Source organism: Camarhynchus parvulus, chromosome 2, assembly GCF_901933205.1.
Source record: "Camarhynchus parvulus chromosome 2, STF_HiC, whole genome shotgun sequence".
Lineage (NCBI taxonomy): Eukaryota > Metazoa > Chordata > Aves > Passeriformes > Thraupidae > Camarhynchus > Camarhynchus parvulus.
In genome coordinates this window covers 57,488,294-57,626,651 of record NC_044572.1, presented here as the reverse complement: position 1 = coordinate 57,626,651, position 138,358 = coordinate 57,488,294, and the positions used below count along the sequence as shown (strand labels likewise).

At 38.3% G+C, this 138,358-nt stretch overlaps 3 protein-coding genes across 3 annotated transcripts; all 3 read left to right on the top strand.

The window, feature by feature from the left end:
• Positions 1-48,424: 48,424 nt before the first annotated feature.
• Positions 48,425-98,860, top strand: SLC9A3 (solute carrier family 9 member A3). Its single transcript, XM_030971641.1, has 16 exons — positions 48,425-48,833; positions 73,268-73,570; positions 78,258-78,418; positions 80,343-80,421; positions 81,237-81,414; positions 82,285-82,505; positions 85,127-85,329; positions 86,136-86,225; positions 88,037-88,107; positions 90,288-90,417; positions 93,561-93,676; positions 94,271-94,400; positions 94,918-95,094; positions 95,667-95,742; positions 97,115-97,228; positions 98,613-98,860. Exons 1-16 carry the CDS (start codon positions 48,644-48,646, stop codon positions 98,858-98,860), a joined length of 2,487 nt encoding a protein of 828 aa, XP_030827501.1. The 5' UTR covers positions 48,425-48,643.
• A 21,519-nt stretch (positions 98,861-120,379) lies between these two features.
• LOC115912373 lies at positions 120,380-122,057 on the top strand. Its single transcript, XM_030963903.1, is given in 5 exon segments — positions 120,380-120,533; positions 120,789-120,949; positions 121,563-121,678; positions 121,680-121,813; positions 121,816-122,057. Coding segments are annotated over 5 exon segments (807 nt in total).
• Positions 122,058-131,897: 9,840 nt separating this feature from the next.
• Positions 131,898-134,927, top strand: LRRC14B (leucine rich repeat containing 14B). The gene is made up of 2 exons (XM_030943647.1): positions 131,898-132,802; positions 134,282-134,927. The coding sequence occupies exons 1-2, from the start codon at positions 131,898-131,900 to the stop codon at positions 134,925-134,927; spliced, it is 1,551 nt and encodes a 516-aa protein (XP_030799507.1).
• The last annotated feature ends 3,431 nt before the right edge of the window (positions 134,928-138,358 follow it).

The window sequence follows — 138,358 nt, the reverse complement described above, 5'->3', positions numbered from 1 at the left end:
CACAGAGAACATTTTAGATGTGTCATATGAGTTATATTTATTTTTTTTTAATGTAGAGGTAATTTATAAGAGAGAAAGTTGATTGTGCATTCCCTGGGTTTTGTGGTGGTCTTAGGCCTATCTCTGCTGAACTCTGTATTTCTGCAGGAACAACTGTAAAGCAAATTAATACAGTGCAGGAAGCATCCAGAGTAAAACCTAGCCAGGATACAAGAAGCAAAATACATTCTAAACTGGGAACTCCTACTCTCAGTCTATGTATCAGGCATTATCTTTATCCCTCCCCTGATTTAATTCCACATGTTGCATTTTCTTTTCTGAAGAATTCATAAGCCTTAACGAGCTTAGTTTCCATATCTGCGAATGCTGTTTCCAAGTACCCTGGGATATTACAGCATTACATAATTTTTGAAAACTTTCAGTTTTCAAGCATTGAATTATGAAAAACAGTTAGTATTTCACATTACTCAAAGTTCAAGAAATAATTCAAAATTTACTGAAGAATGTCAGTGGCACCTCTAAATTAACTTAGCTCTTAAAGTCAGCTGCATCCTGGGCTGTATCAAAAGTGGTGTGGCCAGCAGGTAAAGGGAAGTGATGCTTTGTTCCGGCGAGATCCCACCTGGAGTGCTGCTCTGGGGTCCCCAGCACTGAAAAGACATGGACCTGTTGGAATTATTCCAGAGAGAGACTACGAAAATTATTAGAGAGGTGGAACCTCTCTCCTCTGAAGAAAGACAGAGAGTTGAGGTTGTTCAGCTGGAGAAGAGAAGGCTCCAGGGAAAGTTTTTTGTAGCCTTTCTGTATACTTAAAGGGAGCTTATAAGAAAAATGGGGACAGACTTTTTACCATGGCATTCTGTGATAGGAAGTGGGGACACAGTTTTAAACTAAAAGAGGGTAGATTCAGACTACATATGAGCAAGACATTTTTTATGATGAGGGTGGTGAAACACTGGAATATTTTCCCAGAAAGATGGCAGGTGTCCCACCCCTGGGAACATTCAGGGAGGGTTGGGCAGGGCTGTGGTCAAGTTGAAGACGTCCCTGGTCCTTGCAGGGTATTGGAGTAGATGAATATTAAAGGTCATCCTTTAAAGGCCCAGCCATCACCCTTCTGTGGTTCTGTGATCTACTAACAGAGGTAAAGGTAAGGTCAGCTCAGCCAAACAAATAACAGCTGCTGCCGCTACCTGCAAAGAGATGAAAGGAGTTTGGGAACCAATGGAAATTCCTATGCAGGAATTCCAAGCCTTCTGGCATATTTAAAGCAGAAAGGTAAGGCAACCTGAGGGGTTTTTACCCAAAGCCTACAGTTGGACACTTTTAAATCCTGCTCCTCCCATATCAACCTTCCTTCCAGGTATGTTCTCCTGTTTCTTTATTCTGCATTGACTCTGGTAGTAATTTAATGAATTTTCATGGAATAACCGACAATTAAACCAGAATTATGCAAGAACTTTTTGCTGGATTACCAAATTAATTGTAATACTGCATGAGATAATAAGCACCAGAGATGGTGCAAAGCAGAAAGATACAGCACTAGAAATGAGGAAAAGAGAAGAGCAATGACGGAAGACAACAAAAACAAAACACCCCCATGTATCAACTACCTTTTAATTTACCATATTAAGAAATCAAATTTAAGAGCATGTTTCTCTCTTCTAGTACTTTTATGTGATATATGTACATCTGACTAAGAATTTACACATTCTGATTTTGTAGAGATTTATATCCCTTGAGCACACAAAACAAACTACCACCTAAAATGCAAGGTGACAAGGGACTTAAATGAATCAGCAAACTATAACTATTCTGGCATATGGTGTACACAGCAGCTAAAAATCAGTGTGTTCTTGTGGTGTGGTTGGGTTTTTTTCCCGCTCACTCTTGACCAACAAAACACTATCTGTATTTTCTTCTGTCTGGAACACGTTTTGCTTGCTGCATTTGTAGGCAAAACACAGAACAGTGCTTACAATTAAATATTCAGAGAGGACAGTTATCTGCGGTGCCAAAACCCCCGACCTGGGTTTAATGGTCTGCTGACATGAACCACTGAGGCGTCATTTCATCAATGCATGAATTGTTGGTCAGGGGAAAGTGACACCAGTTAAATTTGCCCTTATTGCAGTAACTGCGGTCGCTCCGGTTTGCTGCGAGCGGGAGCCGCGGGAGCGCTGGGGTAGCGCATAGCCGTCTCTGCCTCGGCCCGCTGCCAGGGGCTGTGCGCGGGCACGCCGCGTCGGCCGCTCGCTCCTTCCCGCTTCCCCTCCGCCCCTCCCGGCCGGAGCCGCCGTCCGCCCTGCGGCCCCGCGCGGGCAGCGGCGCGGCGGGGCTGGGCGGGCTCCGTGCGGGCCGGGGAAGCGTGCGGGCTCGGGATGGGCGGGAATGGGCCGGGAGCGCGGCCCTGGTTCCGGGCGGGAAACGTCAGCGGCCCGGTCTGCGCCCTTGGAGGCTCTCGGGCCTGGGACGGCGCTTCCAGCCCCAGCAGCAAACTGGGCCGGCGCCAGTTGGTGCGGCATCCCTGCGCTCGTCCTCCCTTCGGCACACGTGCGTGCTGCGCTGCTACCCCTTGTAAACTGTTCGCTTGAAATGTTTGGTTTATTGGTGGTGAGAAGGTAATTACATTCTGGCGAAAAGTTGCATTATGACAGAAAATAAAATATGTTTTAACTTGATGGCCTTCCTGATTTTTTTAAGCTGTGAGGACATTTTTTTAAGCTGATTTTTTCCTGCTGTGAGGACATTTTGAGCTGTAATATGTGTATGGTCTGTGAATGCAGGCGATCAGTTTTTTACAAAGTTTCAGTTTAAAACAGCAAACTTACACCCAGTGTTTGTGAAGAAGTCCATAATGTCCTCTAAACTGTAACCACGTTGCATTACTATCTTCAGCCTTGAAAGCGTCTTTTTACCTGCCCATACTGCCAGCCTTTAAAAAAAATGATATAAAGACAAACTCTCTTGAGCACTGATTGTCTAAATGGTTTTATCTCTGTTGATCCTCCCAAAATACTTATATCATGTTGATTATGAATCTGATATATATTTTTTAGTATAAATAGGGAGTATTTCTGTTGGATTAATGATAAAGAACAGATAAAAAGCCTGAGTAGTGGTGAATTTCTTAAATAGAAGAGAAACTAAATTTCCTCACTTATCTTCGGCCTTAAGAACTGCTAAGTGTAAAATCTGTAGAGGTACTGAGAATTGGGACATTGTGAATATATGTAGTTATGTTAATGTGCAGATGCACTTCTATAACTTGAAGTGAGGATTATATAGTGTATGTTTGGCTGTTTATGGTTTTTAAGGGATGTTAGGAAGAAGGAAGAAAACAGACTCAAAAGGGAAAAGTAGCTGCAACATGAATATCCATCATGGTGTTAAACATCTGACTTGTGTGCTTTTTTTCTCTTAATTCCTATACATTAAATAGCACTTTTATTCGGATTATACTCATGTCACTCGAAATACCTGTCTAACAAATCCAAACCCACAGAATCATTGGATATCTTGATTTGGAAGAAACCCACGAGGATCGTCAAGTCCAGCCCCTGACTCCACACAAAGCAGCCTCAAAGCTGATCAGCATGTCAGAGCGCTGCCCAAACACTTGCTGAGCACTGAGAGCTTGGGGCCGTGACCACCTCCCTGGGGAGCCTGTGCCAGTGCTTGGCCACTCTCGCAGTGACAAACTCTTTACTAATACCCAACCTGAACTTCCCCTGACACAGCTTTATGCCATTTCCTCGCATCCTGTCTCCTAGCGTTCTTTCTGCTTAGTAGGAGATGTTATTTAAAGATTCTTTCCTTAATTTCATTTTTCATAGTAAATATAATTGTTCCCTATAAGACTTTTTGTAGCTCAAACATCTTACCTTTTTTATTTGATCTACTTTAGGCTACCTGCCATTCTTTATGTTAGCTCTTTAGGGCCTAATTTTGTCACCATTATATTATATGGCTGACTATGCATGTAGGATTTTCTCAGTTCTTGTTCAGTTTTTGAAAATTGGATAGTATTTTATTGCTAACGGAACATACTCATCAATCTATTAAAGCCATTATTAGTTACTTTGAGATTAGTGTGCAAGACAAAAGCTCAAATGTGAAACTTGAAAAGCAGAAGGGTCAAATAAATATAATTATCTTTAAAATAACTTCTAAAAGTAGAGTCAGTTTTTTTTTTCAGGTTATCATCTTCAAAGCAACCAATCTGAGACTTTTTGCTAGTAAGTCTAGGAAGGATTTCTTTCTCTTTTCTTAAGGTCAAGGAAAACTTTCTGACTAACTAAGTCAGACAGGAGGCTTTTGGCATAGATCTGTCAAAGTTTTGTCCAGATTTTAGTCTAATGCTATTCTCAATTCAAGTTCTGTAAGTATTAAAGTGGATTAAAAAGAGAGAGTGTATTTACTATGTACATTGCCCATTCACCCTAAATTTAGGTGTATTTTCCCCCCATTTTATTCTAACCATACAAATTTTGCCAAAAATGAGAGGAAAAGATTCTATAAAGTAATGGCTATAAGTGAATATACCAAGTATACTGGGTATGGTAGTCAGCAGCATTTTCCTTTACAGGTCTTCTGATATTCAGCAATCCTTGATCATGTAATGTAGCCCATCTGATCTTTCATCAGTGGAAATGCTAATACAGTAATTTTTTTTCATGTTCAATGTTTCCATGGTTCATCATAGTAATGGATATGAAAACTAAGAAATTTGCAGATCGTAAATATTTTTAAAATTAATATTGTTTAGACATAAAGAGAACAGTAACTTATCTCTACCACTACAGAATGTTGCAATACAAGTTTGTTAAAACAAAAGCTACCCTCACAAGTTTAAAATAGTAGAGTTAGTTCCCAGAGTACCTTCAACTGGACATTAACCAGGCGGAAATGAAATGTTACTTTCCCAAAATCTTTTTGACATCCAAATCCTTTACATCCCTATTAGAAACAAACCCTACTCCATATAAAGCTGCTAAGAAGTCCCTGCAATAAAACAGTCAAAAGAGGATTTTGAGTAACTGTTGAAAGTTGCTGATAGGAAAAACAAGATTCACAAGAAAAGAAAGTGGTTTTATGCAGAGTTCTCTTTTTTTTTCTAGATTGACTCAGAAAAAGAAGTCTCCTGCATATGTGTAGAAATTGCATTCTGCTCATACACTGAAGGGTTGATGTGTCTAATCCATGTTCTGTTCAGTGGGATTTTTTTTCAGCAATCATAGTTGTAGAAATAATGCAGATTTTAAAAGAAATTAATACTTGTTCTGTGAAGGAAGCACAGGAGAAAGCCTTTTGATGTTCTGCCAGTGTTCAAAAGTTTATCTTTAAATATAGTTTTAATATGATAATGTCTAGGATTATTTATATTATCTTTATTAGGATTTCTTCAACAAATACATAGGAGAACTCATTATGTTAAAACAGACATTGTAATGTATTTCCATGCATTGGGAAGATTTTTTTTTCATAGAGGAAATGTGTTTTTGCAAGCATACGCAGTTCTGAACCAAGTGCTAAATGCTAGATTTTTCAGAGCAGTATAGACAGTTTGTCTATAACAGTCAGAAATTTTTTATTGCAGACAACATATTATCTACTTCTAAGAAATTATGGCAAGAAAAGGAACAGATTCATTATACTGCCAAAGAAGAGACTCAAACACAGTACTAAGTACCAGAATTTTCACCCTCTGAAGATCTCATTCTAATGTCAGTTACCTTAGCCCAAAATAACTGGCTGTTGCTTGTGCTCATGTTCCGTTTGCTTAGGACAGCTGCTGTTCATGAAGTGCTGATTTCCTATGTGCTTAATTTTTTGTTCAGCCATCAAGAATGATGCATAGCCATTAGAAATTAATCTCTGTCTGTTACTCTAATGTTCATTTGCAGGTCTCATGCAAGTGTATGCAAGGAAATTTCCAAAGGCACTGCTGGAATGTGGGACCCAATGGACAATATTTTTTTCTTGATGATTGATTTCTTACCTGCTGTTTTTGCCTTTGAAAAATGTGTCTCAAAGAATTTCTTCCTGTGGAAGGCCTACAGGAAAACAATTTCTATATGGAGTTATAGTAAACCTAGAAAATACACTGTATTCAAGATAAAAGAGTATATTTTTCTCTTAAGAGTCTAATTTAGGAGGGAAATTAAGAAGATCCTAGCTCCAGATTTATTGACCAGATGAAAAAGAGACAATTGGAAGATAATGGGAAAGGTTAAAAAAGTCTACAAAATATTTTTGAAAAAAATCTGTGGATTGAAAATATTAGCATTAAAACAGCTACCAATGTGTTACCTCAGTTTCAAACTAATTGAAATGTTTTTGATCAGACATCTCATGTTCCAGGAAACAATTACCAATATAGGTTGGGAAAAGAAAGACAGGAGATTAAGGGCATCTAAAACTGACACTACAAAATCATAAAATCATGCTACAAAGTGTAGCAGGTTTGAGGATTGTGTAAGTGAATGGAATTCACTCTTGTGTCTGTTTCTGAGCTTTACCATACCAGACTAGGAGCCAGTTCTTGCTTTGTGTGAGGCTGTTTCTTGGACGTCATGGAAGGGATCTCTTGAGGCCATGTGCCCAACCCGCATCCCCCCTGGTTCAAGGCATGGTTGGCTAAAGCAAGCTCCTTAATACCTTGTCTGGTCATTTCTGAACATCTCCAAGGATGGAAACTCCATAGCCTCTCTGTGCAACCTTATCCAGTGTTTGACCTCACCATAGCAATGACGGGTTTTTTCTTGTGTTTAAATGGTCTTTCCTGAATTTCAGTTTATGCTCATTGCCCGTTGTCCTTCCAATGAATACCACTGAGAAGAGTCTGGTTTATATACAGTGGGATTCTTACTCACCAGTTTTGCAGATGACACCAAGCTGAGTGCTGCAGTTGATGCAGGAGGGAAGGGATCTCATCCAGAGGTACCCTGACAGGCTTGAGCAGTGCGTCACTGTGACCCTCATGAAGTTCAACAAGGCCAAGTCCTACAACTTGGTGTGGGCATTCCCAAATATCAACACAGCCAGGAGAATGAAGGGATTGAAAGCAGGCCTGTGAAGAAGGATTTGAGGATAGATACTGGTAGATGAAAAATAGGATGTGGCCCAGCAATGTGCACTTGCAGGACAGAAAGTCAACCATGTCTTTGTCTGCCTCAAAAGCAGCATGGCCAGCAGGTTGAGGCGGTGGTTCTGCCCCTCTGCTCTGGTCTCATAAGACCCCACTTGAATACTGCACCCACTTCTGGAGTCCTCAATACAAGAAAGATGCGGATCTGTGGGAGCAGGTCCAGAAGAGGGTATGAAAATTATCAGAGGGAGGATGGAACACCTCTCCTGTGGGGAAAAAAAAAAAAGAGCTGAAAGAAGTTGTTCAGTCTGGAGAAGAAAAAGTTCCAGGGAAACCTTTCAATATATAAAGGGGGTAATAAGAAAGATAGAGAAAGACAAGACTTTGAGTTAGCAGATGTGGTAGAAGAGACCCTTCCATTGGCAGAGTGGTATTGGATCTCTGAAGATTCCATTCAACCCAAATCATTCTATGGTTCTATGATTCTGTGATGCTATACAGGCAGCCAGTAACAGGATAAGGGGCAATGGCTTTAGACTAAAAGATGACAGGTTTAGACTAAATGTTAGGAAGAAATTATTTACTCAAAGGGTGGTAAAGCACTAGAGTAGGTTGCTCACAGAAGTTGTGAATGCCCCATTGCTGGAAGTGTTGGAGGCCAGATTGGGTGGGGGCCTGCGAAACCTGAGCTCGTGGGTGGTATCCCTGCCCAAGGCAGTGGGCTTGGAACCAGGTGATCTTTAAGGTCCCAGCCAACCCAAACCATTCTGTGAGTCTATACACCATTCAGATATACATAAACACAATAACATCTCCCTTGAGCCTTCTTTGCTAAACTAAATCCCAGCTCTCTTGGTCTTTCCTCATTTAAGGATCAATATATTTCCTTGACTAAACTGATACAAGCCTTCATTTCAATAAGGGATGTTTTTGCAAGTCAATGATACAATGCAAAAATAATTTAGAGACTTGAGAAATAATTTTAGAATTCTAAAATCTTCCAGTTGCAAAGCCAAGTGTATAGCTTACTGTGTTGTGTTGCGTGTCTAGAGAGAAAGAAATCTGGAATGTTGGGGACTAATTCTTCGTTCAGATATGTATTCTCCACTGTGGTGAAGAATTGGTTAAAAATCAAAGTGGGGTTTTTTTTCCCCTTTCTTTTTCTTTATTTTTTTTTTTTTACATTTCTGTAAGTTTAGTATGCCTAATTCATCTAAAAATCTCTTTAAAATCTGAATTTTATGACTGGAATCATTCAGGAAATTAGAATTCACCAATTTCCATTAAATTCTGACTTCAGTTCTAGTATGTACATATATATTTTATATGAATATGTATGTGTAGATGTATGTAAATATAAATCAATAAAATCCTTATATCTTTTCATTGTTGTTTTCTCTCTTGAGTTCTTTGGCAATTTCAGTTGCCTGCCAGAAATAATACTTTACTTTGATAACCACAAATGAAATTCTATATACTTTGGTGAATATGAAGTCAAAATTTATTAAATTTCTTCAGGGACTGAATACATTTTTCAAGAGTGGAGAGTAAAAAACCAGAAAGGAGTGGTATAACTAGAGTATTTTAATTAGATAAAATCCAAAGGAGCTGGTAATTCAAATCAGCAGCATACCACAGGTTTTACTCCCTTTTTGAAGTAATTTGACAGACACTGTAGGCTAATTAAGGCTATTTATAAGAAACTAAAGCAGGTCATGAGACATTTTGTGCCATATTGCTTCAAGATAGAATGGGAAGGGAAAATATTTCTCACTGAAATTGTGAAATAGGTGGTTAGAAACAAATGTCACCCTAGAATCAGTTATGTAAAAAATGCTTGGATCATGTGGTCCTTGTGGCAGGGATTTTCTGTTGTAAATGTAGGAATCTGGACTTGATGAACATATTCTTATCTTGAAAAATTGTAACATTTGAAAAGTAAAGTCACATCAATTAACTTCTTAAATCTCAGTAATAAGGTTTTACAAGTGTCCTGTGTTGTGCAACGATCAAGAAATCCAAAGTAGGTTCAAATAAATGTTTGTCATTTCTGTTTCTTCATGCAAGTTTCACCATTCTACTCTGCAGAACTGCCGCACCTACCATCTAGCAAGCACAGCCACAGTGATTTGTGAGTAGTGACAGTCTCATCTTCCATGTGAGAGAGGTGTTTTTCTGGTGTCTGCTCAAGCCATATGCTCCCATCCAAGCCAACAGGACACCATGTTTAGCTCAGTGTTGACATCATTACCAGGAGTGTTAATACACTCTGCCTGTCAGCACTGCCTTAACTGAAGCTGTGCAGCATTAAATCTGTAATCTGAACCCTGACTGGCGTGCTGAGTTCAGTGTCTTTTGTTTGCAAATGAAATAATTGCATACCACTGCATTTAACCTTACTGTGTTTCTGGTGTTTATTGGGATAATGAAAAAAGATCGGGCAGGATTGGATCTTTGTGAGGAAATCTCTAAATGCTGTAGCTAGCAGTGGTGGTTACTCAGCAGATGCTGCTCTTTTGTTCCAGTTAGTTATCAGACAGTGCCATGCCAGGACACTTGGTTGTTTTGGTTTTTTTTTTCCTCAAGCAAAACCGAAGTCCTGGTTAAAAACCTGATCACAGGATGGAAAGCGTTTCTTGAAAAATAATAATAATTTTTTAAAAATTAAAAATCAGATCCTTATTTGTAAGACTGACAACTGGAAAATTTCCACTTATAGCTAGAAAGAAACCAATTTATGTGTGTCATGCAACTAGTAAATTAATAACTTGATTTCCTTGGAAATACTGTAACATGAAACACTTAAGATCCTGCAGCATTTCAATGTATAAATTTGGATTCTGAGTGTCACAAGTCAAGTGGAAGCACAGGGATGACGGCAACAGAGTAGCAGTCAGCACAGCTGCGTGGGACAGAGCATGGGCATGAAAGTAGTTACAAACACTTGGTATTTTAGAAGCAAACTTTAACAGTTCTGAAATTGAACTAAGCTAAAATTCTTTCACTTATATTTTCATACCTGTAATGTATCTGGATCTAAGCTAACAGTCCCTGATAATATTCTTGTAGCAGTTTTCATTTGCAATAACTTGAGAATTTATTTCCAGAAAGGATATTGTAGTCCGGATCCCTTGCTGGCAGTATAATTTTTGTATTTTAATAATGTTTCCAGTAGATGGCAGTAGCTGCTTATTGGCTGAGTGAACACCATCACGCACTATACGAACATACAGCAGTAAAACCCAAATATGTTCCTATGCAGGTACTTCACATACAACTGATCTGTAATTGTGTCTGTTACAAGTGTGTCACGTCTTTGCTGTATCTGAGCATGAAGTCTGTCCTGAACATTTTCCTTTTGAGTCTATTGGCTTGCTTAGAAATGTGTGATAGTATAAAACAAATAAAGCTGTTACAGGGCTACGAAGGGTTAGGGACAAATAAATATGAAATTGTGCTTGGTTCTGAGGTGATTGGATTATGCCTACATTTGAAAACTGTTGTGGGCTACTCTGAGTTAATTTTACAATGTCTTACATTCAGATTAAAATGCTTTACTGTAAATTATCTGACATAAATTGTGCTTTTATGATTAGAATTTTGCTCAAATAATATTATGTGCCAAAATAGTATTGTGCCAAAATCAGTATGGATGATTCTGCATTGCAAAACATGTCATGTTGAAAGACTGTCAAAACCTACCATTGTTTTTCTATTTTGTTTTGCTGCTTCTAGGCTTTCTGTCCATCCATGTTGCCTTTTCTGACCTGGAGACATGTTATAGAAATTGGCTTTTGTGCTGTTTAAACACTGATCAAAAGACTTTTATGTGGTCATGCTGAATTCATGAGGAGTTCACAAACCAAAGCTCTTGGTGCTTCATCTGCCATATATGATGTTGGATGGAGTCAAATTCTGAGAAGCTTGGAGAGAACTTGCATTATTTTAACTGATCCGCAGTTGTATAAACAGTCACCATTATACAGATGAAGGAATACATAGGATTAAATCTGGATTTGCCAAATATCTCAGAAGTAGATTTTGGATAAGAATTACAGTGATCTGGTATTTTTATGGAAAGTTTGATGATATCTTGGTAACTGGGCATTAGCAGTCTCAGTAACACAAACACGAGAATGTCAAACACACTGTCTCAGAAACCCCTAAAGAGATATGGGGAACCAGAAGACCCTGGAAAACACTGAAGAATCAACCTGAATCACAAGCAGAGGACAAAATGAATGCATAGGGTCAAATCCAGTAGATAGAAATTAATACAGTGATATTCAGCTTCAGTGTAGGAGGGTATGGAGGCTTAAAGAAGTTAATGGCACTAACACATTTTTCCAGCCTTTTTTTGTTTCATGGATTAAGTGCCTTGCCTACTACCTTGCCTTCATCCTGGCTTCTGTTCAGCTGTACTGCACACGACCTATTGGCACTTCCCCATTTCTCTAAGTACACAGTAGAAGAAAGAGTGTCCCACTCTGTCCCAGATCATGGTGCTTCATCTCTTCCTTTCTGCCGAGTTCACTCTGAATCTCTGAAAAGAGTGTTCTTCAGGTGATAGTTTTAAAGACAGACTTATAGACAAGGGTGAGTGATATTTTCGAGAGGATCAAAGAACACATGTAACTCAGCTTTCCACTGATACACTGTCAATATGTATCTTTACAATAGTCGCAGAAGCCTCCAGCTGATCAACGGTCATTAATTTCTGTGGCTTAGCAGGGCTACCAGTTTTCAGTGTGAAGTTTCATATCACACCTGGGGAGTAGCTATGCATGTGAAGAAGGTAACTTTTTCTCCTTTTTTCCTTATAACTCTAATGCCATGGAAAAGAAAGGGTGGGGAGCGGGAAAGGGTAATGAATGATGATGCAAAGGCCAGCAACTTCTTCACATACATACCGAAGTAGTCACTTGAATCTACGTAGTGCTATGAAAGCCTACGACAAGATTTTTATAAGATGAGTTATTTTTTTGGTATTGCTATCTGATGAATAAAAGACTTGATGACTGCTTTGGATCATTGATCCTCCTTTTATTTCATCATCATAACATATTCAAAGACTCTGAAATAACATGGAAATGTCAACCTTGTTACAAGGTCTGTATTACAAACTTGCATGAATGTGCAGTAAAAAAAACATTAAATGTGATAACATTTATCAAATCTGATTAAATTATAATAAAGAGTACACAGAGCCAAAAAGACGTAGCATTTCTGACGTGTCTTCTATGAAAAAATGTATACTGATGAAGAGCTGAAATTAGTATCAGAATGTGAGTATAATACATTCCTCATTTTTTGATTTTGTCTCATTTTACTGAGCTCTCCTTTCTGAGGAGAACTTGCTTGCTTGCTTGCTTTTCTTCTACTCCCTTTGCAAGGTTCTTTCTTACTTGCTCTCCTTAGCTTCTGCAAAACACATCCAGCAGCAATCAAAGGGAACATGGGGTGTTTTTTCACTTCTGGAATCTTGGTCTTTCAGTCTTGTGGATGTGGCTCCTGGTCTTTCATATATATATCTCATTACTGTAGGTGAATTTTCCAAATGCCGACAAAATGCTAGTATACCACAGAGGAATATTTTTCTCTGTTTATGAACATTGGAGTATAGACTTAAAAAAAACCTCAAACATTTTGACAAACAATAGACTTACTTGATTTAGAGAATGCCAGCTCTGTAAAATTATTTGGTTTTGACTGAGCCTGAAGCCACTGCTTTCTTCTGCAGGTCATCCTGATTCACAAGTTACTCTCCAGTTTGTATATGTTGGCAACAACCTGTGTTCATCATAATTTGCTCTTGACTGCCTTTCTTCACTATGACAAAGAAAAAGGGTAATAGAACCAAGTGGGCAATAAGACCAATAGAAGGGAAACTTTGCTAATGACAGAGGAGCTTCAAGGTTGAATGAATTTGTCCTACTGGGCAGCGGGAGTGTGCACAATAAGCTTTGTACAAACCAAGACAGACAACAAAAAATGAGTTGGGTCCAGCACAATGGTCGCAGACATATCACATGGTGTTCTGCCCCATCTGCTGTGGGAAGCATAACAGAGACAAGGTGGGTCACTGGTGAGCAGCATCCTGTAATGGGTCATTCTCGTGAGGACACTGCAATTGTAAAGGCAAAGTCTGGCTTTGGACCAGTTCACTCCTGAACAGTGACCAGCTGTCCCACTCTCACAGGTATATTCCATAGCCCCAGCAAATATAGATTTGTTTGCTCCTACTATTTCAGACACAGTACTGAAGATTTCCGTCTCTGAGTGGAGAGATAGAGAGGAGGTAGAAAAATTGTGCTGGCCTTGCCTTGAACTCTGCTTGCACCTGCTCAAAACAGGCCTGTAGAAAGCAAAAGTCATCCTAGGCAAAACCTGGCAAGCTGCCTGAGATGTCAAAATGATTTGCTGTGACCCTGCTCCATTACAACTCCATCAATTCTAGGTCCTGTGCAACTTGCCAGTCTGGATGGATATTTCAGCATCAATGACATATTTCTAATGAACACTGTATCTTTGAAGTTGTTGTTGGACTAAAAATGACAGATCATTGGCTTCTAGACTAGTCCTTTCACACACATTTTACATAGTTGGCTGTCTGACCTTCCTGACACTGGTAATGTCAAGTTCCTGAAACTCAAAGAGAACTTAAGCTTTGGCAGACACCAAGAAGTTATCCACTGCCCCAACAGACAGACCTTTCCCACCCTAGGTAAGTATTTGTCTCATGCACATACAAGTCTTAATTTCCTGGAAGGAATATTTAGAATACCTGTAAACTTTATTGGAATGCACTGTTGTTCTGGAGATGATACATTTCTCTAGGTGTATAAATCCATGCTTTATGTGTAAATCACTTTGCTGTGAGATAAGCAAGTAGGTTACTACTTCCAAGCAGGAGTACTTAGCTTCTAGTGGTCAGCTAGCTCCTGTTGCTATTTAAAGCCTCTAAAGTCTGTTTACAGAGCTTTTTGTATGAAGGCTCCCTATTCTTTTCATTCATACTTTTTATCCTGATCCTAACTGTGCTTGTTTTACTGTGAGCTTTACACTCACTGTGGAATATGTGAACAAACATACTGTTTCAGGGAAGACAGAATTTCTTATTTTCCAAAAATTGGCTGTGAATTATGTAATGTAAAGTAATTCATGCTTAGGGGGAAAAATGTATAAAAATAAAATTGTAAAATAAATTAAACATCCAATGAGCCTCTGATCACGGACAACCCGGAGACAGATTACCACACTGAGGTTACGAAACTCCTGGTGGCAGCAGGAGAAGAATGCCTCGTTAACTAATAAAAGAACGTGGCTGGCGCGGAGATGGGCTTCCCCAGGAACCATCAGGGAACACCCAGGGACTATCAGCGCTTGATAGATACCATCAATCAAGATAACCAAAGTCTTCGAGAAACATACATCTGAATACAGGACTTCCCCTGACATGATCAGTGCCTGCCACTACTCAGGAAACAGCAATTGTCCAGCCCTGCACAAGCGAAAGAAAACTTCATATATATGCAGAGTTACAAAAGAAATCAGGGCACCTCTGCCTCAGGCATAAAAAACTGTAAAAAATAGCCTTGCTGGAAATGGTATTCTTAAACAGAAGGAGATCCAGTGCGATAGAGGTCGGATCCAGGTTCACCCAGCACCGATCCCGGGCTTGACGCTGTCTCTTTGACTGTGGTTTTTGAGGACTGTATTTTGGTTGCTGTTATAAACGATCAATCGAAAGCCAAATGATCAAAAATGCGAAAAGATTTATTTATCTTTTTGCGCGACCAAAATACAGTCCTCAAAACCACCACAGCCAAAGAGACAGCGTCGAGCCCGGGATCGGTGCTGGGTGAACCTGGATCCGACCCCTATCACATTGGACACTCCCCTGTTCACATGAGCCGCTTCTAGCGGGGATGTTTTATACAGTTTATTATGCCCGAGGCGAAGGAGTCCAAGTTTCTTTTGTAACTCTGCATATTCATAGTTGGTTCTTTCACTGTGCAGAGCAGGACAATGACTGTCTCCTGGTTGATAGCCAGCGTTGATCGAATCCCGGGAGGTCGCGTATTCACATGTATCTTTCTGGCGACTTTGGCTGTCTTGAACAATGTTATCAAGAGGGCAATGATCGCTCTTAGGCGTCTTCCGATGGTTCAGGATAGCGGTGATCATCGCGTTGGGTGTGTCTATCCATAAGCTAAATGCCGATTGTTATCCTGCCCCCTTCAGGAATTTCAGAGTTTGAACAGACGTCTGCCTCTTGGGCTGCTTGTGGTCAGAGACTGGTTTGGATTTCACAATCTTTATAAAATACATTCTTTTATTGCATGAATTATTTCTAACATATATTACAGTCGCAAAAATAAATCTTTCACATTTATTAATTTGGCTTTCTCATTGATCATTTTGAATTGTGGTGTGATAAACGTTACTTAGTTTGAATCAGAACTAAAAATTCTGCCTTAGTGCTGGAATGGTATGAGTGCAAAAATGCTGTAGAAGTGTTTCATTATAGTAATTTGAAAAATTCATTCTGGTCCTTTTTCTTTGCCCTCCAAAAAAAAAAATCATTTTATGGCAGCTCTGAGTAGTTTTATCCTATAAAAAGATGGTTTATTCCTAAATGTCACAAGTCAAGCAGACAAGGCAGAAGGATGGCTTGGCTGAACAAGGATCTTCTCTTGAAAATAAGATGGAAAAGGAAGGTTATGTCCAGTGGAAGCAAGGCCAGGTGACTTGGGAAGAATACAGGGATGTTATTTGCCAGTGTAGGGAGAAAATTTATGCAGCCAAGGCTGTTAGAGATGAAGCTGTGATGATGTTAGAGATGAACTGTGGAGGGGCTATAAAAAGAGGTTTTTTCAAATATGTTAAAGGCAAAAGGCAGTTAAGGATGGTCATCTCACAAACTGGGACAAACAGAAGTGTTTAATGCATTCTTTGCCTCTGTCTTCAACATGGGCCAGGACTTGGACTCAATCACCCTGATGGTTCCCTTCTAACTCATCATATTCTGTGATTCTATGAGTCTAAGATTTTTTGTCATTCTGTGTATCCACCTAGCCCCAAGGTGTGGAAACATAACGAACAGTTCTATCAGCAAAAAACACTTTATACTTTAGTGTTTTTCAGTTTTTCTCTAATATATTTTAAGATGAGTAAAGGGCTTGAACATACCAGAGTTCTATAGGGCATAAGTAGCAAATAATTGTGATCTGTGAGTGATTGTGAGGCAGACAAGTGTCCTGTGATGAATCTAGATATAATCTGCTGCTCTCTGCTACAGCATGTCTCAGTAGATGGAAGCACTCAGTACTGAAAACTATGGATGTGTTAATTGTGCTATTTGCTATCACATAGCTCTTTAAAAACCTATTCAGACACATTGGGACCAGCCTGAAGAGTAATTAAGATTGTATTGTTCCTCTTTCATTGTCATGAACTCTGGAAGTTCTTGAGGTTGGCCCAGAAAACTGGGTAATTCCTAAGGCAGAGCAGCTGCTTTGTTCCTACAGTCCTTGCAAATGGATCTGGAGCCTTATCTAATCCAGTTTTTTTCTTGACCACAGAGAATTCACTTGGGATAGTTCAGAGATGAGCATTGTCTTTCAGGACTGTGCCATTCAGTTTGAATGCAGGTTCAGCAGGTGTTAAACAGGTGAAAACAGCTCAGCTGACAGCAGTTGCAGACTTAATGAAAAAATGGGTGGGGAAAAGGAGTATTTCCCTCAGTTAAAAAATATGTTTCACTAATCAGTTAATGTAACTGTGAGGGCATGGTATTTTGTCAGCAAAGAAACTACTGAGACAAGTTTCAGGCAAATGCTGACTCCTGAGAAAATAGATTTGTCAGATATGTAGACATGTCATTAACTTATATCCTTTCAGGAGTTAAGGAAAATTCCTGCTTTTTTTGTCCCCCAGTAGAGCAAAAGGTTATTTTATTTAAAGGGGGGAGGGAAGTTGATTTGATGTTCAACTCAACTAGTTAAGTAATTCACTCAGTTTGTTAAATCCAAAAGCAGCCAAAGACTTCTGCTTGAGCTATAAATTAGGGTTTTTCTTTTATTGTGAGACTCACATGTTCACAAAGCTGCAACACTGATTGGAATACATTAGTTTAAAGACAGCCTCTCTCCATCTCTATGTGGAGGTGAAATGTATGATTTTCAGTTTTGTTTAACAAAAGATTTTTGTTTAGCAAAATATTTTTAGCAAGACCTTAATTACAGAAATGCCTAACAAACGTGGTATCGGAGTTTTTCATGAGACCTTGAGATTTTTACTCTTATTTTTCCATCCTTCAATAAGAGGCAAAGTCTTATGAGCATTTCTCTGTGTCAGATGTCTGGTTTTGAATCAGAACTTCTTGATTTGGTACTCTGAGAAAAAGAGATCCAGCAGTCCAGACATCTCTCCTAGTAGAAACTTGGGATCTTAATGGAAACATTCCACCCACAATGAGATTTGATGAATCATGGTGCTGGAAATTTAATGGTCATCTGCAGCCAGAAGGCATGAGATTTGAGAAAGGGGGAACTGATAAGCCATCTTTGCTAAATAAGGTTCTTCCCTACTATGCTGTCATCTTATAAAATAATGTATTTGATGAAGTTCTCATTCCCGTTTACTAAAAGGCCTTCTAAAGTACACAATTCAGTTCAATTTAATATGTATTTCACTAGCTTGAAAAATAATGCATTTTTAAACTTCCACATGAACTGCATTTAATCATTGCCAAGTCTGCACAGACCAGCTTCTGCTGATCTGAGGGTTTCATTGCAAGCTGTATAAATTGTTACAGGGTGTATTCTCTTGAGACCACAGTGTGTGGTAGTTAAAATATCAACATGAATATGTTCTTACATGCTTGTACCAGAAATATAATTTACTAATGTCTAGTAAGACAATTGACAGCACATTCAGTGATTCAGACAGTAAAACCAAGATTGTAAAACCTGCTCCAGATTTTAATACTTTCAAAAAGAAAATACATAAATATTAGAAACAGGAAACTGCTGTTGTGCAAACACTGTTATAACCTCTGCAACAATTAAAAGGTAGGAAGCACTTAGGATTTTACTCACATATGCACATAGAGACACAGGCACATCCCCTTGTATAAGAGTCTAAAGATCCTAAGAATTCTTCCATTTTTGGCTCAATTTGTTTCAGATGCAAGCTTTGAATACCCCACCTAACTTGCGGGAAATCCTTTCTCTGTGTTTACAGATGGGGTTTTTAGTGTTTACATCATCAGCAAACCGAGAACAATGGTGGCTTTTTTGTAAATTGTTTTATCTCTTAGAATTGTTAGAGGTCCCACAGCTCTGCTAGTCACTAGGTCACTTAGACAGTTTAGCTTTTCCCCATTGTGTGTACTGTGACAGAGCACCTCTGCTTCCATACTTAAGGTCAGACTTCAAAGGATTCATCCACATCTGAAAGCTGGCTGAAGCACTGCATTTTTATAGAAAAAGTAAAAAACAATTTCCTGTTCTAGACACAGTTTTTCAGCTGATATAACTTTACCAGAATACCTTGGCTTGCTTTCCTAAGGTGCATAGTAAGGGCAGAGGGATGCAGTTTCACTTGCATTTGGTGACAGGGATTCCTGTCACATGTCCTGCATTAAGTTAAATGGCACGGTTATGCTTCTGCATTGCTTAAGACCACAGACACATCCTGAATGCAGCCATCCCTCCTTAGGACCTGTAGTTTCATAAGGAATGACTGGGACAGGGAGCAGGTCTTGTCTGCTCTCAGTTTTTGAGGTAGCCAGTGAATTTAGGTAGTCTTCTTTATGTCATTGTATCTTGATTTGCAAATGATAGTGATTTAGATCTCTTTCCACAATGTATTAACAAATTCCATATAAGGTATTAGTATTGTTCACTTTCTCTTTTTGTAAAACCCCAGGGTCTAAGTATGCTCATCATGGCAATCACAGACATTTTTTATCCCAGGGACTTTATGTTAAAAGAAATATAGGCATAGGCAGAGACAGAAACAAATCAGTCAGACACTTATTATTTATTGATCACTTATTAAAACTTTGATTTTTAATTGGATTTTAATGTGAATTTGGCTAAAACATGATGTGATGTGTACAGATGGTGAATGGGAAAATGCTTGTGTTCAGAAGAGCTTGTCATTTATACAAGAACATTTATAAGCCATGGCATATATATAGCCTTGCAAGAAATAATTTGTTCAAGTTTAACAAATCATTTATTGCTCAAGCTTAAATTTTATTTTTATTGCCAGTGCTAGAACCTAGATCATGAAACAGAACTTCAAATTCTTGTTCATTCATGTGTTGCTAAGCAGTATTGTGCTATTCATCTAGGAAAATGGAAAGTGATCTTAAAACTTTCTAAACTATTAGTAACTGATGTAACTCATGTACTCTCTTTTAAAGTAAAAAAAATAGCTGGCTAGCAAATGTGTAAAGATAACCCATGTCTTTTACTTGTAGTTCAGTTTAGTTATGAGAGAAAAGCATCATTTTGGGAGATGGTATTTAAAATATATTGAACATAATAAACATTATTTCTCCTGCATAAAACAATAACTTTTTTAAACCTGATGCTATGTCTTTGCTTGTGTGCTTGAATTTTTTAAACCTGAGCTATGTCTTTGCTTGTGTGTTAGTGCCTGGCAAACTTTTTTTTTTTGTTGATGTATTTCGTTTTAGACATGATATTATGGGGGTTTGAGTATGTTTTGACTGGTTTTGAATCTGATCTCTTATTTCTAACATGTTATTTTTCCTTTTATGTAGCATCTCCTAAGTGTGCTTGATAGATCTAAAATCTGGGTCTGCTGTGGTTTTCCTGGTGTTTCTGTTGTCTTTTCAATTCTTCATCATAAAATTTGCAACAATGCTAAACAGTAGTGAAGAGATGTAAACCTGTATTGACTTGGTGATTTCCCATGGAAATGTATTGTTATTAGGTGGTTAAAACATTACAAGTCACTTTACACATCTGAATATGATGGTATTGATGGACTGAATTCCATAGACCTAAAAGTCCATGCTATAGGACTTCACAGGACAATGCCTTCTGAAAAAAACCCCAAAATATGTGTTGGGGTTAGCTGCCTGTTCCTTGAATGTTCTTAGTGTGAATTCCTGCTAATAAACCACATGTTTAATATGCAGTAAAACCAACAACAGTATCTCTGTTTTCAGCTTATTGTGAGTTTTGTATCCTGTACATTATTCTTTTGTGCAACAAGGACTGTCAAGATTTCTCTCCGGTTGAACACAGTGAAATATCCTTTGCTAGATATTCTATCAAAGCTTCCAAGTTTTTTTTCAATGAGCAGTGGGCCCCTTTTTTCAGATTTTACTCAACAGTTCTGTCAGCTTTAATGGTAGGGGGGCTGCTTTAAAATCACCTTTCTCCTTTTGCTTCTCTGTTTATCAGTTTCATGATTATAGTCTGTTGTTGACGTCTGCAGTGGTGGTGGGCACAACCTTCCCCGAGAGCGTCTTGTGCCAGCGGGTAGGAGCCATGAGAGCACCAGCATACACACACACCCACAGAGGCAGCAACTCAACAGTGAAGACACAGGAGGGTCCAGGCATGGAGTTCCAACAAGAGTTTATTAGGGTCCACTGCTGAAAGGGTCCAGGGGCCAAAGAGAGGGAACAAAGGAGGATCCAGGGTATAAATACAGGAAAAGAGGGGATGGAGAAGAGCTTCAGGGATCCAATGGTCTGAGGGCTCAGGAGCAGTACACAGGGAAGGGACTAATAGGGAATGCCAGGGTGGATGGGCGGGGTTACACACCAATGGGATTACACAGAGTGGAGAACTTACTAGAACATGAACATGTAAGGGTAAAAGGCATAGGGAAGGCCAACGGACCAATGGAGAGAACAGAACTGGGACAAATTAACATAGTGCTGCAGAGCACAATGGGAGAAGGTTCTTTTCTCACCCTGAGCTGTGAGGAATATCCAGAACTTAAGGTGATCTCTCCAGGGGATTGCTGTTGCTCTCTCCCCAGTAGGCTTGCAGGCCTCCATGGTTTATATCGCTCATATTTCCACTGGACTGATGGTTCATGTATTTTTCCAGAGCAAGTAATGTGCTGAGCTAGTGGACTATGAGAACTCCTTTGAAATGCTGTGCCCATCCACTTATCTGCTTTATCTCAACTATGAGTATGTTAATGCTGCCTGAATAATTGGTTATTACCAGTAAATACATGCAACATGACTTCTCTCACGTCTAATGAGTCCCTGACTCCCTTAGGACTCTTTAAGTGCTTGGATTGTACTGCTTCAAACAGCAAGCTGAGATGAACTTGCAACGTGGTGCTTTCCATGGTATACTTAATAAATGGCTTGTTACATGGGCAATAGGCTCCCCCAGATAACAGTGCTGTGCAATAGAACCTTATTTGGATGGTAAAGCAGACCCTTCTGTCCAAAACCTGAAACTTTGGGTATGTCTCCATCACAGAGGGCAGCTTTGCACATGAAGCTAGAGCTAGTTCTGAGTAAGCTGGTGTGTCTACAGAGGGCAGCTCAGTGCCATACAAAAATATGAGCCTTGACGGACATCGGCTCAGACTCCACTCTCTCTCTGTGCTTTGCAGTTAGAATAATTGCACAACAACAGAGCTTTACACTGAGATAGCCATAATGCTGACCACTTGGCCAACTAGTTTTCAGTTAGAATAAATATCTTGGAAAATCTGTACCCTGTGCTGCAGAGAGGTATTCTATACTGCAATGCTTATATATTGTGTCATCTTGTTTTTTTGAGCATATGTATCAAAAGGATATGGGATAAAAGTGTAAACCTTCCATAACTAATCAAAATCTGCTTGTAATTTCAGACTTCAAATATTTCCTGGAATGCATCTCTTAAGGAACATGCTTATTCATGTCAGTGCTGGTAAATAAGTAATTCTTCCTCTTCCCCAGGAACAGCATGGACTCAGCTATCACAATTCTGGAAGGGCAGAGCCTACCTTAATTTTATTATGGTTGCAACCTGCTATCTCCTCACTGCACAGCACAGATCTGTTCTCTGCTCTTTGCCCTGAAAATAGGACAGTAGTTGTGCTACACTCTGACATATATAGCACATAAAAGATATAAAAGGTTGACCTTGACCTCAAGCCCTTAGAGAGGATTGAGCTTTAAGAAGTCATCTATGGGAAGGTAAAAGAAGAGTTTTAGCCCATTATCTTATTTTTGAAAATTTATTATCAATATTTCAGGAGACACACTCACTAAATACCTTATTAACTGTTGTATTTTATGTGCATTTCTTTAATAAGTCAAGGGAGCTGATGGGTGCTTTGTGTAACTCTGCTTCTCTATGTTGAATATTTATTTTGATAGTTTGTCGCATTAACAATAAAAGCTCTTTCCCTCTGCTTTACCCCACCTAAACTCTTTATAATCAGCGCAAATGACTACAAGTTTTTTCCAATTTTTAGGAAAAAATTGCCGACACAGTATTGGATTACATGAAGTGTATTCCAAAATAAACTGGCAGGGATCGACTTGAATGCTGTTGGCAGTTGTTGTAAAGAAAGTCAAACAAATTCTATCCAAATCTAGACAAGATTTCTTAATGCAAAAACTATGTAGCCATGATGCGTGATAGTAAAATCAACGACAACACAGTGCTTTGCTCCAGTAATACCTTTGCCCACAACAAGAAGTTCAGTAATAGTAAATTTTCATGGAGATTGTGTGTGTTTATGTGTGTGTCTAGACTGGCATCACCTTGCAGCTGGTATCTCTGTCTCTGTGCTCTCAATTGTGTAGTTGCCTCTTCCCAGCTTTTGGCACTACTTGTTTGATCACATGCTAATATGACTCAATTCACTAACTGATCAAAAATATATGTGTTTAGCTTGAATAATTTCAGAGTGTAAGCAGACAAGTGCCAGCATTAACTGAAGATGAAAACAGCGTGTGATTAGACAAGGAAAATGGAGGAAAAAGGAAGTGAGATCTCTCAAGTGCTGAAAAAAATATTAATTTGGCTCCCTGTAATAAAACCCCATATTTAGCTATACAAGTAGACTGCAAGTACTATAATGATTCTGCAAAGATAAGAGAACATGTTTTAATGCACATTTCTCATTTCTTTAACTTGCATGCTTGAGAATTTATAAAACAAATTTGCAGAATGTCACAATCAGTATTAAGAACAGGCCAGTTTGAACAGTTTTTCTTCTGGAGGAAAGTTACACAAAACTGTTCAGTTATTATGGTTAAAATCCTGTATTTTCATCTACATCTACATTGCAAGTATTGCACTCACCAACACCAGTTGGTAATGAAAATAGGCATGAATTAAATGCCATTAGGCTGCATGTTGCTAGACTCTGTTTCTAAAGAGTAAATACAGTTTGCTAGGAAAAAGGAAGAATGTCTGCTGGAGTTCCATTTCTAAAAATGATCTCCAGAACTTTTGTTTTTAATTTTTTTTCACAAATCATTTTTATGTCTGAACTAGAGAAATATGTAGACCTTTCTTTGAGTAGCCCAACCACTGACAGCAAAATAATGATCAGAAAAATGTGTCCAAATAGAGTGTGACTGTTCACTCAAATCTTGCTCAAATTTTGGCTGTCACACAGCCAAAATTAGAATTTATGCTAAGATCATGCTGGGAGCAGGGCCATTAGCTCAGAATGAGGGCAACACGTAGGCAGGGTATGATTAGGCAGAAATGGATAAAGGTAATTGTGCAGCCACTATCATCCACAGCTTATGACCTCCTTCAGAATCCTTGCATTAGCAGTTTTCTGGAAGTTTCCTCAGAATCCAGTAAAAATGCATGGAAATAGACTAGATTTCCAAACTGGAAGGTATAAATACATCAGCTTACCTCTCAGAAGTTTGAGGTGGATCCAGCAGCAACTGGGCTTTCAGTTTTCATGCTTTTTGGTGGAATATAGGGAGTGTCTGCATCATGGAGAAGGAGGAAGGATGAGCTTTCTCACCATCAGCTAGGTAACTACTTTGTTCATAGGTGCATAAGTTACAAGTTATGATTTATACAACATCTGAGTTACAAACTTCATTAATTAAATAATGTGTCAGTGAATTCCTGTGTTGGACTATTCTATACAAATCAGATTGAGCTCTTGTTGGTCATGTTTATTAGTTTTCTTTCATTATGAACTTATAAGATAAGGTTTATTTTACAGAGTATGTTTTCCCCTTACATGTGAGACATTTGGACAGTGACAGATGATCTAAGTAGAACTCTGGGACATTTGACCTTACTTCAGAAAAATTACTAGCAAGTGAGGAAGAGCAGGCAGATATTACAGAGGGATGTAAGTTTATGTTGAAATGTGCTGGACAGATCTGTTTGAGCCTGACCAACTCCCACTGTGTACTGGTGTGATCTTGTATCCTGTAGGGTAGAGAGCCAGGTAAGAATATGTGGAACACTGTCGTTTCCATTGGTGGCATTACAAGTCAAATTCCAATACTTGTAGGTAAATCCCTTTAGGGACAGCATGTCTGGGTATTCAGAAATAAAAGTTTAGCAAAGAATTTTTTTAAGTCATCTTATCTTTAAAATATGAAGATGCACCTCATCCTATTCTGATTTCACTTTCTGTGTGAGGCCAGATTCTCAGTATCTTAGATCAGAAAAAGATCTCTTGCCAGCAAGACTGTACTTCCTTTATCACCACTTTAATTTGCCATCCCACTGCTTCTCAAGCTTAGTCCTTCATGGAGACATCCAGCTTCCCTGCAGTGTGAAAATTGTCAGCAATAAAACACGTTAATTGTTGCAGACAACATAATGCATACATTCAGCATAAAATACAAAATAATATTTATAATTTTATTCAATCTTTTCTCCCTCTGGCCTAATCTCTTCTACTTCAAGCCATTTTTCATAGTATAAGTGTAGCTGTAGGTGCTTCCCCAGAGCACTATATTCTGTCAATTCAGCACACTCTGTGTTGAATTTTACTTCTTCTCCTTCTTATCCAAACTCATGTACTTCAGGTAGTTAAACTTGACAACCCTGCCCCCCCTCCCCCCTGCCCCCCCCCCCCCAAAAAAAGAAACTCAAATAGTAGAGTGATTATAGCCTAACAATATGTTTTCCCTTTTACACCTCTATAAGAGAGAAGCTTTAAAGCAGAACACTAATGGTTGGAGTTTGACATCTGCTCATCGCAAGATGGCAAGTGAATAAAGAAAATTCTGTCTTACTGGAATTTGAACAGGGATATGATGATCTACCTAATGGAAGAATCTTGGTGTCAAGGTTACCAGTCCATTGTGTCCTATCAGATCAGGCAAAGTTTAATCTACTACTTCCTGTCATGCACCAAGTCTGGTATGGGGGAAGAATTTAGGTGCTTGTAGAAAGACAAATAAATGGAAGAACATTCCACTCATCCAACTGTACTTTGGGTATCTAGATTTATACCTGAAGTGAATTATACACCAAAATAAAGTGCTTGGAGAAAGACAAATAAATGGAAGAATATTCCACTCATCCAACTGTACTTTGGATATCTAGATTTATACCTGAAGTGAATTATACACCAAAATAAAGACTATTTTGTACTTTTTTTCTGGTCACTGATATGAGCACAATAAAACTAGTGCTAGTGAGTCTAGATGAGGGCTATGAAAATCAGAGGGCTGGAGCAGCTCTCCTAAAAAGACAGGCTGAGAGAAGTGGGGTTGTTTAGCCCTGAGGAGAGAAAAGTCCAGAGCAAGCTTTGATCAGCCTTTCATTATGTGAAGGGGACTACAAGAAAGTTGGAGAGGGACATTTTCCCCATATTAGAAAGAATTATTTCCTATGAAGATGGTGAGGCACTGGAATATGTTGCCCAGAGAAGCTGTGGTTGCCTCATCTCTGGCAGTGTTCAAGGTCAGGTTCGATGGGGCTCTGAATAACCTGGTCTAGTGAAAGGCGTCCCTGCCTGTGGCAGAGGATTGGAATGAGGTGGTCTTTAAGGTCCCTTCCAACCCAAACTGTTCTATGATTCTATATTGCACATGAATTACAACAGTAATGTAGTGTATACATTTTACATTCAGAAAGGGGTCAGTGTTTTACTTGAGACATTAAGAAGTTTCAGAACTGGATCAATTAAAGGTGCATTTCTTAAGAATGGTCCTACTCCAGCAATGCCCAGGCTCATGAGTTCTCCCACTTCAGCTAAGATGGTAAGCTCTTGAAAATAAATAAAAGATGTCCTTCCTTGATTCTTGTTAATGGAGGTCAGCAGTCTACAGAAATATTTTTTAAAAAAACAAGATCCTAAATTACCTAATTATAAAACCTGTTCTCACCTATTGGTTACAAATCCCTTCCATAACTATTACACATATATATAACTTTCCATACCTATTGCATTACCATAATTGTACTGATTATCCAGTTGCCATGAAGTCTGTATGACAGATAAAACAGCAATTTCCATCAGTCTGAAGTATATTTTGTTCTGGTACAAACATGAACATATATATGACTAAATGAAGCTAGGTTTATTCATAACAATTCTATTCCTTTTAGAAGGAAATTAAATTGTAATATCAGACCATATATTTTTCCACTGTTGTATTGTTAAGTTAGAACTTTAACACATCCTGCCATATCGCACTTGAGATTTCATGCCCCCTCTGCATTATTTAGCTCATCAGCTATTTTCAAGTTTCAAAGGATAAGAACAAGATAAGGAAGAGAATGAAAGGGATCAATAGAAAGAACAAGGAAGGCCTAAAACCTTCTGTGTAATTGTGAGTGAACAGAGTGCATCTTGAAGGGAGCCACACCTAGGTAAGACAAGAGCAGTATACCAAAATTTCAGAAACTACTTGGGCTTTAAAAGACACATAGAATAATTTGGGTTGGAAGTGACCTTGAGAACAATCTAGTTCCATCTACCTGCTATGAACAGGGACACCTTCCACTAACCATGTTGCCTTGAATACTTCCAGGGATAAGGTATTTGCAATTTCTCTGGACAATCTATTCCAGTTCTTTACTACCCTTCACAGCAAATAATTTCCTCCTAATATCCAATCCAAATCTATGTTTCTTCAGCTCAAAGACATCACCTCATGTCCTATCATTATCCCCTTGTAAAAAGTCCCTTTCCAGATTTCTTGTAGGCCCCAGTTAGGCACTGGAAGACTGCCACAAGCTCTCTCCAAAGCCTTCTCTTCTACAGGCCGAACAGCTCAAATTTTCTCAGCCTTTTCTCCTTGGAGAGGTGTTCTGTCCCTGTCATCATCTTCATGGCCCTCCTCTGGACCCACTCCAATATATCCATGTCTTTTCTAAGGACGCCAGAGCTGAAAGCAGTAGTCCAAGTGGGCTAAAACAAGAGACTAGAAGCAATGATAGTTTTGAATCCCATTGTATTTGAGCCAAATTTTGCCCAGGAACACATTCTGCATGTCTGTAAAGGAAGTGCAGTTCAGGAGAATGAGAAACTCTAAAACTAGTGGCAAGTGTTGAGTAGTAGAAACAAGTCAGAGAAACCAGTTCAATTCAGGTTAATAGAAAACATTGAAGTACCTTCACTGTCTTTTGGTAAAATAGAAGCAAATTTTTCTTCATGGAAGGAGAATTTTTATAAGTTGATGAGTTTCAAAGTGAACACCAAGCAAGGAGCCAACAAAACAAAAACTAAGGCAAATTTCTAGATGCTAAGGTATCTGGCTAAGTTTACAAAAAACCTTAGTTAAATCAATACAATCAATACTTCTAGGATTTCAACTATTTCATGAGTGGAGTATGCAACCTTTTATAAGCTTTCTCTTTAATTTTTCAATAATTATTTCTTTCTAAGATATTGCAAACTATTTTTTGGACTATTTTTACACACAATAAAGTCCAACATATAAATTCTTTTGAGGTTATTTATATGAAGCAAATAAAAGGAGCAGAGCAAGTACGCTTTTCTTCTCTCCAAGCCTTGTTTGATCACCCTTTTTCAGGGTATAAATACTGCCTCTATTCCTTTGCCTACAGCTAGGTAAAATAAGGGATTACAAAGAAGCAGTAAATCTAAATTATACAGAAAAGGTGAATAAGTACCATACAGAAATGCCAGGTCTTGTGGAAAACGTCTAAATAAATTCAGGTGGAGATTCAGTTCTCTGGTGACTTATCTGGACTAGGCCCTTGCAAAAGTAATTGTGGAAGAAAGACTGTCTCTTACACACTTGCATTCCTTTCTGTGTGCAGGCAACCTTCCATGGTAACATTCACAACCTTCTCAGAGCATAGGGACAGACAGAAAACATGGGGGAGAAGCATGTTCTAAGCCTCACATCGCACATGCTGCAAGATGATGGGCAATGCTACTGATTGAGTAAATTATTAGCCCCCTGCAGCAATGAGGAAATAATGTATTTAAGTTTGGCCTCTGAGGTGTGGCTCTGGGACACATTACCTGCTGTGACAACCACTGGAAGATTAAGTACCAACCTTTGCTTAGGGCTATGTCCAAGGGTATCTTTTGGAAGCAAATCCAGGTTTTTATTTCTGCTCTCAGCTGTATGTATTCAGCCAAGAAATGGACTGGCAGCCCTGTGTTCTGCTGTAACGGTGCAAAGCAAAGCCCACAAAGCAAAGCCCGACCAGTATTCAGATATTCCTGAATCAATTTTGCAGCATTGCACTTGGTTGTAGGTGAAATGCTGTGGCTTCTGGAGCTCTAGTTTTGTAAAGATGCAGATTACTTTTTTTTTTTTTTTGCTTTGGCCTTCCCAGAGGTGGGCTGTGCTTTCAATATCAGAGGCAGATAACTGATGCAAATGATGGTGGTAACCTGAGCTGCAGAAAACTTTCCCTTTCTAGGACATATTCTCTGTAGGATTCATAAAAAAAAGCATAAAGCATTCAATGTTTGGCTGATGGGCTTTTGATTCTGCTCTGCTTACTGTATGTATGTGGCTGTGGAGGCTAAATATAATTTAGTATCTTGACTTTTCCAATATTTTCTCAGATTTTAATTTGGCTGCTAATGTGGATGTTGTAGTATATCTTAGTGCCATTGTATAATGTCATTAATTAATACATCACATGTGGGGGAAATCCTTCTAGGAGTTTTTGACTGACTGTATATGTGGCCAAAAAAAGCTCAAAAATAATGTGAATGCATTCTTCCCATGTTATTTGTTACTGAGAGTATTCAGTAATAATTACTTCTTTGCCATAATTTTCTAAAGGTTTCTGTGGGGCATTTCTACATTATAGGAATTTTACTATGTAAAAATATGTCTGCCTGAAACTAGGAAGCATGTATAGGCATCTGACTTGCTTCAGGATTCATTTTGTCCTGTTTATTCTGTATTTCAAAGCTGCTGTATAGTTTGGGGCAGGCATTAGGAGGTCCCACGTCTTAATATCTGCAGTGTCACTGGCAATTTGGATGTCCTAAGCTGATGGTCACTGAAAGCAGTGGAGTTAATACTCTGTATTTTTCAGTTTGTACATCTCTACGAGGTGTAGTCTTTAAGCTTTGGGGCACATTGTAAGTATTTTCTTGAGAAGTAGGCTGGACAGGATTTCACATAATGCCATGTCTTCTGATAGTATGCAATTAATGAACTTACAGGCTATAAATAGATATAATCAATATGAGAATTAGCATCCTAGAACTTCCTGAAAGTTGTCATTAAGCCTCCGCATGTTCAGTTAGTTTATTCAGAGATTCCCAGGTAGGAGCCAAAGGTCATAAAAATGGCCCTTTGCTCCCCCTGGTTAATGATAGGCTATGGCCAATAGAACTCCCTGATTCATTGGCAACATTAATATTCTAGTGTCCTGAAACACAGAAGATAATGATGTGGTAAACAACTCTGCACAGTGGTAGGTGATAATACACAAGCAGAGACAAGTCCCTAATGGGAATATCCAAGAATTTACCGTCAGTGACAGCAGCTGGAGAGCAATTTCTTATTCTTTTGATGTCAGAATAATTATTAAACAAGTACCCCCATTTGGCCAATGCTCTTTATAGCAAGTCTGCCCACAAATATAAAAGGGTGAGAGTAAATGACAAACATGTATATCTTGTGTACCAGTTTGTGCAGATTTGCTGAAATGCTGGCAGAAGGCCACACAAAAAGGAACTGTAAATTGTCTGTTAACAATCCTGTCACAAGGAAGAATGTGAGTGTTTCTACAAAATGGGAGTAATTTTTAGAAGTGATTCACTCCACAAGAGCCTTAGCAACAGATAAATGTAGTTTAACAACAAAGATACTATGGTTTAATCTCCTTCTTTGGCAAGTTACTGACCAGTTACTAATGGGTACTGGAAGAACACATTGCATCTGCCGATCTTTATTCAAGGGTCTGGGTACTAGCTTTAAGAAATGCAGTAATGTGTTTTGTCTGGTTTATGTGTACTTCTCTTTCCTGTTGAAATAATGCACTGAAGTGTTTTCCTCCTGGGCACAGTATAAAGACAACCATAGGTGTTCACAAGTAATTCCCACTTGTTTGTTAATGAGTGGTTCACAGGAGTAGGATACACGGGCACTAGAGATGAAATACAGCACAGGACCCAAATAAATAGACTCTGCTTGTTCTGGAGTACAGTTCTGTCTGCACCCAACATTGCTGGAAGCAGACGTGTTGAGCAGCACAATGCAGGGATACAGTGAGAGTTCTGAGCAGCATTAGCTCATCCAGTTTTTTTGGCCTTGGAAGCCAGAAAGTGTCAGCGGCAGCCCTGGAGCAGTGCAAGGTGAAGGCTCCCTTCAGGAAGCTGATCCCAGTGAGATGCAGAACACTGGAAGTTGCTTCTGTATTCCACAAAGATTCAGAAACTACAGCCTGAAACTGTGCTGGTGTTAAATGGTGTTCTAAAGCAAGCAACTGTGTGGCTTGTCTCTCTGATAGTAACCGTGTTTTTCCTTTTTCTTTTTGCAAATGTAAAAGCACTTGTCAGTATTTCTCTGTTCTGCAATTTGAAAAAAAAGTTTCTCCTCCTCAGCTGCAGATTCTCCCAGCACACCTGAAATATGTCAAGACACTTTTACACATTATTTTTAAGTAAATGTTTGAGTGTACATGAACACCAACATCAAAGTGCTTTTATTTGTCTAGACTTATTGGAGTCAAAAGACTTGATTTGAAGTAATTCACTCGAAATATCAGTCCAATTAGAATACTTCCATAATATTCATCTAAAGTTGTTTTAAAGATAGATTGACTTAGATTGTGGTTATTTGAGCTCTTAATCTGTTATGGCCACAGGTGGGAAACATTACCACTGAAAAAGGTTTAAGTGAACGGCTCTTAGTGCTATTTCATTTCACTTGTAGCAGACCATGTACACACCTCTCTTTCTTCAGCGACAGTAATTTCTTTATCTACTGCTATTTTTCAAAATTCCAACCTGACTATGATGAATAGGAGATGTCAGATGAATAGGAGGAGTCTCAGGAACAACAAAGTTTGCTTCTGGAACAGCAAAAACATAGTGCAGGCTTTGCCTAAGGGAATTTAAGCTAGTTTTAAAAAGAAAAACCATTAGACTGAAATGGGTGAACAGTGACCAGTAAATATCTGTACTTGGTATTCTTTATGCTGTAAGACCCTTTTTTATTTGATCAGTTAGTAGTAGAAGAAAGGATAATTTAAATTTTCTAATGTTATTTTTGTAATTTAATTTTTCAGTTTTACAATTTTTAATAATAATACAAAATTCGTCCTTTCATTGTCTTGATCGCTTTATATTTGATGCTGTCTTGTTTTTGTTTTGTTTTGTTCTTGTCTAGAAATCCTTTACTCAGGTAATTTTTTCTGTCCAAAAAATGTCTACCTGACAAGACTAGACTGTTGGATAGCTGTGGTACAGATATGCAGTTTGAACCATTCTGGGAGTGGCAGCAAAAAGGAGTTTAAACAACAATGCTTGCTAAAGATGTGTTCTCATGGCTATGAGTAAACCAGCTGAGAAATCCCAAATGCAAGTAAACCATTCACAGAATACAATGTGTGTGAATGGGATGGCTGAACCCTCTTGCTTTCGTTAATAGCTGCTCTTAATGGGCTCCTGAGCTACTTTAGATAAGAACCACAGCAGCAGAAGAAACAGTCAGCAAAGCCTACTTGTGTAGTTCAAACAGAAGCATAAAACAGCATGTTAATGCACCCTCTTGAAAATAATGAAATTACAGTAAGTTCAAATTAATATAAAAAAGAAAGAATCAAATATGTATGTATTGACTTTTGAAGAAGACTTTTCTTCCTGTAGAGTATCAGAAGTAGTATACAACTTTTCCTAGTAGAAGACTAGTTTTGGATTACTGAATCCTGCTTACACCTTTAAAAGTATGATTTCTTGGGTTTGAAGACAGTTTGCATGGATAGCAAGATTCATCAAATCTGCCAAGGTATTCACCTCCTCATTTACATTAATGACAAGTAAAGAAAAAGAAAAAAGCAAAGGAAGTAAAAATCAACCAAAAAATAAAGAGATTTTTTTTGTTCTCTCCCCCATTGGAGTCTGATGATGTGATATGCTCCTTCAGCTGCAATAACTGGACAACAGTATCACAAACCTTACAGTGAAAGGAAGAGAATGGCAAAAACCATTTCTTCTTGTTGTGTCTGCCTCTGTTCTCAGCTTCAGTCTCTAATGTTGCAAAATTTACCATCAATGACCTACTGAGAGGCCAGAGAGCCATTCCAGGTACAAGAATCAGTACAAAGCTGCTTTCCAGTGAGGTCAAATTATGGACAGTCATCGAGACATGAAGTGTGTGCCAGAACCATGGTCCCTAGGCCACCACACACACCTCTTCCTACTTCAGGCCATTTTCTGCTGTCCCAAGCAAGTGTTTTTCTTTTGCTCTGTGTTCATCATGTCCCTGTTTTTCATCTCAGGTTTTTCCAATTTTCTTCACTACTCACACTGCATATACTGTACTTTCCCTTAATACCTGAAAACCAGGTTTCTGACTTTCTCTCATTTGTATCTCCTCTCACTCTTAAAATTTTGTAAAGGAGCCTCCTGTGGCTACATCTTGACAGCAAAAGCTGGGGTCATTCATGAAATAAACAGGGCAGGAGACTTTTCTCCTTTTAATGCCTTTATTAAAAGTGATCAGCTCAAGATTGGGAAGCTCGACGGGTCTGCAGTCTCCGTCTTCTTTCCAGCGTGGTTCAGAGGAGGAGGATGTACAGCTTTGTCCACGAGGGGCAGAGCCGGCGGGAGTCTGATCCTCACAAAGACGTCTGGGCACGACCCCACGATTTTCCCTCCTTCCCGGCTTCAGGTCCTGGTCTCAGGCAGCTTCTGCAGTCAGGGCGAGGGACACCAAGGTCTCCCAACATCTCTGCAGGTCCAGCACGCTGTTCCTCACATCCCAGAATCACTCTAATGTCTTAATTTTACCTTTGGCTCGTTGTTTTGGGGGTTTTATAAGTTCAACACTTCCCAGAGTACACTTTGGTTCTGAAATCTACATATTGTAATGTCCTTTTCTCTCACTGTCTGGGGAGAGGTACACTTTTGCCTTAGGCAGGACTTTACCAATACAAAAGGAGCTATCAACCTGCCCTGGCTAGGGTCGTTCAGTGATAAAGAGAACGATTAACTCTTAACGACTCGTAGTTAACATAACAAGTAACACGGCCGCAGCAGCTCCAGGTCTAAAAATTTAGTAACTTAGTTTTTCTACAGAAATAAAATTTACCCAAATTCTGTTCATAACAATTCATGCTAAGAACTACCCTAAAACCTGGGATGTGTGAAAGTGAGGATAATTATATTCAGTCAGTCCCGTATATCCAGGCTGACAAAACCTGAAATGCCAGCAAAGCTCTTACGGTATCGTAGTTATTGAATTGTTAAATCATGACACTGTGATCATTTCTGCATCCCTATCTCAATAGAGATATCTCACTATTCATAGGTGATGTGCTGTGGTTTTTCAGTGTGTGAGGAGGTGCAAAAGAATAAACTTACACTTCAGCTTTCCTTAGTAGAAAGAACATGCAGTGTTCTCTTTTCCTGGGATCTCTTGAGGAAGTTTCATAGACACTTCTCACTCACTGATAAATCCTCTTTATACTACAGTTAGTAATAAACCTTAGAGTGAAACAAAAATTTGTCAGAAAATATTGATTTCCTAATGAAGAACATCAGTGGGCTTTTTTTCCTTTGTCACTGAAGGTTCTTGGAGTCTAATCTCCCTCTGCACTCTGGGGATCATGAAGTGTTAGTGTAGGTTTCATGGGTCTGAGCCTTCTGGACAGCCTGCAGATGGGGTCTACCCTGAGGACATGTTTTGGTACCCACACAGGTTGCCCAGAGAAATTGTTGTTCCTGTCAATTATGATTATTCATTTGTTAGAAGAAAACAGATAGCTACCGAACTTTAAATTCTTTGAGTGGCTGCAAGGCACCTGGGGCACTTTCCTCACAGCATCAGGTTCTGGGAATACATGTAAATGGAGAGAATGTCAGACCTTTTCCAGCCAAATGTAAACAAGAGTAAGCAAACTCTGCTTTTCAAGGAACTTGACAACTCCTTGTACTTCACACCTGCTTCAGAACAGATTGTTTTAATAGTCTGGGCAGCAACATTTTGAAATTAACTTATTCTGTATTACGCTAAATCTTAGCTCACTTATTTCTTCACATAGTACTGTACCAGAATAACAAGTTGTACTTAATTAGAGGCCTATCATAAATTGTAAGAATTATGTGATGTGTGTTGGAGGATCAACATTGGAATTAATATAACAGAAGTCTGTTTTCCAAACATTACTGTTCCTATTGATCAGTGAAGTTTCATTTATTTTCCTGTGTATTACAATCAATAACAGGAAAACTTCATTTTCTACTATATCCAGTGGAATAACACTGGAACACTTCGATTCTTAATCAATTTTAATTGCCAAAAATGAACTCAGTACAGAGCACATCAGCTTCTGACCAAGTTATCCCACAATGTTTACAAACAGCTGGTGAAAATGAAAATGGAATCTGGGTCCTACTCAGGTATAAGTTTGTAATCAGAATCTATTTTATTAATAGATACCAAAAAGCTAAGACTCATGGCAGGAAAAGAATAAAAACCAATTAATTCTGTTTTCAAAAAAAATTTAGGGCAATTCAATAGAATGATTATATCTGCTGACCATTTCCATCTTTGTTATTTATAGTTAAATGTGACATGGATTATTTTTTTAAGGGAAATTCAAAGGTAACCACTAGAGAAAAGCCCTAATTTCTAGATACATTTATGACCCCAAGCAAAAAGATTGCCAAAGGCTACAAGCAAAAATACTGCTGTCTGCCTTCACAGAGTCCCAAGTGCAGAATTTGCTTTCCTGCCATGAGCTATCAATCTGCTTTCAAATGTATTTTCTATTAAAAGTATTTTAATGGTTATGATGGAATGTATGTGTATGTGTGTATATATACAGTATAAAATTACGTGCAATAAAACACTTTTTCTGAGGAAATGTCATAACAGTAAAGTCTGAATTTTCTTTTGATTGGGAGCTTTCGATTTCTGCTAAAATATTTCAAATATGCTAGGTAACAATATAGCTTCAAAGGGATAACATGTAGGAGGAAAAAGAAGTCCTACAGGTAAACAGATATTTTTGCTTAGTGTGTATTTCCCACTCCTCTGTGATATCTTTGGTGGGGTAGTTACTGTATTCAGTTTCCTAAAGCAATACTATTTACAAAGACCCCCAAGAGGGAGAAGAATGCCCAAGATTATATTAGGCTTTGTGTTTGATATATGGGAAGTTACTCAAAGCTGCAAGGAAGAACAAGAAGTGGCTTTGTTGTTGTTGCACTTGTTACATTGCCAAAATTTGAGTTTACTGAGGACTACAGTTTAGTTTGCAAACTAAAGCAATGTCTTATTTGATCTAAAATAGGATCATACTCTCATCAGTTAAAAAAAAAATACAAGTAATTTTTATATAACTATGAAAATGCAAGGAGATTTTAGCTTTGCAAATAGTGCTTTCTATTTCAAGTTTTCAACTGATGTGATTTTCTTTGTAGCAATTGATTAAGAACTTTTGTAACAGTAGAAATTAAGCCTATTGAAATCAAGATGCTTTAAGTTCAAGTACACTTAAATTGTAGTAACTTCCAATTTAATACATTTTAAAATATCCAAGTGACATTATGTTACAGAAACTAGTCAGGGAAAGACATAATTGTGAGGAATCACTCAGAAAATTCTGAAGTAAATCTTATCATCTTCTGGACAGGCTTGATGTAATCATTTCTTGGCAACTCAAAAAACACCCCCCAAACCAACAAATTAAACAACCCTGGCAAGTGCGTAAAAGAAACTAGAATTGTTTTTAAAAATAGGAAAAGGAGAAGAAAAAGATAAATTACAATCTTATTTGGAATATTTTGTTCACTATCTTTCACTTCAGTCCACATTTTTCTCACATAATAAGAGTATCATCAAGATAGCTGAATTATGAAAATAGACACCTTAACCCTACTTTTAACATTAAGAGGCATCTCCAGAAAGAAGTTAATTTTTATTTTGGAGTATCCTGAGTTTCCCTAAGGACTGCCTGTGTCTTTCCATTGGTTAGGGAATGCTGAAGTGAGTATGGTCCTAACTTTAGTGAGGTATGTAACATAAGGTTAAATTAAATTGTATCCTCCTCCAAAACATTGATGTAGTAATTCAGAATGAAGCCACACTGAGGAATCTGGGAAGCATGGCAAAAATACTTACATCTAAAGAAAAGGTTCAAAGCATTATATGGTTTAAGAGAAAAGTGAGTAAGAGTGTATATGCTAAAGACACATGGTAGAATAACACAGGAAACCAGACAGCAGAATCTTTTGTTCTTCCTATCAATAACAGGAACAAGGAAATATTCTGTGAAATTGTAGAATAATAAACTCAAAACTCATGAACAGGAAAAAATCACTCAGTCTGTAACTACGATCCTAATAATTAGAGATAGGAGTGGCACAGAGGTTAATCAGTTCTTGTAGGCATGAGTCACATTACTTCAAGTAAATAATAAAATCACTGAATGCTCTGGTCTGTAAATATAAATCCTGTCTTCTAAATTTTTTTACAACTCTCCAGGTTTTAATGCCTCCTATTTTATTAAAAATTCATCTTGCTTATATAAAGTTTAATCATTCAAAATATTGTCTAGACTCAACTCCTACTGATTATTTTAATTTTTTTTAAACTGTATTGCTCATACACTACTGCTTTCTATTTCAGAAACTTTTTGACCTTTCAGAAACCTCCCCTGTAATGAGAAACGGACACTGTTTAGCTTCTTTTTCCTTTGTTAGATTATTTTCTAGGTCATGAAGCTTCATGTTAAATGTTACGGATAAGCACCACTGCTAGAGCTAAATGAGATACGAATAAGAATAAGAATATAAGAAGAATATAAGAATATAAGAATATAAGAATATAAGAATATAAGAATATAAGAAAGGTCACCCTGATTCAAACCAGTCACCTAGCTCTCTTACAGTGGCAAGTACCTGTTGCTTAGTAAGGAGTTCAAGAATGGGATAATGATGCCCCTGGTATTTCTTGTTGGAAGGAAACTGTGTGTTTATTCCTGGAGTTTTGTTTGACTGTTGTTTTCCAATTCTTACTACAGTTTTGAGCAGCCAGCAGGTTTTGAAGGTGCTTTGATAGTAGTTGACTGGGATTGACTTCTTTCTCTGTAGCTTGTAGTCTAGAGAATATTAAAAGAATTTTAATGACGTAGTTCCGTTGAAATACGTTTGGGCCTCTTCCTCTTTCCTCTCTCCCACAGCCTACAAATCATTATAAACATACTTCCATTCATATAAATGAAAAATAAATATGATTTTAGGAATAGTGCCCCATATTAATATCAGCTAAATTATGATAAAACTATTTATATATAAAGATAGCAAAATTTAATCTACCATAATTTATTATGTGAGAGAAAGAAAACACATTTGTTCAAGTGAAAAATAGGAAACAGAGATGTTTACTAATATTTCTTGTACATCTACCATCATTGATAATCCAGAGTATTCAATCTTATCTAAAGACTGTATATACCAGAATAAATAAAGAGATGATATGATAAGTAGTTTCATTGATCCTTAGATTTGGTGATCAGGCTATAGTAGTCAAGGATGCAGCGCCCTTATGCACTGTGTTTTGTAACTAGTAATTAATCCAAATTAATTAACACATATGCTTCGATGTGGAAGAGAGATACATTTTTATCTTACACTACTTACATATTGATATCTGCTTTTTAATGCGACTAAGGTTGTATATAAGGACTTTCCCAAAGGAACACAACATACACATTGGGACACCATCATTTCTCCTAACCATTTGAGATGTCTGTGTGTGTAGGGCCAGAAAATCAAATAGTGTCCGTTGATTAACAAATATGTCATCCTTGAGGTTTCAAAGAGATTTAGCTGAAGACTGAGAACTTTATTATGCAGCTGGTATTCACATCTATATGGTACAACAGTTTATAGTGCATTAAAGATCCTGATCTTGCTTACTGGATTGCTTTAGAAGGTACTTGTTGCCTCAACATGGCCGTGGTTATTTTCACCCCTGCTCTGACATGGAGGAATGGGATAAGGATTGTTGTTGCAACGTTAGTGGGACAGAATGTGATGATGCAAGGTGATGCAAATTGATTTAGAACAAACCCAGATTTATTGCCTGACCTAACAGATGGACTGTCATAGTTGTTTTACAAGGCAATAGGGAAGTAAAAACTTGTAGCTTGTGTGATTTCCTCAGATACATAATGCTGCACTGTTGAAGTGGCATTCTCCCTGTCTCTTTGCCTCTCTCAAACAAGCAGTTTAAAAAGAAGGTAAAACTGGGCATGTAAAAATAGATTAAGGAAATTTTAAGTTTGTTTAAGAAGAGAAATAAGTAAAGTGCATAGAATATTGAGATCATAGTTTCAAATGTTTTAAAATTATTTTACTGGATCTCAATAAGGGCCATTAGCTGTACTTCTCAGTGATTCCTCTTTTAACAGTAAAATTTAAGTGAAGCATAAATAAGCAGAAGCAAAAATAAAGTTTAATTATGCACTGTTTCCTACTCTGTCTTAATATTCATATTAATATCAAGAACAGTAAGTCTATAAATTTATCTGGATCTCTGAAATAATGTTTGACGCTTGCTTTGATAGACACTTAAGAGCTCTAGGATTCAGAGAAGGAAAAATTAAGAGACATTTATGAGACAAGAGGCACGGGGAAAAGTAGAATTTTGTTGATGACCAAGTGTGATCCTGGTTTCCCATTCACACAGAGAATATACTTAGGACATGTCAATATTTACCTCAGCTTGATGGAGGTACGCCACATTCTCAATGTTCATCTTGTCAAGGTGCTAAGCTATTTTTTGTAGACTGCAAGGATCTGTGGGGGCAACAACTATTGAAAAAGCAGAAAAGAATCAGGCTGGAAGAAGGCCCAGAGAGGAATACCTCAACCCTACAATTTGCAGCCCATCTTGTTTCATATTTTCATTAGTGCTTTTGGCATCCACAACTGATTGCTGATAATGCAAAGTTTGGAGTCTCCATCCATATAGAGGAAGGCTGTATTGAAAGGACATGGTGATACTGAGGACTCAGGTAATATTAAGATAATGAAAAGAAAGATATGCAATAGCAATACAATAATCAGCTAGCTACAGATTCATTCACTGGAATCCATCGAAAAGAGTAGGACTTGCCTATATTATTGGATTTCAGGGTGAGCATTGTGAAAAATTCCGGGATGTAGCCGTCGAAAACAAATACCATTCACTTGCGTTTCAGGCCGTATTTTTGTGATGAGGAAGTATTGCTGCCAGCCTACAAAGCTTAGCAAAACTTCACTTGTGTGTGTCCTGGTTGGCTCTGTTCAAGAAGGATTAATTAATACTTCTTTTCAAGTGTATTTTTACCCTTTTAAAGAGTAAAAAACACAGAAGAAAAAACAGTGTTAAAGGACAATACTCAAGAATAAATGTTATGAACTTTCTGATTAAGTTTATGCTAGAAATTATATGAATATGCTTAACCAGCAGAAATTATTTGAGATAAGGTTTCCAAGACAAAGTGTGACAAACGTGTGCGGGAAATATGCAATGTGGTGCCTGTAGTCCCAGGAGCCTGGATTTAGTGACCAGGGCAGTCCTCATAGTCTCATCCTGTATCTCTTTTCATAGCATCATCATGTATCTCTCTTCAGTATTACCCACATTTCTATGAGGTTTCTTCCCACATTTTAAGATAAGAGTACTGTCGGGATCTCTAGCTGGTCAGAGTGACCCCGAGAAAAGTTCGAAAGTCTCTTTTCCCAGCCCGGCGCTTGAAGAAGGAGTCAGGGCTCTTCATTTCTCGGTCTCAAGGTTGTTTATTTTATCTTATCTATAAAAAATTTTCTCCTGCCCTGCCGAGGTCAGCTCAGCAAGACAGTTCCAGGCACTCTCCGCCCGCCCCAAGGCTGCGTCGTCTTTTGTACTACAAATTACGTATATCATATTTACTTTTACCTTCCAATACCTATCACCCATGCTAGACAGTGCACCTCTATTCTAAACCAATCCCCAAGTGCTAACATCACAGCAGAAGATGGAGGCCAAGAAGAAGAAGGAGAAAGGCTGGACACACCCAGTTCCCTCCATCTTGCCTCCTGAACCCCCATACCAAAAAACCCAAAATCTTCTTTTCCAGCCCGTGATAATTTCACTATTATTCTACCTAAACTGTTGTGGCTTGCTGATCTTCATATAAGGTTGGTAATTTGCTCCATGGGTCATAATCAAAACCACAGGTGTCTTGGGCTCTGTGACAGGGTCTCTGAGACCCCTAGCAGGGGTCCTGGTGTCCTGGACAGCCAGAGGTGTGTCCTGGGTCCTGACAGAGTACGGTCCATAAAACTTGATGATGTCCTGAACCAAGATTAAGCTAGTGAGGGCCTTTGGGAACAATTACCTCTGATTTTAGTGTCACCTCACTTCAGCACTGCAGTGAGAAATGGCTTATCAAAAGGTCCAAAAAGGAAATAGAAGGAAAACTGTAAGAATGTGCACCCAGGGGCCAAGTGATAGGATTGAATTCTTGGTCCCAGGAACAAAGTTTCCATCAGGTCCCAAAACTGGATACATGCCTGTGTCATCATATCAAACAGAGTCAATGAAGTGGTACAACAGTTAAAATTTAGAAAGGTTTCCCTAAGTAGGCTTTTACTACATGGATTCTTATTTTCATCTAGGAGATGAAACTAATACTACTTCTCTGCAACTGTTCAGCTTATTTTTCTGTATTTTTAATAGTGAGACTTTGTAGGAAACAGCAGTTTAAAATACATCAGTCTGACAAAGCCTGGATCCACTGTCTAATTTTTTTGTGCAGCTTCATGAGAGTTACATTCTCATCATTTCCTTTCTTGCTTTCATTTTAAAGTTATCATGTTTTGATTCTAAACAGTATTCTTGAAAATTCACTAATAATATTTCTAATCAAGGCTTCCAGAGGCCAAAAAATTAGTCATAGCAGAGTGATGTAGTTAGTTATACAATACAATAGTGTCAAATTATTTTGCATATTTGGACAACATCCCTTTTCCTGTTTGTTTACTTACCCATTTACTGCCTTAGTCAGTTAGTTTATGACTGTTATTTTGGTAATGTGGAAGTATATGCTATGTATACTCTGCACCTTGTGGCCTTTGGAACTTCAGTGAGATAACCAGCAATCCAGTTCAGATTCCCTCAATTCAAAGTGAAGTGCCCTTCGACTTCAAAGAATCTCTGTCACTTTTTACACCAGTAGCAACAGACTGACCGTCTCTTCTCATCCTGCTCCACTACTGCCCAGCGGACTGCAAAACAAGTACAGCATTCCCTCTAAATTGATATTTGAAACAACACCTGCAAACTTCTCCAAATTGATTATAACTTTTAATGATGATTTGTGTAATAATATAACAACTGTTTTTAATAACCCAAACTGGAGGAAAAATAGTTCTCTTTTTTTTCCCTCAAACATTGAAGTTTCAGCAATTGCTTTTGCTTTGGCGCAGAATAAAATAAAATCAGAACCACTTTAAAATCTTCGGAGTCATGATCAGGGCATTCACCTGAAATGTATGAAATTCAAGGTTATGTCTTTGCACTAAACTAGGCAGATTCTTGATGTTGTCAGCTCTGAAGTTTTTCCTTCCTCTGGGACTTTAGCCAGGAATACCATTCTGATCATATGAAGACTTCCAAAGGAAAGATTCATAAAAATATATGTGTTCCACTTAAATGTTTGGATTTTAGTAAACCAGAATTAACTAACAAAAATACATCTACTACATCTAATGCATCGTTATTAAATGGCAACAGGTTTTAAAGAACATGTCAACAACGAAGTAGTATTGCCTGCAATTTATGTCTTTTTGTGTTGATAAAATTGCCGTAATCAATACCTTAAGCCATAAATTGTGTTGGCAGATTTTTTTTTTGGCATTGTAATTAATTTTGTTATTTGACTCTTTGATTTATGTGATTTAAGTTCAAAGGAATTGCTAATTATTACAAGATTATTGCTGCTCCTCAGCCAAGGTTCACTTTTCCCTTTAACCCCTTAGGTAAAGAAAAACCATGACATTTTGCACTCACAAAATCTCAACCGCTTTGAGATTTAGAAATATTTTAGAGGAAAATTCCTTTATGTGCAATGAAAGAAGGGAGGCTTAGGTTTGGCATTTTGACGTTGGGAATCATCCTAAAGGTAGGAGTAGCTTTAAACTATCATCAGATCCAAGATGCTTAAGGAAGTCCTGTCCTCACAGGTTACTGAGTGCCCTCAAGCCCAGGTAGACCACCTTCTGCTGGAATTAGCTTTGGATTGCAAGAAGGAGGTAAGTTTATTCGTGTGGCTGGTTTTCACATACTGGTTAAACTGCCCATGTCCACCCCATGGCCTAGCAGTTGAAACAAGCATGAATCACTGCAGGGCAGTGGCTGCTGCCAGATGAGCAGACCTCAGCACGAAATTCATGGTGGGCAGGGACAGCAGGACACACTTTGGTGAGGCTGGCGGGGGATGTCTCTGCCTGCAGGTGTCACAGGTGATTTTGAACAATCAATCAATGTGCCTGCCAGAACAGGAGCACAGGGGATGGTGTATTGAATCTGGAGCAGCTTTAGGTGAAATCAGCTGAACTTTTTCACGTGAACATGCACACATTTAGCTAGGCAGGGGAGGCATGAATGATGGATTTCACAGAGGCATGGTATATGGAGAATCAAGAAAAGGAAAGATTCCCTCTCTGTAGATCAGCCAAAAATTAAGACCAAGAAACATCAGAGCCTACTTATAAACCTAAGAAATAAGTCTAAAATTATCATGCTAGCAATTGAAATTATCTACTTAGCTGCCTTTGTTATTTAAGAGTCTTCCTAGTTTTCCTAAGAAGTTAATCTGTTTTGCTTTTCCTCTCAGGTTAAGCTACACGAAGATGAATACCTGTACACAGAAACAATGCCAAGGGGCACCTTTATTTTGCTTTTCCCCCCACTGGATCACTGAAATCTGTGGTTATCATTTCTGTCCCAGTCTTCCCCCAGCTTTTTTAGCATAAAGCAAAATGATGAGTTTTAGAGATCAGCAAAGTCAATCTCACTATAGCTACAGGAATCACTTATGTCTTGTGTCTAGTATAAACATTTGTGTTGATCAGGCTGATGTGAGTACCTGGAAGGGGTATATGTGGTGAAAAATGACAAAGCTGAATTGGAAGGGATACAGAGAGAATCATATCTTAAGTATTGGGTGGAAATGTCATACACAAATTGCATTTTGAGTGTTCCTTAGATCTCACTAGTAGGGATTCCTGGTAAGTATTAACAGAAGGTATGCATGAAAAGGAAAGACAGCAGAGACATGGAGAACAAAGAACAGAGAAATACGAGTGGCATGCCAATAACATGGGAATGAGGTGAGTACAGAAAGTGTGGAAGATGCAGACTGTCACAGGTGGAAATCTCTGTGGCCATCTTTGACTAATAGCAAGCCTAGAAGAGTCCTAATAAACAATAGAAGAATATTCCTTGAAATTGGAACTGAAATAAAGAGTACTTTTAATATACATGGCATTTTATAAAAATACATGGAGTTTTTTCCTAAACATAGATAATAAAAAGTATCAGTTTTCTGGTGATATGTAAGAACTTTTTCTGTCCCATTCCCTTTTCACTGTACATGACACTGAGAGCTCACACGGGTATAATCCCTTATGGGGAGGACTCTCCTTAGTGAAGGTCCTAGGCTGTGTCAGTTTGTCATTCATACTGTCCTATTCCTACTAGATTAGCTTCTAATCTAATATAAGTGTGGAGGTTCATTAAAAACAGTAATAGCAACAACAATACACCAAAAAAATCTCACAATCTGCCTAAAATATTTTCCAATTTCAAAAAATATTTGAGGCTAAAAATGAAGGTTCTGGTAAGAATCCTTGCTATCCTTAAAGTGAGTCTTGTCTTGAAATGAGTCATGAAAAATTCAGCTAATTTCCTCTTCCATCCTTATTCCCAGACAAATCTATTTCCAACTACCTGTCTGATTAATTTGTTTTCACCCTAGTCTTCATCTTATCCACCTTAATTGGTAGTAATGTGTGCGGGCTGATATATATATATATATATATATAATATACTTTCTAATGTAGTTTCAGAGGTTCATATTTATAACGTAACACAGTGCTATGCAACATCACTTAGTCCAGCAGAATTTGTCCAACTCTTTGCAGCATACACTTGCACAGCGGCACTCATTTCACTTGGAGAGTGGTTGGCAAAATGTCAGCTGTTGAATCAAGTAAATTCACTATAAATTTGCGTGGTTCTCCATTTATCTACAGTAATTTTCACCAAATTGTGCAGTTTTATTGATGCAATTCCATTCACAATAATTACTGTTCTATTTAACTTTGTATACAGTTGGCATTATGGCATAAAATTATATACTGGAACTATATTCCATTATTCCATTCAGGCCTTAACCTGCTTACACATTTAATAGAGATTCATATAAAAAAAGTGCATTTTCTTGACGAAAGACAGGAGAGATAATAAGTGGTTTATGATAGTTTATGTTGCATCAGGAGATTTTTCATACTTCCCTTGCCAAATATTTGCTATTCATTAATTTAGTTTTCCTTTCATGAGATATCTCAGTTTGACAGGGATGCACTTCTCAATTTCATATCACCTTAAATAGATTTTTGGCAAATGCTAATATTAAAAGTTAATTGTAGTTTCTACATCTAAATTAGCGTAACTGAAATACTGTGTGTGCTTTCTGGAGAAAACTGATACAATTTTAGGGCTTTTTAACTGAAATCATCTTTTACCTCAGCTTTGAAAAAATTGCCAAGAAGTAATCTTTACAGGACACAGGTCATGTGAAGGGTATACAAGATACTTGTATAACAATTATACTAAGATACTCATAATTCTTTTCTTTAAGCCATTATGTACACGATATTTCCAGAAATTACAATGCTGGAGTTCAGTCAATTGCCAAAAAAAAAAAAAAAAAAAGAAGGCTCAGGACACAACACCATTATTTCTTCAGCAAGTAGAAATTTTCCTTCTGCAATCTTCCTGGAAGTTAGGAAGTATCAGCTGTCGTGTGATATAATATCTTTATTGCAAGCATAATACTCAACCAATGGTTTTTGTCACTGATACAGAGTCAGGTTATTGGAAACTATGTAAGGGCTTCCATAAAGAACATACAAGAAAATGGACTCTGATAATAAATGCATATATGCAACTGTATTCTTGTACAAGTACATATTTCATACATGAGCTCATGACTACTCAGTGGATTCTTGGTTATTGTACATGTATTGGTGTACCTATAGGAAATTCATGATTGTCAGTCCCTTCTTCTGTCCTCTCTGTGTCCTGCTGAAATATTAACGAATCACACAACAATTCCCTGATATCTACAGTCATTTGATACCCTGCCAGCTTTAAAAAATTCCAAGCAGTTACAAGTGCACTTTGAACTATTAACTTCTTGTTGTTAAAAGAAATACAGTGTTGGCATTTTAACAGTGTTTTAAACCTTGTTTTTACAAGATGGTAGTGACAACTTTTTTTTCCTTAATACTGGTTTCCTCCACCAGCAAACTCAGAATTGGCATGTAACTTTGGTCACTGTTGTCATGGGCAAAACATTGCCTACAGGCAAACAGAGGCGTGATCTTAACTGGTGCTTCTCCAAGCCTTTGCTTATCTCTAGAAAGGATCCACTGGAGAAGGCTTTCTCATTTTTCTAGCTCTTCTGCAGGTATTCTTGATCTAAGACACATTTAATAATAACCATTTGGACAACAAGTTTTTTTCTAATCAGTCAGCCCTTTTTGGAATTAGATTTGGGAAAAATCATTAATATAAGGTGGAACACTCGCAGCACTGGTGCCCTTTCATTAGCTGCAGCTGAAATGTTTAATGGTGGTATGAGCATACTTGGAATAAGTTGTGACAGTAAAAACACTGCTGACAGCTTGTCTCTACTGAAGTTCGTGGTTCTCCTAATAGTAGCAAACAAAATTCATGTTCATGGCTAGGAACTAATACTCTCCACGGGGCTCAGCAACAGGTTACGCAGATGATCAGCAGCTACCTAATTCCAGCTACAGTTTTCTCTCTCAACTGACTATCCACAAAAATGGTACTTAGGCAATGGCTACAGCCACCTGTAGAAAAGTTACAGAACTTAGGAGCAAATTCTAAACAACATTTGGGTGCCCAAATCATGCTCTGAAAAAGATTAAAAAAATGTAGATAGAATTTCTTGTTAGATACTGAAGAATTCTTCAGGTCTTTGTCAACAACATTTACTGAATGTGAAGGAGATATTTTGCTGTCTGTCATGATTCCTAAAAAGAGTTGCCAATTCTGTCTTCAGATTTGCTCCCTCTTAAAAAACTTCCCACATAATTCCCTTTCACTTAAATAATGAAGAAGAAAAGAAAGTCCACAAGATGTTTCATTGTTTGAAGACAGTTGGTCCAATTTGGGACCTGCACTTGCTTTCAGGTAACAATGACAATAACATGCCATGGAAATTTATAGATTTAATTAACCAGCTAATTTATTTATGGAATGTTTGTGCAGGACAGATGACTATGAAAAAGTGTGTGGGTTTTCTCCTTAGTGATTGAAATAATAAAAAATAATTTTTTTGTCTTCCAATAATTTTAAAGGAGTTAAAGGAGTCCTATTCATTTTTTACCTCTAATAAAACCAGCTGTTATGTTAGGAAAACAAAAAGGTAGTGTTTTTCCGCAGAAAGTTACAGAAGGAGCGGACTGCTCACAGATTGTTTTGGAGCACACAAGAATGGAGAGGAGTTGCTGCTGCTGTTGCTGAGGTGTGCGGAAGGGCGCCCTCAGCTCTGCCCGTCGGGAATAGGATGCATCACCTTTTACTGCAAGGTGATGATTATCATGGGTCCGTCTGCCTGCAGCACCATGGTCCCGTGATATCATGGACCACGCAGGATAGCAGGCAAATGTTATCAGCAGGAAAACAGGCTTTAGGGAGAGAGTAGAATCTCCTAAAAGGGCTCACGGTGTAAGCATTAAAAAAAAAAAAAAAAAAAAAAAAAAAAAAAAAAAAAAAAGGCAAACCAAGCCAGATAGCTTTTTTAATGCAGTACATCTTAACAAGCAGCTGCAAGCAGACCTAAGTGGAAAGCCGAATGTTGCACGCTCCTGTCCTTTCCCCGAGCACCGTGGGAAGAGGTGCTCTCTGGTGGACAGAAGGAAAAGCTGGTCTGAGGAACGTGCTGCTGCGCCCTCGGTGAGCTCGATCGAGCTCAGAAGGGGACTCGAGGCTGAGAAGCGCAAAAGAGTGCGGTTCCTCTGTGACAACTTGTCGGAAGAGTGAGGCTGAGGGAGGGAGACTGATACAAAAGCATCCAAAGTGCCCGAACGGAGACCTGTGGATGTCCCGCGCCCCCGGCTCCGCTGTGGGCGCGGACGCCGGGCTCCCCTAGGACATACCCGCGGGAGCGCTCCCAGCGCCAGCAGCTCCGGGCCGCTGCTGTTCGCTGCCCAGCTGCCCAGGGCCGCACGGACACAGCCCAGAGCCTGCGGAGCTGCCCGCCGACCCCCGGGCGCTCCGTCAGTCAGGGCATCGCCGTCCCCGCACGGCAGCCTCTGCGGGAGCGGCGGGAGGCTCCGCCTCCGCCCGATCGGGAACAGCCTCATAAAGGCAGGTGCGGGCGAGCAGCGGGACCCCAGCTCGAAGCATCTGCGTGTGCGCGGAGCCTCTGACCCGTCCTTTGCCACCCCGCGCGAGGCGACGCCTGGGGCAGCCGGTGCGGGACGGGACAGGAGGGGACCCGGCCGCCCTCGGCCGCGCGCGCCGCTGTCCCGCCGTCCTGAGCCGTCGGGCGCAGGGACAAGGACCTCGCCCCCAAGGACCTCCGAAGAGGCGGGATCTCTCCGGGAAGGGGAAGCAGGATTTTGTTGTGTGGTTTGAAGATGAGGCCGGTATCTGGAGTGGCGCTCCTCCTGGGGCTGATGGCTCTCCCCGCGGCGCTGGGACAGAGAAGTTCGGAAAGCCATAAAAATAGCAACGAAAGCTTTGCCATCGTCTCTTTCAAATGGGATCACGTCAAGGAGCCGTATATCATTGCACTCTGGATACTTGTGGCCAGCTTGGCCAAAATCGGTGAGTCTGGAGTTACATATTAATACATGTCCTCTCCCTTTCCCTCCCCCCTTGCCCTTCTCCCACCCAACGTAAATGAAGAAAGCTTATCATAGGTCCGCTGACCCGTTTTCAGGGGGTTTACTGTACTCTGTCCTGATTTCATAATACTGCCCTACACCGTGCTTAGCAGTGTGATTTTCACCAACCTCGAGGGGTTACCTGGTTCATTTTCACCGCCCACGACTGTGGCTTCTGCATCTGACTCCCCGAAAACCCTTTCAATTCTTTGAGACCTTGCATTCCTCTTGCTCCCAGGAAAAACTTTTTTGCAAAAGTGAAACAAAATTCGGGCCTTACTGCTTACCCAATATCTATCGCACTTTATGATATGCTCTTCTCCTGCCTATGGTTGTTAGCTATATCAGCGTGCAATATCAAAACTAACCAGTGCAAACTGCACATATGAACTTAGCGTTTTCTGCTTTGAAGTGCATTGCTGGATTGGGGAAAGAGCATCGTTTATAGAGAAAGGCAATACATATTATCAGACCATCTGATGTAGCTGAAAAAAATACAAGCTTTAGAGCACCTAGAATTTTCTTCAAGAAACTGGAACAAGTGAAAAGCCAGGACTTAGCCTAACTTCGGTGTAGTTTAAATGAATTTATATGAATGCTCCAACTCTTGTGTTCTGTACTTTGTGACTTTTTCCAAAAGCGATCTTGTATCAATAATGCAGTTCGCTGAACAAGAAAAGTCACTGTTTAATTAGAATGCGTTTTACTTGATTGATGCTATTACTTTCAGACCTTTTGCCTAAAAACACACCTCCAGTTTGGCTGACACTGTAAATGCCATTTTAATTTAAAATAAATCCTTTCTATAATCAGTCTCCTCTCAGAAGGTCAGCTGAAAATCCTACTGAAGACTTTTCTGGACTTGTACTGTTAATACTAATTTGGTATACCAGAATCACATCCCATAGATTTTTCATGCCGCAGAGAATGAAAGATGTAAAAAGGTATACTTGGGTATATTCTGTCTAGCACATAAGAGAAGCATAGTAAGACCGGGATGGAAAATGCTGTCTCCAAACTCCAAAAAATTATTTTAAAAAGGAGTATGTTACAGGTTGGGGTGATATTGTACATATTTTTTCCAGCAGTATTTGCATCTTGGCTTTTACTTGATTAACCATAGATATATAACTAAATACCTTTCTCTGAACCTGTTTGACTACACTATGCAAACAGTTTGTCTTCAGACAGTTGCTGCATCACCCGAGTTTACGTAACAGACAATTATGTTTTAATTTACTTTTATTGATGAGTTATAGCAGTTAGAAAGCTGGGGAAACCATATACAGGAAACAATTGATAACACTGAGTACCTATAAAATTGTACTGAACAAAGTAATAAACAGGCTGCTTGTTTGAACCTTCTTTTTGAGATATTCTAAGTAAGTATAGTTATTAAGGCCTTGTGCTATTTAGGCTTAGCTGTTTGGTACATGTGGCCCAGTTGTACAGTGTAATATTAGTGGTGCACAACCATATCAGTTTGTGTCTAAAGCCACTGAACCCAAGAACAGGACAGTTAGATTGTACTATATTTAAATTGCAATTGCCTGGATTGAGATTAGTTGAGATTAATATGAGCCATTTTACCATGAAGTCCTTGATATAAACTCTTGATAAAGCGCTTACTGTCAGGAGCCGGGTGGTGCTGATTCTGTTTTTAAATTCTTTGTACTTCTTTCATAGCTGCACAGAGCATGGTCACTTATTAGTAGATCATACTTATCATCAGCTCCATCACTCTTCTTCCCCAGAGCTCTCAAGCTTTGTATGTTTCTCTCTTCACATTTGTATTTTTGATCCTATACTTCTCTGGACATAGTTTCTGGAGAAGCAGTGGATAACTGCTGTATTCCCCTAAGAGCCTATGAATGTCTCTGCTTTCCCATCTGTTACAAATAACACAGAGAAAAGCAAGAATGTACACTCACTGTTCAACACCTTCTTAATGAAGAAATCATGAAGGTGTTCATATAAGTCTGTGAGAAAGGGAACTGAAGAAAATAGCTTTTCAGCCTTCTGTCTGCCTTTGTGTGTCAAGGGTTCTGGAAAGTAGGTCAGAAATCTATGAGAAGATTTTGAATTGCAAAAGTCCTCTGCTGCATCAAAGAAAGTTTGCGTCTTCAAAAAGCAGGTACAGAAAAGAACCAATAAAGAAAATATAGGACATCTATCCTTGGGTTTTTATACTACCTGAAGCAGGTCAGTTGTACTGGAGTGAAAGTGCTGGTTTTGCTGTGGGTTTTTCAGCAGGGAAGGAGCTGTTCTTATACATGCAAGCTCACTTCTCCATGGCTACAGGGATTGGGAGTTATTTTACTGATGGATGATAGACAATTGGGTCAGCAGAAAGTGTTCTAGGAATTGCAGTTGGTACCTGGGGATAAAGGTATATGAGAATACTTTGCTTTCTCTTGAATTGGAATAGCATTAGTGGTTTAGTGCTTATTTGGATTTTTGTTGTTTTCGGGGTTTTTTTAGATTTGTTTTGTTTCATTTGTGTGGAATTTCAGGGTTTTTGTAAAAAAACAAGTTTCAGTTCATGATATTATATGACTGGGGGAAGCATCTTGTATTAGGAGACTTTTGCAGATTTTCTGGGGCTTGATGTTCATATTGTGTACAAGGTATTCTGCAACATAAACTATTGTATGTTAAATCTCATAAGTATCCCAATACATGAGGAAGTGACTAGTTTTGGGCTTTTGGAGAAGGAAACTGCTTTTTTATTTTTAGGTTGGTCTAGTTACTGGTTAATTCTAAATATTGCTACAAATGAAAGTGTGGAAAAGAATCTTCATACAACTGGCTTTCATGCATTATAGAAAATAAAAAAATATGTGCCTTCTATGAAACTTCTGATGCATCTTGGTCTACTGTTTAACATATTCTGATTTATTTGGTTTGACCCTCGTCATCTGAGATATTCCAACTTTTCATTCTTCCACTTCATGTGAAACATTCTTAAGGTTCACAATGTTCTGCTTTGGCTAATGATCTTTATTTCTTCTTTTGGTAGGCTGTCTTATCACTATAGAGGAGTATCCTTGTGGGATAGGGCCAATAAACTACTACATTTGTAAATCTAAGCCAGAAAATCATCTTATCTGCATGAAGAAGTACATGAGGTACAGCAGAGGACCCTCCTAGTGGACTTCAGGAGTCCACGTCCTGGTTATCTCAGTGCTTCAGAAGAAATAAGCAATACCACTGAGAAAGAATAACCTCCAAATGCACACATGTGTGCATTTATAGCTACAGACAGTACAGATATTTCCTGCTGTAGGTAAAGGATGTACCATTTTTAAACAACATGCTCACACAATATAGTTCTGGTTTAAGATGAAAGACACTTGTACGCTGACCAGACTCTCACGTTCTTTCTAAGTTCACTTGGCCATGTGCTCTTCTTCTTCTTTATATGTCTGTCTTGGAAATAAACTTTGAATAAATAGATGCCTAGAAGACACAAAATATTTCAGCAGGAAAGTCTCCACAGAAAGAGGTAGGAACAGGTGGAAGATCAGAAAACTTTGGAAGTAGAAGAAGGGAAGGAATAATGAGCTCAGAAGCTAAAAATGGCTAAGAGAAGAATTTTTTTAACACTGAACATTGTATACAATTTTGTGACGGTATTTCTCAGACCATGTCAATGCAAAAAAAAAGTGTGCTTTCTACTTGAGGGATATCTAATACATGTTTCTACACTTGTTCAGAATCCTAGGAAACAGAGAGAGATTGTATCTCTCTGTATTATATCTTCATTGGAGTTTAAATTGGGGAAATTGTGAAATTCCTTCTTGCAGTTTAAATCCCTTTCTGTACTTTAATATTTTTACAACATTTTTTCAACATTTTTACAGAAGAATAGGTAATTGTTCCAAAGTAAAAAAAAAGCCCTTCAAAGCAGCCTTTCTGTCTGTCTGGCCCCCTGGGTTTGCTCAGTGTATGCAGATAAGCAACTGGAAGAAATAGTGGGAGAGTAAGAGACTATGAACAGGAATGAGGAAGGATACACAGCCTTTTCATTATCTGAGTCAAACCTCTTGCCAACCATTTTTGTTGGTATAGGTTATGCTGAGTCTAAGAATGTCACAAAAGCTTTTTTTTCCCCCCCTTAATTTCTGTGTAGTTGCATACAAATTCTAAAGGCTTTTATATAAGAAATTAAAAAGTGGGAGTGAAATTTGAATCCAGGGCAGCTGGTAAATCTGTCCTCAGGAATGCCACAATGCTTTGGAGGAGGAGGAAGAAATGATCCAATAACAGTGAGCAAACACATAGGAGAAGGCTGGTGTAGATACTGTGTCAGATGGACTTATTGGGTCCATCAGCTCTTGAGACCCCAGGAGGACCCAGCTTCAGAGCACAATGCATCTCTAAGCTTAGAGATATGGCTCCCTACAAACAGTCTAGTTTCTGCATGCCTGGGCTCCTTCACATTGTCTCAAACTACCCTGAGAAAGGAGCTCTTTAGAATATTTTGTTAACACAAACAATTGCTGTGGAGAATTTTAAGCATGTTAGGGATGGGCTGGGGAAGGAACAGTGAAAGGCAGGTCTAACCACCCATCTAATTTAGACTCCTGGGGCAATATTTTCTTTGAAGAAATCAATAACCCTCCTTCCAAAGCAAACTGTCATAACAAAAGCCCATTTGACTCCAAAGTTTCTCCTCCTGGCACTCCAGCTACTGAAAAGTGTCAGTTATGTAGAGAAAGTGATTTAGGGTATTGTTTTAATAAAATAAAAAATGTGAGACTAGCTCTTCTGTTGGCAATTCTTCAGTAAATGACATAGTTAGAAAAAATGTTGAAGGGTACTTAGCAGAACTTTACTGGGTGTATTTAACTGAAAATAGAGTCAGAGATTCAAAGGTGATGATATCACCAGATCCTGCAAAGTTTAAAACCTCATCATGACTGTAGGTGTTGTTAAAAGTTGCCTTCATTAGCAAGTGATAATATGGAAAGTCTTTACATTGTGACTTAAGTCTGGAGTTAGCTATCTTCCCCCCATATCCTGACAAAGATAAGAAGGGGAAAATGCTTCTTTTACCTTTATTGTGAAGTGAGTAGAAGCTGAAACAGGTTAGCACGCTTAGAACAGAGGCATATGCATTTTCTCCCCAGATAGTCATAGAAACCCTATAAAACTGTGCTGGCAATTGTTACATATCTGCAGTGTCTTAGTTTTTTTATGATGCTGTATTTTCTTTTCCAATGTGCTGTTTAAAATACCTGTGAATTAGGAATGTTAAGTACTGTAAAATCTCTTATCTTTTTAAAGAATTACCTTTTATATCTAACATTTTATAAGTTTTAGGCATCTGAAAAGAATATTCCCAAAACTGAATAATAGCTTTGCCTTTCCAATGCTAGGAACAACTGTGTGAGCCATATTTTCAAGTGATAATGTATAAGCCATATTTTTAAGTGATAATGTGTGAGCCATATTTTTACGTGACTGCCTATTCCCACATTTTAATTCCATTTTACTCTTGTGCCTTACTCATAATTTTCCTGTACTTCCTGTCTCCCTGTAACACATATCTATCTTCTTCCCCCTCCCCCTCCAAGTCTCACAAGTCTCAAGTCTTAATTATTTAGAGCAGGGAAGAAGATATCAGGATAGTATAATTTGACAAGATTCAGATTACGTGCCCTGGCAAATAGCAAATGTACAATGGCAACTTGTGTGAATTACATAAGAAAACAATGGCATTTTGAGAATGGCCCTGAATTGAATACAGTTCAGGCATGCATACCTAAGGAAGGATCTCTGCCATCAATTACTTTCAGGCACCTGTGTGCAAAGTGCTCGGCGTTCTCTGCAGAACAATGGCATCCTTTTAATACTGTAGTCTTAGGATTGTTGAAACCATTGATTTACTGTCTTCAGAGCTCAAGCCACTTATTACCAAGAGCGATCTACAAACCCCTCGAAGTGACTGTAAATCTCTTCTGTGGTAATGCAGCAGACCACAGCACCACAAGGAATAGACCAAGCAGAAAAACCTTCTGGGTGTACAGAGGAGGTGTACACTTGTTCTTCAAGTGAAAGGCTCTGAGGTCCCTCTTTGTTTCTTGTGGACCTTTGTGTGTTAGAGATGCTTAGTAGGGAAGCTGGTACTGGAAGTCCTGAATTATTACTTTGTTTGACACGTACAACCAGAAGCCTGTCAAAAATCAGTAGTTTTACCACAAGTTTGTTTTAAGAAATGTTTGGAATCCAACTAAAAGAGTTCCCGCCCCTATTTACCTGAGTTTTAATTGCTCTGAATTAATGGGCTAGTGGATTACTTAGTTCTTCTGTATCATGTGTCTCGCTCTGTTCCAAGATGAAATGTTGAGTCCAAAGTCAAAGAAGAATATTTCTTATCTGAGTATTCTTTTTTCTTTCAGGAAAATGTCTCTGATTTTTCTCTCCTCCCTGCAGCAATTAAGTTAGACTAATGGCCTGAACAACTAGAATCTTTAATTGTAATTCGGTTTGTTGACAAGTGGCAACCCTTTAAAACTAGAGACCATTAAAACTGTCTTGGTAAACCACGGAGCATGGTGGATTAGCTGTGTTGCAATACTTTGTTTCCTTTTGAAAAGCAATTTGCAGAGTATTTACCCCTGTGGAAGGAATGGCTTGATACCCAATTGGCTGCTATGTAAAGTACTGTTAAGTCATAAATACTGAAACTACAGGCTGACAAGGAGGAGCTGACCAAGATGGAATGCCAGACATCAAACGGAAACACTTTTAATTAAGGCACGAATATTTAATGTTCATTCATGGAAGAAGAAAACTGGAAGGTATTCTGAAAGGCCTGCTCAATAACAGGGGTTTTAAGTAGTTGGATCTGGAGAGTTTTCTCCTTCCGTTAAATGAAAATAGAAGCAGTAATTCTGGATTCATTAAAATGTGTCTAGGAGAGAAGTTCTGCGTTTATCTATTGAAAGAAAAAATGCCTTGGTTTTTGCCAAAGCCAAATGTAAAATAGCAGTAGTCACATACTAGGGAAGAAAATCTCAGTGTTGATTGGAGATTGATTTTTCAAAAACATGTGGTTATGGTTATTTCTGCTTTTTAAAAATGGAGGGGGAAAGTTCGAACTAGTACCTTTATGGATTCAGCTAGTTTCATAAGTTAAGCTTTGAGGAAAATATTAAATATTAAGAAACCGGTAAACGTCTTGAGACAGTAAGATTCCACAATGAAAATCTCCCAAGTGCAAATAGATTGTAAACTGATGGAGAGAATTGTTAGCTCTTTTATTAAAATTAATATTGTTTCATTGGTTTGGTGATATAATAATATTCCAGGGACTAGGTGATACCAGTTAGTATAAGATAGCTTTATGTTAATGTTATGTTATTGATACATTAACAGTTGTACTGGAGGTAGAGTTGTTATGTGATCATACATAAAACTAAATATAGATATAGTTTGGTGATATTACAATCCTACTTCAGTGAAATACCAAGCTGGTGACTATCTAGATGTAAATTTTCAGACCTTGGCAGCTTAAATATATGCTTAGGAAATTCAGTTAATAAATGCTACTTAGTGGTTTAGCCCTTAAAATATTCATTCCAGAATGACTGAAGCAGTTTTTGAACGCTTGCTCTTCTGTCTGTGCGCAGCCTAGAGTTTGAAGTGCTCCAAGACCTGGTTTGAATTAAATATCCAGATTTTCTGTTGAAATAATTCTGGCTCTAAGCTATTCCATCCTATTTAGTTCTGGGAATGAATTCGGGACAGTAGTGAACTGGGGAAAACCATTTCATACTGGGTCTCCTATGGAGTTCACAGAATCGTAAAATAGTGTCACAGGCTTGTTGAGGTTGGAAGGTGCAACATCTGGTCCTATGCTCCAGCTCACCTAGGGTGACCTACAGCTCATTGGCACGATCACGTCCAGATAGCTTTTGATTATTTACAACAACCCTTCAGGGCAGCCTGTGCCAGTATTTGGCCACCCTCACACCTCTGCCAAGCTGCTCTGCAGCTGGGTGGCCCCCTACACATACTGGTGTGCGGGGTTGTTCCTCGTCAGTTGCAAGACTCTGCACTTCTCTTTGCCAAACTCTATACAAGGTTCCTGTCAGCTCATTTCTCCAGCCTGTCAAGGTCCCTCTGGCCTATCGGCCACTCCTCCAAATTTGTGCCATCAGCCAAATTGCTGAATTGCTCTCTGCCCCATCGTTCAGACCATTAATGAAGATGTTAAACAGGACTGGACTCAGTTCAGACCCCCCGGGGTTCACTGCTAGTTACCAGCCTCCGACTATACTTTACACCACTGATCACCACCCTCAAGGTCTGTCCATTCATCCAGTTTTCAATCCATCCCACAGTGGCCCATCCAGCCCCTACAGCAACCGCCTGAGGCTGTTCTGGGAGGCAGCGTCAAAGGCCTTATTGACGGCTCATTAGAAACTCATCAGGCACTGCTCTCCCCTCATCTTCCATGTGCATCACTTACTGTTACCAGGTTGGTCAAGCACTTTCATGTAGTGAACCATGCTGACTCCTCCTGAGAAATTTCTTGTCCCTCATGAGTCTGTTTACCGAATTACTTGCTCTGTCTTGTTGTTCTGCAGATCCTTGGATTAGCAGTGGTCATACATGGGTAGACCTTCATCTGCATCTTACCTGGTCAAAGAAAGCAACATTTGTGTATGCAGTTGGTACACTTTGGTTAGCACAAAATTGCACACTACAGAGAAGAGAGGAAAACAACGTGGTCATATAGTAGCCACATGATCATTCCATCATGAATTAAATAAAGGAATGACAAAGTACCAGCATAGTTTATCTCTCCTTTAAGCTAGGTGCTCTCTGATCAGAGTGGCTTCAATTTTCTGTTTTGAATGGCTTTCATTCATATATCACTCACCCTTCTGCCTTCTCTTACCTGATACACCATGAGTTTCATCTCTTGTTTTAGCCAAACCTTTCCCCAGGATGAATTGATATTCTAATGAGAATTATCATTATTACTTGATGGGAACGTGCAGTGAGATCTGTTCACTGGTAGTACCAAGCTCAAGTAGCAGCTAAATGAGTCAGCAGGAACATGTGTAAACTCAAAGGTGGTGTTTGTAGTGTACCCTGTTTCCTACAAATCCCTTTCCTGCACACAAGCTGTATGCCAGAAAAGCACACCTCCATGGCTCTCCGTACTTATGCAGCTATTACTTCTGCGTCTTCGACTTGCAGCACTGGCACTTTGCAACCTTGTCTCAGTTTGTCCATTTTTAATGGGCTTTTCTCAAGAAGACTGCCTTTGTCCTTCTAGAAAAAGAACCCTAAATGATGGCCATAATGGTCTTCTATTCCTTCCTGAAATTATACCCATTTAGCTAACTTCATTTCACTTCACAAAGGACTGTGAAAACTGACTCTGAATAGGAGGACATTTCAACTATTGAACTGGTATTTTGTCGAGAAACATTATTGAATTGTAGATAAAGATATTTTGGACTCAGTTACTTGGTCGGATCAGCTGCTGTGGATGACCATTAGTGGAGAATAGCGTTTGTTTTTTTTTTTCTAAGTAGAACTACTGCTTAAATGCTGTGTTTATTCTCATGCTTCTCCATAGTTTCACTTGCTACCATAGAAGCCATGTAGAAAAGTAATCACAAATAACTTTATAGGCAAAAAAGTATTTAAAGTTGCATGCACAATCCTTCTGGTGTAATGAACTGAGAAGGATAGTCTACGTCTAAAAAAATGAACAATTTTGAACTGAGCAGTGCCCTGATCAAGAATGAAAAAGTATGATAAAAGGTATGAGATGAAGCACAGAATGGAAGCTACAGATGAGGGTGCTATTACATATACATAAAAACATTGGAATTAGATTGTGAAAGAACAAGAAAAATTGCAGAAAGAATCTCCATATTTACATTCAAAGCCTAACACGCATAAATGTATTAATTAATTTCTCAATTTCTGTTGCTTTGTTATCACAAAGAAAAGCATTTGGCTGTCATTAAAGGTTTTCTGTTTTAACTTTCTGTTAAAATATTTTCTATTCATTGAAAGGATTTTGTCATAAAATACTGCCTGACAGATTCTATCAAGACTGCTGTTAGTCATAATGTCTTATCATGAGTTAGCAATGTAAGATTTTTGGAACTTTGCTCTATAGAACTTCAAGAGGATTGGTTTTGCTCTTGGGCAATCTATCCTCAGGAGGACTCATCCAGTAGCTGTCTGTGTTATCCCATGGAATACAGTGTATCTGCTGTACATGCAGCATTTCTTAGAGAAGATGAAGAGGCATCAAATCACTGAATATCAATTTTTTTCAGTTCACTGTCATGCTAAGTATTCTTTCAAATGAGGGAGCCACCTTTCCACATGCTCCCCGAAATTCTATAAATCTTCTGGGATATTTGAAGCTGGATCTGATAATTGCTGCATGGAGCAAATCTTATGATCCAAGGCAAGAATAAAAGATAGATTAGTGGCTCACTCAGGCCAGATATCTAAGTGGCTGTGTAGCATCTTTAACAGAGTCTGAAACTTGTACCAGTGAAAACTTACACTTTCTTATGCAGTAGAAGTGCCTGGAAAAGGAAGGTGGGTTTTATTACTTTCTCTGTGACAGAATTTAGAAAAAAAGTCCCAATCCTCCAAAATTTTTGTTGGAAATGAAGAATATATGTTCAGAAAACACAATTTTTTTTTCAGTAGGATAGATACCTCACTGAAGTCAGTGAAAAATAAAATTTTGTAATTCACTTTCACCCTCTGCTCAAGTTAATTCAATTTTCAGACATTCTCTGATTTAAGGGTGAGGTTATTACAATTTACATGAGATTAAAAAAAAAAGGACTCACATTTACCATGGACTTAAGGCGAGCAGCAATTCCTTAGTACACAATACATTAATCTTATTTGAACCTTATGTTCCCTAGCATTTCAGTAAACAGACGAATATGTTGTTCTCATGTCTTGAATACTTGTACTGAAGAAAATGGTAATTAAGGGATAAACTAAACTTTTTTTGGAACTAAAATTATTACTTTCAAGCACTCAATAAGGCATCTTAATTCTTTAGCCTTTCTTAAGGAATACAGCACAGTTGATCTTACTAAAAACCATAATTTTTAAGGCATGTTCACTTGAATAATGCTGTTTGGTGTTTGAAAGTATGAGGATGTAAAAATAGCAGGAGGAAGTATGAAGTTTTCTTATGTTTATTGCGATTTATGAGTAAAGATTAAAAGCAGTCCAAGATAAATCTGCCACTGCAAGTGGAAATTCAGCTTCCATGGGGGTCCTGAAGCACTTGTGTCAGGAAAGACCCATGGAAATGTAAAGGAGAATAGTCTTACATTTTCCTCTTGCTGCCTGGTCTAGCATGTGTTGTCTGTTGCATTTTGGAGGACCCCAATGTGTTGAAAGTCAGTAGAATCTTGTCGATATGCCATCATGTGATAAATGCTTTCTGATTATAGGGAGATGAAGAAGTACTACTGCCAATGGTAAGGTTTCTGTTATAGTGCCTAAAACACAGAATCCTGGATCCAGCCAGGACAGGATTAATTTTTGCATCAGCCAGGAGGGCCATGGTGAGGAGGTGATTCTGTATCCCTTAAGCCATTTTCTGGGGAGAGTGGGAGGGTTCCCACTCTGGGTTGGGTTGTGAGGCAGAGGGGGGCCAGGGCATAGACAAGGGCTTTCTGTGAGGAGTGGACAATAATGTGTGAATCCGTGACTGTTTTTCTTTTACTACTCTGGCATTGGTATTGCTCCTTGTTTTGTTTTATTGTTGCTTCCTGGGCTGCATCAAAAGCAGCGTGGCCAGCAAGTCAAAGTAGAGCAATTCTCCCTCTGCTTTGCCCTGATGAGAGCCTGCCCAGAGTACTGTGTCCAGCTCTGAAGTCCTCAGCACAGGAAGGAAAGGGACCTGTTGGAGCAGGTCCTGAGGAAGCCACCCAGATGACCAGAAAGTGAGAGCACCTCTCCTATTAAGACAAGCTGAGAGCATTTAGGTTGTTTGAGAAGAGAAGGCTCTGAGGACACCTAATTGCTGTCTCTCAGTACTTAAAGGGTGCCTAAAACAAAGACTGGGACAGACGTTTCAGCAGAGCCTGCTGGGATAGGACTAGGACTAGTGGTTGTTAACTAAAAGATTCAGGATACATAGAAGGAAGAAATGACTAGGGTGGTGAAGCACAGGAGCAGATTACCCAGAGAGGTGATAGATGCTCAGTCTCTGGAAATATTCAAGGCCAGCTTGGATGGGTCTTTGAGCAATCTGGTCTATGGGGATTGGAGTAGATGACCATCTTTTCAAATTGTAACTACTTTAGGATTCAACTGAAATTTAATTCTTATATATGTGGTAATAAAAGTAAAAAAGAGGTACTACTGTGGATAGTTTAGAAATATTTGTTTCATACTGAATTCTTACTGCTCCCAATGTTTAATTTCTGCACAGGTATTTTTAGGAATATATGCAAAATCTTTCCCATGTTGGAAGAGATTTAACTATATGAAGCACATTATTTTACAATGAAAAGAATCCTATGTTGATATGACTTTTTACTATATATCATACAATAGAATCATGCTTAGTCTAGGTATGGGGCATTCTGGGATTTTTTTTACTTAGGAAGGGATTTGTGTCTGGTTTCTACCTTTCTTTTTTCTTGTAATACACAGTCATCTTAAGTACCCAGAATATTTGAGTTGTGAGCTAGCCTTCAAATACAGCTTTAGCCAGTTGTTTTGTTCCCTTCCTTTTTATTTCTCAAATGTGGAAAGTAACGTTAAACTAATCTCCTTGTGAACTTCTTTTTGCACACTGTCCTTTCTCATTTTGCCTGCACATGCACTACAAAACACAAATGCATGGTTGAAAAAAACAGCTGTCTTACCACCTTCCTACTGCATTTCAAAGCATCAAAGCTATTTTCCATGTACTACATTTTGCAGTTTAAGGACCCTAATTAAACTACAGTTCCTCCTGCTGCTACCATCGTGTACATCACCTCTCAAATGAGATAATGAAGGCATGAAAGTTAACGTGTTACTTAATTGGAGAAGCTGTAGGGACAAAAATCAAAAGTCAAGCTAAAGCACATTGAACAATAGCAGTATCTCAGAGCCATATGCAGGATAAAATTAGAGTGATATAAATTAAAATGCATCTTGCCCTTAAGTCCAAGGGAAAATAAATCACATATCTGGATTCCTGAGCAAATTTACTTTCTTGTGGGCAGGAATGAATGCATTCAGTAACAAAGCATGTCACATTTTCTGTTTTCTGTTGCCTAACCCAGAAACATACAGGCTTGATTGGTGAAAATGGTGTTTTCTTAGTAGACAGAGTACTGTGTAACTCTTGTAACATGGGAATTGTTGCCTCTTTCTTTCCCACTGATCACCTTGCTCAGTCCTTTACCATATTCTTTCTGACTAGTGCTAGTAATGTTAAAAGAGCTATTATGTCATAAATAAATTCCATAATGTATTCTCCATAATAGTATACGGAGAAACAGGTAAGTGACACATTATGTCTAGAGCATTCTTAAAGACAAAAGTTTTTACTTGCTTCTCCATTTTCTGAAAAAGCTCTGGGATCATAAACCATTACAAAGCTCTACAAAGATGTTTCCAAAGCCCTAAAAAGTTAGAGAATCGTGGAATCATAAAACAGTTTGGATTGGAAGGGACCTTAAAGATCATCTTGTCCCAGCTCTCCTGCATGGGCAAACACATCTTCCCCTAGACCAGGTTGCCCACAGCTGCATCTAGCCTGGTCTTGAACACCTCTAGACATTGGGAGTCCACAACCTCTCTGGAAACCTGTTCCAGTGCCTCACCATCCTTACACCAAAGAGTTTCTTCCTAGTATCTACCCTCCTTCAGTTTAAGGCCATTTTCCCCTTGTCCTTTCACTGTGTGTCCATGGGAAAAGTCCCTCTCCAGCGTTCTTGCAGTCCCCCTTTAGCTACTGTAAGGTTGCTAAAAGGTCTTCCTGGAGCCTTCTCTTCTCCAGGCTGAACAACGCCAAGTCTCCCATTTTGTCTTCATAGCAGAGGTTCTCCAGTCCTGTGATCAACTTGGTTGCCTGCTCTGAATCTGTTACAACAGATCCATGCCCTTTCCTCTGCCAGGGACCTCACAGCTGGATGCAGAACTCCAGGTGAGGTCTCACCAGAGCAGAGTGGAGGGGCAGAATGTCCTCCCTTGTCCTGCTGTCCATGCTGCTTTGGATGCAGCCTGGGATACAAGCGGATTTCTAGGCTGTGAGCGCACACTGCTGAATTGTGTTGAGCTTGGGAAGAGACTTCATCTGTTGTCATTCTGGACAACTTATGTCAATAGGAAGTGTTTATCTTAAAAGTAGTTCTAACTTTTTGGTTAAAAATCTCAGCAAGAAAATCTGAGATGACCAAATTTCTGGCACATATAAACAGTATATTTGAGTATCTGAAATTATGTATAGGAGTTGCAGTCCACCATGAAATTCTTCTCTTATCAAACTGCTGGAGACTCTCCTCCAACATATGACTGGCAAAACTGTGAAGCTTTTCAGGGGGTGCAGTAGTATTTACTTTCAATGGAAAGTAGCCTGGCATATTTTGTTAATTCTCTCAAATAAATTTTCAGTTTTAAGGAAGAGCTACTTGACATATGTGTGCTTGCTTTGCTGATTTTTTTTTTGTCTGTGGGTATCGCTAGGGAATTTGAATACCATAATGCTTATTTAATTTCCTGCTGTAGTCGGGAATACGTCCACTGTAATTCCGTGCTATTCCACTTGTATTAATTAAAATCTTACTGGGGTGGAATGTAAGGGACAGGAAGCAAGCCAGTTTGCCAGTGCCTGAAAAAAAGTACTTTCCTACCCCATGACTTGCAGCAGCCTTCATAGCTATTTGCCCTAGCCCTTAGGGTTTAATTATGTCCCTCATGCCCTTCCTAGCAGCAACAATCCTTACTATGCCTTACTGGAAGCAGTACAGGGGAAGACAAAGTCCCTACCATATAAGGACGTTTACAAAGTTTCAGCCTACTATTGGTATTCATTAAATGATTTCTTCCTCATCTTCTTTTTCTTCATTTACTGTAGACCTCAACCAGGGAGAACTGATTCTGGTTTATATTCAGGCTTTGGTAATTCCTTACAAAATTTATCATACAACAGAACAACTGGTTCCTATATTACTAGTAACCCATTTCCATGCAGTTTTTTATCTTTATGAGTGGATGCCAAAACATTCCCATGAGGATGTCTTAGTTTCAATTAATTTATCATATTAAAAGGGAGGTTGAAAGGGAAAAAGAAAATTAAAATTCATGGTGTGAAACTTAGCTCTTGGAATTTCTTTATTTTACCCATGTTACTGGAAAATAGTTTGGTATTTTAAAACTAAAACAATGCTTTCACTATCTGTCAATAACTTCCAGTGAATTTTTGTAGACTATTTTAAAGCTGGAGCAGTTGCAATATATTGCAATTTAATTATAACACCTTTACATAGCAAGTGAAGCAGTTTTATTATTCTTTTACTGTCCTGTTTTATATCCTCTACTATACTTCAAGGTGTTTCTAATGTGTACTTTGCTCTCATTTTGAAATATTATTTTTGACTGTTCCCATTTTTCCTTCAGTGTCGTTCAGTTCCATAAGGGCTAAATGCTACCACACTTGCACTGCAGTGGGACTGCCCCTTCAAAAAAGAACTATTTAGCATAATTATGATAAACTGTGCCTGATTGTTTAAACTTCATTATGTTCTAAGTGCTTATAGAGGTAATAGTTGCTTACTCACACACTTCTTTGAGTTTGGCTTGAGGCTATCTTACTAGGTTATGACCTATCAGCTGGGAACCTTGACCTGTATGTTGGTTATATTTTTAATTGCTAACATATTTTGTTAATTGTTCACCTACAGAGACCAGCTACCTAAAATTTCCTCCTTAATGAGCTCATTACAATGCTGTGCACTTTGTAAAAGGTGACCATTACATGTGTGACAAATAAAGCAAGGTTTCTTGAGCTGGATTAAACCAAACTCAAACCTGTCCTTCCATATGAAGGACTTTTGTGCCTTGCTTAGGAAAAATATGTCGAAGATTAGGTATAAATCATATTAATAGACATGTTCATGTAGTATATTTTAAGGCAGTACCAAAATCCAATCCTAAAAGTAGATTTTACCTCTTGTACAATATAAGTATATTACATCTTTGAGTCTCTTCAGATATAAAATAGCTTCATTTTTTTCTTTCAATAAATCGCACCTGTTTTTTCTAGATTTGGTAAAAGCATAAGGTACTGATTAATAAAATAATTTCATGTCTGTCTAAGGAGTATTGATACAACAAATCCTTAAAATCTGTTTTCTTAAAAGATTTTTGTCTGCTGTATATAAACAATTCCAAATGGCAGCATCAATTCACAACACTTGTTTTGTTGCAAGGTCCACAGAACAGAATCCAAAGGACTATAAAATATGCTATCAGTCCTCTGAGCAGGAAAAAAAGAACTGAGCACACTTTGTTGATAAAGATTAGAAAGGCAAATATAGAATAATAATGATCAGCTTCAGTTCTGACAAGTCTGCCCAAACACTTCCTGGACAAACTAGAAATGCAATTCCCTAATGCTTTCAATCTTTGCTTCAACTGAACCACTCTTAGAACACAATGGAAGATATTTTTTCTTTAAGTCTAAATTCGTCTGCAGATAAAACAGGGTAAAATTGTTTCTGTGTAGATAAAGATGAAATAAAAGTATGAAACTATAAGAGGATTATTTTTCAGCCACAGGAAGTCACTAGAATTTAGTTTTTGGACAGTTGTAATGCAGGGCATTGGTTTTGCCCTTTTTTTGATTTACCATTACACAGATGTGGGCCTTCCTACTGAAGGTTTCTGATTACTCATTTCTGCAGGCATTATCAGTATTCATGCAGATCCGACTTTTGTACAGGGAAAAATATATAGTCCTGATACTAGGGGAAGGTATGCAATACAGTAATAGCAAGGGCAGTTTCACTCAGAGGCCATGACAGGAATTGACATGAGAATGGGAAGGGGAAGAGAGGTACATCTGTACAAAGTGAATACAAGATGACTGTGAGTCACCAGTGTGATAAAGAATCCAGGATGTAGCTGGACTATAGATTGTAATAGGAAATTATTAATGCTGTTGGACCCGCTTCTACTATGACTCATGCAGAATGCAATCTATATTTCTGATGGCTCTGAATCCACAAAGGTGAACTCAGATTGAAATAGACAGAACTGGAGACCGAAAAGCAGTGGTTTACTTTCAAAAATCAAAGACAAGCAACAAAACATGGGTTTTTCTCTGCTTATATAAGAGGAAATTAAGGAATTAATATTAGGGAAAAACAGCCAGTTAAGAAAATTGATATCACTTCTGCAAAAGAAAGGGCACATAAAATATCTGTGAACAAGTTCAGGCTAGAAATCAGAATGAAGTCTCTAACTATGATGAGGGCTGATGGTGTACCTTCACATAGACTTAGCTGGGGCAATAATCCTCTGAGATGAGTATCATTAAATATGATGGTGTGACAACGAAGGTCTGGATAAACAGCCAAATAGCCCTTCTAGTGTTTATGATTCTTAATGAGAATTCCCAGATACTCTGTGCAGGCTATATAAGCAGCTGTAATTACTTGAAAGGTGTGCCTATGGCTATGCAGGTAAGAAATGCTGTGTTTGCTAAAGTAGGAAACTCGGGAAGTCAAGTCATGAAGGATATGTTAACAAAATGATCCAGTACAACTGATGTCAATGCACTGAAGTATGCAAAACTGGTGCATCTGTGAAAATAACAGAAATTACAAGGATAGAACAGAAAATGGAAGACCTGAGATTATAAAGAAATCAAGTATAGCATGTGCAGGAAGTTTATTGGGGAACTAGTAGGTGAGCATGACTGTTGAGAAGTAAAGGGAGTAATAATAAAAGATAGGAGAATTATAAACAAGTAAAACTTCTTAAACAGGAAATGGTATCAAAAACCTTCTCTTCATAAAGAGTAGAGTAAGTACAGATTAGATTTATCAGCAAAACTTCTGGAGAACTTTGAGATTAAAGTGGTAGTATAAATAAAATTGCCCAATAAACAGAAGAGAAAGTAGCATTGATGAGAACTACTTTTAGAAACTGCCAACATGATTAAAAATGAAATGAAAAATGGTCATTATTGTTAAGCAGTTTTCTAAACTGTTGCTATGGGGAAGTTTGCTAAGGATTTTATGCTGTCCATTTTATAAGAAAAATTCACTGTTAGACTGGATGAGGTGATGTGTATGACATCCACTGCCCTCACTGTCATGAGAGGACCACAGCACACACCAGAGAAAGCCAATTAAACTCGGTGACTATATGAGACGCTTGGTAAACCAAGAGTGAGAAGTAATTTTAGAACAGTGAGTGCTCAGCTGCTTTTTAGATGTCAGGGCTTAAATACTTTAATGCGAAACAATCTCCAAACAACCTAATCTAATCTAATCTAATCTAATCTAATCTAATCTAATCTAATCTAATCTAATCTAATCTAATCTAATCTAATCTACATTAGTCTGTTAAAGGAGTTTGCAGACTAAAAAAAACCAAACAAACAAACATAGAAAATACACAATTGTCTCTATCCCAGCATCTACACACAGTTCCTACACCATGAATGCTGCAATCTCTTGCAGGGGTGTGTATTGGATGTATGTATTTCTACAGCACTGCTGCTTCTTTCTTGGGGTGGCAGATGCAACTGGTCAGTCTGAGCTGTGACCCACTATGTGGCTGCAGCTAAAGTGTGGCTCTAGGGAGCAAGAGCGCGCCCAGGGATCCATGACTTTTAGGCATGGGAGAAGCAAAATGATCCTTTCTTGAAAATGCATGCTGTGTATTATATTTTAGAGAGTTTGGCCATGTCTTAGTCAGGTAGACCAACATAATAGCAATGGATTCTTTTGAACTACATTATGACCAGCTAGAGTTGATACAATTTAGGTCACAAACTGGTATTTGGCTACACTTTAAGCTATTATACAGGCAAGATAAACCAGATTTTTCTTCAGGTATGCTCTAGGAATGTTTTTTTTTGTTTTGGTTTTTTTTTGTGTTAAATGATAACATATCTGCAGAAGGCACCACTGAAAAATTGCAAAAATGGTAGAACTAAATAGTTTTTGAATTGAATTCCTTTATAATGCTAATGAGAACATGAACAGGTACATAAGGTAAGATACAAAAATTTCATGCTTGCGGTCAGTGTCCAACTACTGGAAGATATTTAGAGGGAAGAGTCCTCTTTGGGCAGAATATTCTTCTGTGTAATTTATTATGCCTTGTCTTAAGAAGTTTCTTGTGCTATTAAAAAAAATCTTATTGTGTGCTGCCTTGAAGATCTCGTTATTTGCATCTCTGCAAAGTAAAGAAGCACAAAGGAGCTTGCTGTGTTTTGCTCTCACTTTGGTCAATGGCAAGGGTTTTCACCAGCTGCAGAGAATCAAGTCTTGGAGCTCCAATTAGAAGCACCCATGGCTTGATGAAGTATGTTATCTTCAACTTTATAAGTGAAAATAAAAAGTCAGAACTGGAAAACAGGCTAATAAGGGAGTGTCAGTGCATATTTGAACCATTAGTAAAAATGCATGAGGGAGACCTCATGCCTGCCACTAACCCTGATAGGAGGAGCTTAGAAATGTTTGTGGATTCATATGTATGCTTTCACAGAAACTATGGAAATGATAGGCTGATCATATTTTAATTTTATAAATTATTTTATGTGTCCTTGGATTTTATCCAAAGATACATGGAAAAAATAATCAGGGAATTATTATCATTATTATAGGTCAGTTCTTGATTTCTCTGGATGACACATTGTGTACTGTGCATGTGTGGTAGGTTTGTGATTCACTGGAACAGTAATACTAGCTGCAAAAATAATTTCACTGTTTTCAGATACTTGAATTTACAATATCAAAGGTGATAGAAATGTAATTATTCATTTGAAATAGTGTTGAAATGACTGCATAAATCCTGAAATTTAGCAGTATTTTAAATAGGTACTTTTGGAATTTTTGTTTTTGCAGTAGTGTATTTTCAAAAGGTTGCAAATCTATCTCGAATTGTTAATTTTGGCTGGAAATAATACCAAAAAAATCCTAGGTCTAGCTAAATTAATATATTTCCTTTGATAAGAAAAGATCAGTATTGATAAAAATAGGTTTTGTTAGAGATAATTTAAAAAAATAAATGAAAACCCTACTTCAGAAATTTTTTTAGGTGTCTACAAATATTACAACTTGAAGATGAATTGTACACTATCTCTTCTTTATTATGTTTAAATTAATTTTTTCTTTCTTTTAACCAGTCTTCCTGACTTCATTTCTTTAAGTGAGAAAAAGCTATTCGGTTGAATCACTTCTTCCAAACCAGTCACAGATGGCCTTAGAAAGCAAGAGATAATTCACTGAATGCTGTAAATTCCACTGAAGAATTTAATCTAAGTTACTGCATTTATAAAAGGCCATAAATGCCAATTTACTTCTTGAAGTATGTTTTATTCTTTGTGTCAAAAAAAATGGTTCCAGCCACCACATCACAGATTGCTAATTTGTTTTGTCTTTCTCATCAGATAGCTTAAATGCCACAGGCCCTTTTCCTGGATCTCAAAGGAAGCATCTGAAAAAAAATCACAGGATGTTTATACTGTGCAACTGTTTCTTAATTTTGTAGAAAGCTTCTAATTTGGTGACGCTCAGCTTGAATTTAAACCCAGTTTACCCAGTAGCCAGTCCAACCTGCTTTCAGACCAGCATGTACTGGAAGTGAGGCAGTTGTTTAACTTTTTCTTTAATACTGTATCTAGACATAGGTAGAAGAATCCAGATGCTAAATGTTAAAATGTTAAATGTTAAAATTTATGGATCACAAAATTGCCCTGTGTGCAGTTTTTCCTTTTATGCCATGAATTGTCTACAGGTGTTCTTCCTTTACCCTTTGCCTCATTAAAATATATTAACAGCGGTGAAAGTAGACAATTTCATCTCTGGGTCTGTAACAGAGCAATTTACCTGAGCAGCACTGCATGCTATCCTCCTTCCTGATAGTTGAGACTTCTTTCACATCAGAATCAAACTAAACTCTTTGTCCATTAGGAGTTTACAAACCTTGCTGGATTGTATTTTCCTCCTCAGTCAGGTGAAACACCTAGTCATGCTAGACATTTAGGTGAAATTAAAGCTTCCAGTTCTACTTTGTCATGGGGACACAATCAACTTTGTGGGACAGTTTTTGGATCTCTTTTAGACAAGTAAAGGCAAACTTTATGAAACAGAAGTGCTATCACTGTGTGAGTTTGTAATACTCTCAGAATATATCAGAGAAGTTGCTTCAGAATAATGAATTACAAAAATAAATATTAAGGAATGAATTTGGAATTAACCTATCTCTATCAAATTCCACAAATGTAATAACTACTCATAATGTACAAGCTTGATTAAATATATTTTACACATAACCAGAAAAAAAAATCAATCTGTGTAGGTGCAAATATGAGCTCAAACATTAATCTAAGTTCCAATTGCATCTCAGTCCAAAGCTATTTTATTGAATTTCATCAGTTGTGGTATTTTCCTTTTATTTATTTCTATGTTTATAGATGTATTTCTGTTACATATAGCATGTTATCTGCCTGAAGAGTTATCTAATTATCTTAAAACAAATACAGTCTGGTTTTTCAGATTTTGCTTGGGCCATATACAAAAATGAAAAGAGGCTTCTCTAGACCCCATTCATGCAATAACTTTCCTGTCCATGGCCTGCATCCTTAAACTAACAGAGTAGAAGAATTTATTGCTGATAGGATTAAAATCTGGCACAGATGATCAGTGGGTTGGAGTTAAAGGGGACCAAGACAGATAAGACAGAGCTGATTCACTGGGAAAATGCAACTTTTAGGAGGAGACAATGTTATAACCAAAATCAGATTGGCTTCCCAGCATTCAAAACTGGTTTTGGTTGTAAAGGGGAGAATTCTCCAAAATATGAAATTTTAGCTGGACATTGTTTTTTTCCCAAATGCCTAGTTTTGAAAAGTCTTCACAGGCTCATTTTAAATTTTTAACTTTAACTTCTCATAGTCATGGCTTATCTGCTAATGTAAGAGTACGAAAAACAGACTTTGGTTAGTAAGACTAGCTCAGCAACATTCATTTTCAGGGATAAGGAGATAATCCCTCTCTGTGAGGTGATAAATTAGTTGATAATTCACTGACTGGAAATTCAAGGCATCAAGAATGACTAGTAGGAAGGACTTTTGAGAAGCTAAATGCCACAATTTGTACACATGGAATAGTAGCTAGTTTATTTTTCTTCATTTAATTTCCTCTCTCTCCTTCTTTTCTAGTGCAAGCCCAAGGAATTTTATAACAAAGAGAGGAAACTTAACAGAAAGAGCAGTGTTTGTTTCTGTGAAGTGTCATTCATCTCTTCATTACATGACACCAATGACATAGAAAGCTGGCATGGTTTAGTCAGCTTCACTAAATGCAGTTTGTTTTCATGTCTGATTGCATTTGTATTAATCCCACTTTTTAGCTGTGTTCCAACATGTTTTCAAGTCTTGTCTGCAAACACTCAGGAACATCTACATTCATGCTCATTATTGGCATAGGGAGGCAGTGGTCACTTTTATGTTTTCTATTCTGATGAGACCATGAAGGGTCTATAGCTTAAGGAAGCACATTATTGTGGGGCTGCTATAATGATGGATGGTGCCTGTGTAGGTGCAGCCAAGGCAAAAGCTGACAGTTCAGGAGTGGGGCCCTTAAAACACTCTAAAAGGTGACTAGTAAATGTTTGACAAGGACAAATACTTGGATGGGAAGAAAAACAATGCTCTCTCAGTAAAGTAACCTCGTCTAAGATCTCTGCATGGTCATTGGAAAGATTCTCCACTATGGCTTAAGAGTCTGGAATTCATAATGATGGATTTTTGTCCAAGCTAGTTCTTAGCTAAATTGTGTTAGCATTGTAACAGCTTCAACACAGCTGATGTTCAAACCAGGAGAAACTTGGTGGCTTTTGCTAAAATTTTCTTCCTGAAGTATAACTCGTATTTTTTATGTAAGTAAAGCCACGTTTATTGGGTCAGTTTCACAAAGTACCAGGGTTCAGGCCATCTGGGCCACATCATTACTTAAGATAAACTGAAGGACAAGCTTACAGAAATCCCAAGAAAGTCAATTAAACCACCCGTCCTTACTTATTATTAAACAACACTTCTGCCTCTTCCTCCTATTTTATGTTCCATCTTTCTTTGTAGACTTCTCTCTGTTCTTCTCTGTGCTTTTTTATTTTCTTTTATCCAATACCTATCAAATGCACTATAAATATATGTTGCCACATGTATTTGCAGTCTTAGTTGTGTTTCTGTCACCTTGAACAGTTTGTTTTTTCTGTCTGGTTGTGCCACCTCTCTGTTCTCTTTAGATTTGCTCATGGAGCTCAGTAATTTTCCCTCCTTCTAATCATTGGCTAGTTTATATATTTTGACCACACCATACTGTTACATGTTTTCCTGTGATAGATGCCATATATTCTTTGTCTTTATTAACAGATTTTACAGACTATTGTAATATACAAATTTTGTGACACGTTATACAAAAGAAAGCAGCCTACTGCAGAACCATTTCGCACAAATACGAATTTGAAGGAACCACTAAAGCCTCAATTCCTTCAGAAAGCCTCTGAATAATAAGAAATCCTTATTAGGAATGTCTTGAAGAAAAGGCTCAAAAAGGTTTTCCCATGATATAAGCTTCATTTTTTTTCCTGCTGCAGGCTACATTATCAGAATATTTATACATTCAAAAAGAATTGTCTTGAAACTAGTTCTTGCAGTATCCTTATCATATCTTCCAATAAACCTGTTAATAAACTGATCATTTTTAAAGACAATAATTAGGAGGCTGGATGTGTACTTCTAGTTACAGAAATAAACCATAATATCACACATTTCCAGGACTTCTCCATTGCTTTTCAGCCTTGCACTTACTGCTTTGCGCAGAACATCATTTTTCCCTAAACAGATCTTGTTAAGAGAAGACAATCCAATGAAGGATATAAATGTCATGGAATGTGGGCTTCATATAAGTTAAAATATGTGTAATAAAATCTGATGATCGACTCCTTTTTTTTATTCTATAAGTGTCTGTTTCCCAAACATTCCATGCATGCTTTTGCATCTAATCACAGTAAAAGCAAAAAGTTTGTGTGGATTCAAAATTGCCAGCTAACAACGGTTGTCGCTCAAATTGTTCCTCCATTTCATTTCTGACTCACTGTTTTTGTGTTTCCTTGCAGTTTTCCACTTGTCCCACAAAGTCACTCGCGTGGTTCCAGAAAGTGCTCTGCTGATTGTCCTTGGTCTTTTCCTTGGTGGCATTGTATGGGCAGCAGATCACCTTGCCTCCTTCTCCCTGACACCAACTGTATTTTTCTTCTATTTACTGCCCCCCATTGTTTTGGATGCTGGATATTTTATGCCAAATAGATTGTTTTTCGGAAATCTTGGCTCCATCCTTTTGTATGCTGTTATTGGGACAGTCTGGAATGCTGCCACAACCGGTTTATCTCTTTACGGCGTCTATCTGACCGGAATAATGGGTAAGTTTGATCTGTGAAGACACAATTATGAATGCCATTGTATATACTGTTAGATGGGTGATAAGTTACAATGTAACAACTCTTTCTAGCAGAAAAATTTTATTTTAATGGGAGCAATTTGTAATATCTTTATCAAATTTAAAAATGACCTTTTCCTTAGGGAAAAATCTTCCCTAGCAAAAGTATAAAAGCTACTTGAATCCATGTCTCTCATAATGTCCTGCTCTAAATGTGTGTGCACACTCTCAGGATAAAGCTCAGGATTCTTTCTCTAATGGACATCTGGAAAAAATACACACTAAAGGGCTTGTTTCTTTCTGCTGTGATAGAAACCTTAAAACTTACTCTGAAATGAAAGTGTCTTCCTGAAGTCAGCTTTAGTATTATGTGTTATTTAATATTAAATGTTATTATTGTATTTAATATTATTTAATATTATTAATGCAATTAAGTGCTATTTATAGTAAGTGTTACCCAATATTAAGTGGCTACTGAGTGGATATATATGCATGACCCATCTACACATCTCTTTTGCATTTTCTGAGTCTGGAAATTGTAACAAGATCTAGAAGTTTTACAGAATGAAATAGTAGATGTCTTACTAAAAAAAAAAGAAAAAAAGGAAGCCATTTTAATGGGAGCAGTCCAAAGGGGCTTGAAAGGGTGGCTGACGCACAATTTCCTAGACCACAAATCCAAAAAGTGACGGTTTTCTATTGCTTGTGCTTTCCCCAGAGGACCTGTGGATGGCCCATCGCTGGCAGTATTCTAGTCCAGGTTGGATGGGGCTCTGAGCAACCTGGTTTAGTGAAAGGTGTCCCCGGTAGTGGAACTGGAGGGTGTAAGAAGTTCCTTCTAGCACAAACCATTCTATGATTCCAAGACATATTTGGCTTAATTACACTGTGATGTTAGGGCACAGGGCTGCCAGAAGAGGCACAGAACAGCAGTATTTAATCTCTACTTTCATTTAAGACTCATGTTATGTAATTGCAGATGTTTGTAATATAGACAGCTATGATGGATACATTTTAGATATCTGCCTTATTATAACTCTAATTTTAGAAGCAGTAATATTTTCTTAAGAAGATACAGAGGAGACAGCTCAGATGCAAAAATCTTTGACATTTTTTAGGTAGATAAGAGGTTTACTGTACTTTAAGCAACATATTTAATCCACAATATCATGTTTATAATTAAAATCAGGTGTTCAGAAAGAAAATGTGTGACAGGGATATTTCTACTGCAAATTGGGAAAGGATTTCTTAATTTAAATATCCAAGATGCTTGGAACAATTTAAAAATAGGACCAAAAATATTTTCTTAAAAAAACTGTTCTTGGAAATATAATGTATAATAATTACTTTAAAAATATGTTCCTATAAGTCATTAAATGGAAAAGATTGATTTCCTTACAGCGTGTGAAATAGAAAAGTTGACTCTTTTCCCAAAAAAACTATTTTAGCAGGAAAATTCACTTAAATTATTCTTTTACTCCCAGTCTGTAAACAACTCATGACTAACTGCAAAATCTAGGTTTGATGGTTATATGTTCTGCTTCATCAGTATGAGAATCTTTTAGTGACAATGCATACTAGAACTCTGAGCTTATAGCTACACAGGGCAATCAGCCCCTACCACAGGTCACAGCTAAAGCTCTACAAGAAAAATATGGGGATGTTAATAAAGGTGAACGATAAATTGACATGTCTGTCAAACTTTAATGTTTAGAAAGAACATTATTTGTGTACTGTGGGGACCTATCTTTGCCATGAAGACCTACGAGAGTTCTAATTCCAGCTGTGAAAAAGGCCAGACAAGGCTGTCCCTGATTCAAACTATGTCATTCTCCAGCAAAGCTGAGTAGGAGTGTAAAATATTGACATGACACAGACTTACTAATCTACTAAATAGATTGTCTTAACCTCCAAGAGGTCAACAAGACCTAACCACCACACTGTGAAAAACCTTTCTGTTGTTACTTGCTGAAGATAGGAGAATGCTGAGTTGATCAGTTTCTAGAAGAGTTCATAGTACCTTCTGGTTGAAGCTCCATGGCTTATATTTATTTCTATCCCATTTGTTCTACAATTGAAGTGAATAATGATAAAAGTAATATCATTAAAATGTAGAAATGTAAATCTGCTACAAACTAAGATGAACTAAAACCAAATGACTTCTAGCTTTGACATTCAGTGGGCTTGTAGTACTGTCCATCGATATAAGAATGCATAATCCAAACTGGATTGCATAGATTTCCTACATAAATAAGCATAAAATCAGCTCTTTGTTGGCATATAATACCCTTGAGATATAATAATTTGCAGAAGGAAAATGGAGAAGGTGATAATGATGAAGAAATCCTTCTTTGGAACTGAAATAAAAAGATTAGCACATTAATTGTCAACCTTTAGTCATATCAGTCTGCTTCCACAGAATAGGAAGAATTACATAATTGCTGATTACAGTGAACTGTTCACTGTCCACTGGAGAACTAACACTTGTAGTATTGGGGTTGTGACTTGTTCTTCGAACAGTTTTTGCTGTACAATGTAGGGTCATAGCTGCAACATGCTGAGTGTGTCTAAAAGTCTTAAACTGGGCCCAGTGAACATATCGTAGGCATCACTGATGAGCTGGAGGAAGCCACAGTCATGTACCAAATGAAAATAACTGCTGTTATTACTGTAAATGAAAGTCTGATTTAGAAACTACAGGCCTCTTGACAGTGCTTTGTAGGAATTATAGATGTGTCCTAATCTCCCCATAAATGTTTGCTTACTAGATTTGCAAGTCTTCAAAGAATGTACCAATGATTATAATTGGTAACACATAAAAAAGATAAGCAATCTCAGTGAGCCAATTTATTTTCAAACCTTACATTCTATTATACCCTGATATCTGATAGTTATTGTCATTGGGCTTGTTCCTTCCTTAGGCCTGCTTGAGAAGGACAACATTTGGTGGAACCATTGCTTAGATTTAGGTTCAAGGCTGTTCTCAGAAGTTTTGGCACAGACTTAAGGTCACTGCCTCAACCCCACTTGCACACTAAAACTGATAGGCTCAGTCCTTGTTCACAGCCCCATAGGTCCAAGCGTGAACAAGATTATTTATATTCTTGAAAAAATAAGGTAGTTATACATCTGTGCAAGCTATGAATTTCTGTTTCCAGGGCCATACCAAGATCCCTACAAACTGTACGGAAACCTTGTAGATATTCTGATTGGCAGATAGTAGCTAAGAGAATATATACATCTGCAGCTCCACCAGAATATTGGGCATTGTCACATATAACAAGGTGTCGTTTACTCCTGCCTCTGACTGCCCATACAAGTATCCTTTTCTTGAGTAAATAAGCCTATGACATTTTGTATCAAAACTATTTGGAATCTGGTTTCTGTTTCATTTACATTCTAAGCACAAACCATTTTGAATTTGAAAAATTACCTTTCGGTGTTCTTTCTAGAGGGGTAGCCATGTTGTTCTGGAAGTACTTTACAGGTGCTATTGATTCTGTGGCTATGGCTACTGACTGTCATTGTCTGATTCATGCTTCAAAACCATTTAATTAGATGAATTTATTCTTTACCTGTAGAAATCATGACTGATAATTTTGGGCATGGGCCTCTGCATTGTGTTTATGAATCAATTCTCAACCTGTTCCTTCTTTGCTCTTCCTCGTATAATTTTTGGCAACATCACTTCTTCATGAACCTTGCTTCCTCCATCCATTGATGAACACAAAGGAAATTTTACTGCTCAGAAATCTTTTCCCTACAAAAAAAGTGACTAGGTTTCCACTTTTGATTTTATGAGGAGAGTAGATTTTGCTAGGTGTTTAGGAAGCTGAGCAAAGCATTTTTGTGGCTATGCTACTTTTCTTTTTCTGCTACTTTTCAAATGACAGTGAATGCTTGCCTTGGTCTGTTTGCATAACTGAACAAAATAACATTAATAACTAAAAGCAGGTTAAAAAAAATACTGGGTTACACTGTCACCAGAGTTTTGTACCTTCAAAACGTTTGAAATGATTGCCAAAATTCCTTAGGGGCTACAACACAAACATGTTGAGGTACATTTTGGTCCTTCATCTATTTTTATGGTCTACTTGCAGACAATTTAACAGCCTCATGAATCCTAACTTGGGAACAAGTAGCTTAACCACACCTATCAGCGAGTAAGGAGGCCACAATTGGTGTTCAGTTGTACTGAGTGCAGTTAAACACCGCTGTAGCAATTCTTAATAACCAAAACTCAAATTTGACCTGTGACATGAAATATTTTGGTACATTTACTTCAAAAGTGCTGGTATGGTGCTCTTAACATATTGTGAGCTCTCAGCTACCTTGGGGTAATTTAGTCAAGTTAGACAAACCATGCCACACACAAATAGAAAGCTAGTTTAGATCTGGAACTGTCTTGTAACAAGAACAGGCCAGTACTGGCCCTGCTCCCAGAAGTAACTTTGATCCACATGGGCCAATGCTGAATCCAACAAAACTTGCAGGATAAAACATGACTCAGCGCAGAACTTTCTAAGGAGTCACTGTAATACGCTTTCAAGTTGATACCTTGGCAGCTCTATTTTCCAGTATTTGGCATTATCTGCAACATCCCAGTCTGGCACTGATAATGATAATACAGAGATTATTCTGGTTATAATTTGTTTGCTTTGTTTTTGAAGGTGAATTGAAGTCTGGACTGCTGGACTTCCTCCTTTTTGGCAGCTTAATTGCCGCTGTGGATCCTGTAGCTGTTCTGGCAGTGTTTGAAGAAGTCCATGTCAATGAAGTTCTATTCATCATTGTTTTTGGAGAATCACTTCTGAATGATGCTGTAACTGTGGTAAGTAAATTATATGTCCCAAAGTCAACGTAACTCAAGGGGATTTCTTCTGAAGTGCATTTTCCCCTATAAAGAAACACTGTACTCTCTATGTGTATCTACTCATGGGCTACTGCAGTGCATCTCATGGCGTTTTCTGTCTTGCTTACAAACATCAGATATTTGAGCATGAAAGCTATTTGGAGCTGGTAAGTGACATAAAACACACAGTCCTGGGTTAGACACTCCAAATGAAGTTTCAGGGGCGCATGGTTTATTTGCCTTTGCTCTTTAAGTAGGGCTTTCATGACTTAATGAAATCAGTTCCAGGGATTTTAAGCCTTCCTTTGCTCTTATTTTTTAATGCACATACATTTTTCTCTATATTTGTGTTATGCCCATAACTTATTTGCATACGTCAGCCAGTGAGAGAGAGAATACTCTCCAAAGTGTTTATGCCTGCTCCCTTAGTTTTACTTTGATCAGATGTTTATCAAACACATATATAACAAAGAGCCAAATTGGGAAAAAAAAGCTTGACATTTTAGAAAGTTTCTGATTTTTTTGTTTTGCAAACATTTTTTTAAATTTAGAAAAGCTTTAATAGATGTAGCAGAATCCCAGATGTCTACTGATTTTTATTTTGATTGAAACACTTTTTCACACAATTTTTTTTTTCCCTGAATAAAATTGTCAATAATTTTGTAGCGGAGTACTAGTGGTCAGGGACCAGGAAGTCCTAAGGCAGAAAGATGCTATGCAACCAGGTTGCTGTGCAGCTTCAGTTCACTTTTGGATCATTTACAATTCCTGCTCCTGCCTATCTGCAAGGGAGGGTAACACATGTTCATGAGGCTCAGTGGCTTAACTTTTTGAAACCAAGGAGATAAAGCACTCCAAGGTCATTGGCAGCAGCCTAACTGTTCACGTGAGTTTGAAAATGACAGTATGGCTTCCAGAGAAACCTAATTGCCCTTGGATATTGGTATAATTAGTGCTTCTGAGGTATTGCCAAAATTAAAATAAACCTCTGATGAACTCAGGTATCAACATCATTGGCTTTCAAAAGGAAGGGAGATTTTTGTTACTGTGAAATGAACACAAACAGTCTACAAATAAAAGAAAGTTTGATTGTTCATTGATGAAAAAACAGAAGAGCAAGTATGATCCAGAGCTAGAGGAAATTTGAAACAGTGGAGTTACTACTTTGAAAAATGAAAGACTGCAAGACAGAAGAAAGTGGATGGTATAGCTTTCTTTAAACATAAATATGTAAAATACTACTGTTACAGAAGAAAAGTAACCTGTATCCTGTGACTGGGTGAACACGATAAGAATTATCAAGTTTAGGTGCAAGAAGGAAAGCTGAGAAAGCCATAGTAAAGTCCTTTTTCACCACTGGAAGAACTAAGAGCAGATAAAATTGGTATGTCTCAAAAATGATACTCATAAACTTCCTTAGGCACAGGTATGGATAAGGTGAATTCATTACTTTCAGTTCAATCACTGTTAGTCAATTATTCAAAAAATTTTAGCACAATCATTATGTTCTCTTCTTTGTCCAACTTATTAATCATATTTCAATTCAGTATCTTATTATTAGCATCTTATTAAATATCTTATTTATCTTATACATGTGAGTAAATGAATCTTCCAGTGAGAAGTGCTTTAGAAAACACATCTATATGTAACAATGCTTCTTATACATAGAGGACATATTGAAGGGAGAAATGTATTGCTGTGTTATTTTTTGATTTTTAAAAAATTGTTTTTCTTGGCCTACTGCATTTATTTTATTTTGAGAAAATATAAAATTCTTCTTCGAGACAGAATTTCCTTCAGTCAAACTCAATTTCAGACTTCATGATGTTGAGGCCCCTAAGGAGATTATTTTAGTAGGCTCAATTCAGGAGCAATTATTAAATTAGTCTACTTTTCTTTCCAGGTGCTGTACAATGTGTTTGACTCTTTTGTTGCGATAGGTGAAGCAAATGTGACGGGGATTGAATGTCTGAAAGGCATAGGTGCGTAGAAGTGAATTCTGTATCATGCAATTGGTGTATATATGCAGTACTTTAAAAAAAAATACTACTATTATGCTATTGGTAACTGTTATTTTTCAGCCCTTTTCATTATTACTCATAGTCACACACTCTTATGGCATAGGCAAATGTCTTAAGAAAATAAATAAATAAATGTTTCTGACTATTTGGGAGACTTAATCAGATCTGTTTTCTTTTGAGGAAACTCAACAGATGTGGAATTCAGTTGTTGAGAACACCAAACCTGACAGCTGTATATATTTTCTTTGTATTTAATAGCATTTCCCTAATTTCAGCCTATGCTCTCCCTGCATCCCAGGGAAGTCCATACTGCATACAGGCATTGCCACTCGCTATCACTGATCACCATCAAGCAATGTTTGCCAGTAACTATTAAGAAATTTTCCCTGAAAAATTAGTCACTATTTCCCATTCCAAGCATTGCACGAAACAAAATTGAATTATCTTATGAATAAATGTTTTAATAGTGACGTTGTCATATTCTATAATATGTTTTTGTAAAAATCAATTGTTTACAGAACATGGAAAAAAATAGTATACAGGAATGCAGTGGGTTTGAATAAAAGTAAAATGGTGAGGCTTAAAAGAAGTAGCCTTGTTTTACTACAGAATTCTACATTCATGTACCAAGTGCTCAAAAGCCTTGAGCCTAGAAATTAATTTGACATGTCCTCCAAATTTTTCTGTGATTTACTGGTCATTTGCTCTCCTCTCTCTGGAAGACAACTAGTTCAAACCATTATGGTTTAAGTTGTGTTAGGTGTTTTGTTTTTCAGTGTCATTCTTCGTGGTGAGCCTCGGTGGGACACTGGTTGGCATTATCTTTGCATTCCTGCTCTCATTGGTCAGTCGTTTCACCAAGCACGTGAGGATCATTGAACCTGGATTTGTGTTTATCATTTCCTACCTGTCCTACCTCACAGCAGAGATGCTTTCTCTTTCTGCCATCTTAGCGTAAGTCTCTTTTTATTACTGCCTACAAGGGGATGAGAAGGGAATATGGTTTTTAAAACCATTGAAAGGAAAACCTAAATTATATGGGACAACTATAGAATATGACATTAAGTTTATGCTGGATAATACTAAGTTCACACTGCACTAGATTATAATTTACCAATCCTTTCATTCAGCCTTGAAAAGGAATGCAAGTTTTTCAGTATCTGCTGAGCAACACGAGAACTCTTGCAAAATACAGACATGACTCTTTCCTCTCTGTTATTAATAATACTTCAGACTTAACAGTTGTCCATTTGTGCTGACATCTTTCCCTATAACTTGAGACTAAAGCAATATTTTTCTAAGCCACTGTGTAAATGTCACTATTCTCTGTCCTCTCTCTCTGTCTTGGCTGGCCACTAAGGTTTGCCTAAATGTTGCCTGTTTTGGCTTGAGTACTTCTGTGGTCTTTCTTCTCTTAGTCTCCATTGATTCCCAGCATGCCTTTCTTCTCAGTTTTGCTTGTCATGTTTGTAAATGATAGAGTAAGTGTATTCAAGTTCTGAAAATCTTTCTGCAAACAGATCATTAGTTTAAGATTTTGTCTAATGTAAACAAGGTTTAGAAATTTGCACTGAAAGCATTATGGTAATCTGAAGAGAATTACATTCTGTTATGTTCTAATGAAATCCTGTCTTCAGGTCACTTGAGGTTACATCAGCATGTATGCTTGAGATATGATTTTTACCAAGGGTAGACTCCACAAGTGCTCATGAATGTATCTTTTCTTAGGAAATAATAGTGGGTTTTTATCACTATGTGACAGACAGATGGAAATAATATTAAATGTTGCAACACATATTTTCTGAACAATGCTTTTTTTTCTAGGATAACCTTCTGTGGCATTTGCTGTCAGAAATATGTCAAGGCTAACATATCTGAACAGTCTTCTACAACTGTAAGATATACTATGAAAATGCTAGCCAGTGGAGCAGAAACTATTATCTTCATGTTCCTGGGTATTTCAGCTGTGGATCCAGAGATCTGGACTTGGAATACGGCTTTTATTCTGTTGACTCTGGTCTTCATCTCAGTATATAGAGTTATTGGTAAGAGAGTGACCTTCCTGTTCTTGCATTGTACTGCTGATGCAATCACATATTCTTTAGCCCTCTCCCCAAAAAATATTTGGAGTTCTAGGTTTGCTCCTTTTAAAACATTCCTTTTATTTTAGTTGAATTTATTGTTGGATTTGGATTAGAGTAGTAGAGTAAGCTCTAGAGTAAGTTCTGTCATATGCTGAAAATATAGCAGGATTTAATTTCTGATGATGTTTGAGAACATGAGTAGCCCAGCAGTTAGCACGAATCATTCAGTGGCTAACCTTTGTTGACCCAGCAAATGGTAATGGCAAAATCTCCCAGTAGAATGGACTTTGTTCTTTAATTTGCAGCCTAACAAAAGGTGTGACTCTTGTCAGCCATATCTTTCCTTCAGCTCTTTCAAATTGGCACTAAAGAGATTGTCTTAAGCTAATGTTATGGTTGACTTCAGGTTTTGGGCACACAGTGATATCAGACCATACATAATAACATTGCAGGTTCTCTGGCTTAAGAAATAATTCTCAGGGACTGATGAAAAACTGAGTAAATAAGGCTGTGGCAGGTAGAGATTACCTACTGTCAATTTACTGGGTTTATATAAGTTTGCGAACATTTCAAAATACCAACGATGATTTGCCCAGCTACATAGTTCTGCTGTAATTTTGCTAAAATCCCAAAAAAGTTGTAGAATGAAATACTTGTAGAGAGTAACACACATGGCAATTTGGTGTATGTACTTACGCCTGGGAAAAAATTAAACCAGCTTAATTGCCTATTTGCCTTGACTTAAATTCAAATGACAGGTCACACATCTATCTAGCTGGCAATTTTCCTAGATTCTGTGCTCTTATTCTCTCTAGAAGCTCCTGAGCTGAATGAAGTGCCTACCTCCTTGCCCTCCTTTTCTAAATATTCTGCAAGCATTGTTCATTTAGCTGCCTCTCAGTAACTGCAAATGTGCCTGAGGTGTTTTAAAAGAGTTTTCCGGGTCTTGTCTTTGACACTTTCTGTATTCCTCAAATGAGTGGTTAACAATCCTGTAATAGATGTGATGATAAGTAAATAGTAAATATTCAGCAATAACAATAAGCACCCGCTAAAGTAATTGATCTTGGACATTGACAAATTACTAAATACTGGATGATATTGGGCCTTACATAATTGCAGTTCTCATTCCCTGGAGGAGTCAGATGGGTAGAATTTCCAAGGTCCCCTCCTCCGGAGGCCCTCCTTACAGTGACAAGACACTTCTCTTGGCACAAGTTCAAAGTTTTCTAAAAAGAGAAGAAACTGTTTTGCACCGGTTAACAGCCCTGGCCTGCTGCAGTGGGAATCACATGCCATGCCAGTCACAGGAGCGGTGAAGCTGTTTTCCCTCTGTATGAAAGGAGTTCTGTGACACATTGAGATAGCTAGAGACTTAGGTCTCCTGCAGCAGGCAGCGTCTCACCTGTAGGTGTGGAGACAGTGTTAGCATAACTAAACAACCCTTCATAAGACTATGACTTGTCTTATAAAATGTAATTTTCAGTGATTTGCAAAGGGTAAGACACTTACTCCTTAAATCAGTGCTGTTTTAACCTGTTTCTGTTAACTGACCCTGTACATATCACCAGTTACAGTGCTAGAAAACCTAAAACTGAATTTCTAAATGCCAGCACATGGCAGAAATTTCCCTGGAGTGCCTGTGCCAGAGGGCAGCACTCTCAGAAGAGCTGCTGGCTCACAGAAGCAGCTTCACCTAATTCCTTCGGTTTAATGTAATGAGAAGGCACCAATTGGACAACACAGTGATAAGAGGGGGAATTAGATGGTGAAGATTGTTATAAAGGCAGTCTGGTGGCACCATTTCTGTTACTCACAGCTGGGATACTGACGTTCCATAAGGGTGTTATAAATGATCAAATCAGTAGCCAAATTTATGAAAGAAATTTAACAAAGATTTATTAGATGGAAAACAAAAAATAGAATTTCGAAAAACCACCACAGCCAAGAGAGTGTCAGCCCTGGGTGCAGGCGCTGGGCGAACCAGGGTTCAACTGACAAAGTGACAGTGTTTCCCCAGGTGTTCACCCCAAGTGCTTCAAGCAGCTAGCTTATATACAGTTTATTCTGCCTGAGGCAGGGATGACTGCACGTTTCTTTGTGTCTCTTCACATGTAGAACTGGATCCATACATGTGCAGGAACAGACAAAGGCAGGTCAGGAGATCCAGACAAGTGTCTGAGCATCCAGGCAAAGTCCATATTCATATGTAGTAGAGTGATACCAGTTCCTGAGCGTAGCAGATGTAATCATCTCAGGCCACAGATCTTGTGAGTAGCTGAGACATTCCAGCAATCATGGCAGAAAGTCTAGATGCAATCTACCCATGTGCAGGTGCCAGGGAAGTCGACAATCATAGCCCAGGACAGTCCCATTCATACGTTAACAGACCTGATATTATCTTAATGTTTTAATGTTGTCCGGGAACTAGTTGAATAGAAATAAGACTCTGCTCCCAGCCAGAGTGGTCAAAAGACATAACTTTGAAGTTTCACAATATTTTATACACATATATAGCATGAATTATCTCTACCATATACTACAAGGGTATTTCTAGACATGCTGAAATTTGTTTGTTATAGGCGTGGTTATACAGACGTGGATTCTTAACCGCTACAGAACCGTCCAGCTGGAGATAATAGACCAGGTGGTGATGTCCTACGGTGGGCTACGAGGAGCAGTGGCTTTTGCTCTTGTTGCACTTCTGGATGAGAAAAAAGTGAAAGAGAGAAAGCTGTTTGTCAGCACAACTATCATTGTTGTGTTTTTTACTGTTATATTCCAGGTAATTTAACTTCTTAAACATGCTTCTTGCAAGGAGAAGGAGTCCCCCAAATGTACTGAATGCTTAAAGCAGTTCTCAGCTGAAGGTTGCATATTGTTTCACTGAACTGAAAACATAATTGAATTTGTAATTTTAGTAACAAAGATCCTATTTTATGTTTTGATGTGGGACCACATGGGGCAAAACACAATTTCCTCTGTGCTAAAAATGTTCAGTCTTGGCTGCTTGGTATTAATAGTGCCAAGTTAATATCTGATTAAACATCCTTCACCTCATGTGAATAACTATAGGGAACAGTCCTTTTAATGGGCAGATGCAATCATTAAGCTGATCTACCTGAGCCTCAGTCCTTGTTTTAAAATATAGCAGCAAGCAGTGGGACAAGAAACTATTTAACATCCAAAGAAAATAGCACTTTCTGGATGAAAAGAAAGTAATTTAAATGAAAATATGTCAGTAGATAGCAGCTTACAATATTTTTGAAGTGTATTACAGAAAATTTAGTTGTGTTCACAAACTCCTGATTTGTGGAGAAAAGACCACATTCAGTGGCATAGGAAACACTTCTACTCTTCCACTACCGTATTTTTCTTACAGATGATATATTTTTCCACTGTTGTCTTTTCAAACCTTTATAATAGGAACTAAGGGTACTGTATTATTCTATCTTCTAGAAGGAATAGAAATCAACTGAGAAAGTATGAGAACCACCAAATAAAACACAAATGTGCTTTATTTCTGTTTAACCAGCTGGAGGAAAGTCTAAGAGGACTTCCAAGCATTTATTGTCATGTTTCAATCCTTAGGGACTGACTATCAAACCTTTGGTACAGTGGCTGAAAGTGAAGAAAACTGAACACAGAGAACCAAAACTGAATGAGAAACTTCATGGCAGAGTAAGATGTTTAAAAAAAACCTCATGGTATCTTTTTCATTTTTACAGAGCACCTTAAGAGAAAAAAAAATTGTTACTGAAAATGTCTTTTTTTGTAAAGGAGTGGGCTATCAAATTTCAAGAACAAAATCCTTCAAACATTTCAAAACTTATTTGTTCATTGCTGTTTCTCTATGATTGAAGTCCTGTGAAAGGATATTAATATGAAAGTTCTGGTCTTTCATTTAAGAATTCAATGAGGCTGGGAGTACTGGGGAAACAGCACAGATGGAATATGCTTCTTTGTCTTCATCTAAAAGAGCAGAATGATTGATAATTGCTAGGGCAAAGCATGTCCAAAAAATTATTTTTCCTTCTCAAAAATTTAATTTTTGGAAAAGGTGTGAAAGCAGGCTTTTTAGCTTGCGCATTACATAGAAAAATACTCTGCTGCCCAGTACAGAATAATTATATACTGAAATTCCAGACTAATGACAACAGTTTAATTCAGAGTGAATGTTGTGTCCCAGGATTTCTTTACCCTTTTAGAATATTTTGAAACACAAACTCTTCCAATTGACTTTCACACCACATTATAAAGTTTTCTTTAAGTAAAAGAAAACATAACTTTTCAATATAAATATAGGTTAAAGGATGGGAGACTGTAAGACATCACAGAACCATCAAGGTTGGAAGAGATCTTCAAGAACATCCTGTCCAATCATCAACAAATCACCACCATAGTCACCTCTAAATCATATCCCCCAGTACCATACCCAGACAGCTCTTGAACACTTCCAGAGACAGTGACTCCACCACCTCCCTGGGCAAATTATTCCAGTGCTTACCACTGTTGCAGGGAAAATTTTTTTGCTGAAATCTAATCTGAACTTCTCCTGGCACAACTGAGGACCATTTCCTCTTGTCCTTTCACTTGAGACATGGCAGAAGAGGCCAACACCCACCTGCCTACAACATCCTTCTAGGTAGTTATAGAGAGTGAGCCTCCTTTTCTCCAGGTTTAACAACCTCAGCTCTCCCAGCTGCTCCCCACAGGACTTGTGCCCCAGACCTTTCCCCAGCTTCGTTGCCCTTCTCTGGACATGCTCCAGCACCTCAATGTCCTTTCTGAAGTGAGGGGCCCAGAACTGGACACAGGACTAGAGATACAGCCTCACCAGTGCCAAATGTCAGTCCTGCTCTTCCAAACCTAGCACCTGTATAATTCTGCAGTAATCATTCCAATGTTCAGAGTGAAATGTTATAACCATACACAGGCCAAAAGGCCAAATTGTACCTGCAGCTGCCTTGGTTTGAATCAAGAGTTCTAAGCCTCCAGATTTCTATCAGCCAGATAATATACTCAGTATGAAATTTTGCCCTAGATATTAAAAGAATATTGCCTACTTCTACTCCGAGGGGAGTATCAACTCCTGAAACATCTAAAAACAATTACTGTGGAAACTGCTCAACTGAAATAATCACCTACACTAATAGTGGCAGATGTACTTAATAGGGCAGAAATGGAGATGGTAAAATGAGTCCATAAAAGTTTTAAAATTGAATGTTAAAATGGGGGTTTAAATACCTTCTCATTGAGACCCTTGTAATTCAAGAATACTTAGTGAATTTATGAAGAACTCGTTAGAAAGTTTAGGACCTTCGAAGAAAAGCTTATAGTAGTTAGTACTTCTGTAAATGGGGAAAAGGTTTTATAACAGTCATAAAATTATTCTGTATAGTCACCTCGTACAACTTGAAATAAATAGAGCTATTTTCTAATTATGCTTTTTTATTTCTGTAAAGATATTAATTCCACTCTCACTTTCCTAGGCCTTTGATCACATTCTTTCTGCTATAGAAGACATTTCTGGACAAATAGGACATCATTATCTGAGAGACAAGTAAGTAGTAACCAATTTAGAATCATCTGGAAATACTTCTAGGAAATATTATCTGTACATCATAACTTTTTAAGCCTGTGAGCTTAGTGAAAGCAAGGATGCTAAATGTAGTTAAAGAGGCAGAAAATACTGGAAATATAGCAAATGTCAAAACAGTGTACTTTTGTCCCCTTACAACTAAAATCTTTCCTTTCTCTTCCACAGTTCAAGTTATGCCTTTGTAGGTGCCTCAGTTCACATACAGGGGTCATTCTCTCAAGATTAGAGAACTGACTATTTGCAGAAGTTTTCACCCAGAATGTTAATGTTGGTTTTTCTTTGTACTACTACATGTCATGAACACTATTTATGTGTGGAGGCGCTAAAAAAGCTCAGCTACAACTATGCTAGCTGTTTCTCCTATCTCTCCAAGGATGTGTTCAACACCTGTGAAAGTTATGGCAGAGGGTGCTCTGAAATTGCTCCGACAGTTTCAGCCTATTAGTCTGAAACCAGTGAACCATCTTCTCTGTTTATAGTTGATTCATCTAGAGAGAAGCAGAATTACTCAGCTGAAAGATACACCATTTCCTTTAAAGTACATGTGAAGATTTACCCTTGCGATGGACGCACTCCCATACCTAGATGAATAAATGTGGAAAAAAGGGCATTAAATCTGGATATCCTTAAGAGTGTTATTTCAAGTTAGGCCATTCTCTCCCTGGAGTCAGGTCATTTCATAGGTGCAAATAGTCACAGTTTTGACCTGCTAGCCTCTTGCTGACTCAACGTGCCAATTCCAATCCAAAAGCTATGTGGTTGTGTTAGCTTTCTGTAGAGCACACCCCTAATGCTTTCCAAGAAGCTGAGTCTGTTTGCTTAGGTTTAACATTATCATGCAAAACAATACAATTCTTAGGCTGAAGCTAGCTTGTACTGGAACTCAAAGAGAATTGCTCACCCGCATCCAGTTATAGAGACATTCTCCTTCTTTTCCTTTTTCTCTTCATTAATTAAAAAATTTTCATGAGGCACTACAGAGAGAACATCTTTATTTTGGTCTAAGTTTGTAGTTTACCTCTTGGGAATAAATTTCAGTAGGCTATATGTAACATAGGCAAATACATCTCCAGTTTTGATATATTGCCTCAAAGATAAAGTTATATTTTTAAAGTGGCAGATTAACATGTGACCTCTTGCATGTCAGAAAGTAATCCCCTTGAGTAAGAACAGAAGGAATAGCTTAATGTAGATGAATGGTTGAGTATGTGGCTTGATGACAAATGTAGTTAAGTCTGTCTTTTGGACTCTTATGTACATGAAAGTGCTGCTTCCATAAAGAAATGGCAACCCCTAGCATCCTCACCAATGGGTTCAGGTGTGGAAACCTGAATTAGAGCCTTTTGGTCAGGTGTTCTGGCCAGAGAAGAGGAATAGTTATCAATTATGTGAATAATATTTAATAAAAAATGGTTTAAGCAGTCTGAATCAAAAGCTGTAAACTCAAAATGGCCATTGGGCGAAATGGATAGAGTAATTCTGAGCAGTAGTCTCCAAAGCTGCCTCATGCCCTTTCGACGAAGTGTTGAGGAAGTTAGAAGAAAGTACAACAGCCTTTAATCTTTTGGACCCTAAACATGACAGGGCAGATATTCTACTATCAGACAATCTTGGAAGTGTAAATAATTGAAAATACACATGGCTACTATCCCCAGAGCAGAGCACATCAGCGGCATAAATAAGGCCCTCTGGTAGAGCTTCTGGAAGGGCACTGTCATTCTGAACTGATTTTCTGGTCTGACTGTCTTACAATACACCTGGGGAAAAGCAGATTACTTTCTCAAAAAGGGAAGAAAATTAAACATAATCAGAAGTAGAAAAATAAGGTAGCATAATATCCCAAGGTATAAAATGTGTTACTGACTCTGAAATGGGATACTGTAATCATAGCACTCTTGTAGTAGTGTTGGGTAAGTGAACTGATTAAATGCTTTATGATAGCTGCATAAGTCTGTAGCAGGCTTTTCCTTGACTTTCTTTATGCACTAATTGAAGAGCTTCAAGACACAAATCCCTCACATTCCACCATTTGCCCTTTTTTTCAAAGTGTTTAGCTAAAAAAATATAATTTATACTAAATCAAAAATGCTTTGAAACTAAAATTGCTTGTTGCCATTAACACAGTTTGTTTAAATTATCAGGTGGTCCAATTTTGATAGGAAATACCTCAGAAAAATACTGATGAGAAGGTCTGCTCAAAAATCAAGAGACCAAATCCTTAATGTTTTCCATGAGCTCAACTTGAAGGATGCAATTAGCTATGTGGCTGAGGTACTTATGAACACTTGTTGACATATTATAGCGTCACTTGGAATTTGTTTTTTTAAAATTTGTACTATAACCTAAAGTTGATCTGTTGCAGGAGATGCCTAAAGGAAACTATTTCCATCTCAGCTCTGCTATATTTATTTTTAATGTGTTTTGAGTGTCAGTATTGCTGTTTTGAGAAGCTGTAGTTCTCAATATTGTGCCTGATCGCCAAATGCTAGTATATTGTACTTCAAGTGTATGTTTCTGTTGCATTTTACTGAATATCTTTGTTTTTATATTCATTACATGAAAAAAATACTGTAATTCTGGAGGGGTGTTGTCTTTCTAAATGCATCAACAGGGTTGACAGGACACTGGCTCCTGCAGGATAGTGGGTCTATGTGATGACAAATCTGATTTGAAGAAACTCACTTCTCACATCACAGATGATGTGCATATATGGCCAAAGTGTGGGACTGCTAATCTTGATCTGCCAGATCACTGTAACATGCACAAAAGAAAAAAATTAAAAAAGAGTAACTTTATTCAATGGAATCATAACCCCCACGATTCAGTAATTAGGGTAAAATATACTACAAATATCAATTGCAATCAAAGAGTTGTGAAATTGGGAAACTTAAGACTTGTGATAGGACAAGTTTTTAAAGGAGATTTGAAGAAAGTTTCTGACCTTCTGCAGGAGTAGTGCAGCAATGTTGCCCGATTGTGTAAGTGTTCCTAATCTTCCTCAGTATGAAACTAGTCACCTCAGTTCCAACAGCCACGAATGTGCAGTACTGATAAAGTGTAAAGGATAGTTTTAAATGGAATATTTTTAAAAGTGGTCTTTGAAATTATAATCTATCCATGCTCATAATCTCTGATTGAATTAATTTTCACAGTTAAGTGATATATCAGATAATTTCTTTAATTTAAATAAAAGCTGTTACTATCATTGATGCTACTTGTACTGCTAAGCTCTTTTTTTTTTTTTTAAATGAGCTACAGCCAGGCAGTCTTCTTCAAATAAAACATATCATTTTGGAGATTGAATTCAGAAAACAAGACGAAATTCAGAAATTATGTTTGTATGGAAGATGGAGAATAGTTCAACAAGACAAGCAAATTCTTCCTTTTGAGATTTTGAAAATTATCCATTTGGTTTTTTGACCATCTGAACTCAAGAACTAATTTTCTTTCTTATGATTATTTCTGGGTCACACCTCAGAGGAAGAAAGTTGGATAATGACTTTGAGGTGGATGACCATGAAACTCATGTTCAGATTCATTGCAGAATCTGTTCAGTAGATTCATTACAGTGTTTCTTATCTTTAACAGATGCAAAGGCCTTTATAGATCACTAATACATGCAGATTTAGAGTCAGAATTTTTATCCAATAATGTCTTTGATCCCATATAGTAAAGACAGATTTCTAAAATTTAGTTTAATAATTTTTTAGGAGATGAAACACAAGGGAACTGCTTTTTGTTACCTTAGTCCAAATCCTATTTGTGTATATTGTTTCTTGCCGATAAATTCTGTTGGGCAAATGTCTACTGATCTGATATAAATAGAAAAAGAAATTGAAAGTTCTCCAAGTTCTACAGAAGTTTTGCAACATATTTTCTTTCAGTAGAAATTAATTATGAGTTGTGAATCCTAAAGTCATTTCACCTTTCTCACTTTAATATTTTCTTCAATGATACATTGCTTTAACAACTAAAAAATTGTTAAAGCAATGTATCAAAAGAATGTGTTAAAAGTAAACTTCACTTTGCAAATATATCTTTGAACTAAATATCTATGAATTACAAGCTGACATTGAAATTGAAGCTATTTCTTCCAGGACAGGTAAAGACCTGCCTGCCCCAGCTATTCACTCTCTTCTTACTTGCAAGAAACTGAGAAGTTTAAAAAGGATTTTATATCTTTTTCTTTGTTCAACTTTGCTGCTGTGGTGCATCTGTATAATAAATAAGAATTGAGAGAGTTCAGTCTCTATTTAAGTAAATTCCTTACAGTTGAGAGGGGAGAACCTAAGCCAAGAAAAATGAAAATAACCCAGAGAAACTGAAGGGAAGTGGCTTAAAATACTCATGGTTCATAACTTGTTCTGGCTAAAATACCTTCACTGCTGATATGGTATGATGTATGTATGAAACATTAAACTTGATTTGAAAAGAAAGTCAGATTCACTTAAGAAAATGGATGGGACAATGTTCTCCCAGAATTTAATTTTATTAACCTCAAGTTTTCTGCCTGCAGAGGCCACAGTGTATTTCTTAATGCCATTGGTAACTCACATACTATGATACGTATATGGGTTACCACGTCAAAAGAGAACATGTTTTTTGTTTGCTCCATGGATATGAAAGTGTAAAGGGAGCACCGTACAGTTAAAATTGGAGAAATGTAGATAAAATCTCTGTTCTGCAAGGGAGGTGATTTTTCTTGATTATTACTGCTTAAAATCTAGAGACCTGCTATGTGATTTCACTCCACTGATTTAAAACCATCGATGTTTTCAGTCTGTGTAACCACAATGTCACCCAACAGATACCTTTTAGCTAAGCAAGAGATTACTTAAGGTGTAGGGAAAAGTATGAAGACATAAAACTGAAGTTTTCCAGCAGGTCACTTCTGTGACAGTTTTAAAACTGAAAGAAAATCTCGTCTCTTCAATATCTCATCTTGTCATGTCATAAGCTCTTTTTAATAGTCTTGTAGACTTCTGTCACCACTTAATATTTGCTGCTTCCAGTCTGGTAGAGAACAGAAAACTTAATGTTGTGTCTTTGAAAATGCTACTAGTAGTGTGTTGAAACATAAACATCCTTATGTATGTTCCTATGCTCTTGGCTTGCAGCATTGTACGAAGTAAAATTGCAAATCTATTAAGGCACATGAAATCATTCACTTCTTCAAAATCAATTTCTAAGAGTGGAGTAGATTTTCTCTTTGCTTTGTTTGTTGAGATAACGTCGCTCAACATAAAGAAACCATAAAACCTAAAAATGGTTTTTATTTGTTACCTAAATACAACTCCTCCCATGCCTCCTTTGCCATTTGCATAAATACAATCTCACAAATTATCTGTATTCTGATATGCATTTTGTCCTAGGTTTTTACAGCTGAAATATGTCTTGTTTCTTTCCATGACCAGGGAGAACGTAGAGGTTCGCTGGCATTTATACGTTCTCCAAGTACAGACAACATGGTAAATGTGGATTTCAGCACTCCACTCCCAAGCACTGTGGAAAGCTCTGTCTCTTATTTATTGTAAGTAATGTGGACTGATGGGGTGGTGTATGAGAAGAAATCGAAACATGGCTAAAAAAATTGAAAAATGCACATTACAGGGGCTTTAGTCACTATTTTTTTGAACTTTAATTAATATTTTCTCCCACAGAAAATGGGTATATATGGATTTATAATGTCATATTTTGCACACAGCTTTTTTCAGTAAGGCTGGTAAGATAAAGCAGACATCCACATTAGGGTTGTTTCACTTGCCTTTATACTGTTATATATAGGGCTAAATGTTATTTCTGTGTTTGCTCCAGAAAAAGTAAGGAGAAAGGCAAGGAAAAAAATTGCCCCTTCCTTAACTTTTTCGATCAATCTGTTATTGAACAGACCATGTGTCATGTAAACTGTGAAATTAATTAGTGCCACATCCCCCTGAAAGACAAAAACCAATGGTCTTTTCACATTTCCCATTAGGTTTTTACTCATTGTCATTTAGCCAGTTCTTACTCTTCCCTTTTTTTTTTAACTTCATCTTGTTTTTTCCTTTTCATTCCTCACCTTCCTGTTTTTTCTTCCTTTTCAGCAATTACTGATTTTAAAACCACTGTTTGTCTTTTTCTTCAGGAGAGAAAAAGCTGGACCAGTTTGCCTTGACATGCAAGCTTTAGAGCAGAGAAGGAAAAGCATACGGGACACAGAAGACACCCTCGCTCATCACACCCTACAGCAGTACCTGTATAAACCCAGGCAGGAGGTGAGAGCCAGAGGCTAGCATTGGACTGTTTTCCAATCTAAAACTAAGAGGAAATAGGAACCAAAACTTGCGAGTGAAACTCAAAAGGAGAGAACCCACTGCAAAATCTGCACCCTTGAGGAAGATAGGCTCTTTGTGTTATTTGTCATTTAAGAACATGGCATTTTAAAAGAGCTAGTGCCTTTGAAATCACTGGGGCCAGTGGAATGCAGAAATGAGTCCAGCAAAGGTTCTGATCAGGATTAAATGAAGTGCATCAACTGAAGGGATTCAGACACTTTACGGGGGAGAAGCTTACTTTGAATGACAGTCCACTCTTACACACTTAAAAATCCTGGACTTGTTTCATGAAGAAAAAAGAAAAATGGGAGTTTCATTGATGCCTTCAGGCTAATCTTTAGTTCACTTTTTCTTACAGAGTTGTTTACATTTTTGTGACACTGATTGAATGCATTGATTCAGGGCTTTCACCTGTATTTCTCAGTAAATGAATATTGTCTTCCCTTCCTGGCCACAGCACAAACACCTGTACAGTCGACATGAGATCATGCACAGTGAAGATGACAAACAAGACAAGGAGATTTTCCATAGGACAATGAGGAAGCGCTTAGAATCTTTCAAGAGTACCAAACTAGGAATAAACCATTCCAAGAAGCTCAATAAAATCCACAAACGAGACCGGGGCCAAAAAAGGGTAAAAATACTTTCACAAGGACCCAGATGTAGCCACCTGTTACACAAACTAATGGGTGGGAAGGGTAGAGAGGACTCTGATGGATCCTATGTCCTGGACTTATCTCTGTCCTATAGAACTTAATGAATTTAGAGGACCTAAGCAAGAAGAGATAAAACTAGGAGGTAACTCAAGGGGCTTCTTCTCATATTCTGCACTTCTCTATGCTTTGGGACTCTTCTTCTGGGTGAGAGATTTCTGTTCACTTGAAAAACAACAGACCCTGAACCATGCTACTACACTGTGGGGAGATTTTGCAGGATAGAGGTAGCAGGATAGCATGGAGCATTCAACCAAGTTTGTGTGAAACTAAGAGAGAACCCACAGTATAAAAAGAGCCAAAGTTTCTTTTTATACTCTGTCTGTACACACTTAGGTGCAGGTGGGAAATTAGTGGCATCCACATTGAGCTTCAAACAAAGATTACAATATATTTTAGGCTTATTCTGCTGAACTCGTCATTTCAAAGGGTATCACTGCCATTGCTATCTGATGACATTAGCATTTTTGGTCACTTTTTGCTTTCTTTTCAGAGAAATAGCAGTGTCATACCAAATGGAAACATTCCTTCAGAAAATCCAGTACAAGATTTTGCTTTGAAGGAAAAAGGTAAAAAGACACTTAGACTGATTCCATTAACTGAATTTTACCAGCTACATTGCCAGTAAAGCATCACTAAAAGATTTCATGATATGCCATAGAAAATCTGGCATTAAAAAGGGACTTCTAGTCATAGCTCAGAACTTGGAGTGGTGATCTGCTTTATGCTTATTAAATGTAGTGTTTAGAAGTTGGTTTTTTAGGAATCTGGATGACAAACAAAATTTTAGTTGGCCTTTTTGCTCACATTTTAAAAGTATGACATTTATATTCTGTAAACAAAACAATGCAGTGGCTACAATATAAATGAAATTTCAGCTTCTGTTTGCATAAGGTACACAGAGCTGCTAATTTTTTTTCATCACAGCAGGATACGTCTACATAAGATATCAGCCATGTAAAATTCAGTAGCTGAGATTGCATTCTCATCTGAGTTAAAGTCCACTGTTTTAGAAGGGTCTGAATCAGAGTTGAGGCTAAGCAAGCATGATATAACTTAAGGAAGGCGTGGCTTTGGAAGGAACATGTAGTCAGAGGTCAGTTCCAGCACTGCTTCACCCTCCATGAACAGATCTGTCATATGGATCAGGCTTGGAAGCGTAATTGGAAGCTGATCAGCCTGAAGACTATGCCTAGCAAAAGCTGATTTTGCATATAAAGCCCAAAATTCTTTCCTGTTTTAGCCATTTTTTTTTGGCACTGGTGTCAGGCATTGCCAGATTCAATGGTTGCTAACATGTTTGTTATACAATTTTAAATTATATGTGTCACTTCAAAACTGAAATGTGGTTAAAAGCTGCTGGACTAACTTTGATTTGTGTTCTTTCCTCTGTTTATGCCTATAACTCCTTGATCTCAAAGCCAGCTCAAGTAAAAATAGAGAGGGATTTATCTTTTCTCAGCAGCTCCAAGCAAATATATTTTTCCTTATGTACCTTTGAATTCTTTACTGAGTGTTATTTTTGTTTGACTGAGAGAAGCAGTACAGGTTGGCTCCCCAAGTGTAATATTCTAGAACTACTTTGCTTCGGAAGAGCCTTCTGAATACTCATTAGTAGGTCATTCAATATTGTCTTATTAAAGAACTCTGCATAGAGATGTCATCATCTACTTAACACCAAAAAAATTTAATTGGAAGGCAGACTTAGCAAGTGGTTTAGCAGCTATTACAAAACTTATTCTATTGCAGTAAAAGCAGCAATGACCTCCTTAGGTTTGAAACTAGTCATTATACTAATGCTCACCTGTGTCACATGATGAAAATCCTTGTTAAAGATGTATTTTTAATAACCATGACAGCATCAAGCCAGCAGGAAATAGCATTTTCTATCAGAACTGATACAAATCTCTAATGAAGTTGCATTTTTTTCTTTCCCCCTAGATTTGGAGTTTTCTGAATCAGAAGAAAATAATGATTATGAGACTTTGCATCTAGGCAAAGGAGTTGATTTCCTGGCTAATGTGACAAAACAAAATTTCACAGATGCTCCTGCTGGTAAAAATATTTACTACCTACAAAGATTTTTTTCCCCCCTCAAATATAACAAAATGTACTAGAAATGCTGATGAATTAGCCTGTTTTTTGGGCTTTTTTTTTTTTTTTGGTTGGTTGGTTGTTGTTTTTTTTTTTTTTTTTGTTTGTTTGTTTTTTTTTTTGATTGAGTGATTTTATGTGTTCAATCTAAAAATACATTTGCTTAATATTAATGTCAACATACAGATTTTTGGATATTTGGAGGTATGGAGAGCACCACATTTGAAACTGACAGCAGTTGGGAATATGACTACCTAAACCACTTTTAAAGCCACTAATTATTTCTAGCAGCAGAAAATGTTATATTAGAATTGTCTTACCTGACAAGACCAGTCAATACTAGTCCTCTGGAATTGTTTTTCACTTGCATTGGAGCTTCGTTGTGATAAATTTTGTTCTTCTTATTTCAGGCAAGATTTCTACTTTTATGTTCACAATCGCATCAGATCCTTACAGGCTTATAGAAGTCACTGAAAAGGGCAGATTGCAGCATTTCTGGAGCAGTCAATGCTCTTGATTTCCAGCCTTGAGACTCCAAAATATTAGACTAGAAGCTTATAACTATATATAATAGGAGCCATATCATATGATTTATAGAGTTATAAAATTTGGTATTTCTCTTTAGCCCTTCTGTGTTTCAGCATGCCACTGTTTTCTTCATGTGTAATTGGTACCTACAGTGAAGAAAAACACTTGTGTCCATACTCTTGTGGCAGACGCCCTTAAATGCAGTTTATGCATGACACTGTCTCCTAAATGCAGTTTATGCATGACAAATTCTATGTTTGAGTATGTATAAATACACCTAGAAATAAGTGGATAGTAAGATGTAAAATGTTTGTGTAAAAGGTTGTCAGACTTGATAACTGTATGAACAGGCTCCTGTATCTTCCTTTTGACTGTTTCATGGCCTGCCATAGCTATTTCACACTCATCTGTTTATGGAGTGGTCAAGTCAGGGTTTTTTAAACATTTTTTATGTATTTGATTTGAATTTTTTGCAGTTATTTTATGCTGTGCTATTTTTTTCCTTCCTCTTGCTCAACACTTGTGGATTGATTAATTCTTTTATTGATTTTATTTTTTGTCTCAAAATATCCCTAACAAAATTGCAAATTTGATGTGGCAACCAATTTTTTTTCTCTTTATTGGAATCCAGTATATGTCTAGCTATAACCAAGATATCTGTGTGTGCAATGGTCTGTGTATTGACTTAGTCACACACATACCAGCATATCAGCCCATTTTTTCCAACAGCCTTTCTCCTTTTATAAAGCATCTTGCTGTATTATGAAGAAATTATTTTGATTACTTTCATTTGTCACTCATGAATTTTTTGTTTTAGGAATTGATAACCCAGTATTTTCAGCTGATGATGACCAAAGCATCTACATGAAGTTCTCACCATGGTTATCTGGTGAAGACACTGTGGTACCCTCACAAAGGGCCCGAGTGCAGATCCCATATTCTCCAGACAACTTCAAACGGCTCACTCCAATCCGGCTCAGCAATAAATCAACAGATTCCTTCCTGCTAGCAGATGGCCCAGAGGACCGACCCAGATCTTTTGCCCCAGAATCAACACATATGTAATATTTTAAAAGATAGTATCACCTTTATTTTTTAACCAGACTTCTTATCAATCCTGAGAACTAAACTTATTCTTCCGTTTTTTCTTCTTTCAGAAAATGTCTTTCTTTCCTGATTTCTTTGTACAATTAAACATCTTTTATTTCCCTCTCACCTAATTAACAAAACACTTCTCTATTTTCCTTCTGCAGAAGAGCTGTTCAACTCTTTGCAGTCCAATGCCTTGCTACTTTTACAGCAGATAAGGGTCATTCTCTTTGTTTTCACTTGAATATTTTAAATGCTAAGAAAATACTATTCCAAGTACCAGAATATTGGGCATACATTTTCAAGAGGCTTCAGGTTTCCCAGTTAATCAGTCCTAGATGATAAAATTGGTAACACAATTCCCTAAAAGGAATAAAATTTTTTTACTCTGTTGCTAAGAAGCCTTGAGTCAGCTGTGAACATTTTTCCAGATTATTTATCCAGTGTCCAGGAAGAAAAAATAACCCACTGCTACAGTGCAACTATTCAGTGACACTACTGATGTACCATTAAGTTACATAAGAAAGGGGTTTAAAAGGAATTGTATTTACTAAAATGCATCATATTGTCCTTGTGGGGATAATTACACAACGTAATTGTGGAGAAGCAAAATTTCATTTAGAGCTTTATCATTAAACTGTGAATTTACCTTAATCCATACCTTATTTTGAAACTAGAAAAAGGCTTAGCTTTCTGATGCATCAAATAACTTGTTGCTTCTAATGTGCTAGAGGCTTAAAATTAAATTGACTCAGGGTTTAAATTAATATCCCAGTTGCCCTTTAACTTCTGCTGTGTGGAAATTTTCCACATCATAAAATCAGCTTTCATTTTTATAATCAAGTCAGGTAGTGCTTCAAACAAGGTGGGTCGGGTCCACAGTTCAGATGTAATTGAATAGAACACAGGGCACTTCAGGGATTGTGCAATGAAACACAAAAGTCAGTGTCATCGTGAATACACTTTTGTGGAATCCATGGTCACAAATATGTATCTTAGTGTGCATCAACAAAAAAACTGACTTGAAAGTATTCGGTATCTGGTTGCTGAAACTTTGTTCAGACAAACATCTCAGGCCAAGTGTGAACACTGCTAATTTTGACATAAGAAGAATTTCACACCTCTTAAGAAGAAGTAGAAAAGGTAGTTCCATTTTTCTTCTGTTCTGGCTTCTGTCCCTTCAGAAGACGTGCTAGTTCAAGGATAATTAGAGGAATTAACTTTCTTTACTGGAGTGGCCTGTGGGCCTATGTTTGGTTTCAGTACTGAGTTTCTTAATGATGCATCTTTGTTTATTTTTTTAAATGATGTTTTAAAATAAACACTGGATTAGTTAAAGGACTGTGAATTACAGTCCAATATCCTGATTAAAAGTGTGAACAATGAGCAGCATTCCAAAAGGAAAATTTGACCTTGACACTTATCCACATTGAAATTCTCTTCACTTTTTCTTCCCCACCGAGAACATAGTCACAGAATACTGACATATGACCTGCAGAACATATTCTTGCAAGCCTTTGTTCTTTTCCTCCATTCAATTGCTTTATTTATAATTAACTTTATTATTAGGAACTGGTGTGTGTAAATTCATTTGTGGGTATCTTTGATATGTCAAAATCACTGGATTTTTGACTACTGTGTTTCTTAGTAAATGTTTTGCAAAGTTAGATTTCCCAAGCTAATAAGCATACACTTTGATTACTGTCTGAAACAGTCCTCTGAATGATCTCCTTAACAAAATTCTCCCAATAGGAGAACGATACTAAAATTTCAATTAAAAGGTTTTAAAAAACAATGGAAACTGGAAGCCAAGAGTGGAAATGTTAAGTTTCTCTACATAGCTAATGTATACAGAAAACTGATCATAGGTTCTGATGGATAAGAATTTGATTCCCTGGAGTGAAACCCTCTGCTACTTGATTGAAAGAGAACTGGTTGTTTCAAAAATTTCTGAAATATTTCTTTGCTGAGAATCAGGACTGTTTCAAGATACACCTTAGTGACCAGGTGATGGCTCCATCTCCTAACTATCTGAAACAGGCAGTTGTTCTAAACACTGAACTAAGTTTTGCCTGACATTCAGCAAGGATAAGAACTTTAATTAACTCACTTCAGGTTGTCCAAGATGGAATTGGATACACAGTAGAGTTCTTCAGGAAAAAAAAATCTTTAACCACCCACATTCATAAGACTTTCATAAAAATAGCCAAAAGCAAAGCCCAATAGCCAGCATACTAACAGATAAACTGTATACAAATAGAAAACTAATGTTTCTATTTAATTATGCTTTCTAGGTGATATGGACCATGATGTTGAAATGACAGAATACTCCTCTTCAGATGATCAACTCAACCAAAATGGAAGTGTTTCAGTGAATCCCCTGCACTTCTTCCCCTCTTGTCTTCAAATGCCTTGGACACAAAACTATTCCTCATTGGAAAACAGAGGGAATATATCTCTTTCTGCTGTCTCTGAGTACATTGCTTCGTGTGACCCAAATGTACCTGATCTCTTCTGGGAATCGGGTACAGATATGAATAACAAAGAGACAGTAAACTCAGGTTATTGTTCTGAAGTTAGCTTCAAATCAGAGAATTCTCAAGAAGAGAATACTCTGCTTATGTTTGAAGGGCTGGAAGACTCTTACATGAAGGAGCCCCAAGAGAAGAAAATGTTGCTTGATATAGAAGGGAATTACAGGTCTGCTGCAGCCAGACGTGTACAAAGCCGACGTTCTTTCCACAGACCAAAACCTCTGCATCACCCGAAGCTTCAGAAGCTGGCATCTCTTCCAGCATCTTGCCATGTCCCTCCACATTCCTTGGAACAGGAGGAAACACAGCTGTGAACCAGAACTTAATTGAAAGCAGAAGATGAATAGAGGGCTTTTGTAAAAATAGAGAGCAAACCTATTGGGTTTTCATAGGATCTGCTCTAGGATGGCTTCAGATGGAAAGGGAGTGGGGTCCTGTGATGCCAGAAACACTTGAGCTTTTCTGCTGCACTTACATTTTTAAGTTCTTATTCATAACGAAAGGGTGCATATCGAAAGGGAATTATGACTCCTTGTTATTTTTTCACATAGACTGTTACAAATAATCTATTCTTTTTGGAGGGCTTAACCAAGAATCTTTTCAAATGATAAATCCTTGATGTTTCTTGACATGGAGATGGTTTATTATGCCATTATGCCATAAATACATTTAAAGGAATAGGCTGCATATGCTGCTTCAGTAATGGAATTTAAGCATTTATACTATATGAAATTAAAGTAAAAGAAGCCAATGGTTAGCCTCTTTCCTGCTAAGTTAACTCTGATTGAAATGGATCAGTGCCTTTTATAAGTGCAAGCTACAGAAAAATATTTTCCTGCTCTTGAATATTTTTGTCACTGAGTAATTGTAGAATATTGACTCTCATGTAAAACCTTCCAGGGAGAGGAAAGTCCTGGAATCTTGGCATTTAATCAAGTACTCCAGGAGGGCCATTTCCTTCCTTCACCTTCGCTCCCTCAACTTGGTAGTACTGGAAAGAAAGAACATCCAGAATTAGCTCAGAATTTTAATTTTCGTGGTCAGAAGCAAATAATTTAATATTCTTAATTAAGCTGCTCTATTTTAAATAGCCTCACTCAGACAGAAGTGTAAATATTTGTCATTTTTATTGCTGCTTTGGAAGACACCTTCCAAATACTGTTAGATTATCCTGTTAATTTATGTATCACTTTCAATAGCTGATCAGGATAGTGGTCTCTCAGATGATGTTCTGCATTTTGCCACATGATTTAAGTGCCACAAAGACTCAGGATGCTGATGGATCAAAGTATTGTACAGAGGCAGTTTGGCTACTGTGCATGTATATACCTACTTGTATTAGGAATGTCCTTTATTTTTGTATATGGTTTCCTGTCAAATGATAGTTATGTTTGCACTAGACACTTACTGCATATGAACTAGATCTACATCACCTTGAAGACAGATGGAGACATCAGTGAAAGCCAATTCAGATGAAGACTATAAATAAAAGTGAAAACTCTCAGACCTCTCATACATGTATAATACTACATGTATTGTCCTCTGGCCATTTTGCCTTGGATGATTCCAGTCTTGGAATTTTGGCTTGAAATCTTCAGTGGTATAAATTGTAAAGGTTCTAGGACATTTATAGAAGGAGAGTGCTTAGCCGCTTCTGTGGTCCTAATGTGTTCCTACTTTGTATTTAATATCAGTGTAAACCATTTGAGCTGTCACCTTCAGGGAGGTATCTGAATTGTTTAAGACTGGATCCTGGACAGTGGCTTTATGTGGTAAATTTTACTTTATCTATAGAAGTTAATGATTGTTTCACTCTACCTACCCAGATTTTGAATGGGTTTGAGATGATTCTATGTCAGATATCAAAACTGAGATTTACCCAGACACCCAAGAAGAGTGGAGCAATGTGTGAAAACTCATGCCCACATCCTTTTTCTATCTTTGTCCTGTATCCAAAATCTGTGTGTTAGGGGGCTGCAAATTGCAGAGATGTGGTGGTAAATTCCATATACAAACCTAGACATATACAAAACGTACACCTCTAGATACTAAATTCAGAGAGAAGTGGTTCTTTTGGTATCAGCTGCCACAAGCAGCTGCCTGTTTGGTTGTCATTGTAGGCAATGATTCAAATCAGTGTCCCTAACTGAAAAGCTTGATCACCCAGAGCTACTCTCGTTGAAATTCAATAATATAAATACAGTTTTTGTGAAACTGAGTACACGTGAACATACTATTTTGATGTAGAGCATATTAATACCATTCCAGATATTATAATTGGAACAAGTATTTTAGTAATTGGCATAGATAGGTAACAGAACCATGACTGATCCCAAATGTTAGTACAGGTAAAGTGCAATGTGCCAAAAATCTACCCCTCTCATAGCATAATGCTGAAGTACCAATATCAAAATTGGCAAAATGCTCATCAGGTGTTGGCTTTTAAATAAAACTTTCATTTCTTATTGGTGACAATTTCAAATTGGTGACAATGACACAGAAGTCATTGCTGTGCTGCAGAGAACCACACTGTGGACTGTTTTCTGCATGCTTGTTAGACCATTACCAATCTGTTTTTGTACACCTCAAAGGTGTACCTTGAAGGTAGGAACCTCAAAGAAACATTTGTAAGTTGTCATCAGCAGATGGGAGTTTTCACCACATAACTGTTGCACAGACAAGAGTATGCAATTTTGGAAATCACATGGTATGTTTTTGTTGTTCTTGTAAGCTTTTAGGCTGCAGAAAAGAAGATCCATAGATATCACCATATTTACAAACATAGCAGTCTCTGTGAAAAGTCAGCAGGACCCTGTATATTTTTGAGAGGGCTGTGGGCTGTAGTATTACAAAAGAGAGGAATATCACACCATTTCAAACAACAGAAAGGGAAAGACTATATACAAAGGGCTTACCTCTCTGTTTCAAGGGCCTTAGGCATGTTCTGTATGTTGCGTCACTACAGCTGAACAAATGACAGATAAAATAGGCCATTCTGATAGCGAAGAATCTTGCATAGCTGGAATATCTTGCATAATTCCTGAAGCTCTTCCGCCCCTGGAAGAGTTTTTCTAGTAGAATTGATTCTACAACAAGGTTTTGTTTGTCATATTTTCTCAGTTTGAAATGTGATGAAAAAACTTTCATGTCCCCAGTTTCCACATTTGAGAATGTACTCATAACTCATAATACACATAATAGTGGATTATAATTCCTTTTTTTTTATCAAGGGCAGTTGATAAATAGACATTCCCTCTCTCTACCAGGGTAAATAGAAAAAAGCAAGTTATAACAGTCGATCATTTGTCTATTTTTTTCTTGTTTGCATTCTCTTTCATTGTACATTCACATTTTCTGTGGTATGTATACCTATGGGTGAAAGTGTTTGGTTACTTCTTCAGCACACTTTAATCAGTCAAGCACCACTGATTTCTATCACAGCAATATAAATTCAGAGCTGCTGAGGATACAGACTTAAGTATCAGCTATTTTTGCCCTGGTTTATTAGATTGGAATGATCAGTTGACAACTCATTCACTTCTGATGAGGCCAGTTCAATTTTTACTTCCCTGAAAACTCTGTAAATTTTTTTTTTGTGACATGCTCTGTAAGAAAAAGGAAAGCTTGGCATTCCACAGTTGCTATTTATTTAATAAGTAACTATGGCCTACCTTCTTGCAAAAACATGAAATGAAGAAATATTTTTTGTTCCTTCTACATATTTTGCTCCATGAATAAAGTTGTTTTTAACAATGTTTATTATGCTGCACTACGATCTAGCAATGTTAAAAAAACCCAGAAGTGTTGCGTGCATTGAGGTGAATTCTGTCTCTCTGAGATGTGAACCTAGTTATTGAAATATATGAAATTACGTTTTACAAATACATGGTCTAGTCAGAGATTTATGTAACAAAGGTTGCAAAACAATCATGTGCCTTAAATTGTCACTCTTTGGAGTGCTGTTGTTTGGAGATACTTGTGTGTACTTTCCAAAAGGTGTCAACTTACTTCATATATTTTTAAACAAGTCAAGTTGTTCTGCTAATGTCTTTATAGAAATGTTTTAATAGTATATCATAATGAGAAGTTTGGCAATAAATGGTATCACTTTGGTGGAATCACACTGCTTTGGTGATTTAGAAAATAATTTCTTTATTACACTTGGAAAAGACTTTGCATTCAAGACTTCTGAGAAGTATGTATTTCTGCTCCCAAATCAAAGTTAAAAAGAACAATGGAGTGCTGCTGATAATTCATGTCATTTATGATGACAAATCAAAAGACAAATCATTAAAAGCAGCAACTGGTAGATTTCCTGAGGCTCATTCTGACAGCTGCAACACTTTTTTGTATAGTTCTAGTCCACTGGAGTCAATGACAGAATTCCAATTGACTTTATAAGCCACTATTTTCATCCATAGAACAGAAAGGCACATATTTTGTCAAGTTATATATAGAGATGTAATCATAACAATGATTTATAATTTAAAATTTACATAAACAACATATGACATCTCATTATTATTATGTACCTTGATTGGGGCAATTCAACATCATAGAAGCAAAGTTCTGACCAGTCTTAGAAAATTACTTCATCAGTTTCAGCAAAGTTTCAGGAAAGCTAAGTGAAAAACTGGCTCTAGGAGGTATTTATCGTTTATTTTAAATCGTGATCCTCCAAGCGTTATCAACAAGGGAAGAGGCTTCTCAGACCCATCCTTGAATGCTGCAGTGTTTTCAGGAAGCACACGTGTGCAGGCAGAAAAGGGATCCTGGAAGGCAGTGTAGCTGTACTCATGACTGAAAAAATGAAGGAAGTCTGAAGCAGAAGGATCACTTCAGTGCTGCTAAGATGTGAGTAGCTAAGAATGGGGAGGAAACCTTATGTGTGCTAAGTGTGTGCATGTGCATACTCATGATAGAAACAATGAAAACTGAAATGGGTAAAACTGACCTCAAAGGAAGATAATATAGAGAGGTGCACACATACCTATATCGCCTGCCTAATAACCAATGCTCAATTCCTACCCACATACACATCTTTTCAAAGAATAACTCTATAATGTGCAATTTTAGCTGATATCTTTAAACATTTCCTTCAGTGTAAAAGCAGTAGAAATGACAAATGATGTTGTCACAAATAATCCTGGATCTACATCCCAAGGTGTGAGAAAAATAATTCACCGAAGTTTTAACAAGGACATAAAACTCACTTATCCACTGACTGCAGGAAGGTACCAAGAAACAATAGGATGATTACACAACTTGTGGTCATCCCATACTCACTGGCTCAGAACATTACTGTATAGAGTAGAGAGAGTTTCATCTAGGAAATAGAAATGGATTTTGATAAGACAGGATAGAATGCAGTGACCAACTGAAGGGTGTGACCAGATGAGCAGACCAGCAACCTGTTCACATACAACCAGTCCCCTAAATACCATCATCTCTCTATCTTCTTAGAGTTGTTTACCCTCAAAACACCTTAATTTCCTCCTCCCCCTGTCTCTGCTTCCTATTCAAAGCACTGTTATTCACAATGTTTTGCAGAATCCCAAAATGCATCCCATAAGGAGGCAGTAACCCTCCTTATTCTGTAAAGTGATACAGAGAGCCCATCCACTTGACTGACCTCAATGGCTTTCACCACGCAGACAATGAGGCTGGTTGTCCTCCTGTGACAGCCCTGGCAGAAGCCAGATTAGAGTGCTCCAGTTTCTCTTCTTCAGTTGTAATGTTTAGGAGACTGTCACTGTCTCTCTGTGCTGCTCTGTGTGTGTGAGGATGAACTTTGTGTTTCATAATCTAACAGTTTCATTGTGGTTTCTGGGGAAAAAAGTTCTATTGCCACTTGCTCAGGTTTAGTGTGTTATAAAAAGTATTTTTTGAGTTGGTGGGATTATCAAGATAAATAGTGTTACCTGCACCAAACTGGTTTGTTTTTTTGCTAAAAATTGGTGAATTCTATCCATCACCTGACATGCATAAAGAATAACAGCATCATTTCAAAAATTATAATTTAGTCAATAAGCCTTTTTAGATAAGAATCTCAGTAATACTATTTATAATATCACTCCAGCAAACTCCTACTTCTTTGACAAGTTTAAAAGCCAGATCAAGCTGCCAGGTAATATACAGCCCTAAATTTAATCCCCTGAACACTGTCTATATTTCTTAGGATAATGAAGCTGATCAGACATCCAGAATCATAGAGTCATTTAGGTTAGAGAAGAACCTTAAGATCAATGATTCCCACTGTTAATCTAACACTTTCAAGCCCACTGCTAAACCATGTCCCTAACCACACATTCAGGTCTTTTAAATACCTCTGTGGATGGTGGCTCAAACACTTCCCTACGCAGTCCCTATCAGTGCTTGTCAACCCTTTCAATGAAGAAATCTTTCCTGTTATTCAATCTAAATTTCCAATCTGCAACCTCATGGGGCAACTTGTTTCCACTTGCCCTATCACTGAGGAATGGGGCCACAATGCTAAGCTAAAAATGTTTGAGACATAGGTATGTTGGAGAGCATCAAGTGTAGGACGACTGTAAAGTCTCATGCCACAACACAGGTAGGTCTGCTGTAGAAATATATTTCACAGGACAAAAACAACACCCAAAAGTGTCAATGGAAGAAGATCTGTGTTAGATTCATCATTGGAGTGATTGCTGAACCACATGGGATAGGTAACCTTTCTGGAGCAATGTAAAATAGATTTTTTTGACTGCATTGGCATGTGGATGGTCTAACAACAGATGTAAGTGTGATGAAGAAACAGCTGAAGTGAAACAGCCTTTATCATACAAGAGTAAGCAAAATATTGAGAATATACGTAAGGATTACCATATGGATACAAAAACGGACCTAATTTTTGCCAGTGCTGCAAGTCTTTTTACTGCTTTTAATCCAATTTTTACATTGCATAATTCCTTCTTGTTTTGAAATAAATACAGCTTTTTAAGAAATTCTAATTGTTATACAAATCATTAGGGCACACCCTTGTGTTGTGAATGTTTAATTTCTTTAACAGGCTTGCACTGTAAAACATTTAGACTTTTTTAAAATGGCAATTTTGAAATTACCAGAAACAGATTTTGCTCATGATTTTGCTTAATGTTAGAATGATGCTTAACTCTAACATGAAATAGTCAGGAGTTAGTTTAAGATAAACAGAGATAGTTTAACCTATCTTCCCAAGCAAGCACTGCCCTTCTGACAACTAATTTCATAAGGTGGAAAAGGAAGAGGTGGCTGTCTTCCCCTCTTTTACTTTCTTCCATACCTTGAAACATGTAATTAATATCTTCAAGAATTTCCAAATCATTTGGTGATTCCCATCTGAAAAGAAATCTGAATGAATTTGTGCAGCTGTGTTGGATCTGGATACACTCTGGACAGGCCTAGAAGAAAAGAAAATCTATTATGAAGGAAGGTAATGGTACTTTTGGTATACATGTAGTAAATATATGAAGAAATAAGCAGTTACATTTCTGGGAGCAACTCAATGTGACCAATAGGCTCTTTTTTCTAGATTTTACTAGGATTCCTAGTACCTATAGCTGTTAGCAACACTACCAGTTTGCAGGAATGGAATAATTAGTTTGAATAGCCAGTGACCAGTAAATCAGATGTGACAGTTTGTAGGAACCTTTGTACAGCAGGGTCAGAAAAAAAAAGGGAAAAAAAAGACTGGGACTGAACACCCAGAAGTACTTTGTGCAAATTATCAGCTTAAATACCTGTCATGAGAGAATACAGGCTCTTGATTACATTTCTGCCATTCCTAATGAGGAAATAGTGGCACATTTCAAGAATTCACCTGACCCACCTGAGCTCTGAGTCCACTTCATGTTACATTCATATTCAAACATCCTTGAATAGGTAAATAAGAAGCAGTTATGCATTAAGTAACTACCTACATCTAGATTATGTAAAGAAATTAATACTTAGACTTTTCTGCAAATAATGAACCTAGTTCCACATCCTCATTGTCAGTATTTTCTTTTGCTTTATTGGACTTTTTAGTTAGGTTCACTTTTAATTACGATAAATATGTATTGAGCAATAGGGAGGCCCAGACAGTGAGATCCCTTGACAAGGGAGCATTGCAGAAGTACAGAGTACAGCATGCGACAGGTGTTAGCAATCTATGGACAGACAGTTTCAGGTAAACATTTTTGAGTAGCTTTACGAGTTTATGTTTCAGTTTGCCTTGCAAACAGTTAGAATTTTACTACAGGAGACTCTATGAAAAAATTATTAGATTAGATTACAAAATCAGATTAGATTTGACTAGATTAGATTACAGGATCACTAGGTTGGAGGAGACCTTCAAGATCATCAAGTCCAACCCATGCCCTAACAGCTCAATCATGCCACTGAGTGCCATATCCAATCTTTTTTTAAACACATCAAGGGATGATGACTCCACCACTTCTGTGAGCAGACCATTTGAAAACTTTATCACTCTTTCCGCAAAAATCTTTTTCCTGATATCCAAACTATATTTCCCACAGTTTGAGACTGCATCCTTTTGTTCTGTCTGTTGCTGCCTGGTGGAAGAGACCAACCCCCACCTGACTACAACCACCTTTCAGGAGGTTGTAGAGAGTGATAACGTCACCTCAGAGTCTCCTTTTCTCCAGGCTAAACACTCCCAACTCCCTCTGTTGTTCCTCATAGGGCTTGTGTTCCAAGCCCCTCACCAGCCTCATTGCCTTCCTCTGGATGTGCTCAAGCATTTCAATGTCCTTCCTTAACTGAGAGGCCCAGAACGGGACACAGTACTCATGTGGCCTCACCAGGGCCAAGTACAGGGGAAAAATGACCTCCCTGGTCCTGCTGGCCACACTACAGGCCAGGATGCCATTGGCCTTCTTGGCCACGAGAGCACACTGCTCAAATCGGCACACTATACCTCCCAATACTTAAACTCTCACACCCTACATTAAACTCCTCCTGATCCAGCCTAATTGCAAGCCTAGCCCTCCTACTAGCCTTCATAGTCAAAGCCCCCCTATACGGCCTACACCTATGACTTCCCAAGGCCCATGTAGAAGCACCCATCGCAGGCTCCATACTACTAGCCGCTCTCCTCCTAAAACTTGGAGGTTACGGCATCATACGAATCACAATCCTGGTCGACCCAACATCAAACAACCTACACTACCCCTTCATTACCCTAGCTTTATGAGGAGCATTAATGACCAGCGCCATCTGCCTGCGCCAAACTGACCTAAAATCACTAATTGCCTACTCATCTGTAAGCCACATAGGCCTTGTCGTAGCAGCAACCATAATCCAAACCCAATGAGCATTCTCAGGAGCAATAATCTTAATAATTTCACACGGCCTAACCTCCTCCATACTATTCTGCCTAGCCAATACCAACTACGAACGAACCCATAGCCGAATCCTTCTCCTCACACGAGGACTCCAGCCCCTCCTGCCCCTTATAGCCACCTGATGACTTCTAGCCAACCTAACAAACATAGCCCTCCCCCCAACAACCAACCTTATAGCAGAACTAACCATTGTAATTGCACTTTTCAACTGATCTGCCCTCACAATCATCCTAACAGGAGCCACAATCCTACTCACCGCCTCATACACCCTACACATACTAATAATAACACAACGAGGCACCCTCCCCTCTCACATCACATCAATTCAAAACTCCTCCACACGAGAGCACCTCCTCATAGCCCTACACATAATCCCCATGATACTACTAATCCTGAAACCCGAGCTAATCTCCGGTATCCCCATATGCAAGTATAGTTTCAACCAAAACATTAGACCGTGACTCTAAAAATAGAAGTTAGACCCTTCTTACCAGCCGAGGAGAGGCAAACCAACAGGAACTGCTAATTCCCGTGTCTGAGTATAAAACCTCAGTCTCCTTACTTTCAAAGGATAATAGTAATCCAATGGTCTTAGGAGCCACTCATCTTGGTGCAAATCCAAGTGAAAGTAATGGACCTTTCACTGATCCTAAACACATTCATAATCCTAACCCTAACAACCCTCTCCACACCCATCCTATTTCCCCTCCTATCCAAAAGCCTCAAAAACAACCCCACCACAATCACAAACACAGTCAAAACCTCCTTTCTAATCAGCCTAGTCCCCATAACAATCTACATTTACTCAGGGACAGAAAGCCTCACCTCTCTATGAGAATGTTCAGCCAGCTATTGACCAGTACCCCAAAGTCCCTTTATGCCTGAGCACTGTCCAGCCACACCGTCCCCAGCCTGTAACGTTATGGTGGCCAAAATGCAGGACTCAGCACTTGGATTTATTAAACTTCATCCTATTGGACTCTGCCCATCCAACCATCTCGCTGCAGATCCTTCCTGCCTTCCAACAGATCGACGCACGCTCCCAGTTTAGTGTCGTCTGCAAATTTACCAGTGGAAGACTCAATCCCCTCATTCATGTCATCAATAAAGATATTGAACAGAACTGGGCCCAGCACAGACTCTCGAGGAACACCACTGGTGACTGGCCGCCAGCCAGATGCAGCACCATTCACCACCACTCTAGGCCTGGCCATCCAGTCAGTGCTTAACCCAGCAAGAATGCTCCTGTCCAAGCTGTAGGATAAAATTAGATTACGTTGGGTTAGATTAGGTTAGATTAAAAGCGTTACTGGACCTGGTGCTCACAGAGATGGGTTCTTTAAAAGAGATGAAGTTTTACAGGAGGCCTGGGCTGTATCCTGGGACCAGCCGCTGGGCCAGAGAGGCGGGATTCTGTCCCGGATGGATTGGGCTGGGCTCTGGGAGCGCGGGCAGGGCAGGGCTGGGCTGGGCTGAGCTCCTTGGGAGTCTGTGCCTCTCCCCAGCGCTCCTCACTGCTCTGGCTGTGGCCGGGGGCGAGGGCATCCTCCGGGCCTGGGCTCCGACCGGCCCAGCTGCCTCCCCACCATACGCTTCGCGTCTCTCTGGCCTGGTAAGTCCCACTGCGCACCGGGGGCTTCTGACTGCGGCCCACTTGGGCTCCTCCGGCTGCTCCTCACTGGTTTCCAGGAGAAAGGAGCTGGAAGGGTTGGGATTAGCAAATTTTAGAAAACAGTCTCGTCCTAGCTGGCAGGGTTTCAGACCTACAAAGCTCTGATAGAAAAAGGGATGGCAGGGCTCAAACTGCCCCCTGTGTTTCCCTAGACAGTGTTTTCCAGGGGCTTTCCAAAGATCACCATCTGTTTAAACTGCACTCCCTGTAGTCCTGAACACGGTTGTGTTCACACCGAATTGTTAGGCTTTCTCGAGGTCTTATTTCCCTGGCACGAACATAATCTCACTGACAGCTACAGTTTCATGTGAAATATTTAGGAAGCCACACTATGGTATGATGGCCTTTTGTTTGGGAGAAAAAATATAAGGGCACACCTTTCTCCCATGCTCCAAGCACCCGATGGAGGAACAGACTCCACTTATAATATTCAAGTAGAGCCATGTGCCATGATTATGGTACCACTTGCATGTACAAACAACGTGACCTTCAATCTTTATGCTGCCATCACTATAGAAAACAATGTTCTCTTCATACCATAAGCCCCTGAAAGGTATGCTTTGGGGAATTACCATTCTGTGTTCTATGAAAAACATTGCTCACCAACTGCTAGTTAATAACATAAACTTTTCCTCCCCTTAGAAAGATAGAATCATTTAGAGTGGAAAAGACCTTTAAAACTGAGTCCAGCAGTAAACCTAATACTGCCACTCCTCTAAAACATGTCCCAAATCACCACACTTGTGAGTCTTGGCAATACCTCCAGAGACAGCAACTCCACCACTGACTTCCCTGGGGAGCCTATTCCAGGGCTTGACAACCCTTTCAGTGAGGAAATTTTTCCTAATATCCAATCCCAACCTCCCCTGGTGCAACTTGATGCTGTTTCCTGTCATCCTATAATTTCTTATTTGGAAAAGAGCCCTACACCTGCCTTGCTCAATAGTTAGTGAGTGATTAAGATCTTCCCTGCGCCTTCTTTTCTCCAGGCTGAACAACCCCAGCTCCCTCACCTGCTCATCAGACTTGATCTCAAGACTTTTAACCAATTTCATTGCTCTTCTTCAGACACTCTCAAGTTTAACATACAGATTCAAGGCTATTAGTTCTTATGTTTAAACTGTGAAAATCAAGAAATCAGAGCATGCCATACCTTGTTTTTTAAATATTCTATAACCTGGCTATTTTCATTTTAATTTCTCTTCCCCTTTGGCAGATTACCTGAGCTACCTCTTTTGAAGCTGCAGATCACACATGTTCAACTAGTAAAAATAGATAATATATTTTTAAACAGCAGACCAGGGTGTTAATAATTTACTAAGCTGTCAGTAAAACACTACAGTTCCTTTTGATACACAAGACTTTTCTGCACTGCAAGAATTTCTGCTCTGCCTGAAGTTTTTGCATTCCATGGCACATTCTAAACTCTCCTTGTCTTGCTGAAATAATGAAGTTTATTGATCACAGTGCTTCATTCTGCATTCTGAAGTGATGCAGTTATGAGATAATCACTTTCCTCCCATCTTTTACACCCCTTTTTCATTTGGATATTTCAGTTTTTATAACCTCTTTTATAACCTATTATGTGATTGCTTTCATTCAAATAAATATTTTCATTTTAGTGTCTTCTAATTACTTGGAAAGTAATGATAGAATATGCTTTTAAAAACAATCTAAAAGTTTGAACTGTTAAATTACAACAGAATTTTAAGATTTAGTATATATAGGTTGACTCAAACAATTAACCAAAACCTGCCAGAATTTGTAGATTTTTGTATTGCAAAACGAATATGTCCAGTGACTGACAAATAAATGGGTATTATCTGAAAAACCTGAAATGTGTTGTGCCTTGAAGTAATCTTAAGTGGTAAGTAGTGAGTGGCAAAAGCATGGAAGACCAAACTGAGGTATCTATATTGGGAGAAATTATTATATGCAAAGATTAATGGAATAAGATATTAGGCTAGGAACTGTAAGAGGTAATTATGTATTACATATTTGTTCACACACTTGGTGTGGAGAGGGAGTATCTTAATTTTTGTATAATATAAGATAATTCCATGCGCTGGTTTGCAATAGACTTTTTTAAAACTCACAGACCTTTGGTTCCTGAATGGTAACCTTGCATCCTGGTTTTGCCAACAGGTTTGACTTTGTTGCTGAATTCTTAAAAAATACTGTAAACAGGATGAATATCTTAAAGAAAATTTTAATTTCCTTTTCTAAAAAGTAAAATTTCATAGACTAATTTAATGTATATTTTTAGAATGAGCCTATATTGTGATGCAACCTGCTTCTGTTTCGTACCATTGACACTTCAAGAAGATGTTATGTCCCTGGTACTTTTTATGTCATAAAAGAGTAAAAATTTTGAGAAAGGGTGAAGTTTAGCTGTCCCTGACCAAATGAAAATGTGATACATTTAGATGTAACATGTTACATAGTTTAAAGAGTTTAAAAGTGGAGTTACCTTTGTCACTTAGATGTGCAAGGGAAGGAAACCAGTCTTATGTGCAAATAGTGTTTGTTGAGACTGTAATACTAACAGAATTTTAGAATAACTAAATTTTCAGTGGTAGATTACAGATGTGATTCTATGTTCTAACATCAAGCTTCTAGCTTAAAAAAATGTAAAATAAATTTGATTAACTTTGGTGCCTTCACATAAAAGAAAAACTGTTACTGATGTATGCTTAAATCGCTCAGATTGTAGACTGGATAACTGGTTTATAAGGCTGGCCAAATTTTTCAGATTAAAGTTTGTCATATTTTGATAGTATAAAATCCAACTCGCCATCTTGTGCCTTAATATTAGTCATCATTGTAAAGTGGACAAAATCACAGGCTTAGTGATAGTGAAAACTATTATCTTCCATTTTCTGATTGCTATATTGCCCTTGGATCATGGAAAGATGCTGCAGTGTGATGCAATTTCCTGTTTTACTTATCCCAGTTCCTCCCAGGGGTGGCAATATCTCCTCCCTTCCCCTCTCCCTGCCTCCTGCTGAGAGCTGTCCGTCAATCTCAGTAGGCCAGCAAGGCCATAGTCTGCAGGGAGAATTGTAGGGGGGCACAGTATGTAATCTTATCCCCCAATGAGTAGCAGCTGGGGCCAATTAAGAACCACACCTGTAACCAATTACAAACAAGTAGCATAAAAGGGTGGAGTCAGAGTCAGAAGACTGCAAGAACCAGAAGATGACTGTAGGAGCAGGCTGCACCAGGAGATGGCTGCTGCAAGAACCAGGAGAAGATGGTGAGTTCCCCTGGAGGGGATGAATAATCCCAGAAGAGGGTAGACCCCAGGAGAGGAGAATCACAATGAGAGGATGGACTCTGAAGCCTGTGGAAATGCTAGGGCTCTGTAGTGGTTTAACAGCAATATCTGTCATCGGATAGCTACTGGATTAGCTGCAGATGCTTCTGGCTGCGTGCTTCAGGAAAAGCCCCTGGAGAGGATGGACTCTGTAATGTAACTGTTGAGTATTGCTACAAAGTGTATAGGGCAACTGTGACCCACTGGGTTGGAGTTGGGGAGGGGGCGTTGGTATAGCTGAGAGTGGCAGGTGGAAGCCACAAGGAGGTCTAGACCTGACCAATCAAGACACCTGGAAGTAGGTGAGCCACCAACTAGTAATAATGGGACATTTGAAGTCTTTGTGTTGTGACCGCCTCGACAAGAAGAGATAGATGCTGTTGTAATGTAACTGTTATAATGTATTTGTGTAACGTAGAAGTATTGTTGTAAATGTATATAAGACAACAATAGTCTGATAGGTGAAGTTCAAAAGATGCCTCTCAGCCCTGGGGACAATTGGGCCATCCAGGTGTCATTTGTCCCCTGAGCCTTCCCCCCTCCTACCTGGTTGGTGGCACACCGATAGTTTCCCTCCCCCTCCCCCTGGGCTTAAAAAGACACTGAGACCATGCAGTCCCCATTCTGTGGGGCTGTTACCAAGATTCAGATATCTGTGACCCTGGAATAAACTCTGCATTAAACCCTCTGCAGAATCCGTCTCCTTTTCATCTTCACCTCGCCAAAAGCTTCTCCATCAGAGGCAAAGCCTGAGTTCCTGCATGTCTGGACTTGTTCCAAGAGCCAGCTGCAATTTCCAGCTAGCCAAAAGGTGTTTCTGAGGTGAAACACCACAGCTGCCGCCTTTGGTCAAGCAGCAAGGGTCAGACGAGCCCAGGCACGTTCCACGGTAATATTGGGATATTATTCTAATAGAAAGATTTTTGTATCATTCCCACCTGAGGCCATGCTTAATGCACATGGGTATCAGAGGTCTGCATGTGCAGATGCATTTCAAATGCACTTGCATTTCAAGGCCAAACTGATTCTTTTATCCTAAACTTTTCCCTGTCCTTTCTTTTTGCCTTTAGCCTTCCCCTACCTTTGGCCTACTCCCTACTATCCATCCCCCAATGGTTCTTTTATCTCCTGGCCAGGCAGTGGAACAGCTGTTTGCTGTATTGTTGTTGTTACCTTGTTTTTGTTTGTCTGTGGTGTATTTTTTGTGTTTGTTTGTTTTGAGTTTTTTTGTAACTGAGAAAGTTATCTCAGCTTGCATCATGAAGCAGTAGAAGAGCATTTTGCAGTATTTGGAAGCAGTTACTCTAATCTAGTGGAGGTATGTGTGATTGGCGATGAGGAATGTTTCCTGGGAGCAGTTAGCATTTATAAGACTACATAAAGAAGGGTGGTGTAAGCTGAAAGACGTGTCAAATGAAATTTAGAGTGACATGGATATCAGTGCTTTGCATTGTCTTGACAAAGTGCCATTTATGCAATTGCTTTTTACATTGAAATCAGGATGGAGGAAGTCTCAAGGAACTTTGGAACCCAAGCTCCAAAGACAAGTGTTGATAGCTGTCAAAGCAGAAAGGTATGTTGAATGTAAGTGCAGTCAGGGAAGTGATAGCAGATGTGTGTGCACTTAAAAAAGACCTTGAGAACAACAAAAAGTGTTTTGATGGATGTAGGTGATAATTTTATGATCATGATGAGTAATCATGAGGTGCAGGTAGCATTTGATGAATCCTGCATTTTGTGTCCAGGTTTCCATTCTTCTATGAGAGAAAAATAAAATAAATATGAGTAAACGTTTGCATTCTTCAAGAGTAACTAGATCCCTGTAGGTCAGTTCTGAGGGAAGGGGCAACACACCATCCTTCCTTCTGCATTTTTTCCTCAGCTTTAGAACTGAGTACATTCAACAGGCTGCTTCTTACTTTTAAAAAAGAAAACGGAGATTTTCACACTTCAATTATAGCCATTGTGTTTTATTACTTAGGGAACTTTGCATTTGGCTTAACAAACAGGTATGACTTAATGAAGCAGAGCAATACAATAGTGTTACTTGCATACAGGTTTTTGAGAAAGCTTAGATTGGGTGATATTTCAATAAATGAAGATAGCTAATCAACAATATTTTATATGCATTTCAAATTTGGAATACAAGAGCAGATGCATTTGCACATGTTTGTTGGAGAAAAGTGTGTGCTTTTTTTCTCTCTAAAGTTAGTGCATAAAGTGTGCAAGCAAAATAATGCCAGAAAAATGCTCGAAAGGAAAAGAAAATGCTGGTAGTATCAAAAACATTGCTATTAAAGAGGAAGTTTTAAAGAACAAATTCGTTGATTGGTCAGGTGGTTTGACTTGCCTTGTAGTGCAACTCTATTGCTATATCCCCATAATTCACAAAATATTGTTAGTATTCAGTGCTTGTAACTTGTCACATAAATAGTGAATTCAAACCTGATTCAGGGTATATTTTTACTATACAATATTTGCCATGAGGAAAATTCAGACTCTTCTTTTATGTATAAGCAAATTGCTATTAAATAAAAATGCAAAGAATGTCTGTGGTGATCTTTTATGGGGTCACAGGGCATTTCAGCAGCTTTCACCTTCATCTGGTACACAGTGGGGAAGACAACATGTAGCAAGTTTTAAAAATCTGTCTGTTATGCCTATTGAGAAAGTCTAGGTATAACAATACTCGGTTCAGTGGTTATACTCTGCGAGCCCTCTGTTCAAAATCAGTTCAGCATGGGGGACAAGTTTAAGTTCAGTAGATCTTTCAAGAGACATTGGAACATTTTGAACTTTTTTTGAGTTCAACAAATGTCTTGCTATGAAGACTGAACTTACCACCTTATTTGTCTTATTTGCCTTTGAGCTTTAACCAGCTGGTGAACCAAGTTTAATTCCTACTGCTTTGACACATAGAAAATTCTTCAGGCAGTGAGTGAATCTTATTCAAGTGAATTGTATTTGATAGAGTGTTTTTTCTGCTTTTTGGTGCTAGCAGATAGAAACAACTACACATGCTTGTAGAATGGAGGCTAAGTGGATTAAAAAAGTCAGGCAATCAAAATCTAGTTTTCTCTCTCAAATACCGTTTCTATTTTGTGCATTTTCAGATTCAATGTGTGTGCTGAAATAGCTGTAAAAAAGACTTAAGATTTAACTCTAGAAAATAAACTATTTCTTTTGCCTCAAATGACCTTTCTTTTGGAAAATATTATCTCAAGATCAATCCTAGTTTTAAGGTTCAAAAATTGCTCTCTTTCTAGCAAATACACAGAATTACAATTAACTCTGAGATAAACGCAGGCTCTAAAATGCAGCTGAGGAGGAGATGGATCCAAGGGGTCAGAAGTACCTGAAACACTGTGCTGAGAGAAAGGCTAAGTCTGTGTAGCAACACTAGAAAGTGTTTCTCTGACTGGCACTTGGTATATGTCTATAAAGATTTTCACTGAAATATGAGGCTGGCATAATCTTGTATGATTATCTCCAATCAGTATACTCCAATTTTGTGTGGAATTCTTTGGCATGCATGCCAATGAAAATAAGTAAAACGTGCCAAAAGGAATTGGGAGGTCTGTGGTTGTCTCCTTTTTCCTCCCACTTCAGATGAGTGAGCTAGTGGGAAAGTGAGCTAAAGAAATTCTTATCTTTTCCTGTGACTCTTTGTGAGGCAGGCACCACTCTCAGGATTACTGTTTGCTCCTCTTTAAGGAAGAGAGATCCTGCATCTTAGCAACTGCTTTGAGGTGACTGCTTCCTGAACAGGTGCTCTTTATGGTCTGTGTTTCCACATGAATAACACCATCCATCCCTTTATATTTTAAACCAGAAATAATGAATAAATAAACAAATTCTGGCATACTCTGTGTGCTGTAAAATATTCTGGGGAACACAATCCTGGCTCACTCTGCTTCCTGTGGTCCAGTTTTCTGACATTAAAATGGGACTTGTAAAACTCATCAGATCATTACAGTGCCAGACCAAGCTCACTCTTCTGTGAAACATCTGTAAGGCTGGGCTGGAGAACTCACTACTTCCACCCTGACCTGGAAGCGATGAATTCGTCACTGGCTGAACAGCAGATCCTAGAGGGTCATGATCTAGTTGGAACTAGTTGGAGATCTGTCATTAGTGGTATCCAGCGATCTATACTGGGCCTGGTGTTGTTTGCTCATCAGTGATTTGGATGAAGGCGCAGATGCCTCCTCAGCAAGTTCACTCATGACCTGAAGCTGTGAGGAGTGTCTGACACGCCCCAGAGTTGTGCAGCCCTTCAGAGGGACCTTGATAGGCTGGAGAGATGAGCGGAAATGAACCTACAGAAATTCAACAAGGGCAAATGCAGGGTCCTGCGCCTGGGGAGGAATAACCGTGACCACCAGTACAGGCTGGGGGCCAAACTGCTGGAAAGCAGCTTTATGGAGAATGACCTGGGGTCCTGTTGGACAACAAGCTGTCCATGAGCCAGCAGTGAGACTTTGTGGCCAAGAAGGCCAATAGGATCCTAGGGTGCATTAGGAAGATCCTTGCCAGCAGGCCAAGGAGGTGGTCCTGCCCCTCTACTCAGCCCAGGTGAGGCAACATGGAATGCTGTGTCAAGTTCTGTGCTCATCAGGACAAGACATGGAGCTCCTGGAGCAGTTCCAGGGGAGAGCTACGAAGTTGATCAAGGGTCTGGAGAATCTCTCTTACAAGGCAAGGCTGAGGGACCTGGGCCTGTTCAGCCTTAAAAAGAAGCGATTGAGAGGAGACCTCATCAATATCTATCAGTATCTAAGTGAGGAGTGACAGAAGATGGAGCCAGGCTCTTGTTAGTGGTGCCAGCTGATAGGACAAGATGCAATGGGCAGAAACAAATGCACAAGAAATTCCACCTGAATGTGAAGATCTTCTTTGCTATTCAGGTGACCTGCTGAGGCACTTACTCATAACTCTATCGGACCAGATGGGATTCATCCAAGGATACTGAAGAAGCTGCTTGAAGTTTCACCAAGCCTCTGTCCATAATTTACAATCAGTTCTGGTTAACCAGGAGGTCCCAGAAAACTGGAGGTTGGCCAGCATGGTGCCCACCCACAAGAAGGGCCAGAAGGAGGATCCAGGGAACTACAGGCCTGTCAGCCTGACCCTGATGACCAGGAGGGTTATGGAACGGATCATCTTGAGTGTGATGACATGGCACATACAGGACCTGTGTGACCAAGGGCTCAGGCCCAGCCAGCATGGATTTAGGAGGAGCGGGTCCTTTCTGACCAACCTGATCTCCTTTTATGACCAGGTGACCCACCTGGTGGATGAGGGAAAGGCTGTGGATGTTGTCTGCCTGAACATCAGCAAAGCCTTTGATACTGTCTCCCATAGCATGCTCCTGGAAATGCTGTCCAGCCCATGGTTTAGACAGATGCACTCTTTGCTGGGTTAAGAACTGGCTGGATGGCTGGGCCAAGAGAGATGTGGTTAGTGGTGCTACATCCAGTTGGTGAATGGTCACTAGTGGGGTTCCGTGAAGCTCAGTATTGGGCCAGTCATTTTTAATATCTTTATTGATGACTGGATGAGGGGATCAAGTGCACTCTCAGTAAGTTCCCAAATTATATCAAGTTGGGTGGGAGTGTTTATCTGCTGGAGGGTAGCAAGGCTCTACAGAGGGATTTGGACGGGCTGAACTGATGGACTGAGGCCAATTTTATGAGATTCAACAAGACCAAATTCTTGATCACAACAATCCCATGCAGCTCCATGGGCCGGGTGAAGAGTGACTGGAAAGTTGCTGAGTGGAAAATGACCTGGGGGTGCTGGTTGGCAGCAGGCTAAATATGAGCCAGCGTGTGGCCAGCAGGACCAGGACAGGGATAATCCTCCTGTACTCAGAACTGGTGAGCCTGCCCCTCAAATCCGATGTGCAGTTTTGGGCCCCTCACTCCATGAAAGTCATTGAGGTGCTAGAGAATGTCCAGAGAAGAGCAGTGGAGCTGGTGAAGGGTATGGAGGGTAAGTCAAATAAGGAGCATCTGATGGAGCTTCGGTTGTTTAGTCTGGAGAAAAGGAAGCCCAGGGGTACCTTACTGCTCTCTACAACTGCCTGAAAGGAAGTTGTATCCAGATGGGGGTCATTCTTTCCTCCCAGGCAGCCAGCAACAGGACAGGAGACTTCAAACTGTGCCATTGGAGGTTCAGATTGGACATCAGGAGGAAGTTATTCCTTGAAAGAGTTGTCAAATATTGGAATGGACTGCCCAGGGAGGTGGTGGAGTCACCATCCCTGGAGGTGTTCAAGAAACAATTGGACCATGGCACTTAGTCCTATGGTCCTTTCCACCCCAAATCATTCTGTGACTCATTGCTCTCACTTGAATTCAAAGAGCATTAGGAGATGCCATAAATGTGCAACATTAGAAACAAACTTTAAACTCTCTGGATAAAGTATTATGTTACTTGGATTTACTTAAGATTAATTTCCCAGTATGATGAAGCAATAAAGTAATTGGAAATAGGTGTTAAATATCACATGTATGTCAAATGAGAGGAAAAATAATGGGTATGTTAATACATAAATTATATTAGGAAAGTTGTGTGGAAGTATTTGAAGTGTGTGTTGTTTGTCATGGAGAACAAAGCCATATCCAGGTGTTACCTTTAAAAGAAGAAAACTTTTTAAACTTGACATGTCATTTGATGTCTTTTGCTGACAATGTAAGTGGGAATATAGCTTTTTTAGTAAGTTGGTGGTGAGACTTAGTGGCTATAAGCATTTATTAACAGCCTAAGCCTAGACCATATGCTTTCACACAAAATAAAAGACATGGATGATGAACTACTTTAAAACTTTCCAAGTCTTTTTCCTTGCAAATGTTTTCAGCATTTGTCTTTGGTCTTGCCACCAGCTCTGAGTCTGGGAATCTTGTGAGCCTGCACAACCCATCTTTTCATTCTCTCTTTGATCCTTGGAACATGAAATGGAGCAAGTTTTTCTGGCCAAATAAGTTCAAGGTAATCAGCCAGTGTATCAGATTATTCAATGTCAGTCCCACTGCCTAGATGAGAAGACAGTCCATTCTACAGATTCCCAAAAAAACCCCAGAGACAGCAAAATATTGCAATCAGGGAAGAGCTGTGATTCTTTGTGTTCTTTGCTTTGTCCTATTGACATTTCCAGGAAAAACTCTTTCAGTCCTTCACCTGTCCTCTGTTGCTCAGTCTCACTGGTTTAGTGTTCTTTTGCCTCTAATTCATGCATGATCCAAAAAAAAACAGGATATGGAAGTGCACATTGTCATGTAAGCTCAAAGCAGGAGAGAAGATAGTGGTCAAAGTAATACATTATTGAGACTCTTTGAAGACTTACAGACAGCTATGTTCAGCTTTTTTTTTCTTTACAGAAGATTGATCTCTGAAATGTACCATGCATATGAGGATAAGACTGTGAAGCATCAGTAAATATAGCTGCTCTGCTGCCTGGGACCAAAGCAGCACCCCAGACTTTCCAGTAAGTTGGAAATGGAGCACTGTGCACTGCTTGGAGAAGTTACTATGGCCACTGACTATGAAAAAGCATTTTTTCCTGAGTTTGAAAACCACACCCACTCAAATATTCCTGTGCCAGCTAAAATACACAGCTGTAGATCAGGAAAGATGAGCTCTCTCTCTGTCAGTACTCTTACTGTAAGGGAGCCACATCCTGTTGTGCAGGTAAGCCAAATCAACCAAGTTAAATAAATGTTAGAGGAAAAGATTAGTTAACTAATACAGAGATGTAAGTGAGGGATGAGTGGTTATTGAAAAAAAGAAAAAGACATGAAGTAAAGTACTGCAGATCTAGTTTTTGGCTCTAGTTAGTGCATAAGAGACTATTATTGGAATGAAAATGTTCAGAAATGTGACATCTTTGTGAGACCTGACTAGATATCTTATTTTTTCCCAGCTTCTAGGTTTTTTTCAGAGCTATGGTGAGCCAGCATAAGCAGTAGGAGCAAGGGTTTATTAGGAGTTAAGGTTCTGTCTAGCTATTCAGTTTTCATTGTTTCTTTCTATGGATGGACACAGTCTGAAGTGCCATTATTTCTTTGGTATTTCAGATTAATGGGAAAGTGTTTTCCTTGTTCACTGCTATCTTTGCCAAGATTTCCACAAAGGATACAGACATTCTTTGGCCTGGTTTTCTACAGGTGCTGTTTCTATCACGTATTTTAGATAATCTGTCTCTTGGCTGCAGAAACATAGCAGGATTCCTCAGCTACAGTGGGAGTTGTATGTTGTCTGTGCAATCTGAAGTATTTATTGCCTTACTCTGAGATACTGATTTTAGAACTGAAGAGCTGCAGGCAGATTTCAGTCTCTTCCTTCTCTGTGAAAACTGGGTAAACTTTGTCTCCCTGCATTCAGAGATCAAAAAGAGGCTTCTCTTGATGGTGGAATGTAACTTTTTTTTACAGAATATTCTCCTTATCCTTATTCAGTAGCTTATTTTGATTTACAAATGCCTTGGAGTCATCACAGCCTGCTTGGAGTGGCCAGCATTATCATCGATTATGCTACATGTAGCTGTCACCCTCTAGCGTTAGTATCTATTGCAACAGGGACATCAAGATTGATACAGGATCTAGAAACTATTGGATTAGCCTGGTAAGAAAGGAGGATGCTGGCACTTGGAGAAAGATAGATTTTTAAAGGGCACAAAGACTTCTGCATGTTTCTTCTGGAAGGCTGTTGCATCAGTGATGAGTGCCATTGTGAAAACAACCAGTTTAATTCCCACTAGATGGTCAGGCCAAATGAAGAGGCAGTACATGGAAACAAACAAAAAAAACCCCAAAGCCTCAGGTCAGCAGTTTAAGTCTCCTAAGCAGTAAACTCCATGCCACCAACTTCCCACTGGCTAATGTGTGGCTGGATCAGTGTCAGAGCAACAGACTTGCAGAGACTCTTCACTGATTTATACAATCAGTATGCGAGGAGACTTATATCAGTTTAGGACGCTTACAGAATCAGAAATGTTTGAAATAAACTAGTAATTGTTGTTGAGATGAATAGCATTAATTAATTGGAGTCTTATTGTTAAAATACAAAGTGAAATTAATATACAAGGTGAAATTTACACTTTTTTTCCTTTTTTAAGGAAGAAAGAACATTTACTCCTGATCTGAAATGGAATTTTTCTGTTCTTGTGCCATTGCATAAGCATAGAACATAGTCTAATGCATAAATTACCTCTAAAGCTACTAGTAGGAATAAGTAAATATGTAACTATATGACAGAATCCCAGAATGACTGACTGGGTAAGGTTAAAAGGGGGCTCTGGAAGTCATCTAGTCCAACCTCCCTGCTCAAGCAGGTTCCCCTCAAGCACATTACTCAGGACTGTGTCCAGATGGTTATATAATTGGTAGGTGACAAGAGAAATAAGATCATGTAGATATCCATGAAATTATTAGTTTACAATCTTTATTTAGAATTCTGCATTTTATTAAAATACTTATTTTTGAAATCCAGGAGTGGCTTTCTAAAGAGGCTTGTGAACACTGGGTACTGCAAATATTCGGTATAGTTTTTCATATCACAGTATGGAGTGTATGATATTGAAAAAACCCAAACATGATATACTCAGAGATGAATTGCTGCACATTTTGTTGAACAATTTTTAACATCCTTTGTATTGTTAATTGCATTATATGGCATCCCTTTGTTATTAAATGCATGTAGGACTGGGTGTAAGTGTTGGTTATTTGTATCTGTTATTTCAAGAAAAGTAAAGTACTTATTAAGGTGTCAGTAACAGTGGTGTTTACAGAAAACTAGTATTAAAAATAGTAGTAATAGTGATAAGTAAGATGCATCTTAAGAGACATCTGTAGTTCTTATATGACATTTTTTCATTATGTTAACTAGTATTTAAATTCAGCTAAAGCTGCATGAAGAGATTGTAGTCATTATTTTTTAATTTGTAAGAGGAGGTATTCTAAGGTACTTTGAAATAATAAATAGTAATTATGTTTTACAATGAACTAATTTATGTAAAACTTAAATTTACTTCCATAAATGGGCATTAATTCTAGTAGGAATTTTTTTTAGCATCATGGAATTTACCTGAAATTTATGGGCTGAGGTGGCATCCTGAACAGACCAAGAGGTTTCGGATGAATTAAGTTGCTTTCTTGATTTTATTCTGAGTGACAGTTAAACAGGGGAACTTCTTTCTGTTGCACCATAACAAATGAGAGTGTGATATTCATAGTAATGAATGTACTATACATAGTAATGAATGTGGTTCTGAGGAGGTACTTTTTAATTTGGCAATTTGAATAAAGTAATATATTTTGTAGTTACTGGCTTGTTTGCAGTGACATTCATTAAAAAAATAGGGATTGATGCCTCCTGAAGGATGCAGTTTACTCTCTGACAAAGTCCACATCAGATAAATTCTGTTGATCTTTGCTTCCCATTTAAAAGAGATACCATGGAGTTTGTAACCAAATTGTATAATCAAGTAGATGAGGAAGTCCATGGACTGTTGCTGTTGTCCAACAAATGCCTTTGGCAGCTGGGGAGTCTTGGAGAAGCATGAAAATCGGAGGAAGATTATGACCAGGTCATCATTACTTTTGAGGAATTTATTAAACAAACTACAGTTTTAAATATCTTTTTTCTCTGTTTAAATAGCTGAATTTATCTGACATTACATATAGTGCTGCTCAGAGACAATTATGTGTGCAGTGCTATGAATATGAATATGAGCAATTTATGAGCAAATTATTGTCATCAGGTCAATGTGTCAAACTGGCCCAATTCAGTTGTAATATAAGGAGATAGAACTTCTTAAGAGAGAAATATATGAGGGAATATATAACTTACTTAACAAACTATCTCATTTCTATGCCCTATGTCTATGAATAGTCTGCGTTAGATTTGCTGAATGGGGAGACAGATTTTTTTTGCATTTTTATGCAGATAAAACTGTAGTTTGTAAATGAGCAAGAGAAATATCTTGACTCTTTAGATCAAGGAGGACTTTCATTGGAGGAAGTGAGAAAGTTGCAAGGAGATTTCCAGGTTTTGATTGACAAGGCAAAGTGATGATCTCTTTCCTTCTACACCCACCCAAATCCAAACTAAAAAACTCAGCACAACAGAACACCATTTTAAAAACTAGATGCACAAAAATATGGTTTGGATTTTTTTTCTCTCTCTCCCCTGACATCAGTATTACAAGAAAGGAGTGCAACGAGTGCCAGATGATTGTTCATTAAATATGGAAGAAAAAGATCAAGTCTTCAACAAATACCTGATTAATACCTGAGTAACATAAACATTCTGACAGAGAGGAGGAAGGCTGAGCTGAAAAAGTCTGTCAATTCGTATATTTATTAGCTCTTTCTTTTTTTCTTTGTAATAAGTTTAATTGCATTTTTTGTAGTGAAAACTGTTATTTTACTTCATTCTCATGTAAAATAGTTGCTATGATGTTCATGTTATACTCTGTAAAACCTATGATTTTTTTTCAATCATTAGAATTACTTTTCCTGTGTAACTATGCCTTTCATAATAAAATAACTTCCTTAGCTCCTTGTAGTAAAGGCGATGTAAAATCTCATCCACACAGATCAGATTCTAGACCACAAATGTCATGGACTTTTCAAATTTTTCATGATAGCTTAGCAAGTCAGAGATTTTCTGTAGAAAGTAGCAGAGATCTGAGCTTTACAATAATCACTCTTAGGAAAGAGATTAACAATATTACTTATTTACTTGCCTATGTAAGCCTAATTTGGTCTCGGGGCTGTTACCCTCATTCTCAGAGTTGTTTTATGTCATAGCTTATTGCAGTATGTGTTCCATGATGTGTTGTTTATCACCTTTGGTGCCTGAGCTGAAATGATAATTTTGTTGTACTTTGTATTAATGCCTTGTGAGGTAATAGAACCGCTGGTGGTGACCCTAATCCTGTCTGCCTGCTCGGCACTGCAACGCCTATGAACCTCGGGAGCCATCTGGTGGGAACTATTAACAATAACACCTATATTATCCCACATCTTCTGCATCTCTAGGCTAACTACAGTGGCATTTGGGCATTTTGAAAAATTTGGATACTCTTGGGATGTTGAAACCAGCATGGTCCTATTGCTAGGAGATGAATGTGGTTCAGGTCTTGTTTAGAGGTGGGGTTTTCATTTTATCTTTTATTTTGGTTTGGTTTTAATTGCCCTTTTTCTTTCTTTTTCCTTTTTACTTTATTTCAATTAATAAACTGTTCTTATCTCAATCCATGGGTTTTGCAATTCTCTTTTACATCCCCTTGGGGAGCAGGAAGCGAGTGAGCAGCCACGTGGGAGTTAGTTGCCATCTTGATTTAAACCACAACACAAAATTAGACAGACTGGTAAACCTGGATAGTTTTTCATATAGAAACACCTGGATAAAGATGTAAGGGCTCCTAGACAGGTAAATACTGAAAATCTAGACTCCAGGTCAGGTCTCTCCAGAGGAGAGAGAGAGAATCTTCTCCTTTGCCCTGCTGGCTTCACTACTTTTGACAGAACCTGGGATAATGGTTGGCTTTTTGGACTGTGGGTGCACCTTGCTGGCTCATCTCCACCAGCACTCCAAATTCTTCCCTTCAAGGCTACTCTCAATCCTCTCATACCCTTGTTGATACAGGGAGTTGCTGCAGCCCAGGTGCAGCACCTCACATTTGGTCTTGTTGAACCTCATGAGGTGCCCACAAGGCCACTTCTAAGCTTTTCCAGGTCCTGGATGGCATCTCATCCCTTGCACATGTCAGCTGTAACACTCAGCTTGATGTCACCTGCAAATTTTCTGAGGGTGCACTGGTTGCCACAATGTCATTGCTTGAGACAGTCCTTGTCTCAATATGGACCCCTGAGGGACACCACTTCTCACTGATCTCCAGTCAGCTCTTGACCAATACTTCTGGATACAGCTGTCCAGCCAATTCCTTATCCACCAAACAGTCCACACATCAAATCCATCTCTCTACAATTAAAAGAGAAGGATTTTGTCGGGGACCATGTCAAAGGCCTTACAGAAGTCCTGACAAATGACAACCACAGCCCTTCCCTTTTCCACTTATACAGTCACTCCACCTTAGAAATCCGCTAGGTTGGTCAGGTGGGACTTGCCCTTGGTGAAGGTGTGCTGGTTGTCCCAAATCAGCTCCCTGTTCTCCATGTGCCTTAGCACAGCTCCTAGGAGGGCCTGTTCCAGAATCTTCCCGGGCACAGAGGTGAGGCTGACAGGCCAGTAGTTCCCATGGTCATCTTCTCTACCCATTTTAAAGATGGGTACAATGCTTCCCCTTTTCCAGTCACTTGGGACTTCACCTGACTGGCATGAATTTTCAAGTGTCATGGAGAGTAGCTTGTCAACTGCATCAGCCAATTCCCTCAGGAGTCTGGCATTCATCTCATCAGGTTCCATGGACTTCTGGACATTCAGGTTCCTTAGGTGGTCAAAAGCCCAATCTTTTACAGTGGGAGGACCTTTGCTCCCCTGGTCCCTGCCTTGAGAGGTGTAGGAAGAGAGATTTGTCAGTGGGGACTGAGGCAGCACAATGGGACCTCAGCCTTCTCCTAGTTTGTTATTATCAGTTTCCCAGCTGTGTTTCTTTCTTTGACCTCTCTTTTTTGGCTGAAAAAACCTATAGAAACTTTTCTTACTGTTCTTTCCCTTGCCAGGTTCAGCTCCAGCCAAGCCTTGGCCTTTCTGACCCCATGCCTACACAACCAGGCAGCATTCCTATTGCTGTATTTTAATAAAATCTGGGACAATAGTAGAATACTTTATCTTGGAACTTTTGGACTACTGGTCCAAATATACCAGGTAAGTAGATAAAGAGGTCTAAATGTACTAGATTGGGAAATAAAGAGGTCCAGATGTACTGGGTAAATAGATAAAAACTTAGTGACTAGCTTATTCCATTTTGAAAGGTAATAAAACTAAACTGACAAAAGTTTCAATCAATTTTCTTGTCATACAGGGATCAGTTATATGTAGCCATAGAGCATTTATTAATATTATATTATTAATATAATAGATATAATATTATTAATATATAATATTAATAATATTTTCGGCATTTATTAAGTTGCACAAAGTACTGTAATACCTACATCATTATCATCTGATACACATGGAGTTGAAAAACAAAGGAAAATACCTAATACCTTGTCAAGTTCTATGTATTTCAACTTGCATGTTTTGTACCACTCATCTATTTGAAGGCAAAATTAACGCAATACAAAAGTCTGCAAAAATTAAAAAGCTTCCTCAGAATGACACAATCTAATAAAGGTGTTCCTTCCTGTAATATAAAGCATATTTGGGATTTTTCTTTTGCCTTCAATAAAATATTCAAATATTCCATAAGGAGTTTACTTGAAAAGAAAAATGAGACTGAAGTTTTGAATAATGGTGTGAATTTTTCACAGCAAAACGGATGTGGAATTATCTGGAAAAGCAGGATCAGCACAGCTTGAGGGAAATCTCCATCCCTCTAGCTGCCTAGCAAAACACATGAGAGGTAAGAGAGGTGTCCATCATTGCGTCCCCTGGGAGGAAGTGCCAGATTGAAAGAAACATCATCTCTGCTCTTGTGATAGGTAAGTGACAGAGGTTTTTCTCCTAGACTGGATAGATTTTGAATGTGTTCCCATTCAGTATCACAATTTCTTAAATAACAGGAAAGAAAATACTGTTGCTCAAAGCAAGAGCACTAAGATGCTTGCCTGGGAAGTTATGAGAGAGTTTTAACAGTGCTGTGTTTTGTTCAGCTTGTCTTGCAATCAACGTTCAGTCTCCTACCACAAATAAGTGTCCTGGTCACCAAGACTCTGAGCTCTTCCAGAGCTGAGACATAAACTTTAAAGAATTTAGGGATTTTAGAGGAGCTGAGGTTTTAGCTGGAAATAAGCTTTATTTGAGTTAATCAAAATAAATGGGTAGGTCTTGATGAGGTTAAGAGTTAGTAGTTAACTAATAATTGATTGCTTGTCAACATCATGTTTGGTTCGCTGGGTTTATAATGAAGAATATAGAAACTGATCAATAGCTTTTAGGAACGGAAGACAATTGTAGGCCTTCTCTGTTCTGAAACCAGTTGAAGACGGGAATGGGAGTTCTACCAAGGGTTCATTTGTCATATTTGCATTGAAAAGGTAGAAAGGTCAGAACCAGGAAGACTTCATTTACTTCCTCATTTTGGGATCCCTCCCCATGAAAGGGACCACTGACCCATTTCAAGGAACAAACTACGCATGCTTAACAGCTTTTGAACTAATTACCATACGAAGCAGGGAATGGGATGTACCGAAGTTAGGAATATGCATTTGTATTTTGGGTATTCAATACTTGTATAGATAAAAGGACTCTGGAATCACCTGTAAATCACAGTGTGTATTTGGGAGCTATCTTGCACACTGCCCGGAATCACAATAAACATACACTTTCTAACTTTAAACAGTTAGAGCGTCTTTGTCCATCACAGTTGGATATCGGTACTAGATCAATATCCATATTTTTAATAAATCAGTCTTTTGTCTTCTCCACTGCAGCAACTGTACCAGCTATTCCTTGCTGACAGGAAGGGCAAAATGGAGGGGCACTGTTGTAGTTCAATGACTGTAGTGCCTCAGTTTTTCCTTATGGCTGTAATTTTTAGGAGAAGCTCAATGCTAACTCTGGGAAATCATCCCCATTGAAATCAGCATGTGAATCCCCAGCATAGCATCTTTCATGGAAAAAAAGTGGAATAGAGATCATGTCATTTGTTTAAGTGGAACTCTGAGTGCTTTTTTGTATGACATAAAAAAAATACAGAAATATTCTCATGTATGTGTGCTGCACTCATCCTACTGTTCCTGCTGGGTAGCAGTCTATATTTACTTGAATTATCTTAGATATAAATATGAGGGCATAAAAGCTCTCTGATTAAAGATCTCACAGATGATTACTGCAGACTCACGGTGTAGCTCTAAAATAGAAAGCAGCATGTGACTCTTCACTCTGGCTTCCCAGGCTCCTGCTAGCAGCAAACAGCAGTTGCAGATAAAAATAGAAGGTTGTAAGCAACCAGGATCTTTAGTTAAATATAGAAGTCACTCTCCATGACAGTAAGGAGTCCAGGACAACAATGAAGTCTCTCCGATTCATTAGCGCCGAAGCATTCGTGTCAAATGCAGAGTTTGCCAGGAAGAGTCTCGGGGCTGTTGCTCATGATCTTTTTCCGCTTCTTTTTAAAGCTAGCTATTTACTGGAGCAAGGGGAAGTGATTCACGACTTGGTAGAGAACTGGCCACTTTTTGATTTTAACATGGGAAAACTTTTGGGAGCTACTCTGGACTACGAGGAAGACCTGAGCCATAGAACATGCTCAGTGTGCTTGGAAAGCTGTCTGACAGGGCTGAGAGACTATGTGCTGAATCAGTCTTCTCCCTACATGAAAAAGTTGAAAGTGGTCGACCTGACGGGTATAAAAGATGTTGAAGTTCAATTTTGTAAGTGCAAGAAGACAATGGGCAGGTGGGCCAGGACACAGCTGCTCTCTAAGCTTTGTTCAGACCTCCTGGTTTACCTGCAACAAGCACAGTGCAATCCAGGTACCTTTGAAGTCAGTATCAATGTACTAATTGACTTGTTTGTTACAGAGCGGAACTATGAGCTGGTCGTGCAGGCCCTGTTGAAGAAATGCAGTTGTCCACTGAAAATCTGCTGTGTGGCATTCAGATCTGACAACCTGACCTTGCAGAAATTCTTCTATATCATAAAGCTCACTGATCCCTCCTTGTTGCGCAAACTGGAAATAGTTCATAATGTTCACTTGGAAATGGAACACTTGGAAATGCTCTTCAACCGTATCCACTTCCCTCTATTGATGTCCTTGACCTTGCCAGCACGAACATTTAATGTGCGGAGGTTCACAGCTACGGATGAACAGATGCTTACTAACATTGGCAAGAAGATGGGTGAAATGACACAGCTTACTGAGCTGAGTATGTCATTTTCTATACTCACTGGAAGAATACAGAAACTTCTGAGGTAATGTGGTCATCCTGCTTTGTCACACTGTAAAAAAGAGCACTTTGTGCCACCATCAAGCTGGGAATCTCTAAGAGTAAGGGAAGTGAGTGTATCTTGGGTTGTATGTGGGAAGGGGCAGCAGGAAGCTAGGAAAGATTATGTGTTGGGGAGAATCAGCAGCCCAAGTAAACCTAACACACTTTGAAAAACTGACTATTTTGATTAATCTTCCAGAGTCCATCTGGTAAGAATATACTTTTAGCTACCACAGAAGAGACTGGTATACCCAGACATTTTTTATTTGAACTTATGTATTAATCAGCTTGCATCGCCCTTTGGTGCAAGTTTTGAGCTGTATTCCAAGTATTTTTTAGAGTATCTAGTGAATGTTTGTCCTCTAACGAACAGTCAGTAAATATGCTTTTCCACAGATACTGTATTTTAAGGAGGGCAGGGGAATAGTTGATTTTCATTTGAGACTTTGATTTGAATTATTTGTTCTGTCTCTTGATGTCAAGATAAGAGTTTTTTGTATTGCAAATTAAGCTGATATATGAATATTCATTATGAATTCCAGTGGAAAACTGGCAATTTGCAAAAAGTTAGCAAACTAGCTAGCTTTTTGTACCAGTGAGCAGTACTTATATTGGAACAGGTAATTAGTTAATTGTAAGCTTTTCAGAGCATCTAAAAAAAGGCAGATAAAAGTTTCATCCAGACAAATGACCTTGGTCTAAACTTCTTCCTATACAAGAAACCATTTTATTTAAAATTAACTGGTACAATTTAAATGAATTGTAAGTTTCTAAGCTTGATCCAGCTGAGCCCTGTGGCAGATGTCTCACTAAGGCGTAGTAAGTATGAAAGTGATCTCTTGCTTTTCATTTGTCAGAAGTATTTTATATTTAACATAAATATCTGAGTAAAATCTCAGTTACACTTCTTCCATCATTCTTCATCAAAATGTCTCTTTGCAACTCCAGAACACTACAATGTGTAAACCTCTTGGGCATTAAAAAATGTAGCAGAAAAAAACCAGCTAGAAACAAAAGCAGATATCCTGTCAGAATACTTATTTCATATTGGAATTAATCCTTCCTTAATGGAAATTATCTAAATCTCTGGAATAATTGCAGCTTTCTATGAGAAGCAGCTACCAATGCTCTTATGGTAGTAGTGATCTGCTGTTAAAGTCAGCAAGTGACAGACACTTTACAATATATAACTGGTTAAAAAATAGATACATAGAATGTTAGTAAATTAATCCCCATTAAAATAGCACAGTGGACTCATGCATAGAAAGAGATAATTAATGGAACTAATTTCAGGAAGAAAATATACTTGCTATTGTTGTCACATGCTTCTGTTTTCAAGAGAGATTTGAAAAAATTATGTGGTAGATGGCTGCATTCATAATGTGGATAGATGCATGAAATTTTGTAAATGTAGCTTTTCAACATTTTGTACCATAAAACATTTTTCTCTTTAATTTTGCAGCCCACTAAAAACTCCACTGAAGATGCTGGATGTTTCTAACTGCTCCTTGAACCATGCTGATATGGCCTTTTTAGCCAATAGCTTCCATGCCAATCACTTGGAAGCCCTGGACCTGAGTGGTCACGATATACCTGAGCTTTACCCATCAACATTCTTTAAGCTCCTCAGCCACTGCTCTTCAGTGCTCAGGAGTCTTACCCTGGAGGACTGTAATATCCAAGACACTCATGTCAACATGTTGATTTTAGGTTTAAGCCCTTGTCAGAAACTACAGGAATTTAAGTTTATTGGAAACCCACTGTCATCCCAAGCACTTAAACACCTTTTCACATTTCTCTGTGAATTGCCAGTGCTGAAAAATGTGGAGTTCCCAGTTCCAAGGGATTGCTACCCTTTTGGCATCACCTACCCCATTGATGATGCCAGTGTTTGCAGATTTGATCACCAAAAATATGAAAGGGTAGCAGAGGACCTTAATCTCATTTTACTCCAAGCAAATAGACACGATGTGAAGGCTTCAACGCCACTCTTTGGGAGTTATGATGCAGCTGTTCAGGAGACAAACAATGAACTGGGAGCTTACTTGATCAAGTCCTTCAAAGAGACTTTAGAGAAGTTCACTTCTTCATTTAACAAAATGAGTTAAATTTGTAAAATTGTGAAGTAGTGATGAGATGATCTGCTAAATCAGAACTTAAATTAGTCATTTCTAGATCTGCACCTTCAATCATCAGTTGTGAATTTCCTTTAATTTTTCAGCTGAATTTACTGTTATTTGAATAACCTCTAATCACCTGAGGTACTGTAACTTATGCTATATCTGTTGCATACATTTTACACAAGCACTACTTGCTCCCAAAAGAGGAGAGGACATTTAATAGTGCATTATTTTATACAAATGCACATTTTCTCAGTAAATCAAATATGTGTTTAAGCTTGGCTGATTTCTTATACAGGTTCCCTTAGATTTGTCAGCTGGTCTGGTAGCCCTGCAGAAAAAACAGGGAAGTCCTTTCCCAAGTCCAGCAGGATGGTCAAAAGATTGTGCACATATCCTCATGTGTGGCTCCCTACACTGATTTTTTTTTTTCTGCTCATGATCTGAATTTACCAATCTGTGTTTTATGTAGTATATTCCAAATAATGGAGAATGTGTAACAGCCTCCATATCCCTGTGCCTCTTTCTTCTGCAGAGGCAAGTGCAATAAACAGAATTTGTCTTATACACTGCCCTGGGTAAGGAGTAAAATTCCACACTGAGGAGGCAGCAAACCAAATGGTTGGCTGACAGTAGGGGATCTCATCCCACTTACCCAGCAATATTAAGCAGTGTGTGGGGACTCTGCTGATGTTCTCGCAATATGTATTTGGGAAAGGCGGACCAGGACAGTGCTGCACAGCCATGACTCTCATGTCAGCTGGTCAGTACCTCAAGATACTCCCTTCCTGGAATCAGCTTCTTGGCTGGTAGAATATACCCTGCTCCTTTCAGCTGTTTTAAAGAAAGTCTAGGACTGTGGTAGTACTGAAAAAAAGACTAGTGTTGAGAAGACATGCAAAAAAAATTATTCCAATGCCAATTTAAAAAGCGTGGAAAAGGGACAAGGCTGGTTGCTGAGTAACTTGAAATTCACCTGTGTAAAACACTGCTGGCTTTCTGTCAAGGCTGTGTGTTCTGTACAGACTTGCAATCAGTATCAGGAATAAATGCATTTATTTGTCTAACTTTAGTGCAAGGAAAGTATTAGAATGACAGAGTAAACAGTATCCCAGACTCCACACATGCAGCATTGGAGCATAGGTAAAGGGGCCAACTGGATATCAGGACAGTAATGGCCACAAGACACACATCTGGGGAGAGTACTTTAATTGGGGCCTGAGTGGTAAACAAGTGCTACTCAGTTTCTCACCTGTAAAACTAGAGACTTGGTTAGCTTCTAGGTAATTAAAAAATAAATATAATAATATTAAAATTATATAATAAATATACTTTAATAGTTTGTGAAAACCTGTTCAAACAGGACTGAAAGTGAATGTTTGTAGCAGGAGCTGAAGGTGTCACTGTAGTATTGAGGATCATCATTAAGATAACCAGGACAGTTTATTTGAAATAATACTGAGCCTCATCATCTGAGGGTAAGGAAAACACTTTCTTCATTTAGGCAGTGCTGATTTGTCGAGCTTTCTGTTTATCTACAGTAGGAATATGCAAGCAACTCTTAATTTATTTTAAAAATCCCCCAAACAAACCAAAAATTAATGGACCGAGTACTAAGCAGAACTTACAGGTTCCACAGCATGCATTTAAATTATTTTTTTGATGTCAGCTCATATTCTAATGTGTTTTATTGATTAAACATATGATGGTAAACTGAAAGTGAATGGTCATGACCTGTTTATGTTTACAGAGCACTTGAAAAATAAAAAGGTAATCTAAATTGCTAAACTAAGGAGTTGTGAATAGTATATGACAGAATTGGGTCCCATATGACCTTACTTATACTTTGATAGAATTCCACATGCTCCTTTATCCTTATCTCTACTGTACCTTTTCTTCCCTCCAACCTCGCCGTTCTTTCCATCTCAGACTCGACCCATGACTTCTCGGTCAGATTTAAGTTACTTGAATTTTGCTATGCCAAATGTCTACTTCTTTGGGATAAGTAGTGGTGTTTTTGCTGGGAAAGGACACCGTACTATAGCTGTAAAAGTGTAGTGATTCTTCCCCCCCTCCAATCTACAGTTTGTACCTGGAGGTGAAGGCTGGTCATTTTGGAACATGCTGTGGTACAACAGTCGGTCCTTGCCTTTTTTGGTACTCACAAAATAGACAGCTCTTATTTCAGAATAATTAGATGCCTTATAAAGTCTGCTGTCTGTGTAGCTCTCCTTCTGGTTTCTTCTTGCTGTGCTTCACCCCTTTGCTTTATTTCCTCCTTTTTCTGAACCCACAAACTCCTGCCTTTCTTCCATTTTCTATATGGAAGAAATCTTCATGCCTATATGCTGGCTCCTGGGCCAGCAGAAGCATGTAGCTTTTGTTTTGGTGCAAAGTGACGATCATCACTATGACTATTTCAGAGCTTTAGCTCTGAGATATGCCACCTTCTTCTCTTTAGTTTCTTTCTTAATCATGGTTGCTATCATTGGTTTTAAATACAGGTCAAGCTTTAGCATTTTGATGTTTGCCTGACTTACTTCAACAAGGATTTCTGTGGTCTCTCAGAAGGGTTCCTGCATGTCTTCTGCCCCAGCAGTGTGATTTTGGTTTGGACCTGCTCTTTCTTCTGCCATGTGTGTGGGACTTGGAACACAGCTATTAGAGAAGAAGGATTAATGCTACGATGACCTAGCCATATAAAGTTACCTTATACTTTGCAAGTACAGACAGATACTGATTGAGTCCTGTTTGGTGTTCCCTTTTCTTCCTTATGGGACCATTGTCAGCTTCACTGGGTTCAGACTGGAGTGGATCCCAGTTAATTTGTACTGAGTATCCAGAAAGCTGTCTGAAACCTTAACTACACACCACCTTGAGAGAGACAGTCTTCTAAGCTCCAGTTAAGGCTGCCCAGACAGAGACAGGGCAGGAGTTACCACAACATTGAAACCACACAGCTGTCAATGGAGAGAAGATGTCTGATGTGTTGTGAATGGAGTTGAATTCAATTCCCTCCTACCACATCTGCTCATTATGTTCCTTTAAGTGTCTGAAGAAGAATACTCAAAGTCGCTTGAGGTTTATTTGTGAAAGACACAGAAGAGATGCATGTAGAAAAAAACCCTGAAAAACAAAACCAGGATAAAATCAAAACTGTTCCCATCATATTCAAATGAATGTTCTAAACACAAAATGCAATGATGAGTATCACAGCTAAAGGCTGAATTTTTAGTTCCAATGAAAAGAAAGAGACTGCTAATTTTTTATGTTATTCACCATGCTTTATTCAGTATCATGTTTTATTTACTATATTGTACTTTTTTATTCATTAGCATATTTTAATTTCATTTGCTGGGACATGTTTTGTTCAGCAGCAATCGCTTGCAAATCTTTCTCTTTTGCACGGTAAGGATTGC

Coding starts and splice junctions, on each gene's coding strand:
- SLC9A3 (XM_030971641.1), top strand. CDS start 48,644: ATGAGGCCGGTATCTGGAGTGGCGCTCCTCCTGGGGCTGATGGCTCTC. Junction 85,330..86,135: donor TTTTTACTGTTATATTCCAG/GTAATTTAACTT, acceptor TTCAATCCTTAG/GGACTGACTATCAAACCTTT. Junction 95,743..97,114: donor TTTTGCTTTGAAGGAAAAAG/GTAAAAAGACAC, acceptor CTTTCCCCCTAG/ATTTGGAGTTTTCTGAATCA.
- LRRC14B (XM_030943647.1), top strand. CDS start 131,898: ATGAAGTCTCTCCGATTCATTAGCGCCGAAGCATTCGTGTCAAATGCA. Junction 132,803..134,281: donor AGAATACAGAAACTTCTGAG/GTAATGTGGTCA, acceptor TTAATTTTGCAG/CCCACTAAAAACTCCACTGA.